This window comes from Oreochromis aureus, linkage group 18 (genome assembly GCF_013358895.1).
Source record: "Oreochromis aureus strain Israel breed Guangdong linkage group 18, ZZ_aureus, whole genome shotgun sequence".
NCBI lineage: Eukaryota > Metazoa > Chordata > Actinopteri > Cichliformes > Cichlidae > Oreochromis > Oreochromis aureus.
In genome coordinates, this window is record NC_052959.1 from 32,784,672 (window position 1) to 32,928,850 (window position 144,179).

Below are 144,179 nucleotides of genomic sequence, written 5' to 3' on the forward strand. Positions count from 1 at the left end.
GACTCAGTATTTTAATGCTAATAATACTTTTCTGACCTTCTTTCTCTTCTTTATATAAACTGTTGAATATGTTCAGCTTTTCTTTGTTTTTTGAAACAAAATCAATAAATAATATTCACAGCATCTCATTTTTAATTGTTCTGTTTTATTGACGACAGTTTGAATTCACATGAAATACACAAACACAATATCGGCCACAGATGTTCATCACTTACAAATATTTGATTTAGTTGTAAAATCATAATATACTTCAAACATTTTCATACAGGTAAAAAGGAAACACAATGAAAGCAACATAAGGAAACATAAATATGTAGAAACAGGCAGGTGTAGGTCTGCTGCAGGTTCACATCTGTGTCCTCTGATCATTTCATTTGTGTGTTCATCATCTTTATACAAACAAAGAGCAGAAGAAGCTACTTTGAAGCAACAGTTGATAGAAAAATGATCAGACACAGATTTGATTTTTCACAATGATGGATGTTTTTATTTAACCTAAATACATTTGAACTCTTAGTGACAAATTTAGGAAAACTGATATTTATTATTGTTTATATGACAGATATAAAGAAAAACCAAGCCTCAAACTTAGTTACACACTTTATCTGATTTTCAAAATAAAATAATATCTAACAACATTTAAAATGAAATCTCATGTTGAAACAAACACATGTGGTTCGGTTGTGTGTTTAAAATATGTGCACACTGTGGTTCTTTCCCACATCTTCTAATGTGTTTTGTTCCAAGTTGGTTTCAGACTGAAGGATTCATTAAACCCTTTTTAAGAATCATTCAAAATGATGATCATCAATGATAATATCTATAAACAGTAATAAAAACAGGGCTGTGTTTTACGTCAGCTTCAGCTTCATTTATTTGTACCCATGGTTAGATTTCATTTGCAGTAGGCAGTCATCCACCTTTACATACACATTTACACAACAGTACAAAAGTACTTTTTGATTCATGAAAGAGAAATAAGACAAATGTTGCCTTTGTATCATCTCTGATATAGAAGGTATCATTTGAAGATGTGAGTGAAGGACACCAATATTTTGATCTGGTGTTGTTCTACATTTTCGGACTAAAAGACAGAAGGAAGAAAGTGAAAGTGACTGTGCGAGGGGTTGAAGTCATGAAGTCAAGTGGAGGCCGCTGACTGCTGTTACTTTCTGCTGTACAGGTTAAACAGGGACTCACAGTCAGCCTGCTAGAACATTTGGATGAAGAGAAAAAGGAGGAAAAAGACTTTGAGGAAAAATCCAATAAGATCAGCATGTTTTGAATGTGGGAATACAACAGTTTCCTCCACCATGACACACACTGGAGCCTCTTTTTGCTCACAGCTTCACTGTTTGTCTCAAAGTTCAGTTTGAGGCCAAAATTGTTCCAACACATTTGTAAGTTTGCACTAATTTCACTGTGTGAGCCTTAATGGATGTAATCAAAGAATCAGTCAGTGAAATATGAAGCTGTGCTGGAAGTTTGAGGAGAAAAGTGTCTCAGTGAGTTTAATGAGGTGAACACATGAATACAGAGCACTGACTGACACGTACAGACTCCTTTAATGAGTCGGACACATTTTTGTGACTTCATTAAATGTCAAAAATGACACCTAACAACACACAACAAGCTGCGACCACATTATTGTGTGTTTGCTGTTTGTGTGCTTTGTTTCCTGTTATGATAGCAGGCATACAGCCATGTTCTCAATGTCTCAGCTATCATTGATTATTTCTGCTTTTCCTCTTCTATTAGGCACTTCAACTCAATGAATGACACAGAAAGATTTCATGACTGTGTTCTTCAAAATAAGGAGAATATGTTATCTGCATCTGAATGACTCATGTTGCCTTGTTTCTACTTTGTTTGCATATTTCTGCTTTTTGGAAACGATTTTCTGAATCATTCAGTAGTTTTGTAATAATAATGACATTTAGCAACACTTCAAAATGATTCTCCAACATTTGCTGTTCAGACTTGATCTGTTCTTACGTGTGTGATATCCAGAATGAAAAACTCAGCTCAGGTAATAAAATGGGAGCTGAGCAGACTGCAGGGGCTTCATGGTCTCTGCTTTGATTCCATTAAAGTTCATTTGTCAGCTCTGAGTTGAGGATTTGAGCTGTTTCTCTCACAGGTGAAGAACACAGATCCTTCCTGGAATCATTCTTGAAGCAGAGTTCATGCTTGTAACTGTCATTGTGTTATTAAAGTGAAAAGCCACAGCTAACGGTGTGGAGGCTGCAGAGCAGAAACCCACACAGCCCGTCTGCTGCAGGAGAGCAAGTTTGGATACAGTCAGTTTGTGCTTCTCTCACACGGGTTGTTGTTTATCACACAATGAAAGTAGAATCAAACTCTTCATCTTGAAATCTTTATTATTCACACTTACAAACACAACTACACTGTTGGACATTTGAAAATCAACCAAAATAAAAATAAAACAGAAAACTTGTGATAAAAATATACCTGATGATTTTTGTTACTACAATAAAAGTCACAATAAGTACAAAAAGAATTCTAACTCAGAGTAACAATACATGTAAAGATGTATTTATTTCAGATGATCTTCTAACTATTGAAGAAAAAGGCAAAATAAGCACAACACATCATAACTAACATTTGTGATACTGATCAAAGTGATGAATGAGATGAATTGATGAGATTTGATGGTGAGAAAAGGCGAGCAGAAAACAGTCAGTCAGCATGTGTGCAGTTGGTGGACGCTCCCTTGTTTCTGCGGATCATCAGCAGAGAGAGTCCACAGCAGTACACCAGACTCTTCACTATCAGCACTGTGTACAGCAGGCAGAGCAGCCTTACCTTGTGCATAGAAAGAACATAATCTGTGGGTGGAAAAAGAAAAGAGTCAAATGTTTGGAGCTGCAGTGAGAAATGTCAGTCCTCTGCTCCTCTGCTCTCTTTGACAGCATCTCCACATGAAGCTGAATCACTGCTGAACACAGTCACCAAGCCTTCGTTACCTTGTTGTGTTTGGGCCTCCACTGTGCCCCCCTCATGCTTCACCCAGCAGCTGTATTTATATGTGTTGGTCTCCTGCTGATGGATCAGTAAGATGGAGGCGCTGTGTCCCGACTCTCTGAGCTCCAGCTGCTCTCCCTCAGCAGGGGGCAGCTCCTCCGCTTCTCCGCCGTTCTTCTTCTGTCTTTTCCAGGAGAACTGGACCAGAGGAGGAAACATGGCTGAGGCCACACACAGCAGGGAGCTGTTCCCCTCCAGGTGGGCTCTGGATGCTGCTGGGTACACGCTCACCACGGGCTTCACTACCTGCTCATCTGAAGTTTGACAGCAGCAACAAGCAGCACAGACACACATTCACACAGTCAGCAGCAGCTTCCAGCACTGCACTGCATTCAGTCTGATCCTGGAAACTACATGGACTCTGATCACTAAACTACTCATCAATACAAAGTTCACTACATACACTGGATTCAGTCTGATCCTGGAAACTACATGGACTCTGATCACTAAACTACTCATCAATACAAAGTTCACTACATACACTGGATTCAGCTTCATATCAAACACAGTTAACACCTCATGTCATCATGGCTCACATGTGGACGAGGCAGTTATACAGTTAGTTCCATATATATTTGGACAGAGACAACTTTTTTTACTTTTGGTTCTATAGACACAGTATAGAAAACCATTCTCACAGTGAATTTTTAATAAAACAACTCAGATGAAGTTCAAGTGCTTTCAGCTTCAATTCAGTGCGTTGAACAAAAAATGTAAGAACTACATAAAAATTTGAGTAACTTAACCATTTTTTAATGTATTCCCTTCATTTTAGGGGCTTATAACTAATTGGACAAATAAATAACTGAAAAAAAAAATTGTCATTTCTAATACCTGGCTTAAAACCCTTTGCTGGCAATGGCAGCCTGAAGTGTTGAACTCATGAACATCACCAGATGCTGGGTTTCCTACTTTTTAATGCTCTGCCAGCCATTTACTGCAGTGACTTTCAGTTGCTGTTTTTTGTGGGCCTTTCTGTCCGAAGTTTAGTCTTCAAGTGAAATGAATGCTCAGTTGGGTTAAAATCAGGTGACTGTCTTGGTCATTCAAGAATTTTCCACTTATGGCTCATTCCAGGCCATCACACTGCCTCCACCGTGTTTTACAGATGGTGCTTTGGATCATGAGTTGTTCCACGTCTTCTCCATACTTTTTTCTTGCCGTCATTCTGGTAGAGAAGGGGGAAGGGAACTCCAGGCCTCGAGAGCCGGTGTCCTACAGGTTTTAGATCTCACCCTGGGTCAACACACCTGAATCAAATGATTAGTTCATTATCAGGCCTCTGGAGAATTTCAAGACATGTTGAGGAGGTAATTTAGCCATTTAATTCAGCTGTGTTGGATCAAGGACACATCTAAAACCTACAGGACACCGGCTCTCGAGGCCTGGAGTTCCCTACCCCTGTGGTAGAGGCTGATTTTGGTTTCATCTGTCCAATGAATGTTTTTCTAGAACTGTGCTAGCTTTTTTAGATGTTTTTTTTTTAGAAAAGTCCAATCAAGCCTTTCTATTCTTGAGACTTATAAGTTTCTTGCACCTTGCAGTGAACCGTCAGTATGTACTTTCATTTAGTTTACCATATATTGTCTGTTCACATCAAAATCTTCCAAATGCAACCATCACACCTCAAATCAACTCCTGGCACTTTGTCCGATTAATTGATAATGATATAACAAATGAACTGCCCACATCTGCCCATGAAATAGCCTTTCAGTCAATTGTGCAGTTACTTTTGGTCCCTTTTGAAAGAGGGTGGCATGTGTTAAAACTTAAACTCCTGAATCTTCATCCAGTTTGAATGTGGATGCCATCAAATGAACGTTGAGTGTCTGCACATTATGTATATGTCCATTATATAACTATAATTGGAATATGTTTCAGTGAACAGGTAAAAAACCAAAACTTGTGTCAGTGAACACATATATATATATATATATATATATGGACCTAACTGTAAACTGGAGTAATATTTTTAAAAAACATTTTAACTTAGTTTATTCCTGATTGTTATTGAGTAAAAAAAACATTTTTAAACAGTTTTTAAAAATCTAACCCTAAAAGACCTATTTGTTATTAAATTCAAATAATCAAAATACAATTTGTATGTGAACGGCCAGTTTTTTCTTTAATATGCCAGTTAATCATCATAATTTAATTTACAAAATCCACAGTACGTGACAAAACTATTTTTCAAGAAGTATTTCAAACATTTAAGTAATTTTAAGTTGTTATTGTTATGTGCAAATTTAGACTCATATATAAACATGCAATAAATACAACAGTCATGTCATATTTTATCTTAAATGTGTATTAAATCATTTCACCTCTGATCCTAAACAACCTAAAAGTTTTACCTTAAAAATGTGTTTACATTTTCTTCCTAAATATTAACAAAGAATGTCTGAACAATACATTTAGAAATCAATATCACTATAGTTTTAACATCAAATATGATCTTGTGTTGAAAAACCAGCAGATGGTGCAGAATTACTGAGATGATCAAATCCTAAATATTTGTAACATCACTAATATTTGCAGAAATAAAGAATAACTTTAGTTGTTCAGTGAGATTTCAACATGTTTTCAGAGATTATTTAGCTTTTCTTATGTAACAATGGCTGCAGATGAATTCTCTACTAATGATGAAAAACTAACATGTAAAGCCTGAAGCAGCAGAAACTGACTTTAAACACATTTTCAACTTCTACAATAAAACAACTGAAGGAAAATAAATGTTTGTTCTTACCTGTTACATACAGTTTAGTTCCAGAGCCAGTGATGGGGTAGTATCTGTTTGCAACTCTCACAGTGAGACAGACTGCTACAAAAACCTGTCTGCTGTTGAATGTGTCAGCTGAGCTGAATGAGTCCAAATGAGGAAGCAGGATCATATTTCAGCTCCATGATGTGTTTCTCTAATGTTCATATCAACATGACTGTCTCTTCTTCTCTTTTCTTTTAGCCACACTAGCAGCACGGCTCTGATGTTAATGTCAGTCTGTTGGTCAGTCCACTACTTTAGTCCACATGAAAATAGAAAATCACTATATAAGCACCAGTCCATTTATCCCATCAATGATACCACCACTACAATGAAACATGCTGCTGATAGTATCATGGTTTGGCCCATCTGGCTCACTATCATTAATCACACAATCAATTTTGAATTATAGCAGCAAATTCTAAAGAAAACTATCAGAACATCTGTCTGTGAACTGAATCTCAGGAGAAAGTGGGCCATGCAGCAGCACAATGACAGAAACCAGTCACGTTTGTTTTCTTTGTTCCAAATAATGGTGAAAGAAAAATAATCCAGTGAATCCAGCGAGTGATGTGATGAGTCTCTGATGTCTTTTTGATGTGGTTTTGTTGCGTCCTTCAAACCACACCTGGTGTATTTTAGAAGTGAGGCATCCCAGCACACTGAAAGATGTATCGTGCATAGTTCGGAGGAATATTTAAAAGTATGCTGACAGTCTGAATAAGTTTTTGGACACTTGCTCACAAAGTAAAAGAAATAGTGCAAATTGAAAAAAAAAACAACAACTAGCAAATTACATGATGTTTCTGGGTGTAAGTATTGTTTTGCATAGAAAATTATTGTTAAAGCTAATTTTTAAGGGTTATGAAATTGTTCTTGTTTTTCATTAAAGTTTCACTTGCTGGGCCCACGTCCTCATTTTATGTGTGACAGCGTTTTAGTAGGTAAAGGTGAATGGTTTGGAAATGAATTGAGCTGCGGTTTGGGGAAGACCTCGAAGGGGACTGGTGATGGCTCCCGGGCCTGGCAGATCCCCATGTACTAAATAGAAGTGAAGTTAAAGAACTGAAAAGGGGAGGGAGGGTGGGGCACATAAACAAGAATGAACAGCTTGTAGAACTGGGGGAACCTATATAGATGAGAACCGGAAGGAGCGTGTTAGGAGGCGTGGTCCTGCTCCTGAAATTCCGATACTTAATCTCCAATTAATGAAAACAACACACCTTGTCTCCATTATTACAGGCCTAGATAAGCCTATCTTCTCCAAAGTTTGATTGTGTCATTGTCCAGGTGAGTGGCTTTAATTTTCCATAGAGCTGGAGTTCCCACCTCTGGGCGGAGCTACCTTATTCCAACCACGATCTGCACCTGTTGGCAATTTGGGCTGCCTGAATGTAAGACCGGCGCTCTCAATGAGTCTTTGCCAGATCTTCTGCTAACCTGCGTTAGTGTGCGGCCATCAAGTCGTTCCTGTCCATCATAGTTTTCGGCGTATGCTTACCTGGTGTTTTACTCTCTGTGATTTTTAGAAATCCTCCGGCTCATCATTTCACTTCCGGCAATACTCACCACTTCCTGAGTCTGGTCTACTCGGTAATCACAGTTGCAGCCCAACCTCTGTTGGATATCGATTCACCTGCCTGCCTAACTGCTGCTACTCAAAGGATTCACGGAAAACACTCCCTCTGGAACTTCGGCTTGTGGACACTCACCTGGACCACTCCGACTGCCTTCCCCTCATGCCAGCCTCCACCTGCAAAACCTGTAAGACATTTCCAGTTTACTTACTCGACCAATCGCTGCCATCGCTTACATTTATCTCTCTGTGTTCCAGTGCCACTGACCTTCCCCGCTTCAGCCACGATCCTTTCCCTGAGTTGTTCCCCTTAGCTCCTGTTGTGGTGGTTACCTGCATAGTTCACAGCCCCGTTGTTATCACAGCTCAGAGCTCATGTGTCTACTTCATAGTTCATAGTTCACAGGTCATGTTTAGACATTTTATTTATTCAGACATTTTTATTTTATATATATATATATATATATATATATATATATATTTTATATATAAATAATAAAGACAGTTGAATAGTGAAACATCCATTATGCACAACATTACTTAAGGAGTACTTCCTCAGTAATTACTTACTTAAAATTCATTATTCAGTACTTAAATTATTGCATTTTGGATCTCCTTCCCTGTAAAATACCTGGAAGTTAGGTGAGATTAAGTGACTCTATAACATGGCCCACGCCCCGGAAAATACAGGGTACTTGCAGTGTAATCGTTTTATTGCTTCCTGTAAAAACCTGACTTGTTACCCAAAATTAAACAAAATTACAGGGTATTTACACCTTAGTCACAAAACCTGATTTCTTATCTGAAATTACATGTAATTTCAGGGTATTTACTCCTTAGTTGTGGGTCCTACAGTGTAAATATTTTATTGTTTCTTGTAAAATACCTGGAAGTTAGGCACAGTCTAAGTGATTCCATTATACAAAATGTGCCCCACAAAGTACAGGGTACTTACAGTGTAATTATTTCAATATCCCCTGGTATAGCCACTTATTTTCTTCATCAGGATAAATAGGCTCATTCTCTGGACATCGTTTGAGCACCATGAAAACTACAAAAAACTGCTACTCACACAGTCCCTTTGAATTATGTTGTAGCAATAAAACAATAACAATAAGGAGTTTAAATAAAGCTGCACAATTTTGGAAAAAAAAAAAAACACTCCTGAGGTATACGTTGAGTCACTGATTAAATACAATTTAAAAAAAAAACTTTTATTGTTATTCACTTTTAACAATAACCACCAATTTTTGAATAGCTGTTCAGTAATAGAGGGTTGGACTGGACTCTTCGGTCCCCTACTTTAACCTTGACCTGACAGACTAATTATCCCCTTCAGTAGTTTCAACAACACGTCCAAGTTGCCACTTCATTCACTTTCAGATTACCAGGTTCTTTTTTCCACCTATCCCAGAACTGTTCAGTTAGGTATTGTACTTTATGCCATCTTTTTACTGTACACATCTTTTCTCACAGATTTCCTGTGTGTTGGTAGGGGAACTTTGGATTTCATCAGTATAAGATGCTTTGGAGTAAGAGACTGAGGTGCCTTTGGGTCACCAATACAATCAAAAGCCCATACTCTACACTGTTCTGGCCACTGTAAATATATGTTGATTAGTGCATCCTTTAGCACAGCAACTATCTGTCATTTTGCCAAAGTTGAACTCAAAAACATTTAGAGGATTGCTGGAGGGCAAAGGACTGAAGTACTGTTTTTGCCCACCAAATGGATCCAAAAAAACCTCCCATCCATTATCTAGGGTGAGGTCACTGAGGCAGTTAAAAAATTCCTTGGTGGCAGAGCCCCTGGGGTGGATGAGGTTTGCCCTGAGTTCCTGAAGGCTTTGGATGTTGTAGAACTGTCTTGGTTGTCTGCTGCATTGCCACAAGCAATTTAATCCTTATACAACTGTTGCAGGAGCTAGGTCCGCGTGCAGCCAAGTGTGAGCAGCGGGAAGGAGCCCTGCTGCTAGTATATTGCACCCTGCTGTTATGTGCTGGATTATCTCAGGGATATCTTTGTACAGCCTGCTCCTGGGGTCTTGCCTGGTGTGGCAGACCCCAACCTCTATGGATCTTTTACTTAGAGCTTGTTCGTGTGCTGTCTCTTATTCATCCCATTCAGCTGACTCCTTAGGACTGACCTTTCCTAGCAACATCTTTGTGATTTCCATTTGCCTGTTGGATTCCCAGGTACTTCTATCCCTGTTTTCTCTATCAGGACGCTGTTAGAAAATCAAAAACTAAGTATTCAATCAGACATCATCTCTAATAACAGTTACAGGCCCCATGTCTTATTCAACACCATTAATTCTGTTATCAACCCTCCACCCACCACAAACTTACCAATGTCTCCAGCCACCTGTGAAAACGTTTTACGTTTTTTTTTGTCAATAAGGTTGCTACTATCAGGTCTCATATCAGTCCTCCGGCTTATGATCCTTCAGTTCCCCCATATTGTTTCTCTGTGCACTCTGGCTGAAGTAGTTTCCCTTCTTAAGCCCTCTACGTGTCACCTCAACATTATCCCAACTTGCCTTTTCAAAGAAGTTTTTGACACTATTGGACCTAGAGTTTTAGCTGTTATAAACACCTCTTCTAACGGGAACCGTTCCAACTGATCTTAAGCATGCAATAGTGCACCCATTTCTCAAAAAACCCCCACCAAATCTTGATGCAACAGTTCTCTCAAATTTTAGACCAATCTCTAAACTCCCCTTTATGTCCAAAGTCCTGGAAAAAATTGTTTTCATTCAGCTCCAGGCTTGTCTGGAAATTAATGGCTTCTCAGAAACATTTCAGTCTTGTTTCAAAGCGCTACATAGCACTGAAACTGTCACAGCTGAAGCCAGAATCTGAGGTGGACCCAAAAGCATACTCAAACGGAGGTTCAGAATGAAGTGAACACGAGTTTTATTTACAATGAAGTAGTGATGATAATATTTACAGGTGAAAAAGGCTAAGAATGAGGCTAGGGCAAATGAACATGAAATATGAGGTCTCAGACAAAGTGAATTCAATGCTATGAATGTGAATGGGTAAATACTATGAGCTACAGCTATGAAATTACTGTGAAATTTAAACATGAACTGTGATAGGCGTTGGTGGAGAGGCACTGAAACGAGGGAGAGCTGAGTCAGAGTTGGTTTAGGAAAATGACTTAGATAGATCCACAGTTGAAGTGTAAAGCAGTCTTACTTGTTCGCAGGTGGAGTTTACTACGAGGGGGACGCGAGGAAACAAGGCCCTCCAATCTGACTCTTGGTGGCGCTGTCACTTGGTGTTTGCTCTCTCTGCGGTAGAGTATCACTTCCTGTTCCTGCTCAAACACAGTGGTGTTTTTGAGTAGCTTATCTGCTTTGCAATTTAATTAAAAACTTTTAGATACATTCTTTTTTCATAGTATAATCTTCACGTGCTTCATCCGAAACACACTCTCTGTGTACTCACTACCTAATTATAGCCAAAGTATTCACTCACTGTGTCTTTACTGTTTTGCTAGCTTAGCTCGTAGCCAGTTTGCTAGCACCATGGCCTCTTCACCTGTCCCTCCTGCACTTTCCTGCTCATTGTGTCAGATGTTTAGCTACTCCTCGGCCTCCTTTAGCAGTAATGATACCTGTAACAAATGTAGCATATCTGCAGCTCTGGAGGCCAGGATTACTGAATTGGAGACTCGGCTTCACACCCTTCATTCACCTGTAGCTAGCCAGGCCCCTGTAGCTGGTGCAGCCGAAGATAGCGTAGGCCCTGCTAGCTGTTCCCCGGCAGACCCCAAGCAGCTGGGGAAAGAGGGCGGCTGGGTGACGGTGAGGAGGAAGCATAGTCCTAAACAGAAGCCCCAGGTACACCACCAACCTGTTCATGTGTCTAACCGTTTTTTCCCACTCAGCGACACACCCGCCGGGGGTCAAACTCTGGTAATTGGTGATTCTGTTCTCAGACATGTGAAGCTAGAGACACCGGCAACCATAGTCAATTGTCTTCCAGGGGCCAGAGCAGGCAACATTGAGGGAAATTTAAAACTGCTGGCTAAGGGTAAACGTAAATTCAGTAAAATCATAATTAACGTCGGCTGTAATGACACCCGGTTACGCCAATCGGAGGTCACTAAAATTAATATTGAATCGGTGTGTAACTTTGCCAAAACAATGTCGGACTCTGTAGTTTTCTCTGGTCCCCTCCCCAATCAGACCAGGAGTGACATGTTTAGCCGCATGTTCTCCTTAAATTGCTGGCTGTCTGAGTGGTGTCCCAGAAACAATGTGGGCTTCATAGATAATTGGCAAACCTTCTGGAGGAAACCTGGTCTTGTTAGGAGAGACGGCATCCACCCCACTTTGGATGGAGCAGCTCTCATTTCTAGAAATATGGACCAATTTATTAACCCCCCCAAAATATGACTATCCAGAGTTGGGACCAGGAAGCAGAGTTGCAGTCTTACACGCCTCTCTGCAGCTTCTCTCCTCCTGCTACCCCCCCAAAAACCCATCTCCATTGAGACTGTGTCAGCTCCCAAACAGACAAAACACAAACTAAAAACCAGCAATAAACAATTTAAACATAAAAAATCACAAAGAAAGAACAATACAGTATCCACATCTGAACCAAAGAGTAAAACAATGAAATGTGGATTATTAAATATTAGGTCTCTCTCCTCCAAGTCTCTGTTAGTACATGACTTAATAATTGACCAACAAATCGATTTACTCTGCCTTACAGAAACCTGGTTGCAGCCGGATGATTATGTTAGTTTAAATGAATCAACACCCCCGAGTCATTCTAACTACCAGAAACCTCGAAGCACAGGCCGAGGGGGCGGTGTGGCAGCAATTTTTCACACCAGCCTATTAAATAACGAAAGACCAAGACAGACTTTTAATTCATTTGAAATTCTGATGCTTAGCCTTGTCCACCCCAGCTGTAAAACTCAGAAACCAGTCTTACTTGTTATCATCTATCGTCCACCTGGGCCTTACACAGAGTTTCTCTCATTTGTCAGACTTTTTCCAAGGTTCAAGGTTCAAGGAGCTTTATTTGTCATTCGCATCACATGTGAACATGAGGTGGAATGAAGTTATGTACACACGGTCCCGGAGAGGAAAGAAACAAAAACAATGAAGAAACAGAATTTTTTCTTTTTTTTTAAAGTAATAAATAAAAAGATAATTGGGGTTTGTTTTGTTTTGTTTTTTAACAAACAGAAATGACAAGTAAAACAATACAATAAATAATACTATAACTTTTATCTGATTTAGTGCTCAGCTCAGATAAAATAATTACTGTGGGTAATTTTAACATTCATGTAGATGCTAAAAATGACAGCCTCAACATGGCATTTAATCTGTTATTAGACTCAATTGGCTTCTCTCAAAATGTAAAAGAACCCACCCACCACTTTAATCACACTCTAGATCTTGTGTTAACATATGGCATAGAAACTGAACATTTAACAGTGTTTCCTGAAAACCCTCTCCTGTCTGATCATTTCCTGATAACATTTACATTTACAATAATTGATTACACAGCAGTGGGGAGTAGACTTTATCAAAGTAGATGTCTTTCTGAAAGCGCTGTAACTAAGTTTAAGGATATAATCCACCCACTGTTATCATCTTCAGTGCTTCAATCTTCAATATCTACCAACATAGAGCAGAGCAGCTATCTGAACGCTACTCCAACAAAGGTCGATTATCTTGTTAATAATTTTACCTCCTCACTACGTACGACTCTGGATACTGTAGCTCCTGTGAAAACTAAGGTCTCAAATCAGAAGTACCTGACTCCGTGGTATAATTCTCAAACACGTAGCCTAAAGCAGATAACTCGTAAGCTGGAGAGGAAATGGTGTGTCACAAATTTAAAGGATCATCATTTAGCCTGGAGAAATAGTTTGTTGCTTTATAAGACAGCCCTCCGCAAAGCCAGAACATCTTACTATTCGTCACTGATTGAAGAAAATAAGAACAAGCCCAGGTTTCTCTTCAGCACTGACCTTAGTGCAGCGTTCGATACTGCTGACCATAATATCCTATTAGAGCCATTAGAGCACGCTGTAGGTATTACAGGTACCATCCCAGCCTTGCCGTAATGGTCTATTTGATTCACCTTTTATTGTTTATTTTATTTTATTTTCAGTTGCTAAATACAGGACAGACTTGACTGAGGAAAAGAAAGGGGAGAAAGAAAGAGGGAAAGAAAAGCAGCGGGGACGAGGGACGGGGATAAAGGGCAAAAAAACCCCAACAAAATAAGCAGACAAAAAATACATATATCAATCACCTGGATCACCTGTTGAGAAAGAAAAAAGAAAACAAGCAGAAGAAAACGAGAGTAATAGAACAAACAACATCACAATGATATATGGGAATATAACAGTAAATACTAAATATTAAACATTATTGTGCAGCATATAAGATCGACAGCGCATAGTGTGCTTTGAGGTAGGAGCCAAAAAGGGTGTAGTTTGTGTGTGTGAGCACCCGTGTGTACACCTGTGAGCATGAACGCGCTTGTATTTAAAAGGTTCCTTCATGTAATGATCTGCTAGAGGGTGTGGGGAGCCACAGCCCCGTCCTCCAGGGCATGAAGCAGGTATGGAGGAGATCAAAACTCCAGACATCCAGAGGCGCCCAGAACACAAGAGACCAAGGAAGACCAACAGAGGGGCAGCCGCACCACTATCCCAGAAAGAGCTGAGGAGAGTCCCAGATGAGGGGTCACTCAGCAGCCACGGAGCAGAAGCCAGGGGGGGTTGCAGTGACGTGTCCGTGAGCTCCGCCGGCAGCCAGCTGTGCCAGAGTGACCGAGCCCCAGGCCGAGAGGCCGAGGGCACCCCACCCCCAAAGTGGGTGGGGTGCCCTCCAGGCCCCGATAAACAGCCACCACGGAGTGAGCCGGTGGGTGCCCGGACGCCCATCCCCAGACACAAAGAACCACCAACGCACTGAAGTCTGAGAGCTTCTGCCACTGGCAGGGGAAGTGGTGGGGGGAGATAGGCCTCCATACCTTGGAGAGCCTGAGATGTCCCCAGAGAGGTGGTGTCTGATACCCAACCTGACATATACACACAGACAAACAGGCACACACAGATACAAACATCCATTCCCACCCTCATGCTCTCATATGCAATTACTCAACACTCAACCAACGTGGAGACAGACATAAAGAGACACTGTACACAATCACACTCAACCTATCTCTAATAATCGGCTATGTACCACAGGCCTTCAAGCTGGCTGTAGTTAAACCTTTACTTAAAAAGCCATCTCTAGACCCAGCAGTCTGAGCTAATTATAGGCCAATCTCCAACCTTCCTTTCATATCAAAAATCCTTGAAAGAGTAGTTGTCAAGCAGCTAACAGATCATCTGCAGAGGAATGGCTTATTTGAAGAGTTTCAGTCAGGTTTCAGAGCTCATCACAGCACAGAAACAGCTTTAGTGAAGGTTACAAATGATCTTCTTATGGCCTCTGACAGTGGACTCATCTCTGTGCTTGTCCTGCTAGACCTCAGTGCAGCGTTCAATACTGTTGACCATAATATCCTATTAGAGCGATTAGAACATGCTGTAGGTATTACAGGTACTGCACTGCAGTGGTTTGTATCATATCTATCTAATAGACTCCAATTTGTTCATGTAAATGGAGAGTCCTCTTCACACACTAAGGTCAATTATGGTGTTCCACAGGGCTCAGTGCTAGGACCAATTCTGTTTACATTATACATGCTTCCCCTAGGCAGCATCATTAGAAGACATAGCATACATTTTCACTGCTATGCAGATGACACCCAGCTCTATCTATCCATGAAGCCAGGTAACACACACCAATTAGTTAAACTGCAGGAATGTCTTAAAGACATAAAGACCTGGATGGCCGCTAACTTTCTGCTTCTTACTTCAGATCAAACTGAGGTTATTGTACTCGGCCCTGAAAATCTTAGAAATATGGTATCTAACCAGATTCTTACTCTGGATGGCATTACCTTGGCCTCCAGTAACACTGTGAGGAACCTTGGAGTCACTTTTGACCAGGACATGTCCTTCAACGCACATATTAAACAAATATGTAAGACTGCTTTCTTCCATTTGTGCAACATCTCTAAAATTAGAAACATCCTGTCTCAGAGTGATGCTGAAAAACTAGTTCATGCATTTATTACTTCCAGGCTGGACTACTGTAATTCATTATTATCAGGATGTCCTAAAAACTCACTGAAAAGTCTTCAGCTAATCCAAAATGCTGCAGCAAGAGTCCTGACAGGGACTAGAAAGAGAGCAGATTTCTCCTGTTTTGGCTTCCCTTCATTGGCTTCCTGTTCAATCCATAACTGAATTCAAAATCCTGCTCCTCACATACAAGGTCTTAAATAATCAGGCCCCATCTTATCTTAATGACCTTGTAGTACCATATCACCCTATTAGAGCACTTCGCTCTCACACTGCAGGCTTACTTGTTGTTCCTAGAGTATTTAAAAGTAGAATGGGAGGCAGAGCCTTCAGTTTTCAGGCCCCTCTCCTGTGGAACCAGCTTCCAGTGTGGATTCGGGAGACAGACACTATCTCTACTTTTAAGATTAGGCTTAAAACTTTCCTTCTTGCTAAAGCATATAGTTAGGGCTGGACCAGGTGACCCTGAATCCTCCCTTAGTTATGCTGCAATAGACGTAGGCTGCTGGGGGATTCCCATGATGCATTGAGTTTTTCCCTTTCCACTCACCTTTCTCACTCACTATGTGTTAATAGACCTCTCTGCATTGAATCATATCTGTTATTAATCTCTCTCTCTCTTCCACAGCATGTCTTTATCCTGTCTTCCTTCTCTCACCCCAACCGGTCGCAGCAGATGGCCCCGCCCCTCCCTGAGCCCGGTTCTGCCGGAGGTTTCTTCCTGTTAAAAGGGAGTTTTTCCTTCCCACTGTCGCCAAAGTGCTTGCTCATAGAGGGTCATATGATTGTTGGGTTTTTCTCTGTATGTATTATTGTAGGGTCTTCCTTACAATATAAAGCACCTTGAGGTGACTGTTGTTGTGATTTGGCTCTGAATAAAAAAAAAAATTGATTGAATTGAACATGACCTGCTGGGTTTGGACAATGTGGAAACCCATCGATTAGTCTGCTGAATTAGCTTCTGGATACAATGCCCAATTTTTCAAGGTTTCTGGTTTGTCCAGAAGATATCTGGGCCAAGAAGTCAATTTCCGGTAATTGCTCATTGTTTATGAAAGCAGAGACATTTTTAAGAAAGTGAATAAAAAGTCATGTCTGGATTATATCTGATGGTGTGATGCATTTTCAGCAGGTGGGCTCTTTTGTTCTCCTCACAGACGGTTAACCTGAATCATGCCAAAGCTGCTCAAATGTGAAAGGTCAGACAACACAAACAGAAAACAAAAATCTTGTCCTGTGTTTCCAGATTTGAAATATTGAGATCATTTTATGTAGATCAGAGAAAAAAGAAGGTGATAGAAAGATGAGGCACCATGACTGATTCATCCTCTATAAACATCCACAGGAAACTGATGAAAATCTGTCCAACAAAATCGGCGTCCTAATGAGCCGCTGCTACAAAGACAAAATTCTGACCTGACATCAGTCCAAGATTTGTCTTTAAAATGTCCTAAAGTGAAAGTGTCATGAAATGGCTGTGTGCAGGCAGGAGAAGACCCAAATGCAAACTCACAGAGATGAAGAGTAAACTCAAAAGAACACAGAGAGAGACTCAGAGCCATAAGGGAGGACACGACATGGAACTGAGGAGATGCTGACCTAAATACACAGAGGGATAACAAGGAAGTGAGAACACACGAGGAACACAGCTGACACGAAAAACGATAACGAGACAGGGGAAGTAAAACTGAACAGAACGAACATGGAAACACAAGACATGATGTGGGAGTGGAGGAGAGGCAGGCAAGAGGGAGCGAGGGAACACGAGGGGGAGAGGCAGACCTGACGGGCTAGGAAAACATGATGGAATAAAACACAAGGAGGCAAACCAGGCACAAGAACTCACACAACTATATAAACACAGACACACAGAGGGAGACAAAGGGGAAATCTAATAAATAATCAAGGAACTAAACAGGGAATATAAGAAACTCAAAACATGATAACTAGACACTAAAGAATAACTTAAAACTAACAAAGTGAACTTATACAAAACACAAAATGACAAAACCCCCAGAAAACTCAGAACACTGGGTCAAAAGACCCAGGACCGTGACAGAAAGTGTGTGGTTAAATGTACTGAAAGGTGTTAAACAACAAGTGCTGCTGGAAGAGTTTTCATGAAGAGAACATTAACACTGTGAATGAGGGATGGACTTTGATTCAGTTTGACACAATCTGTTTTTCTTTCACTTTGAATAAATGTTTTTGTGGAAGTTTGATGTCATCTGTTCCTCTTGTTTCTGTCTTAAAACATGAAAAATCTGTTCAAAACAGAAATAAATAGAATTGAATTTCTGACAGCAGTAAATAAAAATCTCCCTGAGCTCAGTATGTTTGTGACTCTGAGATGGAGGTGAAATCTGTGAACCTGGGCTGTGGTTTACTGCTCTCTTCCTGTCACAAACACTGTTTGACATCTGTTCATCTGTTGGTTTTTGTTCAGGCTGCAGGGATCATTTCTCACTGTGGGTATCAAGCTTAACACAGGCGCAGTAGTAGGTGGCGGAATGATTTAATTTAATTTCCTTAATCTCTAACTCCCAGCCTTTCCCTTTGTTCATAGATGAGAAATCATCTTTTTCATAGCCTGATGGGACTTGACCATTATCTTTATGAAAAATAAAAATAAATTTGAATGTTTCATTTTCTTTCTTCTGGTACCAGTATACATAGGGCACACCGCTCCAACACTGTTCAGTCCCTCCACAGCTGAAGGAGACACTTTCTCCAACTCTCCTGGTCAATGTTAAATCATCCTGAATCAGCTGTTCTGCTGCCATGGTAACCAGTGCTGTAGAGACACAGACAGATAGATGAAGGTTAGTGTGACAGTGTTTGTTACAGGTTGACTTTGTTGGCTCCTGATTGGCTGGAAACACTCACCTGAACACAGACAGCACAGAGCAGCAGCTGGGAGGAAAAGCATTTTGTGCAGTGGTGTTTCCTCTGGTGAACCTGGGGAGAAGTGGCGCTCTGATGCAGCTGAGGCCAAACAAGGACGAGCTGTGAGATCAGACGAGGGCCACGTGGTTTCTAACAGGTCCTCAAAGCTCCCATCAGCCCCTGCGGCCCACAGATAAGACTGCTGCTGCTGATTGACAGCTCAGCTGAAGCTGCTGTGTGGTTTCATCGTCTTCATTTCAATCTGACAGCAGATCCAAAAATCTGGGTCACATGATGCAGAAACACAAAAAAACCCAACATCTGACCTCACAGCTCGTCCTTGTTTGGCCTCAGCTGCATCAGAGCGCCATCTTTTTATTCACATGTACACAGTAATCCTTATAATATGTGTACTATATAACATCTACACAAACAAAAGTTATATTTGCAGCTGAACAGTCAGTGTGAATTCTGTAGTTTAGTGTTATTATGTCAGGCTGTGTTGGTTCATATTTTAATAGGAAAATAATAAATAATCATTTGTCTGCTGGACTCAGTATTTTAATGCTAATAGGACTTTTCTGTCCTTATTTTTCAGCTTTATATAAACTGCTGAATATGTTCAGCTTTTCATTGTTTTTGTGAAACAAAACCAATAAATAATATTCACAGCATCTCATTTTTAATTCTTCTGTTTTATTGACGATAGTTGGAAATACACAAACATGATATCAGCCACAGATGTTCATCACTTACAAATATTTGATTTAGTTGTGAGATCATAATATACTTCAAACATTTTCATACAGATAAAAAGGAAACACAATGAAAGCAACATAAGGAAAGATGAATATGTAGAAACAGGCAGGTGTAGGTCTGCTGCAGGTTCACATCTGTGTCCTCTGATCATTTCATTTGTGTGTTCATCATCTTTATACAAACAAAGAGCAGAAGAAGCTACTTTGAAGCTACAGCTGATAGAAAAATGATCAGAAACAGATTTGATTTTTCATAATGATGGATGTGTTTATTTAACCTAAATACATTTGAACTCTTAGTGACAATTTTAAGAAAACTGATATTTATTAATATTTATGTGACAGAAATAAAAATAATGCTGTAAAAATGAAATTCAACAGTTTATATATATTTTGTAAATGAAATCATGTGTAACAACATTTACATATAAATGTATTCTAAAACAAACAAAAAAAGGACTTAAAAAAATAAAATCACATATGACATTATTTACAGTCAACATCTGATTTTTAAACAAACACGTGTGGTTCGGTTGTGTGTTTAAAATATGTGCACACTGTGGTTCTTTCCCACATCTTCTAATGTGTTTTGTTCCAAGTTGGTTTCAGACTGAAGGATTCATTAAACCCTTTTTAAGAATCATTCAAAATGATGATCATCAATGATAATATCTATAAACAGTAATAAAAACAGGGCTGTGTTTTACATCAGCTTCAGCTTCATTTATTTGTACCCATGGTTAGATTTCATTTGCAGTAGGCAGTCATCCACCTTTACATACACATTTACACAACAGTACAAAAGTACTTTTTGATTCATGAAAGAGAAATAAGACAAATGTTGCCTTTGTATCATCTCTGATATAGAAGGTATCATTTGAAGATGTGAGTGAAGGACACAAATATTTTGATCTGGTGTTGTTCTACATTTTCGGACTAAAAGACAGAAGGAAGAAAGTGAAAGTGACTGTGCGAGGGGTTGAAGTCATGAAGTCAAGTGGAGGCCGCTGACTGCTGTTACTTTCTGCTGTACAGGTTAAACAGGGACTCACAGTCAGCCTGCTAGAACATTTGGATGAAGAGAAAAAGGAGGAAAAAGACTTTGAGGGAAAAATCCAATAAGATCAGCATGTTTTGAATGTGGGAATACAACAGTTTCCTCCACCATGACACACACTGGAGCCTCTTTTTGCTCACAGCTTCACTGTTTGTCTCAAAGTTCAGTTTGGAGGCCAAAATTGTTCCAACACATTTGTAAGTTTGCACTAATTTCACTGTGTGAGCCTTAATGGATGTAATCAAAGAATCAGTCAGTGAAATATGAAGCTGTGCTGGAAGTTTGGAGGAGAAAAGTGTCTCAGTGAGTTTAATGAGGTGAACACATGAATACAGAGCACTGACTGACACGTACAGACTCCTTTAATGAGTCGCACACATTTTTGGGACTTCATTAAATGTCAAAGTCAAAAATGACACCTAACAACACACAACAAGCTGCGACCACATTATTGTGTGTTTGCTGTTTGTGTGCTTTGTTTCCTGTTATGATAGCAGGCATACAGCCATGTTCTCAATGTCTCAGCTATCATTGATTATTTCTGCTTTTCCTCTTCTATTAGGCACTTCAACTCAATGAATGACACACAGAAAGATTTCATGACTGTGTTCTTCAAAATAAGGAGAATATGTTATCTGCATCTGAATGACTCATGTTGCCTTGTTTCTACTTTGTTTGCATATTTCTGCTTTTTGGAAATGATTTTCTGAATCATTCAGTAGTTTTTGTAATAATAATGACATTTAGCAAGACTTCAAAATGATTCTCCAACATTTGCTGTTCAGACTTGATCTGTTCTTACGTGTGTGATATCCAGAATGAAAAATTCAGCTCAGCTAATAAAATGGGAGCTGAGCAGACTGCAGGGGCTTCATGGTCTCTCCTCTGATTCCATTAAAGTTCATTTGTCAGCTCTGAGTTGAGGATTTGAGCTGTTTCTCTCACAGGTGAAGAACACAGATCCTTCCTGGAATCATTCTTGAAGCAGAGTTCATGCTTGTAACTGTCATTGTGTTATTAAAGTGAAAAGCCACAGCTAACGGTGTGGAGGCTGCAGAGCAGAAACCCACACAGCCCGTCTGCTGCAGGAGAGCAAGTTTATGATCTGTGAATGCTGCAGTCACACAGGTTATGTATGACAGAAAATGACAAACACATTCTTAAAGTTCAAATCTTTATTTTTACTTCAGACAAATAACTACATTTATTGTATTATGGTGGGTTCTGAATGCATCACCCGAGTTTTTCTGCAGAGATGTACAAAAAATTAAAACTTGACATAAAGAATCTACGCTTCATACAAACACATCAAACATGTTTATTTGTAAATTTATATTACACAGTTTAAGATGATTAAATGAGAAAAGGTGAAATGCTCATTAATGAAACATTGAACCAACCAGAATTTAATTTATATTTCTGACTGCTGACTCGAGGAAATCTGATGGTGAGAAAAGGCGAGCAGAAAACAGTCAGTCAGCATGTGTGCAGTTGGTGGACGCTCCCTTGTTTGTGAGGATCATCAGCAGAGAGAGTCCACAGCAGTACACCAGACTCTTCACTATCAGCACTGTGTACAGCAGGCAGAGCAGCTTCACCCTGCACTGAGACTGGAAGGACACTGAAGGACAGACAGACACAAAGAGACAGACAGACAGTCGGGTTATTCCTCTCAGATCAAGGAGAAAAAGTCCAAATAGAAACAGTCACAGCTTCTTCTTCAAGTGGATGAATTGATGTAGTGTTTGTGTCCACTTGGGGGCAGAAGAACTCCACAAGCAGCTAACAAACTGATCTCTGACATATTATGGTCTGTCTGCTGTTTGGTGCTGAGCAGCTAGTGTACAGTGGCTTTATCAGAGCTTGTTGGATGAAGATTTGATCAATTAGTGACACTTTAAGTCCCTAAACTTGTTCCCTCATTGGACATTGGAGCTGTCCATGCAGAGAGGCAGCAGGTGATCTTACAGTCAGCTGGCTGCAGAGCTGGCAGGTCTGCTGGCTCTCTCTCTGGAGGACAGGAGGCTGCTGGAGCTGGAACCTCTGAAACAGAAAAGGAGTCAAATGTTTGGAGCTGCAGTGAGAAATGTCAGTCCTCTGCTCCTCTGCTCTCTTTGACAGCATCTCCACATGAAGCTGAATCACTGCTGAACACAGTCACCAAGCCTTCATTACCTTGTTGTGTTTGGGCCTCCACTGTGCCCCCCTCGTGCTTCACCCAGCAGCTGTATTTATATGTGTCAGAATCACTCCCATCAACCATCCTGATGGCAATGGTGCGTCCCGACTCTCTGAGCTCCAGCTGCTCTCCCTCAGCAGGGGGCAGCTCCTCCGCTTCTCCGCCGTTCTTCTTCTGTCTTTTCCAGGAGAACTGGACCAGAGGAGGAAACATGGCTGAGGCCACACACAGCAGGGAGCTGTTCCCCTCCAGGTGGGCTCTGGATGCTGCTGGGTACACGCTCACCACGGGCTTCACTACCTGCTCATCTGAAGTTTGACAGCAGCAACAAGCAGCACAGACACACATTCACACAGTCAGCAGCAGCTTCCAGCACTGCACTGCATTCAGTCTGATCCTGGAAACTACATGGACTCTGATCACTAAACTACTCATCAATACAGCACAAAGTTCACTACATACACTGGATTCAGCTTCATATCAAACACAGTCATCACCTCATGTCATCATGGCTCACATGTGGAACACTCAGCGTGGTTTTAAAAATAACATTCAATTTGTTTCTTTTTCATTTGTCATGTGTTTGTTTCTTATTGTTTGAATTCAGTTTAACTTTAAAATATATACATTTGTTTTTATGGAAGTGAAAATGTATTTTCCATATTAGTCCTGAGACACAAGAGTCTCTCCAAAACTATATTTATATTTTTTCATAATACACTGCACCAAAAATGAAATAAACTTTAATTCCACATAATTCAATTGTTACAAAGTCTTTAATATATTTCATCATGCAGTCCATATTTGCCTTTCACTTTTTTCTTCATACATTTTTTTTGTAAAAGTTGGAAATGCACAATATTGATTATTTTGTTTTATGTTTCTTGTTGCACATATACAAAGAATGGAACAGCCATTTATTGTCATTGTACATGTACAACGGAATTATTGAAAAACTGTAGCATCTATTATGATGCAGTAAAAATTAAATTACAAATAAAAGCTTTTTCTAGAATATATTTTTAAATATATGGAAAATTAAAATCCACAGTATTTGAAAAAGAATATGTAAAAATATTTTTACAAAATATTCACCTTAGCAAATTAAGGACATTTAAATAATATTAACGTTTAATTGCCTTGCAGAAATTTAGGCTTACATGTAAACATGCAGAAAATACATATCTGGGTTTAACAATATCATGTTTTATAAGGAAATATGTATTAATTGTTTTATTTACTAAAAGTTATGTTAATGTAGCTACATAAATGTTTGACTATTAAAATAAATTAACTCTTCAACATGAAATTTTCCACACAAGACATTTATAGACTTTAAAGTTCTGATGCTGGTCTATAAAGCTCTGAATGGTTTAGGACCAAAATATATCAGTGACCTCCTGACCCAGTATGAACCTTCCAGATCCCTCAGGTCATCTGGATCCGGTTTTTTATCAGTTCCCAGAGTCAGAACCAGACACGGAGAAGCTGCATTCAGCTTTTATGCTCCATATATCTGGAACAAACTCCCAGAAAGCCTCAGATCAGCTGAAACACTCAGTTTATTTAAATCCAGGTTGAAGACTCACCTATTCTCAGCTGCATTTGAATAAAACACCAAATCCACACTTAAGCTTAAATTTCAAAACTTACATTTTAACAACTGATTTTGTCTACTCTCCAAAAGTTGAATCTGTTCATCTGGACGTAGCGTTTTGTGGGAAAAACGTTTCGTCACTCATCCAAGTGACTTCTTCAGTCTCAGCTGACTGCAGGTTTCCCCAAACCTTATAAACAGACACACAACCTTATAAATTTGACACACATCAAATTCACCAGGGAGGATATGAAAAGGGGCAGGTTAGCCTTCTTAGACTGTGAGATTTCCATCAGTAATGGGGGACATCTAAAAGCTGACGTGTACCGTAAACCTACACATACGGATCAGTATCTAAGGTTTGACTCTCATCATCCACTGGAGCACAAACTGGGTGTCATCAGGACGCTACAACACAGAGCCAACACCATCCCCACTGACACAGCGGCCAGGGAGGCAGAAGAACAGCACATCAAGAAGGCCCTGAGTAAATGTGGTTATCCCAGCTGGACTTTTGTCAAAGCTGGGAAGGCTCCTAAAGAAAGCTCCAGCCGATCCAGGAGAGAAGGACAACCGCTGCCCAGGCGAAAACCTGTAGTGATCCCATATGTGTCAGGAGTATCGGAACAGTTGAGACGCATTTTTCTAAACACCGGGCCTCTGTGGCTTTTAAACCCCAAAACACGCTGCGCCAAAAACTGGTCCACCCAAGGATCGGGTCCCCCGACACAAACAGAGTAACATAGTGTACGCTGTTAAGTGCCAGGAGGATTGACAGGATTTATACATCGGGGAAACCAAACAACCTCTAGCGAAGCGGATGGCACAACACAGAAGAGCTACCTCGTCAGGCCAGGACTCTGCAGTCTATTTACACCTACAGGCCAGTGGACACTCTTTTCAATGATGAGGATGTACACATCCTGGACAGGGAGGAACGCTGGTTTGAGCGCTTGAGTCAAGGAGGCCATTTACGTGAAAAGGAAAGACCATCTCTGAATCGAGGAGGGGGCCAAAGGGTACATCTGTCACCATCTTACAATGCTGTGATTGCAGCCATTCCCCAACTCTCTGTGAATGGGACTCATGGCCATTGATCAGTGTTCTTTGATCAGTGGGTTTTGGTCAGTGGTTGTTGATCAATGGTCATGGGAATTTGCATAATTATGATTAAGGAACTGACCTCACAGCCCATTGTTCCTTCAGTGGGCTGGTTTCAGTCATTATGCAAATGTACTGTTCATAAGGTTTGGGGAAACCTGCAGTCAGCTGAGACTGAAGAAGTCACTTGGATGAGTGATTTAAACGTTTCTCCCACAAAACGCTACGTCCAGATGAACAGATTCAACTTTTGGAGATTTACTTTCCTGGATGATTGAGAATGCATCAAGACGATTTTGTCTACTGTTCTGATTTTATCTACTGTTTTGTTTGTTTGTTTGTTTAAATCAATTTTAAATCATGCTTTTTAATTGTTTTTGTTTTTAATGTCTCTGTAAAGCACTTTGAATCACCTTGTTGTTGAATTGTGCTATATAAATAAACTTGCCTTGCCTATAAACATTTAATTTTTAACATCAAATATGATCTTGTGTTGAAAAACCAGCAGATGGTGCAGAATTACTGAGATGATCAAATCCTAAATATTTGTAACATCACTAATATTTGCAGAAATAAAGAATAACTTTAGTTGTTCAGTGAGATTTCAACATGTTCTCAGAGATTATTGAGCTTTTCTTATGTAACAATGGCTGCAGATGAATTCTCTACTAATGATGAAAAACTAACATGTAAAGCCTGAAGCAGCAGAAACTGACTTTAAACACATTTTCAGCTTCTACAATAAAACAACTGAAGGAAAATAAATGTTTGTTCTTACCTGTTACAGACAGTTTAGTTCCAGAGCCAAAGATGTAGTACCATCCTCCTCTCACAGCGAGACAGACTGCTACAAAAACCTGTCGCTGTTGAATGTGTCTGATAGGTTTGTAGCTTAACCCTATTCGCTGGAACGTTGAAGGCAATGTAATTACACAGCAAGCAAGACACGAGTAGGCAACATTCTTTATGATTCACGTGCACGGGAGAGAACTGGACAGGCGCCGTTCCTTCGCTTGACCCCAGTTGCTCTCGTCCGCTCCCCCGTAACACTGCTCTTTTATTGTGGTTACATGAATATGCATAGGTTCATTAACATATAGCATTCTTACATAGGAATGCATGTGAACAAAGAATACCCTGTGTGTGTGTGTGTGTGTGTGTGTGTGTGTGTGTGTGTGTGTGTGTGTGTGTGTGTGTGTGTGTGTGTGTGTGTGAACCCATAAACAAAATGCACTTAGAGTAAAACAGACATAGATACCTTTATCCTACCATAAAACAATAAGACAAGGTACGACCTCTCCCATGCTCCCAGGATGTAGGTGTGAAAGCCAGAGTGCTCTGGAATGCACACAACGTGTGTCTGCAGACTACTAAGGATCAATCCTCTATTAATCTACAACTAATTATAAAACTCTAAGCATATGAGTAGATATTTCTAAGCATAAATGACAATCAACAATACAAAACCTAACATTCCCCCCTTTTTGGCAGTTACGCTAGAAAAGTACCCAGTTATGAATACCTCACGTCTGACAGTGTCAATGCAACCATTTTTATACTCAGCATATGTCAATCACTCTAAATTACTGTCTGTAACGCACACAGTTTGACAAATGTATTAGAAGTTATCCAACTTCTCATTGATCTCATTCAATGGTAACTGCATCCTACAAGCAAACAAATGAATTGTTAATGGTCAAAAGAGAAATTAACATTTTCAAAAACACTCCAGCTTGATGGTGCTCCTCTACAAGACATGTAAATCACACGTCTCTCTGCAGAGTGGTTTAAGTTCTGCAGGGCATCATAAATGTGTCTTCAAGTTATCCATAGGACCAGAGTCCAAATGTATGGAGAATAGAGATTCAGACATACCAGTTGAGTTTGTTGTTTGTCACCATGGGTCTCAGCTATCGTGAAAGCTGCAGACCTCTTCAGCACTCTAGTTTTATGGCCTCTGCCAACCCCCATCACCTCACTTCAGGCCTCTGTCCTTTGGGGGATACATATCCTCCATTGTCCATCCTCTGCAGGAAAAATCCTCTATGGAAAGGGTGCTGGATTCAGTTATCTTACTGCTTTTATGATCCCAGCAGTCTTCAGTGTGTCATCGTATGCACAGTACAGTGACACAGCATTAGGTGATGTTCATAGGAAACTGCTGTCATCACCACCATAGCTTCTGGTTCCTGTGCTTTTCACAGAATCATGATGCCATCCTCGAAATCCGCCTGCGCTGTCGATGGAGCTTGGCACGCTCCCCTCATCCTTCAGGTGCCCGTCTGTCGTCCACAATCTCCTCTGTTGGCCTCTGGAAAGCCCCCTTGGCACAGCTCTCATTCCAACGCAGCTTCATGGTCCTTGCTGTGGCTCCAAAGTCTGATCTCATGATGGGCCCCAAAAAGCTCGACCTTTGACCTCAACCACTGCCTTGGCTGTCAGCTATGCTTGGAATGGGTTCGCTTCTCACTGGGCCTCTGAAGATTTCTCAGAAGATTCCTTTCAGCAATACTCTGACTGCTGCACCTGTATTTCCTTGCTAGGAGGAAAAACCTCTACTTGGAAAGCATGTCAATCATCATCAAACCACATTCTTTAGTTCAGTGAGCTTCATCTATGGACCATCAAAGCCTCATCTGAACATGGATGCACCACTTGCATAGGTTTAATACCCGTTGATGAACTGTTAATCACACAAAAATCATAAAAACATAGTTTAGAAAACATAAAAAAGATAATTTCATGTAACTCTGTAATTCTGGACCCCTCCTCTTGACGCATGGACACTCCCATGAGTCAACTCATCAAACCTAGATTCCTGTCTGAAAGAAAAAAGTTAGCTAGATCATGTCCCAGGCAACATCAGGGTGTCTCCCCTGGAGCAGCACCTATAACCCTGCAATAAAAGATGTTAGTGTGTTTTGCATATTAGGTTCGCTTAAAACCCGGCTCCTTCAGGAGCCTGCATACACACCATCATGGCCTGGAAAACAAGATCTAGAAGGAAAATAAAACTTCACACTTATAAACAATTGTATAATAAGAGTAAGAAAGCATTCAGCATCAACAGGACAAGTATCATGTGCAGGTTTCTCAAATCAGTAAACTGCAATTATTGGCATAATTTGCCTCAGACATGGATCATCCCATGTACTCAGTTAACATTAATGTAACCGGTGACTTCCCTTAAGCAAAGTCACTCCATGTATATAACACTAGGAGCTCAGCAGTGGCCAGCTAATGAGCCCCATATTAAACTATTCCATAAACACTGCATCTCTCATTTGCTTTCTCATGTTACTTGTCCGTCTCTGCTGAATCCTCTACATGCACACTTAGAAAAACAAACATTATCAACACACATGGATAATCCTGGAGGTCAGGCACAAATTGACAGGGTCCAGAGGTGCTGTAAAAAGACCATAAAGTTAGCCATTTATAGCTGTGGAAACAAGTGACACTAGTTTCAACACAGGAAATTTCTCACATGTTATTCACATCGTCAAAGTAACCTTCACATTTCCACAACAACACAGCGTAACAGCATCACCAACTCATAACCTGGAAGCACAGTTTTCCTCACACATGAACACAGAAATCCTGTCGTAGAAAAACATCAACCAGCTATCCTGGTATAAATCACATGAAGAACTGTAATGCTGTAGAAATGTTAGCGCTGCGCAGGTGTACACACACTTTCTCACAGTTACCTCTGTGAGCAACACAAGGTAGTGAATAACACCCCTGGTAGATGCACAGACACAGAAATTGGCAGTTAAAAGGTTAAATTGGTATGGCCAAAGCTCACGCAACCTCAAATGTTGTTGTCATCTTTCTGCTCCTTGTAAAAAGAAACACACATAAATTCATCTGCACCTTTGTCAGGTGGGGGTTAACTTCGCACAGTCGTGTTACATCAGTAAAGTCTTGTCAGCTTTTGTCAGCTTTTTTTCCCTTTCACTCATTCATTCATTCTTTCTTTGCTGTTAGTGGAACCTATCGTCGCCTTTAGCATCCACTCACAGCAAAATGACATCATTCCAAAAAAGAAAATTTCAAAAGAAGAATTTAGACTGGATTATCTCGCTGAATCCTTTTTGACAGGGACTTTCATTTTAATTCTCCCAGATAAGTGACTTTCTCCTGAGCCCATTTTAATTTTTTGGAGAAAGTCAACGGTTTGCAACGGTTTTCTCGACATGTCGTATAACGCTTTTGTTCCAATCGTGCAGATCTGCTCAAACAGAGATGATCAAACAAAACTTCCAGTGCACTGTAAAGTATCAAAATAAAAAGGCCTCGTTCAGTCATGACACACGCTCCTCATCTCAGGAGGGTAAATCATACCATTAGCATGATTTATCAAACCATCATACTAATTGGCAGGCTCAACTTCACAACAAAAGAAAAATCATCAGCTAAATAAACTTCAAACCAACCATCAGCTGCACAACACACAGAATAAGCCTCATGTCTTATCAGCTATGAATTTAATCCCCAGGACTGTACTTTTTACTCATTTAGGCCACAGATTGTATTTAGTTTTTCTCTTTCCCCGTCATCATAAAACATGTGACATGTTGTCATGCATTTCACAAAAGAAGTTTGTTCTTATGTATTCAGAGTTTTGTATCTGGGTGCAGGATTTACTCGCATATCACAACAGGAAACTCAGTGTTTTAGAGTCTCCACTCCAACACATCCCATTCACTCGTGTTAGAATTCAATCACCTTTCATTAATCTAAGAACGACCAACCAATTTGCATATCAGCTATTAACCCACTAAGTTGACAGGACAACAGAAATGCATGTTCAAAATATTATCACAAAAATAGAATTTCCCTCATACAGTAAAATATTTTGTGCTGCATCAGTCAGGCAGAAAGCATCTCGCAATTTACTATATTTACAACTAAATTTATTGTCTGATCACTGGTTGGTCAAACCAGAATCGTTTTTCCCACAAAAATTAAACTGTTGTCCTGCAACCTAGAGAGTTAACTGTCAGCATTGGATAAATTCAGCATTTGATAACATGTGTCTGTTAAATTTACACTATTTTAGCACTGATGAGAGATAACAAGCTGATTTTCATTGCATGTGTGTTTGTGTTATAAGGCAGGTTTAATCAATGTGTCTGGAGCTGCATCTCCAGCAAGGCATGTTCTTAAAGCTGCCTTTCCTACAAACTTCTCTGCTATTAATTGATCATTTTTAACTAATATGCTATGAGTCGAATGGTCCGTGCATCGCTTCTCATCACACTAAGTGACTTGGACACCTCTGGCCAAGTGCCACAGCCTACAGCCAGATCAACTTGTGACACACATCTGCAGCACGTTTGAATTCGTTTCATGCACAATACATTTGTACTTTTCAATTGTGTCTGTTTGTGCGTCATGCAAATAAACCTTTGAAATGAATGAAATTATATCACATATTTATTATTGGCCTACAGTTGTACAAAATGCCAAATTATATACACAAAGTCATAGAAATCACCACTCCAATTGGTCATCATGATTTTAATATTCTCTTTTTCCATAACAATGAAATACGCCTTGGACAAATATGACACATCAATAGTTCATTAGTGTTGTCACATCACATCCTGTAAGCATCTTCTGTCTGTGTCCTTTCCCTGGAAATGAATATTTCCAGCCAATATAGGCAATCCATTAACATGGCTGGAGAGTTGGTTGTCATATACAGTCTGTATAAGTGTGGTTAATCTAATGAACATTTGTAAGGTGATGCCAGTTACGGTGAATTTACAGCAGTTACACAGTGATTAGTAACAAACAGAGCCAGTGAGAGTGAGTGGATTTAAGAGTCAGTGACTCAGGTGTGTCGATTGGTTTGTCATCTGTTTGTGAGACTGGAGGAGACGTAGAAATCTTTTGTTTTAAATCTAAGTTAGGAAGATTCCTGTTTTAAAACGAGAACATTTTGTGAGAAATGCAAGAAGTACATCTTCAGAAAGCACACAGTTACATTCTGTCCATCATGTGGACAAAATTGAAAATGTTGAACATTGAAAAACTGAGTGTCACGGTTCTGGATCCGTTGGACCCAGTATTTTGGGTTTATTATGCTTTGGTTTATTTTGCATCTGGGATTGTTTTATTGTTCTCTTGTTGTGGTGATGATTATGATGATGTCTATTATTAGTTTCATTTTTCTGTTTATTTGTGTTTAAGGAATGGTTCTTAGTTGTATCTCACGTTTAGTTTAGTTCAGGTTCCATGTGTCGTTCTCTGTCTGTCTCTGTGTCAGGTCTGCGTCTTGGTGTAGTATTCTTGTTTCCTGTTTTATTGTGAAGGTCTGCGTCTCATGTGAGTGTGTTCAGTTTACCTCCCTTGTCTCGTCTTGTTAATTACTCCCAGCTGTGTCCACCACCTGTGTGTAATCTCCCTGTGTTTCTCTGTGTATTTAAGTCACGTCTTTAGTCATTGTTGTTGCTGGTCCGTCTGTGTATCCTCCATGTTCCACTCGTGTGTTCACCCTGCTGTCTAACGTCATCCACCTCTGCTCGCCGTCTGTCATGTTCGTGTTCTGGTTCGTCCCCCATAGTTTAGTTGTTTTCAGTATAGTTTAGTTTGTCTCCGTTTGCCATGTTTTCCCTGTGCCGTGTATTTCAATAAACAACCTTCTCACCTTTACAAAGTGCCTGCATTTGGATCCTACTTCATTATCTTCACACGGCTCATCTCTCTCGCCGTGACACTGAGAACATTGGGCAAGTTCAAAGGAAATGTTTTAAAAACGAAAAACCTTTACCAAATTGTTCCTAAAAATAGTTATGGAAAGTCTAACTGTTGTATGTCTGTTCTACATGTTTATCTAATGGAAAATAAAGTTGCTATTGTTTTATTGCAGTTTCTTGACAGTTCTGAGTGGATTTACATTTACCTGCAACAAAATCAATGTCATTTTTCTGTTTTTCAACATACTATAAGGCTTAATTTCCAAAACGTGCATATGTTACGGGTCCCAAGGATGAAGACCACGAAGACAAATATGTTACCTGTAAAAGCAGGTGAAGAGTCGAGTAAGGAAGGCACGATGCGTCTCTGCTTTCCTCCAGAACGTGTCTGAGTCTGATTTATTTTACACAAATAAATGCTATATAACACTAAACATGAGCTTTCAATATACTAATCAGCTGGTTCCTCATTCACGTCAATTACATTTACTTATTTCACAACCCCAGTGAAATATACTCTCTGTAACTGGCTCAGTTTCTCCAGTTCACACTTCTTTACATAACAGTTACATTCCTTTACCATATCAATAAACACATCACATTGCCTTACACAGTGTCTTACTGGCTAAACAGTTATATTCAATAACGGCATCAGTAAATACATCACATTTGTTTCCTTCAGTAATTTACTGGCAAAATCACTGTTTAGTGTATCATGAAACCCAGCTTGTTTAATTAACCTGTGAATGCCTCTGTTAGCTACACAGAGTTGCTGAGAGTGCTTGTGTTACACTAACTAATCTACTCAGTAACTTTAACATAACTATTAACATTCACATCTCACGGAACTGATTTGATTGGAACATTACAACACGTTTGCACAGAGCATAGGAGTGCACTGACTCTGCTTCACGAGCGCTCCACCTAACGAGCGGGCTCGCGGTGCGGCCGCGCGGGACACTCCTCTGGTTTCTCCCGTGTTTACATATAAATAACTCCGGCGGACCGCCTTAAACTCTCTAATTCACATTAACGTGGGTAACCATGGTAACAATAAACAACACTTTCGGTGCGAGCACCATTTACCGACCTGTAAAAGCAGGTGAAGAGTGGAGTAAGGAAGGCACGATGCGTCTCTGCTTTCCTCCAGAACGTGTCTGAGGTAGTGGTGGGCGGATCGATCCAAATATCGATAGTATCGATCCCAAGTCGGGATCGGTATCGGATCGATACTAGCCTGGTTAGATCGATTCTTTACTCTGAGTTCTGCTTGTTTGCTACGCTGTGCTTTCGGCAAAAACGAAACAGCCAGGTTGCTGGACTAGCCGCTCCTGTGTCAGTGGAGAGCAGGCACACTTTGCTCCCCCCCCCTCTCTTATGTTTCTGTGTTGCGCTGACACCTCACGTGACTTAGACACTTTGGGGGTTATTAAGTTGTTTACATATTAATTATATTTTTACCAGTTGTTTTTGTTGCTGAGAATTTTAATTGTAATTTTCGTATTATAGTTTATCAACACTATTTGTTTTAATTTGCTTACTGGTTTGCGTGCACTTAAGATTTAAAAAAAACGAAAAAAAAACAGGGCAGACCCCATGGCATTTTCATGCTTCGCTGCATCATTTATTTTTACAATAATCACACGGTTGCTGTAACAGTACATTCAACGGCTGCAGCGGGAGAGCTGCAGCAGTACACATCACCACCACCAAACCTGCAGTGGCATCGCAGAACACGCCCTGCCACATACCCCCATCGCCTACTTCACCCCACCCCGCGAGCAGGCGAGGGAATCGGCACGGACCATCGGCGCCCCATGCCCCGGCCCAGCGACGGGGAAGTGTCCACTCTGGCGGTCGCCCGTGCCTCCAGCGGAGGCCTGATGGCCACCCATATGGCAAGCAGAGGCGGCGGAGCAGGAGTGGAAGTGAGCCAGGGCTCAGAGACAGCTGGGCAGACGGCCGGCACGCAGGACCATGCAGCCTGCGTGCCGAAGCGGACAGCATGCCGCCCTCAGGCAGGACCCCCGCGCACATCGCGCACCTCGACCTCCATCTCCAGCTTGGCAGGTCCCGCTGGCGCGCCTGCCTCCGGCTCACCCGAGCCGCGCGCTGTCCACCCTTACAGTGATCACACAGTTGCTGTAACAGTAGCCTACATTAAACAGCTGCAGCCCTCCTACTGCCAGCTGTACACATCAACACCAAAAACAACAAAAGCACAAGCAGCGCACAGGTTTTAAGCCGGTGAGGCATGATTGTAGATGCAATGAAGGTGAGTCCACCTCATCTGCAGCAGCATCGTAGACCACGGCCCGCCACAATAATAAAGCATTTTTTATTTAATTATAAATAAATTATTTCTATAAATAATCTATAAATAGATTATTTCCAATAATCTTAAACTATAACTTTATACCAACGGTTGCATGTGGAAAATCGATCCAGGTCTGCTTTTCATCTGAAAGTGACAAACTAAAACATTTTCATTATTATCATCACTGCTTAACCGACACACAGAATTCTCTCTCTGTCTGTTGAACTCGTCTTCCTTAAAAGCAGAAATTAGATTGTAGTTGTTCTTGGCTGATAAACACAAAACCTTTTTCCTATGATTATTTTTCATCTACAATGTAAATTTTGTCTCTTCTTTACTCTACACTTGTTTTCTTTTTTTCTTCTTTTTTTTTTGCATAGTGACCTGAAGAATCACCGTTCTCACAATTGGAGGCTTAAAAGTTACTTTCACACAGCGCACACACACACTGCGACGTCAGACACATTCACACTCACTTTTTCATCTGCATAAATAAATCATATGGCTGATGGTAATCCATAAGTATGATCACAAGTTTATCTAGTTAGTTTTCAACCCAACAAAACAAATAAACAGAAACATGATGCTGATGCCCTAAACACTCTACACACACGAGTCAAGATGCAGGAAAACTGCTGCGCATCTGAAAGACGAAGCTGAACTTACGTATACACTACATACTCGAGTTTACATAGTTCTCTTCCCCTTTCTTTGATGAATTTTCAGCCAGCTCCTGATCTAATAATGTGTAGCTTGCTCATCAGCTCAGAAGAGACCACAACGCAACCTCACACAGTGGTTGCGTGCTTTGCCCCACAGTGGCAAAGACTAACATTTGAGATTCTCCCGTGACTAGTTTACGCTCATGACAGTTATGAGAATATAAATACCTCGCAGTGTTGGGAGTAAATTCTTGCAAAAATGTGTTGTCTCCCTGTGAGGCAGTCTTACTTGCTTGGGAACCCATGATAACAACAACCGTGTCACAGACCATGCCTGCTCCGCAGCATTCACACAACAACAACACAAAATAGGCCTACTCCGGACTCACACCGGACCGCTCGGGACTCTAACCCAATCTTTCGGGACCCTAACCCATTTGTGGGACACTAACCCAGTCGCGCGACTAAGCCCAATGAAGGGACGCTTGGGACACAAACCCAGGGCGATTTCAAAGCCAGACACTCACCGGACGCTTGGGCCCTTGGGCGATTTTACCAAAACCTCTCTTTCGGGACCCTAACCCAGTTGTGGGACACTAACCCAATCTTTCGCGATTATAGAGTCACTCTTTCAACTTACTTGGCGTTGCTTAGCGTGTAATATCAGCCTCGGATCCCGCCGATCGTCATTCGTCGAGGAGAGAAAACAGACAGCTAATCCACCGGCCCGATGACAAATTCTCACGGCTTGCTGACGTCAGGGTTCTCTCCTCGGTGAATGCCGACTCCAGGGCTCCGGCGTCGAAGGACCAATTAATGATAGGTTTGTAGCTTAACCCTATTCGCTGGAACGTTGAAGGCAATGTAATTACACAGCAAGCAAGACACGAGTAGGCAACATTCTTTATGTTTCACGTGCACGGGAGAGAACTGGACAGGCGGCGTTCCTTCGCTTGACCCCAGTTGCTCTCGTCCGCTCCCCCGTAACACTGCTCTTTTATTGTGGTTACATGAATATTCATAGGTTCATTAACATATAACATTCTTACATAGGAATGCATGTGAACAAAGAATACCGTGTGTGTGTGTGTGTGTGTGTGTGTGTGTGTGTGTGTGTGTGTGTGTGTGAACCCATAAATGACTTCCTAAATCTGCTGGCCTGGAAGTCCAGCAGTTCATCTAAACAACATAGATACGTTTATCCTACCATAAAACAATAAGACAAGGTACGACCTCTCCCATGCTCCAAGAATGTGGGTGTGAAAGCCAGAGTGCTCTGGAATGCACACGACGTGTGTCTGCAGACTACTAAGGATCAAACCTCTATTAATCTACAACTAATTATAAAACTCTAAGCATATGAGTAGATATTTCTAAGCATAAATGACAATCAACAATACAAAACCTAATAGTGTCAGCTGAGGTGAATGAGTCCAAATGAGGAAGCAGGATCATATTTCAGCTCCATGATGTGTTTCTCTAATGTTCATATCAGCATGACTGTCTCTTCTTCTCTTTTCTTTTAGCCACACTAGCAGCACGGCTCTGATGTTAATGTCAGTCTGTTGGTCAGTCCACTACTTTAGTCCACATGAAAATAGGTCTGTGAAGGTTCTCAGTCATCCAGGTCATCGTAGTCTAAGGATCTTGGAAAGAAAAGCGTCTGGACTTCTTTAAGTTGCTTGAAGACATTTCACCTCTCATCCGAGAAGCTTCTTCAGTTCTAAGGTCAAATGGTGGAGAGTCCCAGATTTAAACCCAGTGGGAGTTTCCCCCCAAAGAGGGACAAAGGACCCCCTGATGATCCTCTATCTAATCACATGAGCCAAGGTGTGAAAGCGGGTGTGGGCCCCAATCAACCAGGGTTTCGGGTGAGCTCATTGTGAAACCTGGCCCCACCCTATCATGTGATTTCCTGAGGTCAGATGGCCCAGGATGTGAGTGGGCGTTAAGGCGTCTGGGAAGGGATCTCAAAACTGGATTATAGATGGCAGACAGTTGGTGTCGTAAACCACCGCCTCTGTTCAAAGATGGTCGCTCACAGTTAGACTTAAATGGCTTCTTTCACTCCTCTTTCAAACCATCTGTCCTCTCTGTCCAAAATGTGAACGTTGGCATCCTCGACAGAGTGACCTTTGACCTTTAGATTCAGATGGACTGCTGAGTCTTGTCCCGTGGAGGTGGCTCTTCTATGTTGTGCCATGTGCTTGTGAAGTGGCTGTTTGGTCTCTCCGATGTAGAGGTCTGGGCATTCCTCGCTGCACTGTACAGCATACACCACATTGTTCAGTTTGTGTTTAGGAGTTTTGTCTTTTGGGTGAACCAGTTTCTGTCTGAGTGTGTTGCTGGGTCTGAAGTACACTGGGATGTCATGCTTGGAGAAAACTCTCCTGAGTTTCTCTTATACACCAGCTACATAGGGGATGACAATGTTGTTGCGTTTGTCCTTCTTATCCTCCCTCGCTGGTGTCTGATCTTCTTTTTTGTGCATTTTTGCCGACTTTATAAATGCCCAATTAGGATAACCGCATGTTTTAAGTGATTCCTTTACATGTGTGTGTTCCTTCTTTTCCCCTTCAGGCTTAGAGGGAACATGTTCTGCCTGGTGGTGTAGGGTCCTGATTACTCCACATTAGGACCGGATGAGATCGGATGAGAGGTGAAACGTCTTCAAGCAACTTAAAAGAGTCCAGACGCTTTTCTTTCCAAGCTCCTTAGACCACATGAAAATAGAAAATCCCTATATAGGCACCAGTCCATTTATCCCAAAGAAAAAGCAAAGAGATGCTTCAGGGATGCTTCTGAAATGTGCTGTGGCATGTCTGCTGGAATCATTAGTCTTGTATTGAGTGGCCTCAATCAGCTCCAGCAGCCTTGTAGGAACACAAAGCGCCCATGCCTGCTGTTAAAAATAGAACTTTGGAACAACCAAGTCCAACAGAGTCCAACAAAAAACGTGTGAAAGAGCTGGAAGCGAGCAGTTCATGTGAGAAAATCCAACATGTCAGAATTAAAGCTGCGCTGTGTCCAAAATGGAGTCAAATTCTTCCAAACTGATGTGCTGGACTGATTATCAGTTACTGCAGGTGCTCCAGCCGAGGAGGAGCAGGAACCACCAGAACTGCCAAACCCCACTGACACACATCACACACACCACAAATGCCACACTCACAGAGAGACAAAGATAGAAAACAGAGGGAGGAAAGATCGATGGTGGGTAGGCAGCAGAGGATCGGGGGACCATAACACCATCTTACACAGTTATTAACTAATGAGCTCACTGACTAATCTGAAACATCACTTTGATTTTTCTAACAGCTTCATTGGAATTTCGGCTCACAGTGGATCTGCAACATGAGCAGCTGAGGAGCTTCAAGAGCTGAACTTGAGGTTTAAGCTAGAGATGGCACGATACCACTTTCTTATGTCCGATGGCAAATGGACTGATTCTTATATAGCGCTTTTCTACTCTCCCGGAGTACTCAAAGAGCTCTATACAACTTCCCACATTCTCCCAATCACACCCATTCTCACAAGCACTGACTCTAAACTGAGTGCTGTCTAACCACATTCACAAACATGGATGCATCGGAGAGCAACTTGGGGTTAGTATCTTGCCCAAGGATACTTGACATGCAGACTGGAGGAGCCAGGGATCGAATTACCAACCTTCCGATCAGTAGGTGACCTGCTCTACCTCCTGAGCTACAGCCACCGCCAATGCTGATACCGATATCATAAATTTGGATATCTGCCAATATAAATCCAATAGAGCGTATTTTATAATCAATAAAACATTTTTTTATATCTTGCTGAATTTTGCTCATAGTTAAATAAACAAAACAGTACAGCTATTCTGTTATATATATTTCATAGTATTTTATGGGCTCTGATTGTGGTCAAAAATATTTTGTACTTGTAAATCAGGATTTGTATGTGTAAAAAGAATTTGTGTGTGTGTAAAAAAGATTTGTATGTGTAAAAATAATTTGTGTGTGGACAAAAAAATACGTGTGAAACTCTGCACTCAACTTTCAAGTTACAAGTACGAATTTTGACCCTATTTTAATTCCTTTCATCTGATTGGTCAATGTCATGTCAATCACAAATTTAACTATCCAATCAGAGAACAGATGGGTTTGGCTGTCGGAGGGGGGTTTTTTTGAACTGCAGGTCCTTGAAGGGTAATACAGTTTGAAGCTGGAGGATCTCTATGTAAATATCAGACAGAAGCTAGGTCCCCTAACTTTCAGAAGCTGTTGAAAGGATAAAGTTGTGGTATATCAGTGGTTAGAAATACCATTATTACTTTAGGATTAGTTTAACACAAAGTCAGGGCTGACGTGGGAGCATTGCTGTGAGTCACAGTGCTCAACATAAAGGTCCTTTCACATCAGACGCAGCATGTGCTGCTAATGCTGACTGCTAACTAAAAGCCAAGGATCCAGAATTTGTTGAGCTGGCTGCTGTGCTCGGTGGGCTGTTGCAGCAGCTCTACCTGTACTAGATACACCTGCTCCTTGTCGTTTCTATCTCTGATTGTATGTCCTCTACAAGATGTTACGTTCTTAGTCCCTCGGACCCTCCAGCGAAGACAGACGAAGGCCGAATGGGCCCCTCGGACCCTCCAGCAAGACGGAAGGCTGAAGCGGTCCCTCGGACCCTCCAGCAAAGACAGAGGAAGGCCGGATGGGCCCCTCGGACCCTCCAGCGAGACGGAAGGCTGAAGCGGTCCCTCGGACCCTCCAGCGAGACGGAAGGCTGAAGCGGTCCCTAGGACCCTCCAGCGAAGACAGACGAAGGCCGGACGGGTCCCTCGGACCCTCCAGTAGGAACAGCTCAGCAACGCCAAGTCCCTCATTTGATGTAAAATGTCTCATTTGAGGGCCGCATTTCGAGCAGCCTTTGAATTGGGACAGCCTTCGTCGAGTCGCTGTAGCGTAATCGGCCTTATGCGGCCTGTAAGGCTGCAGACCCTGAATTGGGATACAGCCAGTGTGTATAGAGTGTGTTTTCCTGTGATACTTGTCGGTCCGTCTGCTTGTGTTCCCCTATGGTTCCTCTGTGGTATTACTCTGTGCTCCAGTGCTCCATGTCCTGTTTTCCCAATCTCAGGTTTATGTTTCATGTCTCCAGTTTCTAGTCTCTGGGTTTTGTTTCTGTTCCATTGTAAATAAAGCAACTCAAAGTAAGTCCTTAGTAAGTGCCTGCTCTTGGGTCCACACTCTCTCTTCTCGTGACAGTAATGTTCTCTCAGATACATCACACAGAGGTGAAACAACACAATTTTCTCAGATAAAAGTCAAATGACGTAAAATAAAGATTTTCTGTATTCTCTGTGCAACTAACCTTGAGGGGAACACTGAGGACACCAGAAACACTACAACAAGTAATAAAATGAAAACAGAAACCAAAACTCAATGAAAACACAAGAATTCTAAACTTAGCACATCAGAAAAACCCCAGGCCCATTGCAGTCATATAAATGTGTGTTCAGTCTCCTGGAAATGAACAGACTCTGTTTTGAAAAGTATAAATCAGTCCCAGAACAACAACAAATGAGCTTCTGAAGATGCTAAAACAGGGACAAAAGTATCTTTATAAAATGATTCCTGCTGTCTTCTTACTGCCAGTGAAAAGGTCAGACTGCAGTTTGGAACAACATATGAGGACAAAGAGCTGAATTTGAACCTCTGATCTGATGGAAAAATAAACATGTTGCCCTGAATGACCATGATTATGTTTGGAGGAGAAAGGGAACCATTAGCAAGCTGAACACACAGTGCGCATGCGCCAACCAGCGTGCAGCCTGTTGCAGTCGCTCCTGCTTTTTCTCTTAGTTTAGCTCTGTTTTCTTACTATTCTTTTTTTTTTCTGACTTGTATTTTCATCCGTTTATTATCTTTCACCCAATCATGTGGATTGAGAGAGTTTTTCTTCTTCTGGTGGCCGTGGAACTATTACTTTTATCAAGGAACGGGACCGCGGCACATCTCTCCTACACTCACGGACTGTTTACTCCAGAGATCAGCTGATCGCCCTGATGCCGGGCCGGCTCGCTGGCCAGACCCGCAGAAGTACCAGCTGAAATTTGGAGAAAAAAACACATCGGGATGCAGAGGTCAAGGACAGAAGAAAAAAAGAAGGAGACGGTGAGACAGCGGAGGCTCGAAGTGAGGAGGAGGTATAAACCGTGTCTGCCGTCTATCGTGATGGGAAACGTGAGGTCCTTAGCGAATAAAATCGACGAGCTCTCAGCACTGGTACGGAGTCAGAGGGAATACCGAGAGTGTAGCCTGATGTGTTTCACCGAATCATGGATGCACCAGGACATTCCCGACGAGAATGCCTCCGTGGAAGGCTTCCACACTGTTCGGGCGGACAGGGACAGCATCGCTAGCGGTAAGCGGAAAGGAGGTGGGCTTGCTGTTTTAGTTAACAACCGGTGGTGTAACCCTGCCAACATAACAATCAAAGAAAGGATTTGTTGCCCGGACATTGAACTGTGTGCTGTAGGACTCAGGCCGTATTATTTACCCAGGGAATTCTCTCACGTCATCTTGGTGGCTGTTTATGTTCCTCCCTCTGCTAACCCCACAGCTGCATGTGACACTATCCACTCTGCCATAGCCCGGTTACAGACTCAGCACCCGAGTGCCCTCATTGTGATCTCGGGTGACTTCAACCATGTATCACTGGACAATACACTTCCAACATTCAGACAATATGTGGACTGTCCCACCAGGGGAGAGAAAATTCTAGATCTGCTGTATGCTAATGTAAAGGATGCATACAGCTCCTCCTCCCTCCCCCCACTTGGTAGGTCAGATCACAACCTGATTCACCTCACCCCCTGCTATGTGCCAATTGTGAGGAGGGAACCTGTGACCACGAGGAGCATTAGGAGGTGGTCAGAGGAGGCCTTAGCGGAGCTACAGGACTGTTTCGAGGTGACCAACTGGGAGACACTCTGTGAGCCTCACGCTGAGGACATCAATGGGCTAACTGAGTGTATCACAGACTACATAACTTTCTGCACCGACTCCATTGTTCCAACTCAGACTGTTCATTGTTACCCAAATAACAAGCCGTGGGTGACTAAGGACATCAAAGCCCTCCTCAACGACAAGAAGAGGGCTTTCAGAGGGGCAATAAAGAGGAGGTGAGAAGGGTCCAGGTGTTACTAAAGGACAAGATCAGAGAGGCTAAGGACAATTACAGGAGGAAGCTGGAGTGGAAACTCCAGCAGAACAGCATGAGAGAGGTGTGGAGGGGCATGAAGACCATCACTGATTCAGGCCAACCAACAGCAGGGGAGCTGAGGGAGGTGAGGATAGAGCTAACGAATTGAATCTGTTTTTCAATAGATTCGACACCACAGTGTCTGCTCACACCCCCTCAACCTCACCTGTAGTCAGCCTGGAACCCAGAGCCACACCACTGTGCCAGCCTCTCTCTTCCCATAGCACTGTTGCCTCCTGTGGGATTCCTGACACCCCTCCCCCACCTATCACCTTCACTCAATACCAGGTTGAGAGGCAAATGAGGAGACTTCACTCAGGCAAGTCTGCTGGACCAGACGGAGTGAGTCCCCGCGTCCTGAAGGCTTGTGCCCCCCAGTTGTGTGGAATCTTTCATAAACTGTTTATGCTGAGTTTGAGTCTGCAGAGGGTCCCAGTGATGTGGAAGACATCATGCCTCGTCCCTATTCCAAAGACGCCACGTCCCAGTGGCCCCCAGGATTACAGGCCCGTGGCACTGACCTCCCACATCATGAAGACTTTGGAAAGGCTCATCCTGGACCAGCTGCGACCCATTGTAAGACCACATCTGGATCCCCTGCAATTTGCCTATCAGCCTCGTCTCGGAACAGAGGACGCCATCATCTACCTGCTCAATCGCGTCTACACCCATCTGGACCAGCCAGCGAGCACTGTGAGGGTCATGTTTTTTGACTTTTCCAGTGCTTTCAATACCATCAGGCCGACCCTCCTGGGTGATAAGTTAGCAGCGATGCAGGTGGATGCTTCACTGGTGTCCTGGATTGTTGATTACCTGACAGGAAGACCACAATATGTACGTCTCCCACAGTGTGTGTCTGACAAGGTAATCAGCAACACAGGGGCACCACAGGGGACTGTCCTCTCCCCCTTCCTCTTCACCCTCTACACCACAGACTTCAGCCACTGCACAGAGACCTGCCATCTTCAGAAGTTTTCTGATGACTCAGCGGTGGTTGGATGCATCAGCAGGGATGATGAGACGGAGTACCGGGCTGTGGTCAACTCCTTTGTCACGTGGTGTGAGCAGAATCATCTGCAGCTCAACGTGGCAAAGACCAAGGAATTAATAGTGGACTTCAGGAAGACCAGGAAACACTTGACCCCTGTTTCAATCCAGGGGGTCAGTGTTGACATTGTGGAGGACTATAAATACCTTGGAGTACACATTGACAATAAACTGAACTGGACAAAAAACACCACAGCACTTTACAGAAAGGGCCAGAGTCGTCTCTATTTTTTGAGGCGACTGAGGTCCTTCAACATCTGCCAGAAAATGCTCAGGATTTTCTATGAGTCTGTTGTGGCCAGTGCGATCCTCTATGCTGTTGCATGCTGGGGGAGCAGGCTGAGGGTCGCTGATGCCAACAGACTCGATAAACTGATCCGTAAGGCCAGTAGTGTTGTGGGGATGGAGCTGGACTCCCTCAAGGTGGTGTTGGAGAGGCGGATGTTGTCCAAAATAAAGACAATGTTGGATAACACCTCCCACCCACTCCATGACATGCTGGTCAGTCACAGGAGCACGTTCAGTGAGAGACTGAGATTACCCATGATGCACCACTGAACGACACAGGAAATCATTCCTGCCTGTGGCTGTCTCACTGTACAACGCATCCACTTAACATACACATGTTTCTTTTTCTTTCTTTTTCTTTTTTAGCTATTTATTAATAAACAACTTATGTATATATATACCTGTATATATTGTACTATTCTTAGTTAGTGTATTGTCTGTCTTGTTAATGTCTGTTTACTATGGAGCACTGTAACAAAAAAAATAATTTCCCCTAGGGATAAATAAAGTATTCTGATTCTGATTCTGATTCTGACGAACACCATCCAAACTAGGAACACTGTGCCAGAAGCATCATGCTGTGGTGGTGCTTTGCTACTTGAGGCTGAGGTATACTTCACCAGGTGGCATGAAGAAGAACACTAATGTGGTTGTAGTGCAGAAAATCTCAGGACATCAGCCAGGAAGTGGACAAATGGACAACAACTACAATTTAAAAACAACAAAGTCAAGTTAGTTGAGCGACCATCACAAATCTGATCTCAGTCCAATAAAAATTTATGGAGAGAAGCAAAATTCAACAAAGAGTCCTAAAAACCTGATTCAGTTCCAGCATTTCTGTCAGGAGGACTGGAACAAAATCTCAGAAACTTCCTGTGATTAAATGATTCAATTTGAGGAAATTAAGTTATATGAGTTCAAACTCCTCACCTTAGCTGGAATTTTGTTTTACATGGAATAATTTTTTCTCCTGGTAAATCTGTGTTTAGTCCAGTCAGACTCTGATTTTTCTTCAGCAGTGATGCTGGAAATGAAATTAAGCTGCCAAAGCTGCTCGAATGTGATTGGTCGGGAAACACAAACAGAAAGCAGACATTTTGTCCTGTGATTCCAGATTCAACATATTCAGATACAAAGTCCGTTTATTTCTATCAGAGAGAAAAGAAGGTGATAGAAAGATGAGGCACCATGACTGATTCATCCTCTATAAACATCCACAGGAAACTGATGGAAATCAGTCCAACAAAATCAGCGTCCTAATGAGCCGCTGCTAGAAGGACAAAATCCTGACCTGACATCAGTCCAAGATTTGTCTTTAAAATGTCCTAAAGTGAAAGTGTCTGGTTAAATGTACTGAAAGGTGTTAAACAACAAGTGCTGCTGGAAGAGTTTTCATGAAGAGAACATTAACACTGTGAATGAGGGATGGACTTTGATTCAGTTTGACACAATCTGTTTTTCTTTCACTTTGAATAAATGTTTTTGTGGAAGTTTGATGTCATCTGTTCCTCTTGTTTCTGTCTTAAAACATGAAAAATCTGTTTAAACAGAAATAAATAGAATTGAATTTCTGACAGCAGTAAATAAAAATCGTCCCTGAGCTCAGTATGTTTGTGACTCTGAGATGGAGGTGAAATCTGTGAACCTGGGCTGTGGTTTACTGCTCTCTTCCTGTCACAAACACTGTTTGACATCTGTTCATCTGTTGGTTTTTGTTCAGGCTGCAGGGATCATTTCTCACTGTGGGGAGCAGACTTATAACAGGAGCAGTAGTAGGTGGCTGAATGATCGAGTTTAACTTTCTCTAACTTTAGATTACAACCATTATGTTTGTTGCCAGCTGAGAAATCTTGTTTCTGAGGATGAGCATAATCTGAATAAATGCCACAATCTTTTGTATCAATGCGCAGAATAATTTTGAATGTTTCTATTTTCTGGTACCAACGTATATATTCACTATCACACTTATTAATCCCTCCACAGCTGAAGGAGACACTTTCTCCAACTCTCCTGGTCAATGTTAAATCGTCCTGAATCAGCTGTTCTGCTGCCATGGTAACCAGTGCTGTAGAGACACAGACAGATAGATGAAGGTTAGTGTGACAGTGTTTGTTACAGGTTGACTTTGTTGGCTCCTGATTGGCTGGAAACACTCACCTGAACACAGACAGCACAGAGCAGCAGCTGGGAGGAAAAGCATTTTGTGCAGTGGTGTTTCCTCTGGTGAACCTGGGGAGAAGTGGCGCTCTGATGCAGCTGAGGCCAAACAAGGACGAGCTGTGAGATCAGACGAGGGCCACGTGGTTTCTAACAGGTCCTCAAAGCTCCCATCAGCCCCTGCAGCGGCCCACAGATAAGACTGCTGCTGCTGATTGACAGCTCAGCTGAAGCTGCTGTGTGGTTTCATCATCTTCATTTCAATCTGACAGCAGATCCAAAACTCTGGGTCACATGATGCAGAAACACTCAAAAACATTCAGGTTGCTGTGAATTTAGTAACACACTCTGTTATCTGTTGTTTAACAGCTGTGATGAAAACACTAAATATAGAAACGGAAAGTAAGTAAAATATATATATATAAAAATATAAAATACAAATTATAAATAAATTATAAATACAAATTAATATGGTGGAAAAAATATTTAAAAGCTCATAAATTGTAAAAAAGTAGTACTTAAAGTACTTAAAAAATAAAATCACATATAACATTATTCACAGTGAACATGCTATTTTAAAACAAACACATGTGGTTCAGTTGTGTGTTTAAAATATGTGCACACTGTGGTTCTTTCCCACATCTTCTAATGTGTTTTGTTCCAAGTTGGTTTCAGACTGAAGGATTCATTAAACCCTTTTTAAGAATCATTAAAAATGATGATTGTCGCGCTGACCTAGTAGGTGTGGCTGTTACTCTTCTCTTCCTCCTCCTGCCCACTACCTTCTTCTTCTTTCTTACATTTGTAGTGGCGGTTGGCAAACAACTGAAAGGTGCATTACCACCACCAACTGGTATGGAGTATGGTCTGGAACGACGCTCAAAATAAATAACTAAATAAATAAATAAAAATAACAAAAATTCCTCAAACCCTTCCAAACAGTTTCCCCTCTTTTAAAAACTGAAATAAGGCCTGGTAACTTTTACTTCCCGATTCCTTTCGCAACAAATCAACAAGATCCAGTTTGATTTTTAGGTTACTGAGATTTTGAATCAATTGTCTCCTCTCAACCTGATACCTCTGACACTGCAGTATGACATGTTCTATAGTTTCCTCTACCCCACAGTAACCAAATTTCCCGGTACTATGTTTGCCTATCATGAATAATGTATTATTTAAGCCAGTATGTCCAAATCTCAGTCTGGATATGATCACCTCCTCCCTCCTAGTCCGTCCTGCATTTCTCATTCCTCCCACCCTCCTTTGAATTTTATACAACCAGCGTCCCTTCCTTTCCTCCTCCCACTGCTTTTGCCATCTTGCTCTCATATCTTGCCTTACCATAATCCTTGGGCGTTTATCAATATGCGTACTTGTGCGTACTTGCGTTCTCGTGTACTCGTGAAACGTCATCAGTCGGAGACCAAGTACTGTTCCAATCCGAAGTACGCATCAAGCCGAGAACACGAAAAAGTCCCGGATGTGTTCTCGATCCGCCCATTTTATCGAGCATGCAGCGGTGTAGACTTGGGACAGCTATATATCCCAGAATGCATTTCATCCAAAACTCAACAGCGGACTCCCGGCACATCGTTTTCACCCCCCCGCTCGCGGATGTCTCACTACTCAGGTTAAAGAAACCCCAGCAGCTGTCTATAGTATTGGGTGTCCACTAAAATAAAAATAAAAGCTTTCTAACATCTCACCTGCTTGTTTTTATTAAGGTATGTACACATATGTACATGTACACTATTTTTATTAATAGAGGTTTCACTACTGAGGTTAAAAATGATATATAAGTCACTTAGATCACTTCTAAATGTTAATGTTTGGTGTATTTCAGTGTTTTATTTGTTCCTGAGTAAACCGGTTTGGCTGTGATTAAAGTTAAGCTTCATAACATGTTACTCACAGTTAAATTAGGAGGGGACGGCAGTAAAAACTCCGGACCTGTGACATCATCACGTACGCAGGTGTTCCAATTGTACATATCGCGAGTCCGTGCTCGCGTTCTCGGCGGGTACGTACTCACCGAGAACGCGAGTACGTACTCGCGTACCTGGACATTGATAAACGCCCCTTATCTCTGCTTGGCCAAAACTAACAGCCATGTCAACCACCCCATGTTTTACGGCCTCCTTTGCAACTCTATCTGGCCGTTTATCAATGCCCAAGTACGCGAGTACGCACTCGCGTTCTCGGTGAGTACGTGCCGCCGAGAACGCACGGGAGTACGTACCCGCCGAGAACGCGAGCACGGACTCGTGGGCCGTCTCTCAATTCTCAAGTACGTGAGCACGGACTCGTGATTTGTACCAGCGTACGTGATGATGTCACAGGTCCGGAGTTTTTACTGCCGTCCCCTCTTAATTTAACTGTGAGTAACATGTTATGAAGCTTAACTTTAATCACAGCCAAACCGGTTTACTCAGGAACAAATAAAACACTGAAATACACCAAACATTAACATTTAGAAGTGATCTAAGTGACTTATATATCATTTTTAACCTCAGTAGTGAAACCTCTATTAATAAAAATAGTGTACATGTACATACGTGTACATACCTTAATAAAAACAAGCAGGTGAGATGTTAGACCGCTTTTATTATTATTGTAGTGGACACCCAATACTATAGACAGCTGCTGGAGTTTCTTTAACCTGAGTAGTGAGAAGACCGCAAGCGGGCGGGGAGGGGAGGGGGGGGGGACGATGTGCCGGGAGTCCGCTGTTGAGTTTTGGACGAAATGCATTCTGGGATATATAGCTGTCCCAAGTCTACACCGATGCATGCTCGATAAAACGGGCGGATCGAGAACACATCCGGGACTTTTTCGCGTTCTCGGCGTGATGCGTACTTCGAATTGGAACAGTACTTGGTCTCCGACTGATGACGTATCACGAGTACACGAGAACGCAAGTACGCACAAGTACGCATATTGATAAACGCCCTCTGCCTTTTCATTCGCCCATACTCCATAGTGCTGCCCACTACCTGCTCTGTGCTACTGCTGATTAGACCTTGTGTGCAATCTACAACTATGCGCGGCCTGGTGCACGCCACTCTGCCAGGTGAGCTGAATTAGAGCAATCAAGGGCTGGCGTACCTAGTAGACCTTAAAAGCAGTCATTTGACCCGTGTGCAACATACTGAGAGGACAGCAAACAAAGCACAATCCACTTTCCACTGTGAGGAAGATTCTGAGCTAGACAGGCTATCGGTAAGCTCTTGGACTCATATTTGCTGCTTACATGTTTGGGAACAATGGAAGCTCAATTGTGGAAATGTGTTTATGCTTTGGGAAATAGTTACTGCTAGTGATGGGCAGATGAAGCTTCATGAAACACTGAAGCTTTTCATCCAATTGGTTCACCCCAGCGCAAAGCTTCGTGAAGCTTCATTTGCTCTAGTAGGACATCTAGTGGACGTGAAAATATTAGTTGGCATGAATTTGAGGAGTGTGGCATTTTGCACACAGCTTGTAAATGTCAACAACAAAAGGAGTGTGTAAAACATGTATATTGTAGTGATGGGATTATGCTGTGTATATTTATACTGGCAGTGTGGAAAATGATCATTTGGAAATGCTTAAAATGGAAATGATCATTTACTGTGAGGTGAGGTGTGGTTGGGGTATGGACAGTGATTGTGCTTTTGTAACGTTGAGGTATGGACAGCTACACACTGTCTGCCTGTTCACATTTTATTCTGTAAAAACTACATTGTCACTGCTTTTATGACCTTTTTAGTGGGGAGAACATATCTAGGATTTAGTGATTGAACAAATCTTTTAAATCTTTTGTCCTCCACAATGCTAAATGGCTGGGAGTCCTCAATCACCATGCTAACCAGGTCTTCATCTATTTGAGATTGTTCTCCTGAGGAAAGACAATAAGAACAAAGCACAAATATAAATATCACACACGTAACTTATTACAGTTGTATAATATTGTTCTATCATTTAGTAACATTACTGCATGCTATATTATCATGGCATTTGATGGCTCACCGGGTCTTTCTCCACAATCCGTGTTCCCCTTATTCTCATGCAAAGCTCTGTAGTGCCTGAGCATGGATGAGGTGTTGTTGTTATATCCCAGCTCCCTGGCACATAGCAAATACTTCACCTTGTACAAAAGTAAAGACAGCTTAACATAAATTGTATTGCACCATCAGTATTATGAAAATACATCTTCTGTAGAAATGTACATACCTTGTTGGAGGAATAAGATCAAAATGTTCCCACACAGGGGAGGACATCCTCCTCTTCTTAGCTGGCCCCATTCTCTCCTGACTTTCTCTCCTCACTCTCATAAACCTCCAAACTCTCACTAACCGCAACTCTCCATCAAACACCCACATTTTGAATGAAGTCTGAGGGGTTTATATCGCTGTCATAGCTCGCGGCAAAGTTTGAGCCACTTCATGAACCAGTCACGTGGTTTAGCCGGGCAGCGAGGCTTCGGACGTCATCATTTTCAGCTCCTCCCATAAATGAAGCAAGCCTCGATACGCGCTTCGCGGAAACGCCCCCTCCATTACTCGACACACGCTTCGAAGCCTCGATACAGAACGTCCCATCACTAGTTACTGCATTTAACTTTAAAAAATTGTATTGAACTTTTGTCTATGTTAAATGGCTTTACTGAAGTGTATATATTTTTATTTTATTTGTATTCTGTATAATGCATTTAATTTATCTGAATGATTAATGAAATGTTCTTTTTTGTTTAAAGGTTTTTCACCTACCTATCTAGCAAAACAGCTATCTAACTGGCTAACTACCTGATTGACTGAATGAACCTGAAACTGGTCAAAACATACATTGAGTGAAATTCAGAGTCTGGTCAGAGAACACTTGACAATGATCATCAGTGATAATATCTATAAACAGTAATAAAAACAGGGCTGTGTTTTACGTCAGCTTCAGCTTCATTTATTTGTACCCATGGTTAGATTTCATTGGCAGTAGGCAGTCATCCACCTTTACATACACATTTACACAACAGTACAAAAGTAGGACTACTTGGAAACATCTCTGTGATCTCTGCCAAGACAAAAGGATCAGAGAGGCTGGCGTCGTCTCAACACTGTTCATAGTGTTTTCCTTTAGTGCTGCTGACAGCATCTCACAGCGTGGTGTGATACGTGATACCTTGTAAATGAGTTATTTACCTCATAGCCGATTTTTTTTTTTTTTTTTTTTTTTAAGGCTCTCGACTTTAGTTCATGTTTGTTTTCATCACTCGTTGTCGTCACACCGAACCTCCATCAAATTGATGAATGTTCTTTGTTTGAGTTTGTTTCTCTGTGCTAGTCTTAATTATAATAATTATGATTTTATTTACTTTTAACTCAAATTTATTATTTGTATAAATTGTACTAGTCTGAAAAATTAAGCTGATTAATCAATGACACATTTTGATTACTTTTTTTTTTACATATTTATAATTATTATAAAAAGCCAGAAAGATGCTCAATATCAATCTGAACTGATGGTGTCTTGTGAAATTGTTTTTTTTACAAATGTTATTGTCTTAATTTATTCACTTTTTCAGTGTTTGTACATCATAATGGTTCAACTTGAGTTCTGTGGGATTTAATGTTTAGACTTCATCTTGTATTTGTCGGTTGTGATCGTACTAAACATCAACTCTGTAACAGCTCTGAGTTCACACTTTGTTTCTCTCACATACATGAACACAGATGCTTCCTGAATAACTTGAAGCAGAGTTCATGCTTGTAACTGTCATTGTGTTATTAAAGTGAAAAGCCACAGCTAACGGTGTGGAGGCTGCAGAGCAGAAACCCACACAGCCCGTCTGCTGCAGGAGAGCAAGTTTATGATCTGTGAATGCTGCAGTCATACGGGTTATGTGTCACAGAAAAAATGAGAAGAACATTCTTAAAGTTCAAATCTTTATTTCTACTTCAGACATAACTACACTGTTATTTTGTTATGGTGGGATCTGAATGCATCAGTTGAGTTTTTCTGCAGAGATGTACAAAAAATTAAAACTTCACATAAAGAATCTACGCTTCTATAAACACATCAAACATGTTTATTTGTAAATTTATATTAAACAGATTAAGATTATTTAATGAGAAAAGGTCAAATGCTCAGTAATGACACATTGAACCAACCAGAATTTAATTTACATTTCTGACTGCTGAGCCAGGAAATCTGATGGTGAGAAAAGGCGAGCAGAAAACAGTCAGTCAGCATGTGTGCAGTTGGTGGACGCTCCCTTGTTTGTGAGGATCATCAGCAGAGAGAGTCCACAGCAGTACACCAGACTCTTCACTATCAGCACTGTGTACAGCAGGCAGAGCAGCTTCACCTCGTGTATAGAAGGAAGAGAAGGCAAAGTTGGTGGGAGGTGGAAGAGTGTTGGTGGAAGAGCTGGAACCTCTGAAACAGAAAAGGAGTCAAATGTTTGGAGCTGCAGTGAGAAATGTCAGTCCTCTGCTCCTCTGCTCTCTTTGACAGCATCTCCACATGAAGCTGAATCACTGCTGAACACAGTCACCAAGCCTTCATTACCTTGTTGTGTTTGGGCCTCCACTGTGCCCCCCTCGTGCTTCACCCAGCAGCTGTACATGTATGTGTCAAAAACATCCCGATCAACCGTCCTGATGGCAATGGTGCGTCCCGACTCTCTGAGCTCCAGCTGCTCTCCCTCAGCAGGGGGCAGCTCCTCCGCTTCTCCGCCGTTCTTCTTCTGTCTTTTCCAGGAGAACTGGACCAGAGGAGGAAACATGGCTGAGGCCACACACAGCAGGGAGCTGTTCCCCTCCAGGTGGGCTCTGGATGCTGCTGGGTACACGCTCACCACGGGCTTCACTACCTGCTCATCTGAAGTTTGACAGCAGCAACAAGCAGCACAGACACACATTCACACAGTCAGCAGCAGCTTCCAGCACTGCACTGCATTCAGTCTGATCCTGGAAACTACATGGACTCTGATCACTAAACTACTCATCAATACAAAGTTCACTACATACACTGGATTCAGCTTCATATCAAACACAGTCATCACCTCATGTCATCATGGCTCACATGTGGAATGTCACAGTCCTGGGTCGCTGACTCAGTGTTTTTTGCATTATTGTTTTTATATCATGATTTCTTTATTTCTATATAACTTCTAGTCTTCTCAGTTCTTTTGTGTGTTCCAGTTGTGAGGTTTAGTTCTGTGTCCAGTCTGTTTGCCGTTTTACTTTGAAGGTCATTGTATTTTGTTTTGCTTCCTCCCCACTTCGTCTTTGTAATTAGTGTCAGCCGCGTTCCCGTTCATTGTCGCGTCATCTTTCATTCTGGCCTGTGTGTTTTTCTCTCCTGTACTGTTTCTAGTCATCCCAGTTTAGGTTTTGTTTAGACTTTTGCCAGCAATAAAGCCGATGTTTGAGTTTAGGTTCCACCTCTGTGAGCCTGCATATTGAGTCCTTTTCCTGCCTACCTGCACACAGACCATGACATGGAACACTCAACATATTTTTACATAATGAAATAAAATGTATTTCAAAATTACTTCTCCTTTAATTTCTCAGGGGGGGGCGGGGGGGGGTCCGAAATATTGTATATCTGAAATGTAATTGAATACAGAGTTTTGTTTATACACTTTAAATTATATTTTGCATCTTAAACAGAAATTCTAACGCAGACACTTTTGTTCCAAAAGAATCAATCTCTTTTCATATTAAACTACATTAAAATAACTCTACATACCTCACCATGATTTAATTCCAACACAGAAATTTTTGCTGTTGTATGAGTTTTTAAATAGGTACTTTAAAATGTGTTATAATACATATCACAAGTCTTTGTAATTGTTAAATATGTATTGCAATAACGGGAATAGTAGAGATGTATTTTTTGGTTTGATGACATTTTTTTAATATATGTAAATAATTTATTGCCAACGTTTAAATTCAATTAAACTAACATTTGAATTTGAGTTAAAAAGTCTCTCTCAGTAATATGAAATCATTTATCATCATTTGTGGTATAAAATCTAAAGTATGTGATAGATGATATTTTCTTAGAAAAAAATTTCAAAAAATAAGTACAAGTAACAATTCTGAAATTTTTTGAACTTTTTAATGTCATTTGAAATTTAGACTCACATAAAACAAGCAACACATACAAACCTGTCCTAAATTTGTTTTATCACATTTTTCAAATGTTTTATGCATCCCTGATCAATATCTACTCCAATTTAAAAATTAAAATAATTACAACAAATACTCTTTCAATGAAGAAAATACATCTTTGACTACCATTTGCAATTTCTCTTTAGCATAATTTATATTTACAAATGTATGGCTATTTTAACATCAAATATGATCTTGTGTTAAAAAACCAGCAGATGGTGCAGAATTACTGAGATGATCAAATCCTAAATATTTGTAACATCACTAATATTTGCAGAAATAAAGAATAACTTTAGTTGTTCAGTGAGATTTCAACATGTTTTCAGAGATTATTGAGCTTTTCTTATGTAACAATGGCTGCAGATGAATTCTCTACTAATGATGAAAAAACTAACATGTAAAGCCTGAAGCAGCAGAAACTGACTTTAAACACATTTTCAGCTTCTACAATAAAACAACTGAAGGAAAATAAATGTTTGTTCTTACCTGTTACAGACAGTTTGGTTCCAGAGCCAAAGATGAGGTACCATCCTCCTCTCACAGTGAGACAGACTGCTACAAAAACCTGTCTGCTGTTGAATGTGTCAGCTGAGCTGAATGAGTCCAAATGAGGAAGCAGGATCATATTTCAGCTCCATGATGTGTTTCTCTAATGTTCATATCAACATGACTGTCTCTTCTTCTCTTTTCTTTTAGCCACACTAGCAGCACGGCTCTGATGTTAATGTCAGTCTGTTGGTCAGTCCACTACTTTAGTCCACATGAAAATAGAAAATCACTATATAAGCACCAGTCCATTTATCCCATCAATGATACCACCACTACAATGAAACATGCTGCTGATAGTATCATGGTTTGGCCCATCTGGCTCACCATCATTAATCACACCATCAATTTTGAATTATAGCAGCAAATTGTAAAGAAAACTATCAGAACATCTGTCTGTGAACTGAATCTCAGGAGAAAGTGGGCCATGCAGCACCACAATGACACAAACCAGTCAAGTTTGTTTTCTTTGTTCCAAATATGGTGAAAGAAAAATAATCCAGTGAATCTTTTGCAGCTTGATGGCGCTTCTGTAAAAAATAGAGCCAGAGTTATTTTTTGTGGTGCGGAGCTCCAGTGTGGTGGATTTTTGTGTGATACGTATAACTATGTAACTATATACACTATATATCTATGTGCACTGAACATATATATTTTAACTTTCATGTAGAGTCTTAAGCACAAGGCATTTTGCTTCACCAAGGTTTATTAAGGTTTTACAGTAACAGGGCAGTTAATGCTGTTGAGAGTTCACCTGAATAACTCACTCTCCAGCTCCAGTAACTAAACCTCCCTAATACACACTCAACATTTTTCATGCAGCACAACCAAAACAGTAACATTGTAACAGAGATCCTGAACACATCACGATAAAATATCATACGATATAATCACACACACACACACACACACACACACACACACACACACACACACACACACACATACTTTGAACTACACTGAAGTGTTTTAAGAACCTATGTAGTTATAAGGAAGATTTAATAATTAGGATTAATGTGTGACCTTTGACCATGTTTTGACCTATTGTAAGAAGGCAAAGCAAAGGGTTAACCTAAGGGTGTCCCTTTGGGCAGAGGCGTCAGCCAGAGCCCTGCCCGTACCCTGTGGCCTGTACCTGACCCCTGCAGCTGTGTTTCGGCGCGTGGGAAAGTTACCCAGCAGCAGGGGGTGGGGATACTGGTCCTTATATATTAGGGGACCAGAGGACACTCCCAGCACTTTTTCCCCTCTGCTGTTACTCTCTGTCCATCTCTGTGTTGCTCTGCTGTCTGTGCTTAAGGCTGTACACCCCGGGGTTTTGCTTTGCTTCCTTTCTACTTTGTAACTTTCTTGCTAAATGTCTGTATGTATTTTTTCTGCTGTTCATATGATTCAGTGTATTAAACTCTGTTCCAAGAATTCTGCTCTTTTCCAGAGCATCTTTTTGAGTGTCTTGATTTTAATTGGATCTAAAGAGGTTGGATCTCCACATCGTTGGTGGGAGAAGGTTATCATGATGGCTTCAAAATTTGCGACCACACCAGCAGCCTCGTAGGAACACAAAGCGTCCATGCCTGCTGTTAAAAATAGAGCTTTGGAACAACCAAGTCCAACAGAGTCCAACAAAAAATGTGTGAAAGAGCTGGAAGCGAGTAGTTCATGTGAGAAAATCCAACATGTCAGAATTAAAGCTGCTTTGTGTCAAAAATGGAGTCAAATTCTTCCAAACTGATGTGCTGGACTGATTATCAGTTACTGCAGGTGCTCCAGCCGAGGAGGAGCAGGAACCAGCAGAACTGCCAAACCCCACTGACACACATCACACACACCACAAATGCCACACTCACAGAGAGACAAAGATAGAAAACAGAGGGAGGAAAGATCGATGGTGGGGAGGCAGCAGAGGATCGGGGGACCATAACACCATCTTACACAGTTATTAACTAATGAGCTCATTGAGTAATCTGAAACATCACTTTGATTTTTCTAACAGCTTCATTGGAATTTCAGCTCACAGTGGATCTGCAACATGAGCAGCTGAAGACCTTCAAGGGCTGAACTTGAACTTTAAACACTCTTGGGTTAAACACACAGTTGTACTTCAGAAACTGTGGCAAAATGGTTTAAGGACAACAACGTCAAGTAAACAGAGTGATCATCACAAATCTGATCTCAGTTCAATAAAAAAAAAGAAAATGTGTGGTAACAGGTGTGACTTTCCCCAGATGACTATCACATCTTTGTGGGTCTAAAAGGATTTTACATACAGCCCAGTTTAGACCCAGTTTTGTGGTCTTGCATTTAAAAAGAGTTTTTTTTCCATATCTGCTAGTATTTAACTTTATTTTTATCAAAGTTGTACTCAATATATGAGCCTGATCAATATGTTAAATGATAAATGTAGTTTCAGTAGTGAAAACATCTGTTGATCTTATGTAAACACAGTGATTGGTGACGACCTACCAGAGGGAGGAGAGGACTTGACAGAGCATAAATTAGAGCTGCAGAGACTTTTGGCATCTGTTTCCAGCAGTCCTGTGAGAAGTTCAGATGTTTGGATTCCAGAAATTCACCATTGGAAATTCTAGCAGAGCCACCAGAGGGATCAACCAGCTGCCCAGACAGTGTACAGAGAAATTGATCTTGCATTTCTCCATCTCTTCTCATCATCATCATCATCATCATCAAATTTGCTGTCTTGGATTATAATTCTAAGAAGGATTTGAACTTCCATCATTATCTGGTAGATTGCAGCTTCCCCCAGCACTGAGAAGATTTGAGGTCCCACTGTATTCCTGAAGGATCAAATTTTTAAGGAATCCTGTTTTCCTGTTGGATTGTTTCCAATGTTCCCTCTAATTTTTCACGTGTCTGAGCAAACACACAAACTCCCTGAGCGATCCCTTGGACCACTGTGAGCGACAGCAGACGTGTGCACTGTGGTCATGCCAGCATCGAATCCATTCAAGTTACATGGTTTATTAAAATTATCAAATTACAGCATTTACATTTATGTTAGACTACTTTTAATTAAGTGCTTTAGCCCACTTACAATGAAAATTAAAAAAAATCTAGTCATTGACCTGTGTAGTATGTTAACACTATTGGAAGTAAAAATAACTTAAACTCCAATTTTGAAAACACAACTTTATTTTTTTTTAATAAAGCTCTGACTTGTATTATGAGTATGTGGTCTGGGAGAGAGTCCTGTAACTCTGTCTGCAAAATACAGTATATAATGACCAATGCTGGGCAATTAATTATATAGTTACTTCTTCAAAAAAGTAACTCAGTTTGGCAAACATCAACGTTTTGTGCAGCTATTTTTTTTTTTAAATGCAGCCAAGGCGGTTTTTTAAATAAACATTTCAAACTATTTACAGAACAATCAGCTGTTCTGCATCAAATTTGATGCCACACAAATTATTTGTGCCACTCCAAACAATAATTTCTGTCCACTCTGAGATAAAGGAGAACAACAGCCTGATACCTGCAGGCCTGACAACAGGAGATGTATCACTCCTGTAACACCTGTAACATTCAGCAGTCGCCTCATTGTTCTGACACACACAACAAAACTATTGACTACACTACACACTAACTACACAAGATTTGCGCTAAACGTCTCAAATCTCTCACATCTCAAACCACCGCCGTCACTCTGAAAACTTCCCCCCGTTTCTTAACAACTAGATGCCGCGTTGCCATATCATTTTTTGATTGGTCGACTTGGTACATTTTGGGGCGAATAGGAAAGGTAGAGGGGGGTGGGGTTTGTTTTTGCTCACAGGCTTTCAAGCCTTTTTTCTTATAAAACGCTGTTTTTACCGTTTCTTCCCGCAGTAAATATAAACAACGACAGTATTCAGGAAGAAAACCAAACATTGCAAATATTTTTATCATAACTCTGGTTTTACGTGGCCTATCAACACAATTTAAAAACTGGTATAAAGTCCACACTTTTCCCGTCAGTTGCTCCGTCTGTCCTGCTCACATCTCCAATGGTTGTACACGTTGTCATTAACGTGGCTTCACTCCACATCAGCCACGCTGGTTTGCTAGCTAAAACACCGGTGTCGGCACATAAGGACGCTGTCATAGCCTGTCAACCACGTTGATTGGCTGCATATAGATGAATGTGAATCGCATCATTGGCTGAACTATGGGATAAGGTGGCATTCATTCTAATCCCATACGGGAGCAGCCAGTCACTTACTGACTAACACTGCAAAACAGAATTGTTAAAGTATTAATTTTAATTTCAATTCAGGTTAGATTTTTTTGTGCGCAGAGACCGTGCCAGCAGTGCGCAATTGTGCACGTGCGCAGCTTAGAGGGAACATTGATTGTTTCCATTAGCACAAAACACTGAGATGAATTACATCACCAGCACTGGATATGCTCATTCTCTCCTCCAACCTCTTTCATCCCAAAGATGAGGATAAAATCAGTATTAGTTCAGAGTAGGTTAATGAGATAAGTATAATTGATGCTATTTGATTATTATTATGTGACTGTTAATATTATTTATTTCTGCTTTTGCTTCACTTCTGCCAATTCTCTTTAATAAAATATCTTGGAATTTAAGTGCAAATTGTGGAAATTCCCTTTTTTTTTAAACCTTTGTGAAATTAAAAAAAAGGGTAAAAATCGGAGTATTAATCATTTTAGTGTAAACAGCTCTGACAGGTTACTCCAGGGCTTTAAATGTAATATTCCCTTGGGACTTACTGTCCAGGCCTCTAAAATCAACCCAGTTATTAACAAGTGTCACCATCCGGGGGGGGAGCTGTCACACAGGTGTCACTGGTTAGTTTTGACCTGCAAGGCTACTCCCCACATAGCAGACAGTTCTGGCCCGGATCTGGTGTCAAGCCGGCACTGCTGGCTGACTTCTGGCATGGTAAGTGGTATCTACAAGAAATGATTGTGCAGTGCCTAGTTACACTTTTGTCAAGGCGATGTGCGGGGTGGGATGGGTACTTCGGGATGCTGCAGGCCTGTACAGCTCCTCTAGGGAGAGAAGAGCACAGTCAATGAGCCTCTGTGCTGTGTTGATGACCCTTTGGAGAAAACCAAACTTGGATGCAGTATGTCAAGGTACTATCAACGGAGCACCTGTAGAAGGACACGAGCAGCTCCTTGGCTAAGGCGTTGTTCTTCAGGACCCTCAGGAAGTGACATCGCTGCTGTTTCTTTATCATAGCTGTGGTGTTTGTTTTCCAGGATTGGTCACCACCCAGGTACAGACCCAGGAACTTGAAGTCAGAGACCCTCTCCACACAGCCCCTATTAATGTGTGGGCTGAGGGTCAGATTTGTTCCTTCTGAAGTCAGCTATTATTTCTTTGGCTTTATGAATTTGGGGACCAGGTTGTTTCGACTGCATGATGATGACAGTTTTTCCACTTTGTCCCTGTATGCAGACTCATCTCCCCCCACAACAAACCCAATCACAGTTGTGTCATCTGCAAACTTCAAGAAGTGTTGTGCGGGTGGGTGGGGGTGCAGTCGTGATTACACACATCCCTGATAGGAGCCGGTGTTGAGGCTGAGGGGTGAGGACAGGTGGCTTGAGGGAGGCTGAGGTCGTGTAATTTGGTTACCAGTCTGACAGGGATGATGGTGTTAAAAGCCAAGCTAAAATCAATAAAAAGAATCCTGCCGTAACTGTCCTTTTGTTAGGGTTGTATGGAGGGCTATGGCTATGACATCTTCTGTTGATCTGCTCTTCCTGTATGCGAACAGGTGGCTGGGAGTCCTCGAATGATGTGAGAACCTGCATGCAGCCAAAGCTGCTTGAATGTAATTGGTCAGAAACACAAACAGAAAGCACAAATCTTGTCCTGTGATTCCTGATTCAGCATATTCAGATACAAATCAGTTTATTTAGACCAGAGAGAAAAGAAGGTGATAGAAAGATGAGGCACCATGACTGATTCATCCTCTATAAACATCCACAGGAAAATGATGGAAATCTGTCCAACAAAATCAGCGTCCTAATGAGCCGCTGCTAGAAGGACAAAATCCTGACCTGACATCAGTCCAAGATTTGTCTTTAAAATGTCCTAAAGTGAAAGTGTCTGGTTAAATGTACTGAAAGGTGTTAAACAACAAGTGCTGCTGGAAGAGTTTTCATGAAGAGAACATTAACACTGTGAATGAGGGATGGACTTTGATTCAGTTTGACACAATCTGTTTTTCTTTCACTTTGAATAAATGTTTTTGTGGAAGTTTGATGTCATCTGTTCCTCTTGTTTCTGTCTTAAAACATGAAAAATCTGCTCAAAACAGAAATAAATAGAATTGAATTTCTGACAGCAGTAAATAAAAATCGTCCCTGAGCTCAGTATGTTTGTGACTCTGAGATGGAGGTGAAATCTGTGAACCTGGGCTGTGGTTTACTGCTCTCTTCCTGTCACAAACACTGTTTGACATCTGTTCATCTGTTGGTTTTTGTTCAGGCTGCAGGGATCATTTCTCACTGTGGGGAGCAGACTTATAACAGTTACAGTAGTAGGTGGCTGAATGATCGGGTTTTATGTTCTGAATCTTTAAGGCACAACCAGTTTGTTTATTCTCAACAGAAAAATCATCTTTCTGGGGATGGCCAAAACCTGTATTAAGTGTGCAATCAGCACCACTCTTATCTGTAAACCCAATCACTCTGAATGTTTCTGGTTCTTTCTTCTGGTACCAGTATATCCAAGTAGAATCACAGTTTTTAATCCCACAACTAAAGGTGACATTTCCTCCAGCTCTCTTGGTCAGTGTTGAACCACCCTCATTGGACTCTGCTGCCATGGTAACCAGTGCTGTAGAGACACAGACAGATAGATGAAGGTTAGTGTGACAGTGTTTGTTACAGGTTGACTTTGTTGGCTCCTGATTGGCTGGAAACACTCACCTGAACACAGACAGCACAGAGCAGCAGCTGGGAGGAAAAGCATTTTGTGCAGTGGTGTTTCCTCTGGTGAACCTGGGGAGAAGTGGCGCTCTGATGCAGCTGAGGCCAAACAAGGACGAGCTGTGAGATCAGACGAGGGCCACGTGGTTTCTAACAGGTCCTCAAAGCTCCCATCAGCCCCTGCGGCCCACAGATAAGACTGCTGCTGCTGATTGACAGCTCAGCTGAAGCTGCTGTGTGGTTTCATCGTCTTCATTTCAATCTGACAGCAGATCCAAAAATCTGGGTCACATGATGCAGAAACACTCAAACACATTCATGTTCCCACAAACACATTCAGGCTGCTGTGAATTTACTAACACACACTGTTATCTGTTGCTTACTTCTTTATATAACCTTTTGAAGATGTTCATCTTTTCTTTGTTTTTGTGAATCAAAATCAATAAATAATATTCACAGCATCTCAATTTTAATTGTTCTGTTTTATTGACGACAGTGAAAATACACAAACACAATATCAGCCACGGATATTAATCACTTACAAATATTTGATTTAGTTGTGAGATCATAATATACTTCAAAAATTTTCATACAGGCAAAAAGGAAACACGATGAAAGCAACATAAGCAGGCATGTGCAGAGGGGGGCGGAAGGGGCTTGAGCACCCGCCCCTTTCCTGATGGGTGCCCAAAGTGCCCTTTTGTTGAGGCAAAAAGTTTTTTTTAATTGTTAATTTATTTATTTTTTTAATGTGTGTGTGTGTGCGTGCGTTTCCTGCCTTTCTGGAGGGATTATATTTCACTTAAAATGATCTAATATGCACTTTAAATATTATAATTATAATATTTAAAAAACACGCTGTATTTTAAAGAACATACATTAAGAAACAGATTATATTAGATTTATATTTTAAATAAGACAAAATGCTGATTTTACAGCAGCAAAATTATTGTATCTCTAGCACCATGATGCCCATAGTATATACAGTATTGTGAAGAAGGTCTAAAATGTCCCTGTGTGCACGTGCATGTGTGTGTTTTATGTATATGGATTTTTTTAATTATTACTCATGATATAATTTGTCCAGACATGGCTGGTAAGTACATGAGGAGGAAACAGTAGGAGCTGTGTGAGGCTACTAAAGGCAGTGAATCTCTCAGCAGCTGGATTACAAAGAGCACAGGTAACATTAACACATGTACCAGTTGTTGGAGAGGTATTCCAGTATAAAAATAATAATAAGCACAACTGAAATGTTTTGCTTCTATAACATTTTTCTGTCATCATTTTATTATAGATTAAGTGTAAGAGTTGTTAAGTGTGGATAACTAGATTATAGTTTATTGCAAAAGCAAGTTGTGCCTTGTTCTCAGATGGACAGCAAGTGGAGAGTGATAGATGAGATGAGGAGATGAAGGAGGAAGAGAGGCAAAGAGTGATTCACAGGCAGGGTCTAGTTTATTTCTCAGTTTTGTGTTGCCTTATGGTTCCAAGCTCTGTCACCAATCTTTGCATTTTGTTATCATCTCATAACACTTGTTTAATCACCTACCATCTCTCCTATGGACTTTTTAATGTCTACAGTCTCAGATCAACACAGCCCTGCCCTCCAGCACTATCAGTAGCAGGAGCAGCAGCAACCCCTCAACAGCAACATTGTACCCATCAGGTAAAACATAGGCTACGTTTGCTTTGCCTCACAACGGTGATATAGTATGATGCGATCCCATATTAGATTCTTGATGAATGTGTGTTGTTGTTATTCAGCCTGGTTCAATGTGCCCCTTTTTAACTTTGAGCACCCGCCCCTGTAAACGTCTCTGCACGGCCCTGCACATAAGGAAACATGAATATGTAGAAACAGGCAGGTGTAGGTCTGCTGCAGGTTCACATCTGTGTCCTCTGATCATTTCATTTGTGTGTTCATCATCTTTATACAAACAAAGAGCAGAAGAAGCTACTTTGAAGCTACAGCTGATAGAAAAATGATCAGACACTGATTTGATTTTTCAGAATGATGAATGTTTTTATTTCCCCCAAATACATTTGAACTCTTAGTGACAAGTTTAAGAAAACTGATATTTATTAATATTTACGTGAAAAATAAAGAAAATATGTGATATGAAAATCAATTAGATTTTAAATGATATATAAAAACATTCAGAATAAAAATCTTATTTTATAACAAACACATGTGGTTCGGTTGTGTGTTTAAAATATGTGCACACTGTGGTTTTTCCCACATCTTCTAATGTGTTTTGTTCTAAGTTGGTTTCAGACTGAAGGATTCATTAAACCCTTTTTAAGAATCCTTCAAAATGATGATCATCAATGATAATATCTATAAACAGTAATAAAAACAGGGCTGTGTTTTACGTCAGCTTCAGCTTCATTTATTTGTACCCATGGTTAGATTTCATTTGCAGTAGGCAGTCATCCACCTTTACATACACATTTACACAACAGTACAAAAGTAGGCCAACTATGAAACATCTCTGTGATCTCTGCCAAGCCAAAAGGATCAGAGAGGCTGGCGTCGTCTCAACACTTACAGCGTGTTGTGATACGTGCTACCTTGTAAATTAGTTATTTACCTCAGAGGCAATTTTTAGTTCATGTTTGTTTTCATGACTCGTTGTCGTCACACCAAACCTCCTGTAATAAACTTCACTTAATTCTTCGCCATCGAGCGTCTGAGTTTTGTCTGCGTCTGAGTCCACTCCTCCATGACAACATCTGTTTCATATTTTGTCTTTTTCACTTCATAGGAAATAATCAGATAATTCATATTTTATTTACCCTGACATAAAACACAAAGTTGTGTGGAGAAAATCTCATCAGGAAAATATATTTTATATCTAAATTTAAGATTTTAAAACAACAAATTCCTTAAAAGCATCACTAGAGTTCAATGAATTTACAATTTACATATATATTTTAAATATTTACAAAAAATCACTGATTTAAATCTTAATATTAATATCAACAGAATTTATAGTACAGTGTGGGTGAACTTAATAAATATTCAGCACTGGTTAAATCATCAAATTGATGAATGTTCTTCGTTTGAGTTTGTTTGTCTGTGCTAGTCTTAATTATAATTATGATTTTATTTCAATTTTTTAACTTAATTTTATTATTTGTATAAATTGTACTAGTGTGAATAATTAAGCGGATTAATCAATGACACATTTTGATTACAAATTTTACATATTTATAATCATTAGGAAAGGCTGGAAAAATGCTCAATATCTGTCTGAACTGATGGTGTTTTGTGAAATTGTTTTTACAAGTGTTGTTTTAATTTATCATTTTTTCAGTGTTTTAAATCATAATGGTTCAACTTGACTTCTGTGGGATTTAATGTTTAGACTTCATCTTATATTTGTCTTTTGTGATCGTACTAAACATCAACTCTGTAACAGCTCTGAGTTCAGTTTGTTTCTCTCACATACATGAACACAGATGCTTCCTGAATAACTTGAAGCAGAGTTCATGCTTGTAACTGTCATTGTGTTATTAAAGTGAAAAGCCACAACTAACGGTGTGGAGGCTGCAGAGCAGAAACCCACACAGCCCGTCTGCTGCAGGAGAGCAAGTTTGGATACAGTCAGTTTGTGCTTCACTCACACGGGTTGTTGTTTATCACACAATGAAAGTAGAATCAAATTCTTCATCTTGAAATCTTTATTATTCACACTTACAAACACAACTACACTGTTTGACATTTGAAAATCAACCAAAAACAAATCAAAGAGAAAACTTGTGATAAAAATATACCTGATGATTTTTGTTACTACAATAAAAGTCACAATAAGTACAAAAATAATTCTAACTCAGAGTAACAATACATGTAAAAATGTATTTATTTCAGATGATCTTCTAACTATTGAAGAAAAAGCCAAAATAAGCACAACACATCATAACTAACATTTGTGATACTGATCAAAGTGATGAATGAGATGAATTGATGAGATTTGATGGTGAGAAAAGGCGAGCAGAAAACAGTCAGTCAGCATGTGTGCAGTTGGTGGACGCTCCCTTGTTTGTGAGGATCATCAGCAGAGAGAGTCCACAGCAGTACACCAGACTCTTCACTATCAGCACTGTGTACAGCAGGCAGAGCAGCTTCACCCTGCACTGAGACTGGAAGGACACTGAAGGACAGACAGACACAAAGAGACAGACAGACAGTCGGGTTATTCCTCTCAGATCAAGGAGAAAAAGTCCAAATAGAAACAGTCACAGCTTCTTCTTCAAGTGGATGAATTGATGTAGTGTTTGTGTCCACTTGGGGCAGAAGAACTCCACAAGCAGCTAACAAACTGATCTCTGACATATTATGGTCTGTCTGCTGTTTGGTGCTGAGCAGCTAGTGTACAGTGGCTTTATCAGAGCTTGTTGGATGAAGATTTGATCAATTAGTGACACTTTAAGTCCCTAAACTTGTTCCCTCATTGGACATTGGAGCTGTCCATGCAGAGAGGCAGCAGGTGATCTTACAGTCAGCTGGCTGCAGAGCTGGCAGGTCTGCTGGCTCTCTCTCTGGAGGACAGGAGGCTGCTGGAGCTGGAACCTCTGAAACAGAAAAGGAGTCAAATGTTTGGAGCTGCAGTGAGAAATGTCAGTCCTCTGCTCCTCTGCTCTCTTTGACAGCATCTCCACATGAAGCTGAATCACTGCTGAACACAGTCACCAAGCCTTCATTACCTTGTTGTGTTTGGGCCTCCACTGTGCCCCCCCTCGTGCTTCACCCAGCAGCTGTATTTATATGTGTCAGAATCACTCCCATCAACCATCCTGATGGCAATGGTGCGTCCCGACTCTCTGAGCTCCAGCTGCTCTCCCTCAGCAGGGGCAGCTCCTCCGCTTCTCCGCCGTTCTTCTTCTGTCTTTTCCAGGAGAACTGGACCAGAGGAGGAAACATGGCTGAGGCCACACACAGCAGGGAGCTGTTCCCCTCCAGGTGGGCTCTGGATGCTGCTGGGTACACGCTCACCACGGGCTTCACTACCTGCTCATCTGAAGTTTGACAGCAGCAACAAGCAGCACAGACACACATTCACACAGTCAGCAGCAGCTTCCAGCACTGCACTGCATTCAGTCTGATCCTGGAAACTACATGGACTCTGATCACTAAACTACTCATCAATACAGCACAAAGTTCACTACATACACTGGATTCAGCTTCATATCAAACACAGGCATCACCTCATGTCATCATGGCTCACATGTGGAACACTCAGCATGTTTATAAAGTCAAATTAATTTCAGTTTAATTTGTCATGTGTTTGCTTTTTATTGTTTTATAGAAATTTAATTCAGTCCAATTTTAAAATATATACATTTGTCTTTATACAAGTGAAAATGTATTTTCCATATTAGTCCTTAGACATGAGTTCTAACAGAGATACTCTTCTGTCCCAAAATAAATTCATCTTTTTTCATATTGTTTTGTACTGTTAATAAAATTATTTCACAAAATTCAATTCAGCAGATAAAATTTCCATTCTTCTTGTCTTTGATATATTTTACCATAATGACCATATTTGTCTTTCAGAATTATTTATTCTTAAATATTTTTGTGCAAAAATTGGAAAAGTAATGCAGTGATTATTTTAAGTTATGTTTTTATTCACATAAAAAACTGTAGCAATCATTTTAAACACTAAAACTGAAAATGTGAATAAAATGTTTTCAATAATATGAGATATACTTCATGATATTTTTAGTCATAAAATGCTAATTATTTGACAAAGTATATTTAATAAATATTTGTATGGAAAAGTATTTTGGAAAATTTAAGTATTATTAACTTTTTATTGTCACGTACAAATCCACACACACGACTTAATCTCAGAAATAAATATCGGAGTTTAAATATGTCATATTCATCCTAAATTTATATGTCATATCATTTCTGAGTTTTCTAATCAGTATCTGATTTTATCATTTGTTTTACCAGAAGACACTTTTTGAAGTTGCTATAGTGTTTGATTATTGAAAAATATTTGTTCCTCAACATAAAGCAAATATCTCCTGACACCATATTTGTTAATTTATATTAATTTAATTTTAACATCAAATATAATCTTGTCTTTAAAAACCAGCAGATGGTGCAGAATTACTGAGATGATCAAATCCTAAATATTTGTAACATCACTAATATTTGCAGAAATAAAGAATAACTTTAGTTGTTCGGTGAGATTTCAACATGTTTTCAGAGATTATTGAGCTTTTCTTATGTAACAATGGCTGCAGATGAATTCTCTACTAATGATGAAAAACTAACATGTAAAGCCTGAAGCAGCAGAAACTGACTTTAAACACATTTTCAGCTTCTACAATAAAACAACTGAAGGAAAATAAATGTTTGTTCTTACCTGTTACAGACAGTTTAGTTCCAGAGCCAAAGATGAGGTAGTAGTAGCTCCTTCCTGCCACTCTCACAGTGAGACAGACTGCTACAAAAACCTTTTACTGTTGAATGTGTCAGCTGAGGTGAATGAGTCCAAATGAGGAAGCAGGATCATATTTCAGCTCCATGATGTGTTTCTCTAATGTTCATATCAACATGACTGTCTCTTCTTCTCTTTTCTTTTAGCCACACTAGCAGCACGGCTCTGATGTTAATGTCAGTCTGTTGGTCAGTCCACTACTTTAGTCCACATGAAAATAGAAAATCACTATATAAGCACCAGTCCATTTATCCCATCAATGATACCACCACTACAATGAAACATGCTGCTGATAGTATCATGGTTTGGCCCATCTGGCTCACTATCATTAATCACACAATCAATTTTGAATTATAGCAGCAAATTGTAAAGAAAACTATCAGAACATCTGTCTGTGAACTGAATCTCAGGAGAAAGTGGGCCATGCAGCACCACAATGACACAAACCAGTCAAGTTTTTTTCTTTGTTTCAAATAATGATGAAAGAAAAATAATCCATTGAATCCAGCGAGTGATGTGATGAGTCTCTGATGTCTTTCTGATGTGGTTTTGTTGCGTCCTTCAAACCACACCTGGTGTATTTTAGAAGTGAAACATGTTGGTCTGCACAGGCTCTTCTATTTTCAACACTGACAGGATTTCCTTTGCTGTTTCTTCTGTCCTGCACATTTTCCTCTGTTTTGTGCAGCTTGATGGAGCTTCTGTAAAAAATAGAGCCAGAGTTATTTTTAGTGGTGCGGAGCAAAGAGATGCTTCAGGGATGCTTCTGAAATGTGCTGTGGCATGTCTGCTGGAATCATCAGTGTTGTATTGAGTGGCCTCAATCAGCTCCAGCAGCCTCGTAGGAACACAAAGCGCCCATCCTGCTGTTAAAAATAGAGCTTTGGAACAACCAAGTCCAACAGAGTCCAACAAAAATGGTGTGAAAGAGCTGGAAGCGAGTAGTTCATGTGAGAAAATCCAACATGTCAGAATTAAAGCTTCTCTGTGTCAAAAATGGAGTCAAATTCTTCCAAACTGATGTGCTGGACTGATTATCAGTTACTGCAGGTGCTCCAGCCGAGGAGGAGCAGGAACCACCAGATAGAAAACAGATGAAGAAAGACAGATGGTGGGTAGGCAGCGGAGGATCTGAGATGAAATGTAATGGAAAATTGTGTTTTCCTATAACCAGTGATGTGTGCTTGTTCAGCACCATGGATAGGTTACATCAGGTTACCCTGTGTAGAGCTTCATCCTCTCATGCTTCAGTGCTCAGAGATCAATCTGATCAGTTGTTGGCAGACACACAAAGAACATGACAGGATCAACAGTCTGTTAAAACAGCAATGATACCAGGAGGTAACAGTTTTAGCAGTTGTTATACAAAGTGTTATCGATTTCATTCTGACTGTAAGGTTTATGCCAATAAGTACCAGAACTTGTTTTAACCTTACTGTAGTTCCTGGACATAACATTATGCATTATATGATGAACTCAGCAAAAAAAACCCAATAAAAACATCAAACACTGCTACCACCAACTTGTATGGGGGGCAGATCAAAATATCAAGAAGCTTATTCAGTGCTTTTGAACACAGAAAAGGAAAAAATATCCTCATTCAAATGCGTTATAATATAAATATATTATTTCATGGCACTATTACATGTAAATGGATCTTTAACAAAGGTGTCACATACTCTTGGTTTCATTTAAAGTACTGATGGACCGGTCCGATACAGACCTAAATTACTGGATCGGATATCGGAGAGAAATAAAAAATGTAATCCGATCCATTAAATATCATGAAAGTACCTCACAAAACTTGCGATATGGCATAACCGATAGGGATGGGTATCAAATCCCGGTTCTTGTTGAGAACCGGTTCCCACTGTTTCAATTCCTTGGAATCGTTTGCCATTCTTGCAAACGATTCCCTTATCGATTCCAGTCGCCCCGAATGACGTCACCACGTTGCGGAGCGTCATTTACCTGGCAGGAAACATGGCGCCTAGGCGGCCCAAACGCTCAAAAGTTTGTTTATACTTTACGAGAACGGATGACAACAGGGAACTTGCAATACTTGCAAAGTAGATATTTCATTTAAGGGAGGAAGCACAACGAATATGCAAAAGCATTTGCTCACAAAACGCGATGACCTTAAATGAATGTCGTGTTTTTAATTCTGCTCCGGACTCGTGAATCTCAACCCAGCAGCAGCGGTAACGTTTGCACGTCCTCTCCCGTTAATGCGGCAGGTAAATAATCAACTAACAGTGCATATTATGTTAGCGCGATCTGCTTTATTACAAAACCTGCCATTAATGTGGGCTGCATTTAGGTGACCATGATGAGACAGACAGAGTCTGACTGGCAGTTGTCGCTGCAGTCTACCGGTAGCGTCTCCTTTCAGGCCAGGATGTCACCGAGCCGTTACTAAGTTTGTGGTCAAAGGCTTGCACCCATTTGCACAGCAGATGCCCCCGATTTTTGGCAAGTAAATGTGTTTAATTGTAGGCAGGGACATTACTGGATATTCTTGTGTAATTGCTACAGAATGATTTATGTTATACTTTGCTATTGCTACAGAAGAATATTTATTTTATTGTTTTACATTTACATTTTTTTTTCCCGGGGACCCTGTGACACCACTTTGAAGAGCCGTAGGCTGGATCTCTTAAGATCTCACTGTTGGCTTTGTAAGGCCATGTTACTCCTACATTTCTATCTTGTTCAAAGAGAAGATATAAAACAGTTCTAAGCTAATCGACCTTAGTGTTCTCCTTTTTTAAAAAAAGAACCAATAAGAGAATCGATAAAGAATCAAATTGTTAAACAGAATCGAAAATGGAATCGGAATCGTGAAAATCTTATCAATACCCATCCCTAGCGAGGCTCCTGACTATGGTACCCATAATGCTCCGACAATCCATCAAGTGGTGGGGGTTCATAGCTTAGCAAAGTCGTACTGAAACATTTGACAGATTTTCGAGCGCTGTGTACATAAAATCATTTCGAGGTCAGTAAACACAACCAGAATTCATACATAAGGGGCACTGTCGATTTTCAGAAAAATCAAAGGATTGATTTTAAGTGTGCCGTATTTTCCAAACAACACGGTAAGTCCTCTGACAGTGGACTTATCTCTGTGCTTGTCCTGCTAGACCTTAGTGCTGCATTCGATGCTCTTGACCATAATATACTATTAGAGAGATTGGAACGCGCTGTAGGTATTACAGGTACTGTGCTGCAGTGGTTTAAATCAGATCTATCTAATAGACTCCAGTTTGTACATGTAAATGGAGAGTCCTCTTCACACACTGAGGTTAGTTATGGAGTTCCACAGGGTTCAGTGCTAGGACCAATTCTGTTTACATTATACATGCTTTCCTTAGTACTTAAAATACTTATCCAATTACTGTGTCTGAAAATTAACTTATTTACTCAATAAGTAATTTAATTAAATACTTTTTCCCCATAAACCTTGAGTGGCCAAACAATAGAAATTAAACTCTTTAAATAATTTTTTTTTAAAGATGTAGACTCTACAGTACGCAGCGGTAGCATCTCTTCCACTACGTAGCCTGCAACCATTTTTTAAGCTCACCTTCAGACGCTTTCTGTGCTGCTGAAGTAAAATCACGTTTTGCTGTTTAGCAGGAGTTGCTGCGGTGTTATTCATGGATGATGAACAAGAATCACTCAGAAGTGTTCGTTTATGCTCTGTGTCAGGCGCTTCAGTAGATTACTCGTGCTATTAACAGCAGCCGATAATTTTTTCTCCCCAGGACATAGCTTACATATTACTGTAATGTTCTTGTCTGCTTGTTTCAGAAAAGTGAAGAGATGGGAATATGTTCATGTCATAAAACAGGCCCTCGCTTCAGCCGAGTCCGACATCTTCCGCTGTAGAATACGACTATGCAGCAAACTAGCGCGAAATGACGTGCAGCTGCACTACAGCCATGTTAAAGCGGCAGAGTTTACTTCTACGTTTAGAAGATAAATTATTGAAATTAAATAATGATTTTCAGCGAGTTTAATTATTTTCCAATGTAACTAAAGTACATTGTAAGTAACTGTAATTAAAATACCTAAAAATGAACAGTAATCAGTTACTCTACTTTTTCAGTGGAAAAGGAATTTGATAACAGTAACGCGTTACACCCAACACTGAACACAATACACACATCCTTCTCAAACCTTTTAGCAAATGTTGAATATACAGCTTTGAATTTGCAGGAAATTTTTCTCATTTAACTGCTGGAACATCTCCAGTGTCTTCATGTTATCCTTTAGGTTGCTCCTGCTGTTTACTGTTTAAGTGAGCCAAAATAAGAAAAAAGACATTTATATTATTCATCAATAAATGATCATCGTCAGCTGTTATTTGAGTAAAATCGCAAAAGTTAAGGTGGAAAAAGTTTTACATTTTTCAAACTTAGATGTGGACCTGATGATTAAATAAAGATAAATCTGATGGAAAGTGATTTCTGACAGCAGTAAATAAAAATCTCCCTGAGTTCAGTATGTTTGTGACTCTGAGATGGAGGTGAAATCTGTGAACCTGGGCTGTGGTTTACTGCTCTCTTCCTGTCACAAACACTGCACTGTAAAAACGATAACTAGTAATTGTTCATTTGAGTAAAGTTTTCAAATTAAACTGACTTAGAAATAAAACTTTCCATTTACAACCTAAAATTGCTTGTCTGCCCAACAAATTTCTTCCATTGTTGTCCTAACTAAGATTTTCTAGCAAGCCTAACAAAGATTATCAACTTTTGAGTAGATTTTTTGAGTTGAGTTGGGAACCAGTGGGAAACCCCGTAGGTGACTGGCACATGTGGTCTGAATAAGTTTGAACTAGACCAAACGAGCCTGAGCAGACTGTGTGATAGTGGTTTGTCAACTTGTTCTGAACTGAGTTGGATGAAAATTAAAATTTTTCGACCATTACGGATTTTACCTGGTCTGAAGTTGGAGTGTATTATTTGACCATTTTTGGGACAGGTGCGGGAGCTGCTGGCCATTTGCACTAGCAGGTAAGCTAAGGACATCTGTTATTAGGATTTTCTACAAGCGTTAGGCTGCATCCTCCTGAGGACCCAGGAGGGTGGAACGAGTAAAGCACTGAAAAAAAACCAAACAATAACATATTTAAGTCATCTAAGGGACTTATATATCATGTTTAAGCTAGCGAAGGACCGCACGGGGGGTTGAAAATGATATGCCAGGAGTTCGCTGTTCTCGCTGCTCTAGCGAGCCTTGAATCCCCAGCTAGCTATCGAAGCTGGTGGTAGCAGACGTCTCCGAAAACGTAGAAGCATTTTTGCAAAAATGTGTTGTCTTAATAAACTGAGCAGATATTTGACATTTACACAGCTACATTATCGCCTGAAAATATCTTAAAAGTTTATTTTGTGACCCAGAAAGAGTAATAAGAGTAATATTAAAACTAAGTGACTGCCGCCATTGTTTGAAACTAGAATCGGCTGGGCCGCGCTATGAATTCTGGCATAGGGTGGGCCACGAAGGGTACACCTGACCCATCCTTCAAAGCTGTGGAAAGTATTGTATTGTTTTGAGAGCCTTTTTGTTGGTGGAGTATTGATTTTATGTACAATTCCACGGGTAGACGCGATCTGTACGGTCCGACTTTGCACATGCGCAGTAAGGATCGTGGAGTCCGATCAGTAACTTTTTTTTCTCGTTTTTTTTTCTACATTATATTGAAATGTTTCATTATTGCAAACATTTTCTCTCAGGCGGAGAGAGGTCGTGGAGTGTCAGCCTATGGTATCTGAGGTCCAGGAGAGATGACCTGCGCTGTTTTCCTCTGAGGAGGTAAGACTGTCCTAATTTATTTACAATTTAATTATTATTCAAATTGGCCATTATTTATACTTATATTGAAGTAGTACGGTATTTGCTGGGGTAATGCATTGGCCAACTTTATTATCTTGTGCTACCACTCCAGTCAAGACCCTTGCCAGTGTTATATTGAAATCCTTACCCTGAACATTTCTGCCAGTACAAGAGTCCCCATGCTAAATCGAAATTGTGAAACAGAAAGGCAATCTCATAATTTTGACTTAGCATGTATTTTCTTTTTTTTTTTTGTGCTAGAAATAGGACTTCTATAGTCTGAGATTGTTAGGGAAAGAATACTAAGGCAGGTCACAGAATCTGATTGGTCACAGATTTTGGTGCAACTTAGAACATAATGTGTATTTTTATCTTGATACTGGGTTTTGTGGGGGGTGTTTCTATTCCTATGCAAAAGACGTATTCATGAGAGATTTTTGAAGTAGGTTTTGCTGTTGATAACACAGTCAGGCATATAACATGGTGCAGACTGTCCAAGACAGCTACCCAGGAATTTTCTGTGCTGAATAAATGACAATATTTTGGTGAATGTATTGTTTAGATATCTGAAAAATTTAATCAGATCACAAGCAAAGACCTCCTGGGGACCTTCAATGCAAACCTTGACAAATTTGTGCCTGGCCTGCTGAAACTCTACTGGTCTAAGAAGGGAGTTCTTTGTGAGGAGATGGAAGACCTCCTGGATAAACTTGATGAACAGGTGAGTGAAGTGCTCCTTTATCTGACATTTTTAGAAGAGAGTATACTTTTCTCTTAACAGAAACTGAAAAAGATGTTAGCTTTAAACAAAACACATCAGTGGACATGTCAGTAAAAATGAATGTTATCAATCATTGCTTTGTTCTTATTTGGCAGTATTTTATTTAATTTGTAAAAAGAAAGTAAAATTGTTAACATGGTGTTGGTGTTGTTTTCTTTTTTGGGGGGGGGGTTCTTTTTGCCTGTTGCTGGGTCTGACCTGTGCTTTACTTTCATTACTATGAGATTGATTTTGCATTGTGTATAGTACACCATGTTACTTCACTAACTGAAATTCTTGTTTTCCACTGAATACTCTTTAGACATCCAACACTGTGTCCAACGGGCACTGAGAGTCCTGCCCTTTTTCCTCAAGGGAAGATGCAACAGAGGTTTTCCTGAAGTGCTTAGTAAGTACAAAAAAGTAATGCAAGTAAAACTAATTGCTATGAGATGTTTTTAAAGGATGAGTTAATCCAAAATGGAAATGTACACTTCCTCAGTGCAGTCCAGATAATCTTATAGTGGGGATTGCAGTTGTCATAACTCTCTCCTTTTTTTCTGCTGAGCAACTGCTGGGCATTGTTGGTGGTTGTTCCATAGCAGAAAATATTTTTGTACACTCACAAGGTGGCATTAATTAAAGGAAAATAAGCTTTTTCTTCTTAAAACCTCCATGAGTCAAACGACCAGCATGGTTTAGAGGTTAAAGTTAAAATCTTTAGAAATTTGTTTTGTCTTTAGTTTTTCTTAGCTTTCAATAATTCATATTTTACTTTTCTTCAGGACACTGACATTTTGGAACCAGTGTTGAACGGTGCATCAGTTGCCATCCTCACCATCCTACAAGATGACGATGCTGATACGTCTGTGCGAGAACATGCAGTTGTGTTGGAAGGGGACATTGTGCTACATAACATTCCAGATCTCTCTACTGCCCTGGCACACCTCTTTGGCCTTCTGTATGCCCTCAACATTGATTATCCAAAGCAGATGAGTTTTACCTTTGAAGCAATTCAGGCCATCTTATTTTGACCTGGTCGGACAATATGAAGGCGAAGTGGATAAATCATTATTCGAAATGTAAATTTTAGTCAGATGAATCTGTATTGTTGAGAATATATGGTGAAAATTTGTCTTGTAGTATTGTAAAAAACTGTGTTAGTTTCCTCTTCATTGATGGTAACATTTCTAATAACTTTTAACTTCCATAGTTCATCATAGTAAGCCTGTGTAAAATGTCAATGTCTGGGTACATAGGCAACCGTTTGTGGCACTACCTTATTTAATGTGCAATAGTTATGTTCAGCTTTTACAAGACGTTCAGGGTGTGTGGGGGTGAATTATTAAGTTGCTGGACTCTTTTCTTTTTTGGTTCTGGACTCTGGAATTTTAACGTCTCTGCTGGGGTGCTCAAAGCACCCAAAAGAAACTGGCAACACGTTTTTGTTTGTTTGTTATTTCTTTTCTTTCTTTCTTTCTCTTTGTTTTTTTTTAACAGAAATTCACCCTACTACCCATGACATTCTGAAATGTACTGAAAAGACTGTTGAACAAAATAAATAAGCTTTTAGATAACATTGAATTGTGCTTTGTTTTATTCTATATCATTTATTAAGTGTTTTTTCAAGTATAATAACAGCATACATTTTCCTTTGTTTATATAGGTAAATTTTCAACTCACTGGAGTAAGAATTGTATGATTACTCAACAAGAATATCTGTGTTTGGTGAAGGCAGAAATACATGGCATTGAAACCAGAATTTCTTCGTTAGACTTCCAGGATTATCCTAATTAGGTGAACAAGAAGATCCAAGTTGGCAGAACTTGTAAATCAAAAGTCAAAGTCAAAGTCAACTTTATTTGTCAATTCTGCCATATGTACAGGACATACAGAGAATAGAAATTCCGTTACTCTCAAACCCTAGAAGAAGTAGCAATGAACATTTAAATATAAGAGAGAGATTAAAAATGCAAGTAAAATAATTAAAAAGTAAAATTTGAATAAATACAGTACAAGCTATACAATATACAATATACAATATACAATATTCAGGTAACGGTAACGGTAATCTTAGTTAAGTCAACAAAAGTTGGCAAAAGTTGAGAAAACTCAAAAATCTCTTGCATCATGTTGCCTTGAAATTTTACGTTTTCTCAACATTTTCTTTTTTACAGTGTGTTTGACATCTGTTCATCTGTTGGTTTTTGTTCAGGCTGCAGGGATCATTTCTCACTGTGAGTATCAAGCTTAACACAGGAGCAGTAGTAGGTGGCTGAATGATTGAGTTTAACTTTCTTAATCTCTAAATCCCAGCCTTTCCCTTTTTTCACAGATGAGAAATCATCTTTTTCGTAGCCTGATGGGACTTGACCATTATCTTTGTGAAAAACAAAAATAAATTTGAAAGTTTCATTTTCTTTCTTCTGATACCAGGGAAGATAGTCGCTACCATCACACTGTTCAGTCCCTCCACAGCTGAAGGAGACACTTTCTCCAACTCTCCTGGTCAATGTTAAATCGTCCTGAATCAGCTGTTCTGCTGCCATGGTAACCAGTGCTGTAGAGACACAGACAGACAGATGAAGGTTAGTGTGACAGTGTTTGTTACAGGTTGACTTTGTTGGCTCCTGATTGGCTGGAAACACTCACCTGAACACAGACAGCACAGAGCAGCAGCTGGGAGGAAAAGCATTTTGTGCAGTGGTGTTTCCTCTGGTGAACCTGGGGAGAAGTGGCGCTCTGATGCAGCTGAGGCCAAACAAGGACGAGCTGTGAGATCAGACGAGGGCCACGTGGTTTCTAACAGGTCCTCAAAGCTCCCATCAGCCCCTGCAGCCCACAGATAAGACTGCTGCTGCTGATTGACAGCTCAGCTGAAGCTGCTGTGTGGTTTCATCGTCTTCATTTCAATCTGACAGCAGATCCAAAAATCTGGGTCACATGATGCAGAAACACTCAAACACATTCATGTTCCCACAAACACATTCAGGCTGCTGTGAATTTAGTAACACACACTGTTATCTGTTGTTTAACATTCGTGATGAAAACACTAAATATAACAAAACTATGAATAAAAATTCAAATGTAAACATTATGCTGTAAAAACATTTAAAAGTAAAAAACACATTGTAAATAAAACAGATTAAAAAAAGAAGATTTAACAATATTTACAGTGAAATCTTATTTTAAAACAAACACATGTGGTTCGGTTGTGTGTTTAAAATATGTGCACACTGTGGTTTTTCCCACATCTTCTAATGTGTTTTGTTCCAAGTTGGTTTCAGACTGAAGGATTCATTAAACCCTTTTTAAGAATCATTCAAAATGATGATCATCAATGATAATATCTATAAACAGTAATAAAAACAGGGCTGTGTTTTACGTCAGCTTCAGCTTCAGCTTCATTTATTTGTACCCATGGTTAGATTTCATTTGCAGTAGGCAGTCATCCACCTTTACATACACATTTACACAACAGTACAAAAGTACTTTTTGATTCATGAAAGAGAAATAAGACAAATGTTGCCTTTGTATCATCTCTGATATAGAAGGTATCATTTGAAGATGTGAGTGAAGGACACCAATATTTTGATCTGGTGTTGTTCTACATTTTCGGACTAAAAGACAGAAGGAAGAAAGTGAAAGTGACTGTGCGAGGGGTTGAAGTCATGAAGTCAAGTGGAGGCCGCTGACTGCTGTTACTTTCTGCTGTACAGGTTAAACAGGGACTCACAGTCAGCCTGCTAGAACATTTGGATGAAGAGAAAAAGGAGGAAAAAGACTTTGAGGGAAAAATCCAATAAGATCAGCATGTTTTGAATGTGGGAATACAACAGTTTCCTCCACCATGACACACACTGGAGCCTCTTTTGCTCACAGCTTCACTGTTTGTCTCAAAGTTCAGTTTGGAGGCCAAAATTGTTCCAACACATTTGTAAGTTTGCACTAATTTCACTGTGTGAGCCTTAATGGATGTAATCAAAGAATCAGTCAGTGAAATATGAAGCTGTGCTGGAAGTTTGGAGGAGAAAAGTGTCTCAGTGAGTTTAATGAGGTGAACACATGAATACAGAGCACTGACTGACACGTACAGACTCCTTTAATGAGTCGCACACATTTTGGGACTTCATTAAATGTCAAAATGACACCTAACAACACACAACAAGCTGCGACCACATTATTGTGTGTTTGCTGTTTGTGTGCTTTGTTTCCTGTTATGATAGCAGGCATACAGCCATGTTCTCAATGTCTCAGCTATCATTGATTATTTCTGCTTTTCCTCTTCTATTAGGCACTTCAACTCAATGAATGACACACAGAAAGATTTCATGACTGTGTTCTTCAAAATAAGGAGAATATGTTATCTGCATCTGAATGACTCATGTTGCCTTGTTTCTACTTTGTTTGCATATTTCTGCTTTTTGGAAACGATTTTCTGAATCATTCAGTAGTTTTGGAATAATAATGACATTTAGCAACACTTCAAAATGATTCTCCAACATTTGCTGTTCAGACTTGATCTGTTCTTACGTGTGTGATATCCAGAATGAAAAACTCAGCTCAGCTAATAAAATGGGAGCTGAGCAGACTGCAGGGGCTTCATGGTCTCTCCTTTGATTCCATTAAAGTTCATTTGTCAGCTCTGAGTTGAGGATTTGAGCTGTTTCTCTCACAGGTGAAGAACACAGATCCTTCCTGGAATCATTCTTGAAGCAGAGTTCATGCTTGTAACTGTCATTGTGTTATTAAAGTGAAAAGCCACAGCTAACGGTGTGGAGGCTGCAGAGCAGAAACCCACACAGCCCGTCTGCTGCAGGAGAGCAAGTTTGGATACAGTCAGTTTGTGCTTCACTCACACGGGTTGTTGTTTATCACACAATGAAAGTAGAATCAAATTCTTCATCTTGAAATCTTTATTATTCACACTTACAAACACAACTACACTGTTATTGCTGTTTGTTGGACTTTGAATGCATTTCAATCACGTTTCTGCACAGCTGAATGATTCTGCTGTAAAAACTGAGTCAACATGTTGCCTTTGTGTTACTTTTGTTTCATCTGCACATTTTCAACACTCATTTTCAAATTTCATTTTTTACAGTGAGACATGTTAAATGTTCTAATATTTTTGGAACATCCATAAAAAGACAGTAATGTTTAGTATTTGTATCAGTGATCATTTACTAACAGGGATTAGAAGAGAGAGACCGAATGTTTAATAATCCACATTTAACTCTTTCACTCTTTGGTGCAGTTGAGATGCTGTGTTGTTCTTTCATTGTCAATTTTCATGTTTAAATTGCCATGTTTTGGGGGATTCGCCAAATTTGGGCATTTTTTTTAGAAATGAGAGCTGCTCCATCCAAAGTGGGATGGATGTGGTCTCTGCTAACAAGAACTGGTTTCTCCCAGAAAGTTTCCCAGTTATCTCTGAAGCCCACATGACTTTTTGGACACTTTGGTTCCTGCTGGTCTGATTGTGGAGGCCCAGAGAAAACTAAAGTCTGACATTGTTTTGGTAAAGTTACACACGACTCAATATTAATTTCAGTGACCTCCTATTGATGCAGCTTAGTGTCATTACTGCTGCTGTAACAACTCAAAGAAGAGACGCTCATGACATCGACTCCACACTGCTTTTCTGTCCGTGTGTGCTGATGTAACAGTCACCATTGTTAAATTTGCATGTTGAATAAAGTTTAAACAAATATACATTAAAAAAATGTGATCTCTGTTTCATGTTTTGTCAGTTTCCCTTCATAGTAAATAATCAGATAAGTCATAATTTATTACCTTAACAAACAACACAAAGTTGTATGAAATAAATCTCGTCAGTAAAAAATATCTGGGACAGAATTTTATATTTACCTTGAAGATATTAAAATTACTAACTGTAAAAAAATTACCAAAGTTCAGTTTAGTTATAATTGATATTTGTTTAAAAAAGAAGACGACTGATTAAAACCTTAATATTAATAGAATTTATAGGAGACGTGTGGGTGAACAATAAATATTAAACACTGGTTAAATCATCAAATTGCTAAATGAGGCTTCTTCAACTCTCTGTGAATGGTACTCATGACAATTGATCACTGGTTTTTGATCAGTTTTGGTCAGTGGTTGTTGATCAATGGTCATGAGAATTGTCATAATTAAGATTTAAGAACTGACCTCCCAGCCCGTTGTTCCTTCATTGTGCAAATGTACTGTTTATAAGATTGGGGAAACCTGCAGTCAGCTGAGACTGAAGAAGTCACTTGGATGAGTGATGAAAAGTTTCTCCCACAAAACGCTACGTCCAGATGAACAGAATCAACTTTTGGGAATTTAATGAATCGATATCTCTCTATTCAAGCTAAAATCAATTTGAATAGGAAAATCTTTTTTTTTTAAACACATCTATGAAACTATCCCACATAACTATCCCTATCACTTCAGATCATTATCCCTTCAGATGGACACTGATTATACTCAGTGTCCATCTGAAGTTTCTTGTGAAATTGTTTTTAGAAATCTCGTCTTAATTTATTCACTTTTTTCTATGTTTTAAAATCATAATGGTTCTACATGAGTTCTGTGGGATTTAATGTTTAGACTTCATCTTGTATTTTCCTGCTGTGATCGTACTAAACATCAACTCTGTAACAGCTCTGAGTTCACACTTTGTTTCTCTCACATACATGAACACAGATGCTTCCTGAATAACTTGAAGCAGAGTTCATGCTTGTAACTGTCATTGTGTTATTAAAGTGAAAAGCCACAGCTAACGGTGTGGAGGCTGCAGAGCAGAAACCCACACAGCCCGTCTGCTGCAGGAGAGCAAGTTTATGATCTGTGAATGCTGCAGTCACACAGGTTATGTATGACAGAAAACATGAGAAGCACATTCTTAAAATTCAAATCTTTATTTTTACTTCAAACAAAAAACTACACTGTTACTGTATAATGGTGAGTTCTGAATACATCACAGCTGTACAAAAAATAACTTCACATAAAAAATCTACACTTTATACAAACACAACAAAAATGTTTATTATGTGCATATATACTGGATGGTTTAAGATGATTATATGAGAAAAGGTCAAATGCTTCATAAAGAAACAAATCACAAGTTAATTAACATTTCTGACTGCTGACTCAAGGAAATCTGATGGTGAGAAAAGGCGAGCAGAAAACAGTCAGTCAGCATGTGTGCAGTTGGTGGACGGTCCCTTGTTTGTGAGGATCATCAGCAGAGAGAGTCCACAGCAGTACATCAGACTCTTCACTATCAGCACTGTGTACAGCAGGCAGAGCAGCTTCACCTCATGTAGAGAAGGAACATAATCTGTGGGTGGATAAAGAAAAGGAGTCAAATGTTTGGAGCTGCAGTGAGAAATGTCAGTCCTCTGCTCCTCTGCTCTCTTTGACAGCATCTCCACATGAAGCTGAATCACTGCTGAACACAGTCACCAAGCCTTCATTACCTTGTTGTGTTTGGGCCTCCACTGTGCCCCCCTCGTGCTTCACCCAGCAGCTGTATTTATATGTGTTGGTGTCCTGCTGATGGATCAGTAAGATGGAGGCGCTGTGTCCCGACTCTCTGAGCTCCAGCTGCTCTCCCTCAGCAGGGGGCAGCTCCTCCGCTTCTCCGCCGTTCTTCTTCTGTCTTTTCCAGGAGAACTGGACCAGAGGAGGAAACATGGCTGAGGCCACACACAGCAGGGAGCTGTTCCCCTCCAGGTGGGCTCTGGATGCTGCTGGGTACACGCTCACCACGGGCTTCACTACCTGCTCATCTGAAGTTTGACAGCAGCAACAAGCAGCACAGACACACATTCACACAGTCAGCAGCAGCTTCCAGCACTGCACTGCATTCAGTCTGATCCTGGAAACTACATGGACTCTGATCACTAAACTACTCATCAATACAAAGTTCACTACATACACTGGATTCAGCTTCATATCAAACACAGTCATCACCTCATGTCATCATGGCTCACATGTGGAACACTCAGCATGTTTATAAAGTCAAATTAAATTCATTTCAGTTTAATTTGTCATGTGTTTGCTTTTTATTGTTTTATAGAAATTTAATTCAGTCCAATTTTAAAATATATACATTTGTCTTTATACAACTGAAATGTATTTTTTTTCATTAGTGCTTAGACACGAGTTCTAACAGAGATACTCTTCTGTCCAAAAATAAATTCATCTTTTTTCATATTGTTTTGTACTATTAATAAAATTATTTCACAAAATTCAATTTAGCAGATAAAATTTCCATTCTTCTTGTCTTTGATATATTTTACCATAATGACCATATTTGTGTAAAATTTGGAAAAGTAATGCAGTGATTATTTTAAGTTATGTTTTTATTCACATAAAAAACTGTAGCAAACATTTTAAAACACTAAAACTGAAATGTTGAATAAAATGTTTTCAATAAAATGAGATATACTTCATGATATTTTTATTCATAAAATACAAATTATATGACAAAGTATATTTAATAAATATTTGTATGTTAAAGAATTTTGGAAAATTTAAGTATTGTTAACTTTTTATTGTCACGTACAAATCCACACACACGACTTCATCTCAGAAATACACATCGGAGTTTAAATATGTCATATTCATCCTGAATTTATTTCATATCATTTCTGAGGTTTCTGATTTTTTTTTTTTTTTACCCGAAAACACTTTATGAAGTAGCTACATGAATGTTTGACTATTAAAAAATATTTGTTCCTCAACATAAAGCAAATATTTACTGAAACCATATTTGTTAATTTATATTAATTTAATTTTAACATCAAATATGATCTTGTGATCAAAAACCAGCAGATGGTGCAGAATTACTGAGATGATCAAATCCTAAATATTTGTAACATCACTAATATTTGCAGAAATAAAAAATAACTTTAGTTGTTCAGTGAGATTTCAACATGTTTTCAGAGATTATTGAGCTTTTCTTATGTAACAATGGCTGCAGATGAATTCTCTACTAATGATGAAAAAACTAACATGTAAAGCCTGAAGCAGCAGAAACTGACTTTAAACACATTTTCAGCTTCTACAATAAAACAACTGAAGGAAAATAAATGTTTGTTCTTACCTGTTACAGACAGTTTAGTTCCAGAGCCAAAGATGAGGTACCACCATCCTCCCACAGTGAGACAGACTGCTACAAAAACCTGTCTGCTGTTGAATGTGTCAGCTGAGGTGAATGAGTCCAAATGAGGAAGCAGGATCATATTTCAGCTCCATGATGTGTTTCTCTAATGTTCATATCAACATGACTGTCTCTTCTTCTCTTTTCTTTTAGCCACACTAGCAGCACGGCTCTGATGTTGATGTCAGTCTGTTGGTCAGCCCACTACTTTAGTCCACATGAAAACAGAAAATCACTATATAAGCACCAGTCCATTTATCCCATCAATGATACCACCTGAAAGGAGAAAGATATTTTACTGCTATTATTTGTTGCTATTTTTATAAATAGAAGTACCATTTCATCTGTTATTAATATTGGTATTACATTCTGTGCCTTTCGGTGAGTGAGAGGCTGAGTTGCAGGCTGACAGGAAACCAGGGCTTGCAGAGCATGCTTCTGCAGAAGCGAAACTGAAACCAGAGTCTGAGTGTAAGCCAAGAGCAGGGTGTTTTATTATGCATTTATCTTTGACTAAGCTTTGATTATGCTTCAAGTAGTTGTATTAGATTGAAACATTTGTTTTATACATTTTACATAGAAGTCAAGATCATTACACACAGGATGGCCTTAGCCTGGTTGCTTAAGCTGAGGTCAATTAAGGTGCAGCGTGTATGTGCAGACATAAACACATACACACACATAGGTTCAGTACAGGCTGGCCTTCTGTCTGGTGGAAAGGTTATGAGGCTTAGCTGATGAAGTGAAGGGTGAAACAAAGTGCAAGCAGAAGTTGACACACACATACACCCACATACACACACATTGTAGGTAGACTCATTTAGTTAGGTGAAAGTTTAATCATGTTTTGCTTGCAACTGCAAAATTGTGCCGGCGTAAGTGACAGGTTGTGCAGAACGTGGGCCTGATGTTCTAGAAGATAAGCCTGGGCAGGATGGTGACAGGAAGACACCTGGGATCGAGACGAGACGATGATCTTTTGAAACGGTGTTAAAAGTCATTGTGGTTTTGGAGTGACGTATGCTGTATTGAGACTGCCAACCCTATAAAGCATTTGTCTGACTATTACAAGAGAGTTCAATACTGAATCTGAACAGTATTGGCTCCACATATGTGTATTCATTAAAATGTCGTCTAATTGCACCCGGCCGGATCAGTGGTGGTTATTTTGGTCTACCTCCTCAATTCCGGAACTTAACACACCACTACAATGAAACATGCTGCTGATAGTATCATGGTTTGGCCCATCTGGCTCACCATCATTAATCACACAATCAATTTTGAATTATAGCAACAAATTCTAAAGAAAACTAACAGAACATCTGTCTGTGACCTGAATCTCAGGAGAAAGTGGGCCATGCAGCACCACAATGACACAAACCAGTCAAGTTTGTTTTCTTTGTTCCAAATAATGGTGAAAGAAAAATAATCCAGTGAATCCAGCGAGTGATGTTATGAGTCTCTGATGTCTTTCTGATGTGGTTTTGTTGCGTCCTTCAAACCACACCTGCTGTATTTTAGAAGTGAAACATGTTGGTCTGCACAGGCTCTTCTATTTTCAACACTGACAGGATTTCCTTTGCTGTTTCTTCTGTCCTGCACATTTTCCTCTGTTCTGTGCTGCTTGATGGAGCTTCTGTAAAAAATAGAGGCAGAGTTATTTTTAGTGGTGCGGAGCAAAGAGATGCTTCAGGTATGTTTCTGAAATGTGCTGTGGCATGTCTGCTGGAATCATCAGTCTTGTATTGAGTGGCCTCAATCAGCTCCAGCAGCCTCGTAGGAACACAAAGCGCCCATGCCTGCTGTTAAAAATAGAGCTTTGGAACAACCAAGTCCAACAGAGTCCAACAAAAATGGTGTGAAAGAGCTGGAAGCGAGCAGTTCATGTGAGAAAATCCAACATGTCAGAATTAAAGCTGCTCTGTGTCAAAATGGAGTCAAATTCTTCCAAACTGATGTGCTGGACTGATTATCAGCTACTGCAGGTGCTCCAGCCGAGGAGGAGCAGGAACCACCAGAACTGCCAAACCCCACTGACACACATCACACACACCACAAATGCCACACTCACAGAGAGACAAAGATAGAAAACAGAGGGAGGAAAGATCGATGGTGGGTAGGCAGCAGAGGATCGGGGGACCATAACACCATCTTACACAGTTATTAACTAATGAGCTCAGTGACTAATCTGAAACATCACTTTGATTTTTCTAACAGCTTCATTGGAGTTTCAGCTCACAGTGGATCTGCAACATGAGCAGCTGAAGACCTTCAAGAACTGAACTTGAAGTTTTAAACACACTTGGGTTAAACACACAGTTGTGCTTCAGACACTGTGTCAAAATGGTTTAAGGGCAACAACATCAAGTTATCAGACTGATCATCACAAATCTGATCTCAGCTCAATAAAAAAACAAAAAGTTTGTGACGGAAGAAAAGTGACAGAGAGAGGCTGAAGTCTCCTTCTCTTTCCCCTGTCGTCACATCTTTGAGCGGGTAAAAGGACTTAACATCCAACCTCATGTGTTAGAACCAGATTTGTGCTAGTAGTAAATCATCTTTGTTTTTAATCAAAGCTACAATCAAAGTATAATCCTGATCAATATGTTAAATGTAAGAATGTAGTTTCAGAAATGAAAATAATGAAATAAGTGCTGATCTCATGTAAACACAGTGATTGGTGACGACCTACCAGAGGGAGAAGAGGTGGGGTGAGTGAGCACTTGTCAGAGCATAAATTGGAGCCTCAGAGATGTTCAGGGTTTGTTTCCTGATGAGCAGCTCAGATGATCGGATACCAGAAATTCACCTTTAGAAATTCTAGCGGAGACACCAGAGACATCAACCAGCTGCCCAAACATTGGACATAGATATTGGATTTGGCTCAATCTTTTCTCATCATCATCATCATCATCATCATCTTTGCTGTGTTGGATTATAATTCTTAAGGTTTTGACTTCCATCATTTTCCTGGTGGATTGCAGCTTCTCCCAACATTAAGAAGATCTGGGGTCTCGCTGTATTCCTCAAGTATCGAATATTCAAGGATTCCTGCTTTCCTGTTGGATTGTTTCCATTAGAACAAAACACTGAGATAAAAAAAAAAACAAACAATAGGAGAGTAGGTTAATGAGATAATTATGATTGATGTGATTTGCTTATTATTTTGTGACTGTTATTATCATTTAATTCTGCCTCTGCTTCACTCCTGCCAAATAAAGTAAAATATCCTGTAATTACAGTCTAAATTGTGGACATACCCTTTTTAAACCTTTGTGAAATAGTAAAGGTAAATATAAGAATATTAATCATTTTTTTGTAAACAGCTCTTAGAGGTTACTCCGGGCCTTTAAATATAACATTCCCTTGGGCCTGACTGTCCAGGCCTCTAACATCAACCCTGTTACTAACAAGTTCCACGATCTAGGGGGGAGCTGTCATACTGAGGTGACTGGTAGGATTTGACCTGCAAGGCTACTCAGCTCTTTGTTTCTTGTCAGTGGACAGAGGGACAACACCTGGACTTTGATCATTAGAGCTGGGCGAGTCCCCTCACCCACACTCTATGTGAACTCTACATTGCCTGCTGGGTAAGACCAGCTTAACTATAAATCAGCTGTGCAGATGTGAAACTGTGATCTGTTGCCACGATCCAAAATAGAAAAGCTCTCCTGCGATGACTAGTTGCTGGCGCCATATCCCGCAGATCGCACAATCGACGCATGCCGAAGGTCCTGCAGCCAGCATTCCCCTGGAATATTGTTCATGGCCTCGCAGGCTCACGTATGCAATAGGTCCTGGTGTGGATCCCCTGTGCATCGTGTGGGAGTTCTCTGGTGGATGTGAAGCTGTTCTCACAGTCTCACGAGTCCGTGCTCGGTGCCCTCTCCATGCTCGCTGTTGTAAGCTGTGTTCCCTCCGGGAACATGCCGTGCAGACCAGGGAAACTCCACAGTCCTGCATAGACTGTTTCATATTACCTGCACATACCAGAGAGGCTCGTGCTCTCTCTTTTTTTTTTTTTTTACCAGCCAGCCAGCCACTTCCAAACATGCCTAAGGCTAATGTAGGGAAGGTGGATGCCTCACATGCAATGGCAGAGTGTCCTCAATTTGCTGTGTAGCCAGCTTTTGTGGATCAGAGTCAGTTTTAACCTGCTGTGTTACAGTGGACAGCTACAAATAACAGGTGTAGCCTGAAAGGTCGATCAGATGAAGGTCATTAGTTTGAATCCATGTTCAGAGGTTGGTATCTATCTCTCTGAGATTATTTGTTGTTCATAAAGTTGTTCTGAGACAAACTGTTGCTGCCTCCAGCTGACTGGTTCCAGGTGTTGCAGGTATGAATCCTCCTGATGGTTCAGTCTGAGAAGAACTGAAGTCAGAACAGTTTTAAAATGTTTGCTGGCACAAAAACACAACCTGACATCCAAGGTAAAATACTGTGATTTAAAAGTGGAATTACAGAGAAGAGTGGCGATATCACGGCCACTGAACTGTGATTTTTAATAAAATGTTTTAAAGAACAAACAGTGTGCTCTGTAGAGCTGTTTGATAGCCAGAATACACAGAAGTCCTGCTCTCACACTGACAGCAGTGATGGACAGGTACAGCTTCATGATGGCTGCCAAACACACAAAGAGCATGACAGGATCAACAACCTGTTAAACACTTTTAGCAGCTTTTATACAAAATGTCATCTCTGTCATTCTAACTGTAAGCGATCATTAGCTAGACTAGCCACACTGTATTAGAGGGTTGTTGTTAGCTAGTTAGCGATGCTGCTCACCTGTTACTCTTGTAGTCTTTATGCTTCAATGGTTCCACAGCTCTCATTTTTTCTTATCCTGTTTTAGACAGAGATGACATCAGCAGCAGACTCCACAGAGACCCAGAGTTACTGTTAGTATCAGAATTATATGGATTTTAAACAGTTTTAGATTCAGTTCACACAGAGCGCTCTACAGCCTGGTAACATGGGAAGTTTAAATGAAATAAAGCACACTGACAAAAGGTTCCATACAAGTGTAATTTGTTCTTTTCATTTAATAACAGGGTCCAAAGTCCCCATTATTATCAACAGGTACATTCACCCTGGGGAACAACAAGTGAACGTGACCATGAGGACCAAGCTGGGTTTCCTGGGTCCAGAGGTTTGAGAAACGTCCTCCCTTTCATTTATCACAGCTTCTGTTGACCCACGGAGGAAGACTCCTGATGCGTCATTTCAGAAACATCAGGAACTGAAGGTCACCGCAGAGGTCAAGCAGAACTCGCAATCTTCACCAGCAGCTTCCTCAGAGGGAAATCTTCAGACCTGCACTATACGCCCAAAATAGAAGATGGACATATCTGCATTTCATGAGCAGTGTGATAGAGACCTTTACTTTGTGTGATGTTAGAAGTATTCACATCATCCTCAGATGAAGCACAGAGACTCTGGACTTTTACATAATGATGTTATATTCAGTCCTGTAGAAAGTTATATATTAAAAATGTATATTATCCTTTCTGGTTACTCTGGTATGAAGTACTCTGAATGACTTCATGGTAAAGAACACATTTTTTTTTTCCTGTCCCGTTTGGTTCTTTTGCCGTCAGAATTATTGTCTAAAGGCAAAGAAAGATGCCCAACGGATTTACTTTACCAAATGGACCATCCCAGCCTTGCTGTAATGGTCTATTTGATTCACCTTTTATTGTTTATTTTATTTTATTTTCACTTGCTAAATACGGGACAGACTTGACTGGGGAAAAGAAAAGGGAGAAAGAAAGAGGGAAAGAAAAAGAGCGGGGAAGAGGAACGCTGAGCATGACCACTCTTGTATTTAAAAGGTTCCTTCATGTAATGATCTGCTAGAGGGTGTGGGGGGCCACAGACCCGTCCTCCTGGGCATGAAGCAGGTATGGAGGAGATCCAGGCTCCAGACATCCAGAGGCCCCCAGAACACAAGAGACCAAGGAAGACCAACAGAGGGGCAGCTGCGCCACTGTCCCAGAAAGAGCTGAGGAGAGCCCCAGATGAGGCATCACTCAGCAGCCGCGGAGCAGAAGCCAGGGGGGGGTTGCAGTGACATGCCCGTGAGCTCCGCTGGCAGCCAGCTGTGCCAGAGTGACCGAGCCCCAGGCCGAGGGCACCCCACCCCTGAAGGGGCCCGAGCGAGCCCCAGGCTCCAGGCCCCGATAAGCAGCCCCCAAGGAGTGAGCCGGTGTGTACCTGGGCGCCCATCCCCCGGACACAAAGAATCACCAACGCACCGATGTCTGAGGGCGTCTGCCACTGGCAGGGGAAGTGGTGGGGGGAGATAGGCCTCCAAACCTTGGAGGGCCTGAGATGTCCCCAGAGAGGTGGCGTCTGATACCCAAACTGACATATAGACACAGACATACAGGCACACACAGATACAAACATCCATTCCCACCCTCATGCTCTCATATGCAATTACTCCACACTCAACCAACGTGGAGACAGACATAAAGAGACGCTGTACACACAATCACACTCCCCAAGCGTACTCTAAGAACCGGGTCTAGGTACCCTTGCCCCTGGAGGGGGAAACTGCACCCAGACACAGGTAGTGTGTTGTGGAAGTTTTCCACTTAAATAAAGCCTGCAGACGAGCGGTGAGCGGTAGCTAACATTCTTTAATCAAAGCACACAAAGAACAGACAACCAAGCTTGATGGAGATCCTGCATGACCACGGGGCAGGTCAGCAGAGTCTCACTGAGCCTAGCATGGCTCTCAGTTAAATACCTTCTCCAGGAACAAAAGGCAGTACACAGCTGTTTCACACGTTAAGATTCACACTCCCTTGCTACCTCCCAGAGTCCTCGAAGAGACAAAAGACTCTTCCTGTGGAGTGGTCTGCTTCCCCCCAACCCAACCCTTCTTACGGTATGGGTGTCAGACATGTTAAAATCCAGTGGCACCAAGGCATTATACAATAAAATAATGTGATTAGTACATAAGTAAAAGAAATTCCTTTACAATCCCACCCTTTGATTCTTAAATCAAGAATCACATTAATACCAGAATTTCTTTCCTGACATTCTGTATATCACATCAACATTATTTTACACTTAAAGGAGTTTCACACTGTGTATCCTCACTTCACTGTTTGCCCACCACCCTTTGTTCATCTTTAATCCTCCCCACAATCTAAGCTCTCACATGCAAATGGCTACAACAATGATACAAAGGAAAGGTCTTCTCCAGAGTGTCAAAGTACTTTGCATGTAGTGGTGCAACGGATCAAAAATCTCACGGTTCGGATCGATCACGGTTTTAAAGTCACGGATTGGATCAATTTTCGGATCAGCAAAAATAGAAAAAAAAAGACAAAAGTTCTACTCGCCATTTACTTATTTAAGTATTTTTTGTCTATTAAAAAAAACATTCAACTGAAGACTCATTCGCACTTATATAAAAACAAATTAAGGTGCAATATGGACATTATGGAACATTCTGGGCAGCCTCTGCATCCTCTGCACACAGCCATAAACAACCAGAGGAGTCTGTTCAGTGACAGGTTGCTTCTCCCAAAGTCAAGGACCAGCAGACTTAAAAAGTCCTTTGTCCCACACACCATCAAACTGTTTAACTCCTCGCTGGAGGGGAAACGGGGACAGAGGAGGGGGGAACAAGTAGCTGTAGCGCCTTTTCACTGTGCAATAGTTTTTGTTAATATCCAAATATGTAATAGACTCACAATACTTGAAATGTGCCGTTCCCTTGTATTCTTATTCCTATTTATTCTATTTATCCCTTTTGTATACTCTGTATTTATATATGTGTATATTTGGTATATTTCTGCTCACTTTCTGCAACTTCTGTTGGTGCTGTGCTAATCTAATTTAATCTATAGGGCAGTACAGGGCTTTGTATCTACCACTCCGCTGTGATATAACGAGTGGTCACGGTCACGTGGCTTTCCGTTGCCCTGGAGCTCCACCCATTTGTACTTAGAGCAACAGAAGATGCCTGGGACAGTTCAGCCATAACTTTAAACTTCTCCTACTCATACATGCTTGGAACGATCTTGTCACTGAAGTAGACGCGCAACGAGATATCATAGCGTGGCTCAAGCACGTTCATCACAGTTTAAACCCCTTGTTTTGCACAACAGACGATGGCCTCCCGTCTGCAGCTAAACACCCCATTAGCTTTTAGCTTTAGCCCGGTCGGACTGGGCAGCAAAGGGCTGCTTAAATGCCGCAAACTCCTCTCCTCCGCTACTTGGACCGCTAGCGCTGACCATAACTACCGCTTGACAGACTGACCACGCGCACCATACACATACTTTTTTTTCTTTTTCGAATCTTCGGATCACATGTGTACCGAACCGTGGAGTGGGATCGGTTCGGATTTCGGATAAACCGTGATCCGTTGCACCCCTATTTGCATGGCAAAGTGAAACAGCATTAGGTGGTCATTCTCAGTCCCAGTCATGGCTCCTGGTGTCTGTGCCATTTACAGAGTCTGTCATGGTTTGGCTGTGTGCAGGCAGGAATTGGACCCAAACGCAAACTCACCAGAAACGGGATTGAACTCAAAATGGCAGCTTTTATTGCTGAACAGGAACATCTACAAAACCTAAACTGAGAAGAATCTAACAAAATACACACAGGGAGCCACAGGGAGATACACACAGCATGAGGGAGAATGCGACACAGAACTGAGGGAGACGCAGACATAAATACACAGAGGGTTAACGAGGGAAGTGGGAATACACGGGGAACACAGGTGACACTGATAATCATAACGAGACAGGGCAGGAGTGAACACAACGTGACGCATACTGACGAGGAACTGTCAAAGTAAAACAGGAAGTGCACAGAGGTTCAGACAGGCGGAGAGAGAGAGGACAGACATAACGGGCTGGGGAAAAACATTGAATGAAACACAAGGAGGGGAAACGAGGGCTTACAGATACACAGAGGGGCACACAGGGGGTAATCAAATAAGGAACATTTGGCAGAACCTAGGAACCATGGCATAATGAAAGAACAAAAGTACAAAAACACATGAAAACCAAGAATAGGGCTTTGGAGTTGACGTCACGCTGCGGAGCGCGGCGCCATTTTCGGGGTCTACGAATCAAAAGAGACACAGTGTTGGAATGACGACGACAAGAATCATGCTTAAAAGCAGCTCCAAAGAAAACGGACGGTATAGAGACCGATTGCGTCCAGAGGCGAAGCAGCGGTATTTGCAGAAAATTGCGTGCATTGGAAATGTGGACCCGTATGAAACACGGCTGTGGAGTAGAAACCCTGAAGAGCAACCGCTATAGCCTGACATATTTCCGTACCTTATCTGTGGAGTCAGCACGTACAAGTTGTCATTCAAAAGGTAAGTCAGCTCAAGTACTGCGTGTGAAATGCGTTTGATTTCCCTGCAAACATTCAGATTAGCGCAGCATAAATTCATTCATAAGGGGAAATTACAGTGAGAACATGTGGAGGCTGTCAGGTGGATAACATAGTGAGTTCAGTGCATTGATGTGACATTGTCCTGAAGGATTTAGTTATTTTTTATGGTTAAAGAAATTGCACTGATTTATTCATATTTATTATAAATAATTCTAATTATAGATCTTGCTTCAATATTTGTAAATATTAACTAAATATGTAACTAAAAATACATTTTGTTTTAATTTTATACATTGATTAATGACCTGCAGAATCTCCTTATCATATTAAGTGATTCATAATTGTCACTTTATGCTTTCTCCATCTCTAAAGTGATTACATCCTTGCATTACATACTTTAGGCTCATTTTCTGCAGGCAGGTTTCTGAGGCAGATTTACCCTATAAAATGCAGCGTTGTATAGATGGACACATAAAGAAATAAAAAATTACATGTATGTGCTAACTTTCTAAACACTTTGTTACATTTATGATAAAGTAGATAAAACACATTTATGTCGGCCTTGGCTCATAGTTCTTGTCTTTAATTGAACTTTGTGTGTGTTTCAGGTGCTGCACTCTCAAAGACTGAATGAACAGCATTGCAGCCATGGGTCACTGTGAGCATCACAGGGAAGGTTGAAGCTGCCCACTGCACCTGGATGGCCGGAGTCGTGGAGACCTGCACCCATGTCGCTGCTCTTCTGTTTAATCTAGAAGCAACAGTGTTGATCCGTGGCACAAGGCCTGTTACAGATAAACCTGCATACTGGGTTTTGCTGGGTTATGTGACCAAGATACAGTCAGAGGTTGGCCATAAGATAGACTTCTCCTCTTCAGCTGCCCAAAAAAAGGCTCTTGATCAAAACATAAACAGACCATCCGTATTGAAAGGTAAAAGGAGCCGTCCTCAAAAAAGAAAAATGCCACCTGCTACTGTGGAGGAGTTGTCACTGCTATAATGCCATAATGTTTTATCTAGGGGTCTAGATTTATGCCTGAAGTGCACTGCCATGTAAATAATTTGCATTTACTGAATATGTACTGACTGAGTACCACTGTTCAAAAATTGAATAAAGAAACAAACTAATTTTTGCCTCTTTTTTATTATTAAAACCACTTTATATAACATCACATCAGTTACAGTGTAGAATCCATGTCATTTATAGTTTATAAAAGACAAAATGTTTACATAAAATCATGACAGTGTTTACATGATATCACACACTACTAACATTATTTACTGTATCTTTTGAAAAAAACAAACAAACAAAAAAACACTATTTATACAGCAAAAGACTTAAGAATATTTAACAGGAGCAAGTTTCATTTTTCCCTGGTTTTACTATAACACTGTTCAACAAACGCAGCAAACCTTCACCATCTTATCCAGAAGGGTCACCTCTTCACCCTCACATGGAAGAAGTAATCTGATTGGCATGGTGGTATGTTTGAAGCAGGTCCCTTATGTAGCGCTGGAACCCAGTCACGATGTGTTTCATCCATTTCATAGGCTGGCTTGCTGCAATAATGCCAAATAATTAGCAACTCTATAAAGAGAAGGTAGTTCTGCAAAATCACTCAGTAGGATGTTTGTTCTAATTTGCTATGACCTCAAATAAAACTAATAGGCTATAAAGAGTGATATGAACATATTTAGAACTTACCGGAATGAAAATGTCTGGAGCACCAACATATATTTGAAGATGGAAGAGAACTGGATATCAGCTCGTCTCACAGCTGCTATCCAGGCTAGACGCCTTCGTTTGGTAACATCGATACACGAGCTGCCTCATGTTGCTTCCAGGTTGGGAAAGAATGAAAAGATAAACCCTTTTCAAGCTTATTCTCTTGCCGGTCGTGCGATCGAACATTGCAGCCGACCACACAGCAAATACGAACCATGGCTGTTGTGTGTGCCTTCGCCCCCTTTTCACTTGCGCTAGACCCCGAAAATGGTGGATCGGGCCAAAATCCTTTCCACGCCCACCCCTGTGACATCACGCTCCAAAGCCCTATACTGGGCCAACATGGCCCAGGACCATGACACCACCCACCCCTCAAGGGCTGGCTCCTGACAGCCGAAACCCAAGAACCAAAAGACAAGAAAAAACAAAACAACCCACCCAGGGCGGGAGGCAGGGGACCAGGGGCCTGTTCTTCGTACCTCGCTAAGTAAGTTAGCCGGATTTGAATGTTGACGATTTGGCGTGATCTTGGATCGTTCGGTTCTCCGAAGCTCATCTGGCACTTGCTGTCATAGCAACAGATCCGTAAGAGTAAGCCTGCTCGGGAGCAGGTTTACTTTACGTAAACAGGATTAGATCGCGGCCACTCAGGTATGTCCGCTGCAGTTATACGAAAGGAATAGCGATATTTCGCCACTGTTTTACCATAAATAAATATTATCAATGTAACTAAAGATAATGCAGTATTTGATTCTTTTATTGATTTCATACAGATACATACAGGTCATTTCAGAAAAAAAGGGAAATGTATTATTAATCATTCTATTACATGTATTTGATCATTCCAGATGTAATTCATATTTTAGAGTAGTAATAGTAAATTACTACGTGCAATCAAGATCAGAGACCACGGCTATAAAAGCGAAGGTGGATTTGGGAAGTCTGTCGCAGCCATGTCCTGTCCGTTTGTACGCGAGCAAGGAAGGTGCAAGATTGATAAGGAGAGTTTTCAGAATTCAGCGTATATTGCGGGATAGACAGGATCCTTTAGCTCAGCGCGACGGTGTGCTCATAGAGAGATATCGATTCTCCCGTGAGGGTATTATTTTCTCTCTCTCTCTCTATATATATGTATATATGTATATATATGTATATATATGTATATATGTATATATGTATATATGTATATATGTATATATATATATATATATATATATAGGGTCTCTTGTCATAGACTAAAAGCAATATAAGTGATAAATATTACCATTCTGTGGAATATTCTTATATTTCACTTTTACTTTTTCCCATGTTCTAGTGGGTCCTGTTGAGGCTCTAATGTGAAAGAGGATATGATGTAATATAATATAATGTGGTATAATATAATATCACATGATATAATGTAATATCATGGATCACTTACGAGTTTAATTTGTCAGCAACTTTCTGCCAGCCCTCTCTCCTTGCTTTTGCAGCCTTTGCAGTGTTCCCCTGCGTTTTAATTAAACTCTGAAACTCCTGATATGCCTCAATCAAGAGTTCTTGGTCTGCTTCCGTGAAATACTGAGCGCGCTCCTTCGACATCTTCGCCGACCAATCACAGGGTTGCCGATCAATGTTTCTACTATCGATGCATAGCCCCTTTTAAGCCACCCAGTGATCTCAGATTACTTCATCCAGCTGTACTAATCGTCAACAACAGGTGCGTTCGGAGAACCGGATTAGCGAGCTCACGGTTAGCGCGATGATTTGATCTTGGATGTGTCATTTGATCTTGGATGTAGTAAGCGAGGTACGAAGAACAGGCCCCAGGACGGAGGGAACGAAAACCAAACAAAACACAAGGAGCAGGGGACCAAAACTTAGTCCACAAATACACAAAAACAGTTCAAAACAGGGAAGCAATGTCCATATAGAACAGAAGGCCGACCCGGGGGGGGGGCGCGACAGCACAAAAGTTCAGCGTGGCTGTTCCGGGGTCCGGCCACGTGAAAAGTGACAGTGGCGGCAGAACAGGTCCGGGGGCCGGCCACGTGGAAGACGGCAGCGGCTACAGAGCAGGTCTGGAGGCCGGCCGCGTGGACACAGTTCCGGGGGCCAACCGTGCGGACGGCAACGTCGCGGAAACAGTTCAGGGGGCCGACCTCGACGGCGGTGACGTCCAGCTGGCGGCCCGGAAAGTGCCTGGCGATTCCGAGGTGCACAAGCTGGACCAGGCGTAGCAGAAGCTGATGCGGAGGCCGGACCAGGCGGAGCAGAAGCTGATGCGAAGGCCGGACCAGGCGGAGCAGAAGCTGATGCGAAGGCCGGACCAGGCGGAGCAGAAGCTGATGCGAAGGCCGGACCAGGCGGAGCAGAAGCTGATGCGGAGGCCGGACCAGGCGGAGCAGAAGCTGATGCGGAGGCCGGAACAGGCGGAGCAGAAGCTGACTTGGACCCTCCAGCGGAGATGAGGAGGTGCTGGCCGGGCTGACCAGAGCCGCCAGCGGAGGCGAGGAGGTGCTGGCCGGGCTGACCAGAGCCGCCAGCGGTGCTGGCCGGGCTGACCAGAGCGGCCAGCGGAGGCGAGGAGGTGCTGGCCGGGCTGACCAGAGCGGCCAGCGGAGGCGAGGAGGTGCTGGCCGGGCTGACCAGAGCGGCCAGCGGAGGCGAGGAGGTGCTGGCCGGGCTGACCAGAGCCGCAAGCGGAGGCGAGGAGGTGCTGGCCGGACTGACCAGAGCCGCAAGCGGAGGCGAGGAGGTGCTGGCCGGGCTGACCAGAGCCGCCAGCGGAGACGAGGAAGTGCTGGAGGGGTCCTCCTGAACCCCCAGCAGAGACGAGGAGCGGCTGGAGAGGTTCTCCTGAACCCCCAGCGACAACAGAAGCAGAGCCAGCAGGTACGGAGACTTCTGCCTGAGGGGACGCTAACTGTAGCTGCACAGGGCACGCAGTCGGCTTGGGATGCAACGACTGGGGCTGTGCAGTGCAAACAGTCTGTCCAAACTTTGTCAGCACGACGCTGTCCTCAACTGACTGAGTGAGCACACAAGAGCTTCCAGCCGAGGATGGCAGTGACTGAACGGGTTGCTGAGCTACAAACTGAGCTGATAATGACTGAGCTGATAACTGAACAGGCAGTGGAGCAAGAAACTGAGGTGGTAACAAAATGGATGACTGAGCAGACAATGGAGCTGATAACTGTGCTAGAGACTGAGCTGGTGACAAAACCGGGAACTGTGCTAATAATTGAGCTAATGACTGCGCTATGGACAAAAGTGCGAGTTGTAGTGGTGGTGGAACAGCAGGTAGTTGAACTTGTGACTGAGCAGGTGTCTGACTCTTGGCTGCTCTCCTCCGGGGAACAGGAACGGGTACTGGGCTTGGCCGAACACCAGCCATCCCCACCCGAGGAACAAATACGGGTGCAGGGACGAGCTGGGCTCTGGCTGCCTTTACCCTGGGGGCCAGTGTAGGCGCAGGCGCTGGACCTCTGCTGCTCCCACCCGAGGAACTGAGACGGGTGCAGGAGTCAGCAGGGTCACAGCTGACCTCACCCGGGGAACCGGAACAGGTGCAGGCAATGGCTGGGTGTCCATCAACCCCACCTGAGGAGCAGGTACGGGTGCCGGGATGAACGGAGCCGCTGCCAGGCTGGGGACAGAAGCAGGGACCAGCTGGACCTCAGCCACCCTCACCCGAGGAACTGATATGGGTGTAAGGGAAAGCTGGGCCCACGCTGCCCTGGGTACAGGAACTGGAGGTGGAGAGCAAAGCACAGGAACAGCAACTGACACAGGGTAAACTAGGTTGATGGTGCCGAACACCGTAATAGCTATCAGAGACTTATGGCAGGCTGATCTCAGCCACTCTGCTGTTCTTAAACTGTCCATCTTATAGTTAGCGGTCTTAGGAAGAGTGAGTTCAGGAACAGTCACGGGTACTGGAGAATTCACACAAGCAGTGTCTGGATAACCTGGATGTGAAACAACACTACACACAGTCGTACCAGATGTAACCCGAGACGTGGTACACATAGAGTCCATGAAACTTGGCCGAAAAGCATGGCACAGAGTTAAACTGACATGACCGGGGAACAGAAAAGTTAACCTGTGCAACCAGCTCTGCAGTGCTTAAATCAAATTCCTTTGCCAGTTTATGTATAGCAGACAAACCCTTACGGCTCTTAACCTTAGCAGGCATTGAATGCACAGTTTCAAGGAATCCACGAGGAAAAACAGAAACAGACTCAGGCTTAGCAGGCACGGGAGAAGGTGAGGTTACACAGGTAGCGTCCGAGTTAGCACTGTCAAGTTCTGGTACAGAAAAAACCACAGCCTGAGAAATCGATGGAGGAACACTGGGAGTCACAGATACAAGAGCTGGTTTAAAGATTAAGCTGTTCATAGCAGAGGAATGGCTAATAGTCTCTGTGTCACCTGGCTCAGGCAGAATGCTAGGAGTAGACGTTAAATTGGCTTGCTCAAAAACACAGGCCTCATTCACAGTGGCTCTTTGAGGAGCCGAGAGAGCAGTGGCTGGTTGAGAAGTTGGCTGAGGAATATCAGAAACGTCTGAAGACAAAAAAGGCTGGAACATGAGACAGTCACTAGAAGGAGCATCACCTGGAGAACACTCAGTCTCAGATGGTTTCTGCTGATCATCATGCACGGTTACATCTAGAGCTGATGGTGGTGGTGGTGGTGTGTGGCTGAGCTCAGACTGGGAGACCTCTGAATGTACAGGCCGAGTAAAACAGCTCTGCGGGGCTACAATGCTGGTAGCAGTATGTAGCTGAGTCTGGTGTGGAATAACAGTCTTAGGTTCAGCTAACTCTACAGGTGAAACATTCATACTAGCTAACTCAGAGGAAACACTGCGAGCATTACAAAAGTCTGAGGGCTCAGAAACACAAAGATTACTAGTGAGAGCAACTGGTGAATTATCTGACACGGAGGTGCCTCGCTGTATAGTGTCTCTAGAGTTCAAACACAAAATGGCAGAATTGTCTGAGTTAGGCCGCACAATATGCACCGAGGGCCAAACAGTGCTACTCACAGTGGGGGATAAGTCATGGAGTCCGGGATCAGAAAGCTTGGGCTGAGTGTGTGAAGCACAGTCACTCTCTCCCACGAGTGCAGCCTGCTTGGCTGTACGGGAGCGACGGCGGTGTGAACGCCGTTTTCGCCGAGAAGGGGGAGGAGACGAGCCAGGCCGCGAATCCTCCAGCGGACCGGGCTGAATGTCCTCCGGCTCTTCATACTGGAGAGGCAGCTCTGGGCGGATACGTACGGTGGAGACGAGGAAGTCCTGAATGAGGGGGTGTAGCGCGCCGAATAGCCATGGGAGTCCGGACATCATCCTCTGTAAACGGATGGCTACGGTCTCCCGATATTCATCTCCTGGCAGCGCTGCCCACTCCTGACAGTGATACTCCACTGTGTAGATCAGATCCTCACGGAGCTCAGCGGAGGGGTTGTGAATTGCTGGGTCCATTGTCTGGTCGCGTTCTTCTGTCATGGTTTGGCTGTGTGCAGGCAGGAATTGGACCCAAACGCAAACTCACCAGAAACGGGATTGAACTCAAAATGGCAGCTTTTATTGCTGAACAGGAACATCTACAAAACCTAAACTGAGAAGAATCTAACAAAATACACACAGGGAGCCACAGGGAGATACACACAGCATGAGGGAGAACGCGACACAGAACTGAGGGAGACGCAGACATAAATACACAGAGGGTTAACGAGGGAAGGAGGAATACACGGGGAACACAGGTGACACTGATAATCATAACGAGACAGGGCAGGAGTGAACACAACGTGACGCATACTGACGAGGAACTGTCAAAGTAAAACAGGAAGTGTACAGAGGTTCAGACAGGCGGAGAGAGAGAGGACAGACATAACGGGCTGGGGAAAAACATTGAATGAAACACAAGGAGGGGAAACGAGGGCTTACAGATACACAGAGGGGCACACAGGGGGTAATCAAATAAGGAACATTGGGCAGAACCTAGGAACCATGGCATAATGAAAGAACAAAAGTACAAAAACACATGAAAACCAAGAATACTGGGCCAACGTGGCCCAGGACCATGACAGAGTCATAATTCCAATGCTGATCCCCCTTTGCGCTGTCAGTTTTGGAGCTTGGCACGCTCTCTTCATCCCTCGATCTCTGTTCCAACGCGGCTGTAGATTAGGAGCAGAGCAAGTCGTACACTCCTGTAGTCTTCCTCAACGTCAACGTAGAAATCTCTTTCATTTTATTTAAGATTTTGCTGTTCAAAATCTCCTTGTGACAATCCTTTGGAAGCCCAGTGGTGCAGCCCACTGTTGTTTGTCTGCTGTCCTGCAGATGGTCCCTGCTTCTCACTGGTCCTGTTGAAGCGTCTCTCCCGGTCGTGGTCTGTATCTGCGTCAATCCTTCCATATCCCTCATGTCACGGTCTCTGCAATTTAAAAATGAAAGCTTCCACGGAAAACCCTCTTTTGCCCTATGTCAGCTTAGCACAATTAGACATGCACAATGAAGTTGTGCATTGTCTCTTAAAAATTCCCAGGGATTCTCCCCTGGAGTAGTTTCACTCCAGGCCCTGTCTTAAGAAAAGGTAAAACATTAGCCAGTGGTGTGTCCCATTGTAAATCATGTGATTAGATCATATGATTAGCCCTCTGCTGTTGAAAAATAGATGTAGATGTTAGCGCAGCGCATCTATATGCCCACTTTCTCACAGTGACCTCTGCACTGTAAGCAATACAGGGTCATGAATAGCACACCGCTGGTAAATTCAAAGACACAGAAAGTGGCAATTAAAAGGTTAAGTCAGCACGGCCCAAAAGCCCATGCAACCTGTTGCTGTCACCTTTCTGCTCCTGTAAAAAGAAACATACATACATACATCCACCCTTTTGTCACTGTCTGGGTGGAGGTGCAATCTTGCATGCTGGTGTCAAGTCAGTCACAGCTTTTGTCAGTCCAGTCAGTCCCCATTTTTTTATTTGCTGACCTCTCGTGACGCAATAAGTTTCTACTGCCAGCAATGATGTCATTTCAAAAAAAGGAAAAAAAAAATAATTTAGACTGGATTACCTTGCGGAATCCTTTTTGGCAGGGACTTGTTTTCTGATTGTCCCAAATAAGTGGCTTTCTCCCGAGCCCATTTTAATTTTTGGAGAAACTCACTTGCGATTGTTCAACATGTTGTGTAGCGCTTTCGATCCCGATCTTGCAGGCCTGCTTCAAAAGAGAAAATTGCCAAACAAAATCTCAGTGCACTGTTAAAATAAAAAAATATGAAGGCCTCTTTTAAGATAAGATAAGATAAGATAAGATAAGATAAGATAAGATAAGATAAGATAACCTTTATTAGTCCCACACGTGGGAAATTTGCAGGAAGTGGACAGTGCAAAAGTTATGGAGCAAAAATTAGAATAAAAATAAAATAAGAATAAATACAGTACACAACTGTACAGAATAGAATAAAATAAAATACTATATACAGTAGAATAAAATATACAATAAGATAAAAAGAAGTTGTCTTAGACGTTGTCTAAGCATACTCTCTCAGAATGATAGATCAAAACACAACTAACTGGTAGGTTAAAAGTGGTACCAAAAGAAAATGCACAATCCCGAAAACTTTAATCCACCAGTCACACACCTCACACAACAATATTCTATTAGATAATGAGTTTTGTTTTCCCCCGTTAACCCAGATGTGTGTCATGATAAGACCTCCCCCACACATCAGAAACCAGAAAGTCAATAATCTATTAGTCTCCACTCATCTGACCCCCCTGCAGCATTCTGTTCACCCCTGCAATGATTCAATCATCCCTCCCCAAAATAATACTAGTTCACTAGTCTATGTATCACTTCTTAACCCACTAAGTGAACCGGACAAGATGATGGTAACAGCAATGCATGCTTAAAATGCTATTTGGTCTTCATGAGCTTCACTGCATGTGTGTTTGTGTTAGTAGGATTAATGCATTTTTCTGTTTGTGTAATTTTCGTGTACCTCTCCTCTTTGCGGTGCTCCAGACACTTTTCAATTCTCCACGCAAAGCAGTCGTTTTCTTCCCAATTTCCTAAACCCAAATTTCATTCCCAAACTAAAACAGCCATGTTCTCCCCTGCTCCTTCCACTGTGGTCTCATCTCATCTCTCCCCCTTGCAGCAGTCCAGTGAGAGTCAGTTGTCTTTCAGCGTCGTCCTGTGTTTCCACTGTCTCATCTTGCCCCAAAAGTGACAAATGTCCAACTTGGGCAGTCTTTTCAAAAGTCCATTCACACGCAGTGAAGTTGCAGCTCATTGGAAATGCACATCCATCCATCCAGTCATGATGATGCCATTTTTTCTCCTTGCTGTCGCTGTCTTGCACAGCTGTTGCTGCTGGACCTTTTCTTCACTGCTCAGGATACTGCTGTGAGCTCTTGATATCCATCTTGTTGTTCTGGAACTGCATTTCTTGTCTTCAGGGAGAGATTCTTGGAGCTTGTGTTCTCAGGGTGACAAACACATGGAAGTTAAACTGTAAAACAATTCAGCCAGAACTTGGCTTGAGTGTTTCTAATGATGTTAACCTATAATTTCTTCCGACTGCTGCACGTGGAAAACTGATCCGGGTCCGTTCCTCACCTGCAAGTGACACACTGAGACATTTTGATCATTCTTCTCATTGCTTAAAACAACACATCTCCCCTCTCTGGTTCTAACCTCTCCTTTCTTAAAACCCAGAAAGTGAGACTGTATTTGCCCTACGTTGAAAAACACCAAACCCTCTTCCTATTTTATTACTTATTTTCATCAACAATTCTGCTAATTTTGTGTGCGTGTCCACAACTTTTACGCACATTTCTACACTCCTCTCTTTTTTTTTTTTTTTTGTTACCCATTTTTAACCCCATTTTCACTGTTTTTACACACACAATCTTTTCCCACACAACCATTCTCTGCAATCTTACACACCACAGATTTACTCAGTTCTTACCATACAGTCAAATATTGAGTTTTTTTCTTCTCTGGCCGCCTGGTGGAAGGCCTGCCACTTTACTGGATCCAGTTTCCCTTTACATTTAGAGCGTCCTCTGCAATGGCCTTCTTCCGTTACCGGCAGAAAAGTGCTAAAATACCGTCATTTCACGCACTGTAGTACGCAGAAATGATTCCCGACAGTGTACCCGAACCGCCGTTCCTGTGGCGTACTTGGACCGAAAACAGGTCTGGGCCGGCTTCTCCCCAACAATGTGCACGAGCCAATGTCCTTGTGATGGACCGTACCCAACACAAGCCTGGGGCCTCAAACCGCCAGGATTTTTCCTCCGGAGACTCGAACTCCGGAGTCAGCCAGCGTTCTCCCCTCGGCCAGACAAAAACTCTCCATGACTGTATACAAAATTAGCTACAACTCACCCATCTGCAGGAGTCCCCTCAAAATCGATGGTCTCAGTGGCGACTGAAACACGCGGCTCTGTGACTCCTCCATTTCCTTCGCTTCAACAGCTGGTAGGACAAAGGCACCTTTTCCCTCAGGGGTGATCAGCCCGTCCACTGAACCGTTGCTCAGCGACCACACAGACCACCCTGCTCACAGCGCCATTCTGTTGTGGAAGTTTTCAATTTAAATAAAGCCTGCAGATGAGCGGTGAGCGGTAGCTAACATTCTTTAATCAAAGCACACAAAGAACAGACAACCAAGCTTGATGGAGAACCTAAAGGGCAGGGATAGCTCAGTAGGTAGAGTGGTTGCCCTATGATCGGAAGGTCGGGGATTCGAATCCACTGAATGGCTACCCTGAGGTACCCCTGAGCAAGGTACCGTCCCTACTCACTGCTCCCCGGGTGCCTGCTTAGTGGCTGCCCACTGCTTCACTGAGGGAATGGGTCAAATGCAGATAAAAACAAGTAATTTCCCCACGGGGATCAATAAAGTATACATTATTATTACATGACCACGGGGCAGGTCAGCAGAGTCTCACTGAGCCTAGCATGGCTCTCAGTTAAATACCTTCTCCAGGAACAAAAGGCAGTACACGGCTGTTTCACACCTTAAGGTTCACACTCCCTCGCTACCTCCCAGAGTCCTCGAAGAGACGAATGATTATTCCTGTGGAGTGGTCTGCTTCCCCCCAACTTCCTTCTTACAGTATGGGTGTCAGACATGTTAAAGTCCAGTGGCACCAAGGCATTATACAATAAAATAATGTGATTAGTACATAAGTAAAAAAAATTCCTTTACAATCGTTACCCTTTTCCCTGGGGTGGGGAGAAGCTGTTAAAATCTCCCAATTCTTTTAATCTTTGGGCTGAAGGAAGGACAATACTCGGTGTATAAATGCTCAATCAACAATACTTTATTTCCATACAATTCAACACTTAAGAGCATGAGAACCATCATGATGGGGAGACCTGCCTGCAGAGGGTCACAGCAAGTCTCAAAATGGTGGCGGATTTCACAGCCTCTTATAGCTTCTAGTGGCCCCCACCTAGTCATAAAAGCTACATCTTCACATGTTTTTCTAATTCTTAGCGAGACTGGCTCCTGACCTTGGCTCCCTGTCTTTCTGCTCTAAAGAAGGTGGGGGTATGGAATGTGGTCTGTCTCTCCCATCCTAGACACAAGGTCTCCTGCACACAACATTCTCTTCATGATTCAGCAGTATGCAATATCAAGAAACCATGTAACACATTCAACAGTGTCGAGTGGTACAGGTCAATCCAAAAGATCTAATGATTTTCACACTCATTTAAGTCAGAAGTATAATGCAAACTAAAACCACATACTGATCACACCCTCTATACTAAGGGGTATAATATGATCTACAGCAGTTAACATAATTCAACTACTTTGATTACATATATAAGGTAACATATGATAACAGGATAATCTCACAAAGCCGACTGCCCCGACTCCGCAGCAGCAGGGAGGCCCCACATTCCAGACCCCAATCGGACGGCCAACTCCTCCTCACAGCCCCGCCGCCCCAACAGACTGAACGGGGGGGTGTGAAGACTCCAAACCTCCCTCTGCCTGCTCATATGTAGTGTTGATGCATGTGTGTTCTAAGATGCATTTAATATGAGCTGTTTGTTAAAAAAGACAAAGTCTTATATACTAACACATTATCCAGTATAATATTTACCTTTGAGTCATTGGTGCTTTTTAAATGGGGATCTCAAAGATGATGAGCAGGTTTCCAGTCCTGGTTCAGTCTGCTGAGTGTTGGACAACATATATTATTTATCTTAAAGGATGGAAGATGTACAGAGTACTGCACATGTAACTCTGTGAACAAGACTCATTAAGAATGAATCAGACTGATTTTTAATCTGAATATTTCAAACAAATTCAGTAGAGAAAAATCTATAAATAAATATACAGTCTGGAAAAAAATCCCAGAAACTTCCTGTGATTAAATGACTAAGATTCAATTTGAGAAAATGTGAAGTTATGTGAGTTAAAATTCGTGACATCAACAAGAGTGTTTTACATGGAATCTCTTTTTCTGGTGGTATATCTCTGTGTTTAGTCCAGTCAGACTCTGATTTGATTCCAGATTTGACAACTGATCTCTGACATATTCAGATACAAAATCAGTTTATTTAGATCAGAGAGAAAAGAAGGTGATAGAAAGATGAGGCACCATGACTGATTCATCCTCTATAAACATCCACAGGAAACTGATGGAAATCTGTCCAACAAAATCAGCGTCCTAATGAGCTGCTGCTAGAAGGACAAAATCCTGACCTGACATCAGTCCAAGATTTGTCTTTAAAATGTCCTAAAGTGAAAGTGTCTGGTTAAATGTACTGAAAGGTGTTAAACAACAAGTGCTGCTGGAAGAGTTTTCATGAAGAGAACATTAACACTGTGAATGAGGGATGGACTTTGATTCAGTTTGACACAATCTGTTTTTCTTTCACTTTGAATAAATGTTTTTGTGGGACTGAGGATACATTTGTTTACATTTGGAAGTTTGATGTCATCTGTTCCTCTTGTTTCTGTCTTAAAACATGAAAAATCTGTTCAAAACAGAAATAAATAGAATTGAATTTCTGACAGCAGTAAATAAAAATCGTCCCTGAGCTCAGTATGTTTGTGACTCTGAGATGGAGGTGAAATCTGTGAACCTGGGCTGTTGTTTACTGCTCTCTTCCTGTCACAAACACTGTTTGACATCTGTTCATCTGTTGGTTTTTGTTCAGGCTGCAGGGATCATTTCTCACTGTGGGGATCTTGCATATAACAGACGCAGTAGTAGGTGGCTGAATGATTGAGTTTAACTTTCTCTATCTTTAGTTTACAACCATTTTGCTTATCTCCAACTGAGAAATCATCTTTCTGAGGATGACCGTAACCTGACTTAACACTACAGTCATTTGTATCAATACGCAGAATCATTCTGAATGTTTCTTTTTTCTGGTACCAGTCTATATCCCTGTCAGCACACTGTTCATTTCCTCCACAGCTGAAGGAGACACTTTCTCCAACTCTCCTGGTCAATGTTAAATCGTCCTGAATCAGCTGTTCTGCTGCCATGGTAACCAGTGCTGTAGAGACACAGACAGATAGATAAAGGTTAGTGTGACAGTGTTTGTTACAGGTTGACTTTGTTGGCTCCTGATTGGCTGGAAACACTCACCTGAACACAGACAGCACAGAGCAGCAGCTGGGAGGAAAAGCATTTTGTGCAGTGGTGTTTCCTCTGGTGAACCTGGGGAGAAGTGGCGCTCTGATGCAGCTGAGGCCAAACAAGGACGAGCTGTGAGATCAGACGAGGGCCACGTGGTTTCTAACAGGTCCTCAAAGCTCCCATCAGCCCCTGCGGCCCACAGATAAGACTGCTGCTGCTGATTGACAGCTCAGCTGAAGCTGCTGTGTGGTTTCATCGTCTTCATTTCAATCTGACAGCAGATCCAAAAATCTGGGTCACATGATGCAGAAACACTCAAACACATTCATGTTTCTGTGAATTTACTAACACACACTGTTATCTGTTGTTTAACAGCTGTGATGAAAACACTGAATATACAAAATAGCAGGCATACAGCCATGTTCTCAATGTCTCAGCTATCATTGATTATTTCTGCTTTTCCTCTTCTATTAGGCACTTCAACTCAATGAATGACACAGAAAGATTTCATGACTGTGTTCTTCAAAATAAGGAGAATATGTTATCTGCATCTGAATGACTCATGTTGCCTTGTTTCTACTTTGTTTGCATATTTCTGCTTTTTGGAAACGATTTTCTGAATCATTCAGTAGTTTTTGTAATAATAATGACATTTAGCAAGACTTCAAAATGATTCTCCAACATTTGCTGTTCAGACTTGATCTGTTCTTACGTGTGTGATATCCAGAATGAAAAACTCAGCTCAGCTAATAAAATGGGAGCTGAGCAGACTGCAGGGGCTTCATGGTCTCTCCTTTGATTCCATTAAAGTTCATTTGTCAGCTCTGAGTTGAGGATTTGAGCTGTTTCTCTCACAGGTGAAGAACACAGATCCTTCCTGGAATCATTCTTTAAGCAGAGTTCATGCTTGTAACTGTCATTGTGTTATTAAAGTGAAAAGCCACAGCTAACGGTGTGGAGGCTGCAGAGCAGAAACCCACACAGCCCGTCTGCTGCAGGAGAGCAAGTTTGGATACAGTCAGTTTGTGCTTCACTCACACGGGTTGTTGTTTATCACACAATGAAAGTAGAATCAAATTCTTCATCTTGAAATCTTTATTATTCACACTTACAAACACAACTACACTGTTGTTGCTGTTTGTTGGACTTTGAATGCATTTCAATCACTTTTCTGCACAGCTGCATGATTCTGTAATGAAATTGATCAGTTTCTTGACAACGTAAACCTTCCGAAATTACTAGACAGTCAAGCAATGGCACTGGATTTGCCACTGACGCCAGGTGAACTCCAGGAAGCCCTGACAAGTATGCCCAATAATAAGGCTCCAGGTCCCGACGGCTTTCCTGCAGAATTCTACAAAGAATTCTGGACAATTTTGGCACCAGTATTCCACGGAATGTTGCAGGAAATCAAGGAAAATGGCAGACTACCACCAAATATGAATTCTGCCAACATTAGTCTCCTACTAAAACCAGGCAAGGACCCTTTATTTCCCTCAAGCTATCGTCCAATATCTCTTATAAATGTAGACCTCAAAATAATCTGCAAAGCTCTCTCAAAAAGATTAGAGAAAATAACCCCCCTTTTAATTCATCCTGACCAAACTGGTTTCATAAAAGGTAGGCACTCATCAACAAACACTCGTAGATTACTTAATTTAATAGACTACTCATGCAATAAAAACATTGAAACCATAATATTATCTCTAGATGCAGAAAAAGCATTTGACAGAGTTAACTGGAAATTTCTATTTGCAACTTTACACAAATTTGGTTTTGGAACCTCTTTCATAAACCGGATAAGAATATTATACAATTCTCCAACAGCTTGTATCAGGACAAATGACCAGACATCCTCCAGCTTCTGTCTCCTGAGGGGCACCAGACAGGGATGCCCACTCTCCCCTTCACTTTTTGCAATTTTTATCGAACCACTAGCGGCAGCATTTAGACAGGCTACAACAATTAAGGGCATAAAATGTAAGAACGTAGAACATAAAATCAGTCTCTATGCGGATGATGTGTTGCTTTTCACAAACCAACCTTTCTGAGGTAATTACTCTAATAAACTGGTTTTCAAGAGTTTCAGATTATTCAATTAACTGGCCAAAATCTACAGTTCTTCCCATTAACTGCTCCTTCCATAATTCTTCTTCTGCCCCACTACAATCTGGAAATATTAAATATTTCGGTGTTAATGTTTCTCCTAAGCTTTCAGACTTAACTAAATTAAACCACATCCCACTTCTTAAGAAAGTAGAAGGCGATCTGACTAGATGGAAATCTTTACCCATATCACTCATGGGAAGGGTCGCCATTATAAAAATGATGATCTTGCCAAAAATAAATTACTTATTTTTAATGATCCCTAACAAACCGTCACAAGATTGGTTCAGATCTCTGGATTCATATATTTCTAAATTCCTTTGGAAAGATAAACCCCCACGTATCAGCTTAAAAACGCTACAAAGAACCAAGGATAAAGGAGGATTAGATCTGCCTAATTTTCAACAATACTTCTTAGCCAACAGGCTTCAGTTCATTTCAGAATGGTTAAAACATACCTTCTTAGATGAGCCCTGGCTAGATGTTGAACAGGCACTATGCAATGATCTAGAGATTTCAGACCTACCATTTATCAGCTCAAACATCAAAAGACATGAATGCTTCAAAAGTGTTAACATCAGCTCTTCTCTGACAGCATGGTGGGAGTTTCTAAAAATAACGGAGTCTTCATTAATCCCATGCAAACGTACACCTATCTGGAATAACCCTGACATATTACAAAACAATAATATGATTAATTTTCCAGAATGGAGTTGTAAAGGAATTAAATACTTAGAACATATATTAGAGGGAACAGAATTTATTCCATTTGACAGACTAGTTGCACAATATGGGATCAACAAGAAAAGGTTTTTAGAATATCAACAAATGAAATCCATAGTAAAAAAGAAATTTTACCTCAGTCAAGCTGAATTACAAACACCACCAAGTGTGGTACATTTTCTTACTCTTAAATCCCCCAAATTATTATCTAAAATATACAGAACTCTTTCTAAAATAGATGAATCAATATCTCTTCCTATTGCAAAGTGGGAAGCAGATTTATCAGTAAGCTTAGACCAAAACGTCTGGTCTCAGGTATGCTTAAAAACCTTTAAATTGATTAAAAATCCCAGTCTGCAATTAATACAATACAAAATACTACATAGAGTGCACTATACTGGTCATCGGATGTTCAAGATGGGCTTTACATCTTCCAACAACTGCTCACACTGTCAAGGCAATACACCAGACAATTACATCCACGCTCTTTGGTTCTGTCCACCAGTGCAGAAGTTTTGGCGTGAGATATGTAAAGACTTATCAAAGTGTCTGAAATGTAAAATTCCAACCTCCCCTTTAGTATGCTTGTTGGGAAAATTGGATGATGTCACTACAGAAACTAATACAGTCCACATGGTTTTTACTGCCCTATGCATCGCCAAGAAAATGGTTCTCATGAACTGGAAAAATAAAAACAATCTTAATTCTAATCAATATAAAAACCATCTAATAGATCACATTAGCCTCGATACAGCCTCTGCCACCACATTAGATCAATCCCTCTGGGCTCCTTTGATCGGCTCCATCACCTAGAGGGGGTGGGGGGTTGTGGTTTGGTCCCGTCTTAGCTATTGTGGTTGATGTGGAGGTTGGGACGGGCTTAGGGCGCCTGGAGAACCCCTAGAGACGTTTTCCCTGGAGGGCTCAACCCGGGGGGTTGTGGTCATAACCTGGTCAGTGGCTCTGGTTGCTCTTAGAGGGTGTTCTCCTCATGGCTGTGTGCAGCGGGGCTGGGGGATGGTCTGTGCTGGCGGACGTAGGTTACTGGCCTGGTGGCCTGGCTGCCCCCGAGTGGATCCGGGGCAGGCGGGGGGGCTTGGGGTTCGGGGTGCCGTCTCCGTGCTGGGGTTCTGGCTGGGCCTTGGGGGCTTCGGTCCTTGTCGGTGTGTCGCCGAGGTGGTGGGCGGGTGGGTGCACGGGGGCTCAGCCCTGGCGCAGGGGGCCTCTGGTGCATCGGCCTAACTGGGGGGCTCTTCATCTGGCAGGGAGGTTGTTCCATCCATGCAGAAGTCCACTCTGCAGGTGGGGGAGAGACATAGGAGAGGTGGAGAACAAACCTAACCTGGGTGTCTGTTGTCTTGTGTAGTCTGGGAGATGATTGAATGTTGGGGTGGGTACAGTTTCCTCTGCGGTGGGGTAGGGTGGGCTTCCCCGGGTCCTGTGGGGCTTGGCGGTGCTGCTGCCGTAGGCCCCGGTCTGGATGGGCCTGGGCTCCCTTGCCTTGGTGGGTGCCAGAGGACAGGGGTGCCTACTGGGGTCAGCGGGGGAGCTGGCCCTAAGGAGAAGCATCTTGCCCCTCCCTTCTTTTCCTCCCCATCCCCAGCTGCCTCCCTCTTCCTGCTCCACCACACCCACCCACACAGGTAGGCAGGTAGGGCCTTGGGGTGCGGGTGTGTCACCAGGGTGCAGGGGAGACATTCCCCCCCCCCTCTGTCCCCTTCTGGCCACCTGTGCCTCAATTTTATTCCACAACTTAGACATCCACATTATTCACACTCTCATAACACACATATATATATAGGACCTTGAGGGTGACCACATCAACGGCGTCCAGTGGATGGTCTGAGTATTCAACCCTACCTCTGGCGCCGGTGCCCACCTCTCAATTTTAAATCCATGTAGACATTGAGGGTTCTCGGGAGAGGCCGTGCTAACACCTGCTGCTCTCTGGCAGCAGCACCATGCCCTCCCCTGTTTTAAATGCACTTTAGAACAACACGCAGCAACACTACACATGAGCGGGAGGAGGGAGGTATGGGGTCTTCACACACCCCCGTTCTCTGCCAGCCATCGGGGCGGGGGGCTGGGAGGAGGTGTTGGCTGACCGATTGGCCTCCCTGCTTCTGCGGAGCCTGGGGCGGTCTGCTTGCCCCCACCCCGGGGGAAAGGGTCACATCTCTTGGGTCAAGGTGCTGTTTCCCCCCCTGGGGGCGAGGGTACCTGGACCCGGGGTATAGAGTATGTTTGGGGAGTGCGATTGTGTGTTCATGTGCATATATGTCTATTCCTACGTTGGGTGAGTGCTGAGTGTTTGTATATGTGTGCATGAGGGTGGGAATGCATGTTTGTGTCTGTGTGTGCCTGTTTGTCTGTGTTTATATGTCAGGTCGGGTTTTAGACTCCACCTCCCTGGGAACACCCAGGCCCTCCAAAGTGTGGAGGCCTATCTCCCCTCACCACACTCCCTGCCGGTAACTGATGCCCTCAGGGGTTGGTGCATTGGTGGTTCTTGGTGTCCGGGGCTGGGCGCTCAGGTATGCACCAGCTCACTCCCGGTGGCTACTTGGCGGGGCCTGGTGCTTGTCGCTCGGTCAGGCCTCTTCCGGGGCCAAGGGGGCCCTCGAACCTCCGGCCTCGGGGCCTGCGGCTCGGTTCACTCTGGCACAGCTGGCTGCCGGCAGAGCCGGCGGGCGCGCCAGTGCAGCCCCCTCTGGCTTCTGCTCCGTGGCTACTGGGTGACCCCTCGTCTGGGGATCTCCTCAGCCCTCCCAGGAGGGTGGCACGGATGCCCCTCCGGTGGTACTCCTTGGGCTCTCACACTCTGGGGTCCCTGGATGTCTGGAGCCTGGATCTCCTCCATGTCTGCTTCATGCCCTGGGGGACGGGGCTATGGCCCTCCACACCCTCTAGCACACCGTTACATGGGGAAACCTTCTGTATACAAGTGCGCTGATCCACACAGGTGTGCACACGGGTGTTCACTGCTCGTAGACATAAACTACACCTTTCTTAGCTGCTACTTCAAAGCACATTGTGCGATGTCTGTGCTGCACAACAACATTCAATATTTAGTATTTATTGCTGTTTACACTTAGCTAGATTAACGTGATGGTGTTGTGTTTAGTATGTTGCTTTGTTGTTGTTTTTTGCTTGTTTTCTATTCTTTTTCTCTCAACAGGTGATCCAGGAGATTATTATTATTATTTTTTTTTTTTTTTGTCTTTGTAAGTGCCCTTTCTCACTGTCCCTTTTCCCTTCTGTTTTTCTTTTCCTTCCTCTCTTTCTTTCTCCCTTTCCTATCCCCCAATCATGTCTGTCTCATCTGTAACAACTGAAAATAAAATAAATAATAACAACAAAAGTTGATCAAATGGACCAATACGGCAATGCCATGATGATCCATTTGGCAAAAATAAATCCATTTGGTATCCCTGTTGGTCTTCAGACAACAATTCTGACGGCTAAAGAACCAAATGGGACAGACAAAAAAAAAAAAAGAGAGCAAGTTTGGATACAGTCAGTTTGTGCTTCACTCACACGGGTTGTTGTTTATCACACAATGAAAGTAGAATCAAATTCTTCATCTTGAAATCTTTATTATTCACACTTACAAACACAACTACACTGTTTGACATTTGAAAATGAACCAAAATAAAAGAAATCAAACAGAAAACTTGTGATAAAAATATACCTGATGATTTTTGTTACTACAATAAAAGTCACAATAAGTACAAAAAGAATTGTAACTCAGAGTAACAATACATGTAAAGATGTATTTATTTCAGATGATCTTATTGAATAAAAAGCCAAAATAAGCACAACACATCATAACTAACATTTGTGATACTGATCAAAGTGATGAATGAGATGAATTGATGAGATTTGATGTTGAGAAAAGGCGAGCAGAAAACAGTCAGTCAGCATGTGTGCAGTTGGTGGACGCTCCCTTGTTTGTGAGGATCATCAGCAGAGAGAGTCCACAGCAGTACACCAGACTCTTCACTATCAGCACTGTGTACAGCAGGCAGAGCAGCTTCACCCTGCACTGAGACTGGAAGGACACTGAAGGACAGACAGACACAAAGAGACAGACAGACAGTCGGGTTATTCCTCTCAGATCAAGGAGAAAAAGTCCAAATAGAAACAGTCACAGCTTCTTCTTCAAGTGGATGAATTGATGTAGTGTTTGTGTCCACTTGGGGGCAGAAGAACTCCACAAGCAGCTAACAAACTGATCTCTGACATATTATGGTCTGTCTGCTGTTTGGTGCTGAGCAGCTAGTGTACAGTGGCTTTATCAGAGCTTGTTGGATGAAGATTTGATCAATTAGTGACACTTTAAGATTGAGTCCCTAAACTTGTTCCAGCTCCCTCATTGGACATTGGAGCTGTCCATGCAGAGAGGCAGCAGGTGATCTTACAGTCAGCTGGCTGCAGAGCTGGCAAGCCTTCATTACCTTGTTGTGTTTGGGCCTCCACTGTGTTGTTGCCGACATCCTTGATGTAGCAGTCGCATTTATATGTGCTGCTCTCTTTTTCATGGATCAGCTCCAGCTGCGTTTCACCATCTGTGGGCAGTCCCTCCACCTGGTCATTCTTCTGTGTTTTACAAGACAGCTGGACCAAAGCTGGAAACATGTATGGGGCACACACAGCAGGGAGCTGTCCCCATCGATGTGGAGTCTATGTGGCGCTGGAACATGTTGAAGTTTGACAGCAGCAACAAGCAGCACAGACACACATTCACACAGTCAGCAGCAGCTTCCAGCACTGCACTGCATTCAGTCTGATCCTGGAAACTACATGGACTCTGATCACTAAACTACTCATCAATACAGCACAAAGGTCACTACATACACTGGATTCAGCTTCATATCAAACACAGTCATCACCTCATGTCATCATGGCTCAGACCTAATATGTTTTTTTCAGCTTAATTGTTTTTGTGTGCTTGTTTTCCTTTTTAAAATATAATTGATTACAAATGTGCACCTCATTCCAATTTATTATAGAAATAGTGTTAAAGTGGCATAAAGATTAAATAAGTTGTTTTTTAATTAAACTCATGGATGGAATTCTGTCTCAGAGCTCTTTGGATCACTGAAACCAATCTCGGACACCTGTGATCATTAGTTGCCAGGTGAGCCCAATTAAAGGAAAAACTAGAAGGATGTTCCACATTATTAAGCAGACCACCATCTTCAATTTTCTACAACCTTTAAAATGTTTTGAAACTCTGTGTGCATAATAATTTGGAGCAGTGCATTTTAAGTCTTTTATTTTTGAAAAACATACATAATGATTTGGAACGCTGTGAAATTCATAATTTTGTATCAAAGTTTTTTAATCAGGTGTTTTATTTATGTTATAATAAATACCATACTTCATTTGCAGACTCCAAATTATTAAATATTTTATTGGAGTAATTGGAACAGCAGTGTATCTATTATTGAGTTATTGCATAAACGTAAATGCAATTAAGCTACAATTTGAATGAGAATTAAACTGTTTTGTTCAGTAATATAAATCAATTCATTATTATTTATAATATAAAATATAAAGTATGTCAGAAATTAAAATTGCATGTACATGTTTTTCAAAGAAGCATTTTCTGACAAGAAAAACAAAGAAGTTTTTCTTGTCATTTGCAATTTAGACTCACACATCAAACATAAGAAATATAAACCTGACTCTAACAATGTCATTTGTTGTTTGATCTATATTATTTATACTTATTCACAAATTTTCTCAAATTTCAACACGTCATCCCTGATCAGTGTCTGTGTCAAATAATATAGTAATATATTAAAAAAAACACCTTTTGATTAACAAAACATCTACATTTTCCATTCAGAATTATTTATTTAATTTTACAAATGTACAACTATGACTCCCGTTTTATTTTTCACCATTAAAAATAGTTTTCTATTCAAAAACCAGCAGATGATGCAGAATTACTGAGGTGATCAAATCCTAAATATTTGTAACATCACTAATATTTGCAGAAATAAAGAATAACTTTAGTTGTTCAGTGAGATTTCAACATGTTTTCAGAGATTATTGAGCTTTTCTTATGTAACAATGGCTGCAGATGAATTCTCTACTAATGATGAAAAAACTAACATGTAAAGCCTGAAGCAGCAGAAACTGACTTTAAACACATTTTCAACTTCTACAATAAAACAATTGAAGGAAAATAAATGTTTGTTCTTACCTGTTACAGACAGTTTAGTTCCAGAGCCAAAGATGAAGTAGCTCCATCCTGTTCCTCTCACAGTGAGAAAGACTGATACAAAAACCTGTCTGCTGTTGAATGTGTCAGCTGAGGTGAATTGGAGAAGCTCACGGCTCTCCAACGGGAGATTGAGAGACCAGTGTCGGACTGTTAGAACAGCTTTGAAATTCATATGAGTTGTTCGCACTAAAGTAAAAACCACCATCACTTCATGCGGCTATCCCTTTGGCGCCAGCTGCGGGCTCAAGGCTGGAGCTGAACAACAACACCCTGATAACGACTGTGTTTAGACTGTTCTTCCCATTCTATGCAAGGCCACCTGGGTTGGCTGGAAGACTGTTTACTTAGCCTGGCAGGGCGAAGGACACTGTCTCAGCTGAACTCTGGACACATACACACACACACACACACAGACATATATATACACATGCAGACATACACTCATCCCCCCTCCCCCTCCAAACGCCTTCGACGCTTATTCCCTTCCGATGCTGACGGTGGATCAAGGAGACCAGCGCATAGGCTGCAGGCCCGGATGTACTGTCTACATTGGCTGTCTCTCACCCTTTACCCAAACCTGTTGCTTTTCATGTGTTTCTTTGGTGTATTAAGAGTTTTTTTATGTGCTATGTGAAGAGGTGTTTTTTTTTCTGTTCTCAAACTGATCTCCCTGTTGGAGCTCAGTCTGGGGGGAGTTATTTTTTTCTCCTTATCTTTCCTCATGTGGTGCATTTTCCATTGTTGTACCTCTCTGACCTGTCTTCCCCATGTGATGTTTTTGTGTAATGTATGTATGGTCGGAGGGTAAGATGGCGCCGCCATTGCGTGCAATAGGTTGGCACCCTTAACATGAAATTTCCCCTTGTGGGACTAATAAAGGTATATCAAATCAAATATCAAATGAGTCCAAATGAGGAAGCAGGATCATATTTCAGCTCCATGATGTGTTTCTCTAATGTTCATATCAACATGACTGTCTCTTCTTCTCTTTTCTTTTAGCCACACTAGCAGCACGGCTCTGATGTTAATGTCAGTCTGTTGGTCAGTCCACTACTTTAGTCCACATGAAAATAGAAAATCACTATATAAGCACCAGTCCATTTATCCCATCAATGATACCACCACTACAATGAAACATGCTGCTGATAGTATCATGGTTTGGCCCATCTGGCTCACCATCATTAATCACAAAATCAATTTTGAATTATAGCAGCAAATTCTAAAGAAAACTATCAGAACATCTGTCTGTGAACTAAATCTCAGGAGAAAGTGGGCCATGCAGCACCACAATGACACATGTTACAGGTACCGGGTGGCAGCACCTGTAGACAGCTATATATGTGTCCTGTAAACAGGAAAGAAATGATCAGACAGGGAGATGTGGCTTGCAGTTCCTGAATATTCCGCCATTATTTATTCAAATTCACAGTTATGCACTCCTTTTATTACTTTTACAGCATTACGACTGTGTATTTACTTATTCCTAAACATAGCTCACACATTCTCCATATGTGTTCTGTTACCAACTATACTAAAGGGAATTAACACATTCCAACGTCATAAGCATGACCAATATTCTTGTAAGACTTTGTTCAAAATGAATTCCAACAAGACAAATCTATAAATCTCAACTAGTTCGGAAGAATGGTGTAATCAGCACCATCTTGACATGTGCACTGAATTCACAGAAACACTTTATGGCAGAAAACAAGGGACTAAAACAATACAGAATAACGGTGGAGCCAATCACTAACATCACAAAGCACAGGAGGTGACTCAAACTAACATGCTAACCATAGCATGCTGCTAAAGCTGGAAACAAATACTTACAAAAGTCTAATTTATTGTACTACACAACGTTGTGCGCTTTCAATTTCCAACCGTAATAGTTAATCTATGCTATATAATGGATGTGATTGCTGTTACATTCTATTTCGGGCACGATACGAACCTGTAAACAGGAAAGAAATGATCAGACAGGGAGACGTGGCTTGCAGTTCCTGAATACTCCGCCATTATGAGAAAACAGCGCGGAGCATGCGCTTCAGGCCTCGAACAACAGGCCAAACCATGGTCTCACACTGCCACCTACTGGTACAAAAATGGAGCGTCCGCTACAAATATCCCAGGTTAGTTACCAGGTTTCCTGTTAAAATTACTGTAGTTATTTAGGGCATTCCCAAATGGCAATATCACTTACATTGAAAGTAAAATTACTTAAATTATTTCACATAAACGTGATCACACATTAGTGGGTATCACACACTCCCTGACAAAAATAAAGTGGCTCCCGACATTCACAAAATCATGACATTTTTAACCTTTGTTTCTCAAACTCTCTTATTAACTCTTATCAGTCCAAGAACTAGTTATAAAACAAACAGTGGGAGTGGTGTGTATGCAGATGGGGTCAGTGATGCATGACACTGGTATGGTGAGTATGATATTGGGGTGCAGTACATTGGTGACTGTGACATACACACAGGCGGCACAATTGCCAATGGTGGGTATGGAAATACAGTGTGTAATGGTATGGTTGTGGCAGGTAACTGTGGTGCTGTGCGTTCCCCAACCAGATTAACTGCTGCATGTGACTGCACTGAGGGTTTAACCAATGATTCATAAGTCAGAAACTGTCGTGGCTTCCTGTGACGGGTAGACCTTCTAATGTCCGTACAAGTATGTCCCGGTGGTTGAACCTGTAAGTTAGACTGCGAATGAGTTTCACACTCATCCTCACAAGACCCTCTGGGTTCAGATAGATTGTCACTACCCACTTGCATTTCTTTCATCTCCTCTCTCAGAGAAAATGGCAGAGGTGAGCATTCTCTCCCAGTTTCCTTTTCTGACTGTTCAATGCTGAGGGATGGTGAATACTCAGGCATAGTCAGGGTGTCTTCCATAGTCTGCACAGGTAAATGTCCATTTTTTGTGTTTGTTGTCACTCTAATAGGTTCTTCGGTCTGGTATGACTGAGATGCAGGGTGTTGCTCATGGTCCAGATCCCTACTCACAGTCCTTTCAACAGGTGCTCTTAGCCAGTACCCCGAGCAATCACTCTCAGAACCGCTGTCAGAGTTATCACACATGTCTGTTTGTCTTTGTGCAACTGTAGATCTGTCCATCCTTCGTCTCTTGCATGTTGTATTTCCAGTAGCAGGCCTTGCCTGGGGGGGAGTGACTTGAACAGGTAAGTTATTTACCAGTAACAGCAGATTGCGGTGCAATGTTCGGGTTCTTTTTGGGTCTCCAGCCTCAGGATGGACTACGTAAACGGGGCTATCTGCTAGCTGCTCTTTAACTATATAAATAGCCCTCTCCCAATATGTTCTCAACTTGCCAGGTCCTCCCCGCTCACTGAGGTTTCTGACCAGAACTCTGTCTCCTGGCTGAAGCATGACTCCTTTTGCCTTTTTATCATATGTTATTTTGCCTCTTGCAATAGACTTCTTGCTATTTTCACTAGCAATCCGATAAGCTTCTGACATTCTTTCGGCCCATTTCTTGGCATATCCTGTAGGTGAGTATGTTTCATTCTCCTCATTCAATCCAAACAGCAGATCAACTGGTAGACGCGGGTGCCGTCCATAGAGTTGAAAGAATGGTGAGTAGCCGGTAGACTCATGTCGAGTACAGTTGTATGCATGTACAAGATGTGGGAGGTGGTCCTTCCAATGTACTTTTTCCTTTTCTGTTAATGTTCTCAACATCTGGAGTATTGTCCTGTTGAGACGTTCTGAAGGGTTACTTTGAGGATGGTAAGGTGATGTTCTTGAATGTCCGACACCAGATAATTGCTGTAGTGTCCTGAACAGTTCATTCTCAAATTCATGACCCTGGTCGTGATGTAATTTGGATGGGTATCCAAATCTGGGTATGAAATCCTGGAAAATCCGCTCAGCAGCCGTTTTCCCACTCTTGTTCTTTGTGGGGTATGCTTGAGCAAATCTAGTGAAATGGTCAATTACCACTAGAATATACTCATACCCTCCACAGCTGGCTTCCAAATGCAAAAAGTCAATACACACCAGTTCTAAAGGGTAGTCATAGTTATATGGGTAGTTATACTACCCATAGGAGCCCTGACGTGTGTTCCTGGTTTCTTGGACATGATACAGGGACACTTCTGGGCCACATAGGCTTCAATGTCCTTAGCCATAAAGGGCCAATAGAATCTATCCCTTGCGAGATGTAGCACTCGGTCCGTTCCAACATGACCCATCGTGTCATGCAAATGTCTTAATGCTAAAGTCCTGTACTTGGCAGGAAGCACTAATTGTCTTCTGTCACTGGTACATCTATACAAGAGGTCATTTTCAAGATGTAACTTACCCCACTCATGGAGGAGTTTATGGGCAGTTCCTCTTACCATCTTGCGTATTTCATCTGTCAGTTTTGCTCCATCTAGTTTTAGCTTGAGGATTTGGCCAATGGCTGGATCCTCTCTTTGAGCTTTAACCAGATAATCATGGCTGATGCTCAGCGAGTTGATATGAGGCTGCTGATGGGGGTCCAGAGAAGAGATATTGAGCATGGCTACCCAAGCAACATCTTTCTGTCTGGCCACCTGGCTTCCATCCCAGACTGCCTGCACTGCCTCATCCGGAAATCCCTCTGTACAAGCAGTTTCATATTTCTCTATATCCAAGGGGAGACGAGAAAGAGTGTCTGCTTCTACATTTGACTTTCCTGGCCTGTATCTGATGTCGAACCGGAAATCTGAGAGCTCTCCAACCCACCTATGTCCCACTGCGTTTAACTTTGCGGTACTCATTACATGGGTTAGGGGGTTGTTATCTGTATAAACTGTGAAGTGTGGGGCATAGTACAGGTAGTCACGGAATTTTTCACATACAGCCCATTTCAACGCAAGGAACTCTAATATTCCACTATGCAGGTGGTAATTGCGTTCTGCTTGTGTCAGAGTCCTAGATCCATAGCCAATTACTCTCAATTTCCCGTGTTGACGCTGATACAGGACAGCTCCTAAGCCCTGGTCAGATGCATCTGTATGCAATGTGAAAGGCAGGCTAAAATCGGGATATGTCAGAACAGGGGGATTGGTGAGGAGGGTCACCAACTGGCTTGGTCTGAAGGAGTTCATAGATTGGTTTAGCTATCCGGGAAAGTACAAGCGGTAGTAGCTTAGGAAGCCTGTCAGCTTCCTCACATCACCAAGTGTTTGAGGTGTCATAGATGTCAGGGTTTTGACAGCCTCCAGGTCTGCCGGGTCTATTTTGACTCCTTCAGCGGACACAAGCCAACCCACATATCTGACTTCTTGTTTGAAGAGGTCACATTTCTCTGGTCTCAATTTTACTCCATGTTCTTGGAGTGCCTGGAGAACCTTGCGGAGGGTCTCAACATGGTCGTCAAATGTTTTTGCATAGCAAAGTACATCGTCGAGGTATGGGATGCAACATTCATCTCTAAGAGAGCCAAGCATCTCTTCCATGCTCCTCTGAAAAGCAGCTGGGGCATTTGTGAGACCAAATGGGATGCGAACCCATTCATAAAGACCCCACGGTGTTATGAAGGCAGTGAGGTGGCGAGAGCCCTCAGCTACAAAACCCTGGTGGTAAGCTTTTCCTTGGTCTAGGATGCTAAACCACGAGTACCCACCCAGAGTATCAATCAGATCCTGTATCCTGGGCAGTGGGTGTCGATCGGGAACAGTCTTCTTGTTCAGAAGGCGATAGTCTATGCATAAGCGTAAACTGCCATCTTTCTTTCTGACACAGACGACTGGGGCGGCGTACAGGGACTGAGACTTTACTATCCAGCCTTTTACCAACAGTTCTTGTATGTACTCTTTAACCTCTTTAAAAAGTGGCTTAGGGATGGATGAGTAGGTTTTCTGAACAGGGATATCATCTTTCAGAATCAGAATCAGAATCAGAAAGGGTTTTATTGCCAAATGTTGAGCAGGTTTACAACATTAGGAAATTGCTGCGGTACTTAGTGCAAACATACTGTTATACAACTCTTAAATAGACATAAAAATAAGAATTAAAAAGTGCTAAGAGGATAGATATATACATGAGTGCAGGTGGTGATCAGTGCCAAACATGGAATGATGCAGTGAACACAGTGTAGGGTCATGTGTTAGTGGTGGGAACAGTCATATGGTTATTGTTCATGAGTCCAACAGCAGAGGGGAAGAAACTGTTCTTATGGCGAGAGGTTCTGGTCCGAATGGACCGGAGCCTCCTGCCTGAGGGGAGCAGGTCAAACAGACTGTGTCCAGGGTGAGAAGGGTCAGCTCTGATCCGAGCTGCACGCCCCAGTGACCTGGAGGTGTACAGGTCCTGCAGAGATGGGAGTTTGCAGCCAATCACCTTCTCAGCAGAGCGCACAACACGCTGCAGTCTCTGTTTGTCCCTGGTAGTGGCTCCAGCGTACCACACGGTGATGGAGGAGGTGAGGATGGACTCGATGATTGCGGTGTAGAATTGCATCATCGTCCGTGTTGGCAGGTTGAATTTCTTCAGCTGCCTCAGGAAGTACATCCTCTGCTGGGCTTTCTTTATGACGGAGGTGATGGTGGGCTCCCACTTCAGGTCCTGGGTGATGGTGGTACCCAGGAAGCGGAATGAGTCCACAGAGGTGATGAGGGTGTCAGTCAGGATGATGGGGGGGAGTGGGGCTGTGTGCTTCCTGAAGTCCACAATAATCTCCACTGTCTTCTGGGCATTCAGCACCAGGTTGTTGTGGCTGCACCAGGACACCAGACGTTCAACCTCCCTTCTATAGGCAGACTCATCCCCGTCCGAGATGAGTCCAATAACGGTGGTGTCATCTGCAAACTTGATTAGCTTGACAGACTGGTGGGTGGAGGTGCAGCAGTTGGTGTACAGGGAGAAGAGCAGAGGAGAAAGAACACAGCCCTGAGGGGAGCCGGTGGTGATGGTCCGGGAGTCCGAGACATTCTTTCCCAGCCTCACATGCTGCTTCCTGTCCGTCAGGAAGTCAGTGATCCACCGGCAGATGGGATTAGGCACATTCATCTGGGAAAGCTTGCCTTGGAGATGGTCTGGAAGGATGGTGTTGAAGGCAGAGCTGAAGTCCACAAACAGGATCCTGGCGTAGGTTCCTGGGGAGTCCAGATGCTGCAGGATGAAGTGTAGAGCCATGTTGATCGCGTCGTCTACAGACCTGTTGGCTCTGTATGCAAACTGCAGGGGGTCCAGGAGGGGGGCCCTGAGGGCATTGAGGTAGGAGAGAACCAGGCGCTCAAATGACTTCATGACCACAGATGTCAGAGCCACAGGTCTGTAGTCATTTAGTCCAGTGATCCTAGGTTTCTTGGGGACAGGGATTATGGTGGAGGACTTGAAGCAGACAGGCACATGACATGCCTGCAGTGAGGAGTTGAAAATGCCAGAAAACACTGGGGCCAGCTCGTTTGCACAGTGTCTGAGGGTGGCAGGAGACACACCGTCTGGGCCAGGAGCTTTTCGAGCATTCAGACTCTTAAACTGCTTCCTCACATCTGCTTCATGAATATGAAGAGTAGTGGTGGGAGAAGGTGGTGTGAAATCTTCCTTGGTGTGGGGTGTGGAGGGAGGTGTTGTAGATGAAGTGTATGATGGTGGTGATGGCTCTGTGAGGGGGGGAGAGGTGGGGGAATGAGTGTCCAAAGTGTCTCTATTGTTGGGGCCGTTGGAGGTGTGAAGGCTGCTCGATGGCTCGTCAAAACGGCAGTAAAAGTCGTTAAGGGTGTTGGCCAACAGCAAGTCGTCAGTGGAGTGGGGGGTTTTAGGCTTGTAGTTGGTGATATTCCTAAAACTTTTCCACACAGAGGCCGAGTCATTCTCTGAGATCTGCTGCTGCATCCTCTCAGAGTGCTGATGTTTTGCAATGTCCACTTCTTTAGTGAACCTGTACTTGGCCTCTCTGTAGCAGTCCCTGTCTCCGCTTCTGAACGCCTTACTCTTTTCCAGCCACAGCTTTTTGAGTTTAGGAGTAAACCAGGGTTTGTCATTATTATAACTCACCCTGGTGCGTGATGGCACAATGCTGTCCTCACAGAAGTGGATATAGGAGGTGACAGTGTCCGTAAACTCGTCCAAGCTGTTAGAAGCAGCCTTCATTGTGTCCCAGTCTGTGGACTCCAAACACGTGCGAAGCTCCTCCACAGCCTCGTTGCTCCACACTTTTTAGTCCTCACGACAGGTTTGGAGAGCTTCAGCCTCTGTCTGTCTGCTGGGGATCAGGTGGACCATGACGTGATCAGAAAGTCCGAGTGAAGCGCGGGGCACCGCGCGATAGGCCCCGCTGATCGTGCTGTAGCAGTGATCCAATGTCCTCTCCTCTCTGGTCGGGCATTTAATATACTGCTTGTATTTGGGAAGCTCTTGGCTCAGATTGGCTTTGTTAAAGTCCCCAAGAGCAATAATGAGAGAGTCCGGGAATGTCCGCTCCATGTGCAGTATCTGCTCCGCGAGGGCGCACTGAGCTGCCTGCACATCCGCATCTGGCGGGATGTAAACAGCGGCCAAGATGAATGAAGCAAACTCCCGCGGAGAATAAAACGGTTTGCAGTGAATAAAAAGGTATTCCAGAGAGGAAGAGCAGTGCTGAGCAATCACTGTTACATCTGTGCACCAGCCACTATTAATGTAGAAGCAGACACCTCCACCTGTGGTCTTACCAAAGAGAGAGGCCTGCCGGTCCGCGCACAGCAGATGAAAACCCTCCAGCTTGAGCGCGCAGTCCGGGATGTCCTCGCAGAGCCACGACTCCGTATAAGACACAGGAGGAGGCAAAATCTCTGTTCATGCTTCTCATCAGGGCCAGCTTTCAAGTTGATTGTCATTTGTAAACTGGGTATGCATCCTATATCACTACTGTCATGAGCAAAAGCCCCAGCTTCCTCGCAAAGCATTTTGTTAACTTTTGCCTGTTGTTCCTCATTAAGATGGCTGATGTCGACAGGAGGCTGCCATAGAGGTAAGTTGGTGTGAGTAGTTGTAGTGGTGGGACTATTGGCTGTCACTGTGGGCTTAAATTCTCCTAGTGAGTCCATTGTAATCACCTTCTCAACACAATGGATACTGCCAAGGGCTGTTTTTCTTGGTAGTGTGATGTTATGTTTTGTGTTGTTGCCCACAGGTACCTCCACAAAGGGCCTCCTGGTGTTTTGCACTTCAAGCAGTCCTTCACAGACATCTAGCTCAGCAATCTTTGTGTTGTTATCATCGGGCTCAAAGAAGAAAACAGATTCAGACAGGTTCATGGCAGGTGAGACTGGACACTTAACCCAAATCACCTGACCTGCTGGAATGAGGGTGTCATACCTGCCAGTCCGCAGACATCCACATTGTGCAGGGGCTTCATCAGCCTTGATGCGGTTTACCAGGAGCTCTGCCTTTTCTGTTGGTATTGACATGGCATTGCAAAGCAGGGTGACTAGAGACGGCATGAACTGTCCTGGTTGTTCCTGCACAAGCTCCTCCAGCACATTGAAACCCAGCAGTGGCCTCTCCAAAACAAAGCTGCTTACAAGAAAAGGCACAGTTATTGACAAATTAGGGTCTTCATTTCCTCTCAAATTAACTGTGATTGGCACCCAGCCATCGAATGGGAGAGTGTCACCATTCACAGCATAGACTTTTAACTCTTCTTCATTATCAATGATTTCATCAAGTGACCTTACAGGTGTATCTGGTAGGTATTTATTTTTCCACTCTCTGTCAATCATGCTCACTTGAGCTCCCGTGTCCAACAAAGCACTAACTGCTAAACCATTTAGATGGCACTGGGTAAGGGCTTTTCTTCCAATTAGTTTGGCTAATTTTTCACTTTTACTGTTGGGTGAGCCCCCAAGACGTATAACAGATTTGTTTTCTTGGCCATTCTGTCTCTGGGTTGGCACTACATTGTGTTTGGTGCCAGCGTCACATTTTGCCAAACTTACAGCAACAGTCTCACTGGTACTACATATGTCAGATTGGGACGGAGAGTGGGACACAGTCACTGTTTGTCCCGTGGCAGGGACCGGCTCCCGTTTCCCTGATGTATTGTTTTCTTCATGCAGCCAACTGCGTGGTGGCCTTCCTCACTGGAGTGAAAACAGTGAGGACAATCGGGGTGGTCTTGTTCTATGCACTTTTCACAGCCATACTTTCTTTCTCTGTGGTGATCGGTTTTGATTTTCCTGTACTTTGTTCGGCTGTTGTTTGTAGTGACTGTGTCATTTGTTCAACAATCCTTGCAAGTTTTTCAACTTTCTCTGACAGCTGCTGGATCATATCCACCTTAGGTCTTTTTCCTGCATTTTCCTCTTTCAATACAGGACACTGCGTACCGTTAATCTCAACTTGTGTGCTGTGCACGTTGGTGTTTCTCTGACGGGTGACTGATCCTAGACGACGCTGTCTTTCACTTTCATCACTCATTACTTTCTTCATTTGTTTAAGGATAGCCTCATCTGTGACATTGGCATCTGCAAGGAGTGGCTTTAACTCTCTACGAATGTCACTATGTTTGTGGCCCAGTCCTTGATACACAGTATGAAGAAATACATCCTGAACTGTACTGGCTGAGTACTTTACATCTGAGTTGGTATGCTTTGAGGTGAGCAAGATCTTTTGTTTGAGACCTATGACTCGATACAGAAACTGTTGTGGTGTCTCACTGTCACTTTGTTTGGTGCACATGAGTTCCTGGAAAAGTTCTGTGTTGTTTTGCTCACCAAGGTGAGAATGGAGGCAGTCTTTAAGCTCCTCTACTGTCAGTTCATCCTTGTTCATTAGCATGTCTTTGAAATTACCAGGTTTGATAACTCTCATGACAGCCCTCACAATTTCGGCATCATTAAACTGTTCTTTGAGACCCTCTTCAATCTGGCGGCAGATGCCGTTATAACTGATGTCTGATCCCTGGTCTCCAATCTGGCCCCCGTGAATCTTAAACTCCCTGCGATGGAGGTAAGTCTCTTAGGGACACCACCTTGTCATGTCTCATGGGTACGTGAGTTTCAACTAAGCGGTCATTGTGTGGTGTGCTTCTACAATGAGCCTGTGATGGTGTCTGAGAGGTGAGTTCAGAACCTGATGTGGGCATGTACTGCTTAATTTTCTTAGAGAGCTCTTCGTGACTGAAGAGTATTTTTTTGTAGTTCTATATAATGTGGGAAACAGCAGTAGAGCTGGTATTCTGAGTCACACTGTCAGTTACTTCTGTACCACTATTATGACCATCTTCTAAAAACATTGCATTAGTTGGACTCACTTCAACACTGACATCATGAGGCTGAGCATTTGGACATAGATCACATGAATCATTACCAGTGGCAGCCTGTATCTGCAAATCAGAAACATGACCCTGGGTAACAGCATCAACAACATCTTTTAGTGACAATAAGTGTGACATGCCCTGATCTTCTGACTCTAATAAAGCCTTACTGCACATGAAACCACTGATGTACTCGAAGCAGCTGTCTTCATCCCCTGACTTAAGGCAAGACTGATCCACTCCTGGCACTGGACCCAGAGACTTGGCAATCTGGAACAGTTCATCAGTAGAGAGGGTGAGAAGGTCTTTCTTGATGGCCCACACCAAGCTCCTCCTCTCACCTTCCGCCATGGTTGCTTCCCTGTCCCTTGCAGTGGGTCACACAATGTCAGCTTTTGTACAGTTTTTGCCTTGATGGGCAATGGTTCGAGCACCAAGCAGCACCAAGCAGTCCTTATTTGTCCTTTTCCTTACTTGGTGTAGATAACAACCAGCAGACTGGAGTTGTTGGTGTTTTCTTGCCACTCTTGGCCCAAAGTACCGGTATCACTGGATCAGCTCCCAGCCACAAAGGCAGGACTGATCTCGGACGAGCCCCCAGAAAACTGTTACAGGTACCGGGTGGCAGCACCTGTGGACAGCTATTTATGTGTCCTGTAAACAGGAAAGAGGGTATCACACACACACCAGTCAATTATTTTTTCTTTGTTCCAAATAATGTTGAGAGAAAAATAATCCAGTGATTACAGCGAGTGATGTGATGAGTCTCTGATGTCTTTCTGATGTGGTTTTGTTGCGTCCTTCAAACCACACCTGGTGTATTTTAGAAGTGAAACATGTTGGTCTGCACAGGCTCTTCTATTTTCAACACTGACAGGATTTCCTTTGCTGTTTCTTCTGTCCTGCACATTTTCCTCTCTTTTGTGCAGCTTGATGGAGCTTCTGTAAAAAATAGAGGCAGAGTTATTTTTAGTGGTGCGGAGCAAAGAGATGCTTCAGGGATGCTTCTGAAATGTGCTGTGGCATGTCTGCTGGAATCATCAGTGTTGTATTGAGTGGCCTCAATCAGCTCCAGCAGCCTCGTAGGAACACAAAGCGCCCGCTGTTAACAATAGTGCTTTGGAACAACCAAGTGTAACCCACATAAAATGAGGGTACCACTTTAAGGAGTGATAAATATGAGGAGAGATGGACAGCCTGCCCAACCAATTGAAATGCACAGGTCCCAGTCTGCTTTGACCAATGGGAAAGCAGCCTGCCGCTGTGTGTCCCACCCACCTGCTCTGTGTTCGCTGCTACGTGACCCTTTCTCAATTCTAAGTATGCGAGTACGTACTCGCTTTCTCGGCGAGACCGGACTTGCCGAGACCGCACGGGAGTACGGACTTGCCGAGAACGCAAGCACCGACTTGCAATTTGTACAATTGGAACACCAGCGTACTTGATGATGTCACAGGACCGGAGTTTTTACTGCCATCCCCTCTTAATTTAACTGTGAGTAATATGTTATGAAGCTTAACTTTATTCACAGCCAAACCGATTTACTAAGGAACAAATAAAACACTGAAATAAACCAACCATTAACATTTATACGTGATCTAAGTGACTTACATATCATGTTTAACCTCAGTAGCGAAATCTCTATTAATAAAAGTAGTGTATATGTATGCCTTAATAAAAACAAGCAGGTGAGATGTTAGAACACAGACGTCTCCGAAAACGTCGGAGCACGTTTGGAAATATATGATGTCTTGATAAATCGAGCAGACATTTGAAGTTTACACAGCTACATTCTCGCTTGAAAATAACTTAAAAGTTTATTTTGTGACCCAGAAAGATTTTAAAAGTTTTTAGCCCCGCTAATCCGCCATTGCCAAGTTTGAGTTTTGGCGAAATGCATTCTGGGATATTTAGCTGTACCAAGTCCACAAACGTCACCACCAATGCATGCTCGATAAAACAGGCGGAGCGAGAACACATTGGGGACTTTTTCGCGTTCTCGGCTTGATGTGTACTTTGAATTGGAACAGTACTTGGTCTCCGACTGATGACGTATCACGATTACACGAGAACGCAAGTACGCACAAGTACGCATATTGAGACAGGCCCAACGTGTGTGTAGTCGCGTGCTGGCAGGAGAAAAAGAGAGCTGCGCTTCAAAATTTTGATCCCTGAGAGACTGAATTTTTTGAGCTGGAAAAAGTATTAGATATAAGTTGCAACCAACTGTGCTGCACAGAAGTTCGCTGGTTATCAGCTACCTTTCATGTTAAAAGTAGCCTAAGTGAGTATACAGGCGAATGCTGCAGTTTTCTGGCGACTTTAGAAAGTACTGCGTGGAGCTAAACTGTTAGCCTTCATTAGCTCTAGTTGTTATCAACTGCCTGAAAGTTCATCTCAATCTGCTTCCAGAAGTAAGGTAACACTAGAAGCGCAACATCTGTTTATTTTCCTTCACGTCGTATTACTGTCATTAAAGAAAAAAACATGTCCTGTTACGTTATTTAGAGCCCCGCATTTGCCGACCGAGAGACACCATACCATTGTCTTCGGCCGTGATGCACTGAGATCGGTGAGCACATATTGTATGTCTTAGCTTAAGTCTGTTTTGCATTTTATTGTTGAGAAACTGAATTTATCTGAATTGATTAATAATTGTCGCATATGCAATAACTTTACTCAGTTTGGTTGTAAGTTGTAATGTTTTCATATTATATTTGAAGAAGTGTTTTGCAGTGTACAAATAAGAATATTGACAATATATTGCAGTAATGCATAGTTTATGAAAGAGAGATGTTTCATTTTTGCAAATTTGACTATTTTAATTGCAAATTGATGTTGAATATGATTTCAGCAAAATCCTAAGTTGTGAATTATAGCTAGAACAGTATAATTAATATTTGAATTGCTCTTCTGACCCTGTCTGTTGACACGTCAGGGGTTTTTTTTGTATGCTGAATTGTTCCTGAGGTGGATTCCTCTGGTGAAATAGATGGCGAGCTTTCCCACCTGGACTTAGAGAAACTGAGATTCGCTTCTTTTCCACTTGATGATCTGCTGCACCTTGCCGTGTGGTAGGACTGTATCACTTACACTTTGACACACAGCTGGTTATACATGAGACCACTGACTGACATTCTCTCACCCCTATTTTCTTTCACACCCTGGGAATTTTTTGGACTTTACCCCTTGGACATTTTTTATTTGGGACTTTGATAATTTTTATAATAAGCTGTTGTGTAGAATATTCTCCACATGTGAAAAGAGTGAGATTTTCATTTGAATGTACATTGGATTTGTGTAATCTGTTTCTATAAAAGTTAAGCAGTCAGGTTACTAGGGTGCACCCGAGCATTGAAACACAACTTTGAAACCTTACATTGAAAACCAGAAGTAACACTTGGCCAAGTCATGGTCTTAGTAGTTTGTCTTTTACTTTTCTTTCATTTTTTGTAAGTTTCCTTTCTACAATTGTAAAGTGCCTTAAACTGTGCTTGTCAACCTTATGGTTTATTTCACTAAAGTTGACTGTTTCTTTTGAGTTACATTCTTGTCTCTGTGTCTCATTTAAACACAGCCCTGTGCTCCTATAGTCGAACCTATTGGCCCATTGATATATTCTTTTCAACAATTCCCCTTACTGTGTTACACAAGTCCAACAGAGTCCAACAAAAATGGTGTGAAAGAGCTGGACTGATTATCAGTTACTGCAGGTGCTCCAGCCGAGGAGGAGCGGGAACCACCAGAACTGCCAAACCCCACTGACACACATCACACTCAACAAAAGCCACACTCAAAGAGAGACAAAGATAGAAAACAGAGGGAGTGTTATGTCCCCACGATGAAGGTCTAGGGGTGTGTGTGGGGACTGGTAACAAATGGCTCCAGAACAGAATGAAAGGAGAACAGAAAGATGTGTTTATTAAATAATAGTTTTTATTATAGAGAACCTTAACATAAAGAGCCGGCAACGCCATTTTTCCAATAACACTAGAAAAAGAAAAAGGTTGCAACAACAAAGAACACAACCAAACAAAAAAACTCCACACCACAAGGAGGCACTTCCAGGGGCCCACAAGCCCACCCTGTCACTAGCAGCAGCTAGCTTTACTCCTGCTGAGGCCCACAAGCCCACACTACTCACATGTAGCAGCTACACTGCACACTGCTTCCACAACTCCACACCACAGGCAGGACAATCACACACCTAGAACACAAAGCGGAGACACCAGAGAAAACCAACCTCTCACATCCAGTTCATCCCCAGCTTATATGACCTCAGAGAGGTGATTGCTGACTGGGCCCAGGTGGTAAACGAGAATGAGGCCAATGCAGCTGTGTCCTGGGGAGAGAGAAGAGTGAGATAGAGAGGGTGGAGCAAGAGAGGAGGAGGCGGAGAGAGAACACCACACCCACACAAGGGCAGTTTCAGGAGGCCCAGCAAGGGCCGTAACACCCCCTCCCATAAATACAAACCAGTGGTTTGGCACAGGATGTCGTACACAAATCTTAAATATATTACTTACCATGCACCATAATAACGGGTAGGCATAGCCTGCCGAATCTGCCAAGACCTTTTTGATGGGTCCAAAACACTGAATGGGGTTGGCTCAATTCCCTCAAAATAGTGTCTCAAGTAACAGCCAGATGTTTTTCGAGCCATAACATAAGGAGAACCCAGCGGATAGCTAGAACGCCTTAATGAAACACTTTTCAGACGCTTCTTTGCTAGGTCATGGCGACAGGCATGCCGGTTAACCAGAGGTGCAGGTTTGAATGTTTGTGTCATACACAATGTGTCAAACTGTAGGTCATCTGGACCCAAAAGATGGTCAACAGGTGGCAGATCACAATTAGTCGATCTCTGACAGTGACCAAATGACAATTTGTCAATTATGCTCCAATTGTTGCCTAGGACTGGCAACTTTGTCTGTCTGCGAACCACGGTTAACTCTTTTGAAAGCAGATCGTTTTTGCTTCGAGTTGGCTTTCAAACAGTGAGCAATCAGGTGGCCAGGTTTGTGGCAGAAAAAACAGAGCTTTGTTTTGACTCTTGCCACCATGCCTGTATTAGCATTGTTAGCTGGCACATTCCTAAATCTCGAGACTGACTGTTTATGTTTGTAGTCCTCACAATTTGCTATTAAATGGCCAGACTTGAAACAGAAAAAAAACTTTTGCCTTGGGATGGGACACAAGTACCTCACTCTTTGGGTACTGTGCAGCTGGCACATCGCTAACCTTTACTGGGGCATCGCGTCGGTCATACCTACTGACATTGGTTTTATGGATGAGCGCGAACTCATCAGACAGCGTCGCAGCCTGCTGTAGCAAGGAAACCTTTTGTTCATAAATATATACCGCAATGCACTCGGAAACACAGTTCTTAAATTCCTATATGAGCATTAGTTCACGGATTGAAGCCAGGTCAGTAGCTATGCAGGCCGCACACCACCGATCGAAAAGGACACTTTTTTCCCCTGGCGAAATCAAGATAGGACTGACCCTGTCCCCTTTTCAACCCCAGAAACGCTGCCTATAAGCCTCTGGGACCAGCAAATAAGCCAGCAGGATAGCACTTTTCAGCTTGTCATAGTCCAGGCTGTCCTCAGCTGACAGCGAGGAACAAACTTCCTGAGCCTTACCTGCCAGCTTACATTGTAGCAAAATAGCCCACGAATCCCGTGGCCAGTGCAAGGCTGTGGCTATTCGTTCAAACAACTCGAAGTAACTGTCAACCTCGGTGTCGCGAAACACTGGAACCAGACTACTGTTTTCCCCCACATCAAACGGTGCATCTGCCTCCCGAATGGAGGCAGTCGCAGGAAAGGAAGCCTGCTGGAGTTCGAACTGTCGCAACTTAACAGCTGTCTCCGCCTCCACTTTCTTCAATTCAACCTCCCTGGCCCTTGCAAGCTCTGCCTCTAAACGCCTAAGCTCCAACTCCTTCTTTAGCTGGAACTCCCTCTCACGATCCTCCTTTTCCAACTGGAGACGAGCCAGGCGGACACATAGCCTAGCATCCTGCTTTGAACCTACTTATGACTCAATGGAGAGTGGTTCAAAGTGAGGCAGTGTCATCGGCTTGTCCTCAGGCAGCCGCTGAGCAACAGGCGTGGACACTGATGGAGCTACAGCTTGAGCTGGCACCTGCGGAAAAGGCTGAGACGCTACACCATGCTCAGGTGGACTGGCAGACACTGGCAAGGCCACTATCCCCTTCTCCACCAAGCCAGACACAAGAGCGGCTTTTAGCTTACCGTTATGCAGAGCTGTGGAGACACAAATGCCATAAAATGATGCTACCTAATTCAAATCCCTCTTCCTATAGGCGTCCAGCTGGACAAGCGAAGGGTCTGCCTTAAACACGGCAATATCAAAGGTAGCGATTAAAACTAAAACAAAAAACTACCTGAGGCTAACAATAACAACAAAGAACTGGAGAGAGAGAGCGCAGCAGATACAATACAACTAAACAAGCGACCGGCAAACAACACATCAGAACTCAATCGCTGTTCCTTCCATTCATATCCCGGACGAGCCCCCACATTGTTACGTCCCCACCAAGAGGTCTAGGGGTGTGATTGTGGGGACCAGTAACAAATGGGTCCGGAAAAAGAATAAAAAGGAAAACAGACAGTTGTTCTATAATAATATAGTTTTATTACAAATAATATATCCTTATTACAAATGACCTTAATTTAAAGAGCCAGCAACGCTGTTCTACCAATAATGCCAAAGGAACAAAGGAAACAATCACAGCAACAAAAGAAAAACTATGAAACAAATAAGGGAGGCACTTCCCACACTTCATATTTTACTTCTCACCACGGGGAGACACTTCCAGGGCCCACAAGCCTATCTACTCACTACTCGAAGGAGGCTGTGTGTCCAAAACCTAGCAGAAAACCGAGTAGAGCCACAGAGGGAAAAAAACACCTCGCTCACAGCTCATCCCCAGCTTATATAGCCTCAGAGGTCGATTGCTAACTGGGCCCAGGTGGCAAACGAGGCTAATCAAAAGCAGCTGTCCTGGGGAGAGAGAGGAGAGTGAGAGAGACAGAGAGTGTAGGAGTGGCAAGAGAGGAGGAGGCGGAGAGAGCGGGCAAACACCCCACCCACACATTCCCACAGCCTCACAGGATGTAACAGGGAGGAAAGATAGATGGTGGGTAGGCAGCAGAGGATCGGGGGAACCATAACACCATCTTACACAGATATTAACTAATGAGGTCGCTGACTAATCTAAAACATCACTTTGATTTTTCTAACAGCTTCATTGGAATTTCTCACAATGGTATCTACAACATGACCAGCTGAAGACCTTCAAGAGATGAACTTCAAGTTTAAACACACTTGGGTTAAACACACAGTTGTACTTCAGAAACTGTAGCAAAATGGTTTAAGGGCAACAACATCAAATTATCAGAGTGGCCATCACAAATCTGATCTCAGTTCAATAAAAAAACTAAAAGTTTCTGACGAAAGAAGTGAGACAAAGAGAGAGGCCTAAGTCCCCTTTGCTTTCCCCTGTCATCACATCTTTGAGGGGGTAAAAGGATTTAACATCCAACCTCAATTGTTAGAACCAGATTTGTGGCATCACTGTAAAAGTTATTTTCCCTATGTGCTAGTAGTAAATCATCTTTATTTCTAATCAAAGTTATAATCAAAGTATAATCCTGATCAATATGTTAAATGAGGAATGTAGTAAGTAAAATAACTGCTGATCTTATGTAAACACAGTGATTTGTGACTACCTACCAGAGGGAGGAGAGGTGGGGTGAGTGAGCACTTGACAGAGCATAAATTGGAGCCTCAGAGATGTTCAGGGTTTTTTTTCCAGCAGTCCTGCGTGATGAGCAGTTATGATGATCGGATACCAGAAATTCACCATTGGAAATTCTAGCAGAGACACCAGAGGGATCAACCAGCTGCCCAAACAATGGACTTACAAAGTCGACATGGATTTGGCTCCATCTTTTCTCATGATCATCATCATCATCTTTGTGTGTTGGATTATAGTTCTAAAGGTTTGGACTTCCATCATTTTCCTGGTGGATTGCAGCTTCTCCCGAAATTGAGAAGATCTGGGGTCTCGCTGTTTTCCTCAAGTATCGAATATTCAAGGAATCCTGCTTTCCTGTTGGATTGTTTCCATTAGCATTCAGCACTAGATATGCTCATTCTCTCCTCCAACCTCTCTCATCTCAAAGACAAGGACAAAATCAGCATTAGCTCAGAGTAGGTTAATGAGATAATTATGATTGATGTGATTTGCTTATTATTTTGTGACTGTTATTATCATTTAATTCTGCCTCTGCTTCACTCCTGCCAAATAAAGTAAAATATCCCATATTTACAATCTAAATTGTGGACATACCCTTTTTAAACCTTTGTGAAATAGTAAAGGTAAATATAAGAATCTTAATTAATTTATTGTAAATAGCTCTTAGAGGTTACTCCGGGCCTTTAAATAAAACATTCCCTTGGGGCTGACTGTGCAGGCCTCTAACATCAACCCTGTTACTAACAAGTTCCACGATCTAGGGGGGAGCTGTCATACTGAGGTGACTGGTAGGATTTGACCTGCAAGGCTACTCAGCTCTTTTTTTCTTATCAGTCGACAGAGGGAAAATACCTGGATTTTGGTCATTAGAGCTGGGCAAGTCCCCTCACCCACACCGGCTCCATGTGAACTCTACATTGCCTGCTGGGTAAGACCAGCTTAACTATAAATCAGCTGTGCAGATGTGAAACTGGTGATCGTTGGATCTCCACTTTTTACTGTGTGTATGCTTGTGTGTGGTACCTATGTGTGGTACCGTGTGTGGCTGGGGTGTGTTTGTTACCTTTGTGGTGGGGAGCCTTTCTCGGCAGCCTCCCAGGTTTCTGTTGTCCGGATCCAAAATGGAAAAGCTCTCCTGCAGTGACTAGCTGCTGGCGCCATGTCTCGCAGGCCCCTTCGCTTTCCCCTGCCTAGGGTCCTGCAGCCAGCGTTCCCCTGGAATATTGCTCATGGCTTCACAGGTTCACGTATCCAGTAGGTCCTGCTGTGGATCCCCTGCCCAGTGTGTGTGGGTTCTCTGGTGGATATCGAGCTGTTCTCACAGTCTCACGAGTTTGTGCTCGGTGCCCTCTCCATGCCTGCTGTTGTAAGCTGTGTTCCCTCTGGGAACATGCCATTCAGACCAGGGAAGCTCCACAGTCCTGCATAGACTGTTTCATATTGCCGGCACAAACCAGAGAGGCTCATGCTCGCTTTTTTTACTCTAAGCGCACCAGCCAACCACTTCCCGACATGCCTAAGGCTAATGTAGGGAATGTGGATGCCTCACAGGCAATGGCAGAGTGTCCTCAATTTGCTGTGTAGCCGGCTCCCTCTCTCGCCAGCCAGGGGCTACTGGAGGACTTTGGAGGATTTTGAGGCTGAGTCCATCCTCTATTCCGCATGCTGATACCTGTCCTGCAGGCACCCCCCAGCCAGGTCATACATTTTGAGGTGATGGACAGGGCATTCACAGCTCTGGATATTGCCAACCCAAGGACCAGGCAACGGTGACCTCCAGGTTCGGCACCGGTGCCGCTGCTGCCTGATTTTAAGGACCTGGTGTGCAGGCAGTTTGCCTCCCCTGTTGCTGTGCACAGGTGGTCCTCTGTCTGCAAGACATTTTCTAACATGCAGAGCCAGGAGCAGACTGCCTGTGGCCCGCTTTCCCCAGTGAATCAGGCTCTCGCCCTGTTGGTTGCGTGCCTAGCAAGGACTGTAATATTATGAACTCCCTGCTGGCTAGACTGCACAGGGTTTTGTCTACCCAGGCCTGTCTAGCCAATTCGGCATTCATTTGGTCCCGCTACCTGTGTCACCTGTCCACTCAAATGCAGAAATGTGCCAAGTCCCAGCTTCAGAAATGATCACCGGGACTGCCTGACGAGGCTACCTACCAGCAGCCATTGTCGGCCCAGGGAAACCCAACTCCTGCAGCATGCTCTGTAAGTGCTAGGAAGCCCAGGGTTTCCATGCTTCAGTCTGCACCTGAGGAGCCCTGGGGATCTCGGGGCCCAGCTATAGACCTTTCGCAGAGGTAACGCCCGCATGCAGGGGAAACTGGGAGGACATGCAGCTGGAGGTCATGCCCCCTCCCTCATGACTTTTCCACGGACTAGGACACCAGCCCCCTCCCTTATCTGTGGACAGCGCAGTGCGGCTGGTCAGCTCTGGGGACAGACCCTTGCTCCATAAAAATGTATGTAAAAGATTTTAAGGAATAGTTCAGTATTAGTGCAAATGTTTTCACTGTAACTAAAACACTTTAGAAGATTTTAATGATCACAAAAATCAGATGTTGGTGGTGGCATGATAATAAAGAGAGCAACACATAACACTCACCTTTTTCTGTGGATGTCCAACAAGGTAAATGGTAAATGGCCTGTATTTGTATAGCGCTTTACTAGGACCCCAAAGCGCTTTACACATCCAGTCATCCACCCATTCACACACACATTCACACACTGGTGATGGCAAGCTACATTGTAGCCACAGCCACCCTGGGGCGCACTGACAGAGGCGAGACAAGGGTAACACATGCCATCCCAACATGTGGGAACATAACCTTTGGGTCATCTGTGGGATGTTCTCCTTAAAAATCTCTGTGCTGATGAGCTGAATAATGTGTACACTTGATTTGAGAGCAGTGTTGGTCAAGTTAGTTGAAAAAAGTAAACAGTAACTAATTACTGATTACTTCCACCAAAAAGTAATCCCGTTACTTTACTGATTACTTATTTTCAAAAGTAATTAATTACTTAATTACTTAGTTACTTTTTAAAAACACGATTTATAACCTGAATAGGTGATAAAGCAATAGATCTTTCAGCCCAATTCTACTTTTTCTGCATAATCCATCATACAAAATGTAATCAAATGGAAAAGTCTCTTTTTAAAACTTGTTTTATTAGTTTTAATATTTTAACTTTATGCATCAAGCAAAAATTTAATTATATGCAACATTCTCTGACTGGAAGAAATTTGTTTAACATTTAAACCTATTTTCTGCACATTCCAGCACATAAAATAAAATATTTTTTTGTGTTTACACTCACTCTTTCAAATAGATGCAAGTAAAACACGGCAGAAAATAAATAAAGTCAAAGACTAGCGGTCCTGTTGCTCTATTTTCACCTGTAAAGCAGGAGTGGGGTAGGTGCCGCAGCGGTCAGTGGAAGAATCCGCGAGTTTCTATGTGAATTTCCCATTACAGTCGTAGCGCACTCGTTGCTTGCTTGGAAGTTTAGGGGTTTTTTCGCTGTAAAAAGAAGTTTTCTTCCTACGCACAACAGACACTAATGTTTTTGTCACTTTTTATAGAATCAAACTGAAAGTAAGGTCAGTACTTCCACGCTTTAAATGCTGCATGCTCATACTCTCCCCCGCACATATATTATCCATTGTTGATCTGCAGACAGCTGTTGTCACGAACGTCGCACTCGCTTAAGTCACTGTCATGAGACATTCTCGCAAAAAACTCACGGTTTTAGTAACGCAGTAACGCAGCGTTCCTACGGGAAAGTAACGGTAATCTAATTACCGTTTTTGCAATAGTAATCCCTTACTTTACTCGTTACTTGAAAAAAAGTAATCGGATTACAGTAACGCGTTACTGCCCATCTCTGTTTCAGAGAGAAGCTCAACACAACAGTCAGTCGTCATTGTCAGGTATGGAGGAAGGAAGGCAGCAGAAGTCTTGGCAGAAGAGAATATCCAAGCTAATAGGCACCATCCAAGTGGCCCCTGGTGTTGTTAACAGAAAATACAAAGTTGCTGTCACAAAATTATGAGCAAAGTTTAGAGAAAGGTCAGAGAAAAAGATCCACACCTCTTCTCGTGTCACAGTTACACATCCTCATCTTTCAGAAAGAGAAAACAGCCTTCAAGGTGGAATTGAAACTATTGCATTTAATAACACAGATCATATTTCAAATACACATACAGGTATATTTATAACAGAGAGTTTAACCTCCACAAAAAAGTTCAAAATAAATGACCAAGACTGTGACAAATAAATCAGCACAGCACAGACAGTTAGCTGTTAATATGAGAGCCTCAATTTTAATCTGTTAACCACATGTTAACATGTTGCAGCTCCAGCATTTTTTAAATTTATAAATTAAACTATTAAAAAATTAATCTTACAGTAATGAGTCTGTGTCCTTTATGAACTATTAGTTTGTTAGATTTATATTTCCTGGGGTGTTATTCCCAGGAAATATTAGGATATCAGCATCTCTGACTTTGTCTCTGATGAACTCATTTCTAATCACGTTCATTCTGCTCACTGCCAGTGAAAGTCTGAACATCTTCAGCTCGGCCTCCTGTCTTTTTGTCAGAGCCACAGGATCCAAACCAGACATCACAGCAGCTCTCACCAACATCCTGTAAACCTTCCTTTCACTCTGGCTGCTATCCTTCTGTCACAAATCACCTGACATTCAAAAAGTTAGTAGCACAGTGTGGCTGTGACAATGCTGCTCAAACTTTCCTAAATTACATTCCAAGTTATATACTGCTCAAAAACATAAAGGGGACACTTAGAGTTACATTGTGTTGTTTAAGTGTTCCCTTTATTTTTTTGAGCAGTATATATTAAGATCATTTAAGCGCAGCAGATTACTGTTTACTAAGGACTTTAATGATTTGCTGATGGATTCGCCTCCATCTCCTGTGTTCTTGCTGTCAGGTGGATCCTTGTGATCCTGTAAACAGTGATGCACCTGAGATTCACAGATATGTGGGACACAGACAGACCTCTTCCACAGCAGACGTCTTGAGTTCACCCTAGGAAAAATACAGGTGTGATAATGATGACTGCATTCCAGTTAGCAGAGGTCCTGCTTTTGTGGATCAGAGTTAGTTTCAGCCTGCTGTGTTACAGTGGACAGCTACAAATAACAGGTGTAGCTGAAAGGTCGATCAGATGAAGGTTATTGGTTTGAATCCATGTTCTTAGGTTGGTATCTATCTCTCTGAGATTACTTTTTTTTATTCATAAAGTTGTTCTTTTTTGTAATTAAAGTCTTTATTTGTTTTTAACCTTTATACAAACTAAAACAAAACAACAAACCAAATAACAGAAAAACAAACAAACAACAAAAAAGAACAACAACAACAAAAACAAAAAACAAAAACAAAAAGACAGCTTCCAATCCTATGATTAATTCAACTGTGCATTTTGGATCCATTTTGCAATACTTACTATCAGTACGCAACTATCAATACACACATAAAAAAGGGACATTACAATCAAATTCTTAAGTTATTCCGTTACTGAGTGCCTACACCCACATACAAACACAGCAAGCATAAAATTTAACTAAAGATAATTGTCCTGACCAAATAAATTTCAACCATCTCAGCCGAAAACACGTCCCCATGATTTGTCAAAACCCTCCCTATCGTCATTAATCCTCGCCAAGAATTTTTCATACGACACCATTTTCGGCATATTTTCTTTCCACCTATTATATTCTGGAGGAGATGGTTCCTTCCATACACTGAGAATAACTCGGGCCGCTGCAATCACCCCCACCTTTATAACAACAAAATCATATTTTGAAACCCCCGGCAGCACCGACCGATCCCCTAATAAGCACAGTCTTGGTGACAAGGGTATTATTAAACCAATCCACCTTCCTATTTTGTCCAATACTTTTTGCCAGAAGGGATAAACTTTCCCACATTCCCAAATAACATGTATAAATGTCCCTGGATCTGAATTACATTTCCAGCATATATTACTGGGACTGATTCCCATTCTATAAAGTTTGGACGGAGTGAAGTACCATCTGTGTATTAATTTGTACTGAATAAATTTACCCCTGGCCTCTCTTATATATTTATCAGAGAATGACAAAATTCTATACCAATCTTCTTTAGAAATTGCACAACTCAAATCTCTCTGCCATATAATCCTCAAGTTTTCACATATCTCTTTTTTTAAATTGTTAAACAGTTTGTAGAAAACAGCTGCTTTATGTGCTGTACTGGACAATTCTAAAAACTCCACCACCATATTTGTGTTTTGAGTAAACTTTCCTTTGGTAATACAATCCCTTATTTGTAAATATTTCCAAAAATTATTTTCTCCTGTCAAACCATATTTTTGGGTTATTTCAGCGAATGACATAAACACTCCCCCTGAGTAAAGATCACTTATCCTGTGTATGCCTTTGACAAGCCATTCCTTCCAGAACACCATTTTTCTCCCAATCTGTACAGCCGTGTTGTTCCATAACGAGGTATAAGGTTGTCTTAAATGAGAGGCTCCACACATCTTGTGCACCTCGACCCAGACAGTTTTAGAATACCCGAGCACTGGGTTATTATGAAAGTCTTGTCCATTAATTGCTGAGTCCTGTGAGAGAACATCCAAGGGTGTAAAAGGGCTCACTAGTTCCTGTTCGATCTTCATCCAGCTTAGCTCAGAGTCCGAACCTGTCCAGTGCTTGGCCAGTCTTGACATTTCAAAAGCTAAATTATACAACTTCACATTTGGGAGGGCCATTCCCCCAATGTCTTTAGCGGCCCACATTTTCTTTATATTCACTCTTGGCTTCTTCTTATTCCACAAAAAATCCCTAATTAGCTTCTCAAATTGACTAAATATGTGTAAAGAAATTCTTACAGGTAATGTCCCACCTTCTGGGATCTGAATGTATGTAGGTTGGTGGCGCTGTCACTTGGTGTTCGCTCGCTCTGCGGTATAGTATCACTTCCTGTTCCTGCTCAAACACAGTGGTGTTTCTGAGTAGCTTTTCTGCTTAGCAATTTAATTTAAATCTTTTGATACATCCCTTTTTCATAGTATAATCTTAACGTGCTTCATCTGAATCACCCTTTCTGTGTACTCACTGCCTAATTTATAGCCAAAGTATTCACTCACTGTCTCTGTACTGTTTCGCTAGCTTAGCTTAGCTCGTAGCCGACTCGTTAGCACCATGGCTACTTCACCTGTCCCTCCTGCACTTTCCTGCTCATTGTGTCAGATGTTTAGTTACTCCTCGGCCTCCTTTAGCAGTAATGATACCTGTAACAAATGTAGCATATTTGTAGCTCTGGAGGCCAGGATTACTGAATTGGAGACTCGGCCGCACCCTTCATTCACCCGTAGCCAGCCAGGCCCCTGTAGCTGGTGCAGCCGAAGATAGCGTAGGGCCCCGCTAGCTGTTCCCCGGCAGACCCCAAGCAGCTGGGGAAAGAGGCGGCTGGGTGACGGTGAGGAGGAAGCATAGTCTTAAACTGAAGCCCCAGGTACACCACCAACCTGTTCATGTGTTCAACGTTTTTCCCACTCGGCGACACACCGCCCGGGGTCAAACTCTGGTAATTGGCGATTCTGTTCTCAGACATGTGAAGCTAGAGACACCGGCAACCATAGTCAATTGCCTTCCAGGGGCCAGAGCAGGCGACATTGAAGGAAATTTAAAACTGCTGGCTAAGGGTAAACGTAAATACAGTAAGATCATAATTCACGTCGGCAGTAATGACACCCGGTTACGCCAATCGGAGGTCACTAAAATCAATATTGAATCGGTGTGTAACTTTGCCAAAACAATGTCGGACTCTGTAGTTTTCTCTGGTCCCTCCCCAATCAGACCAGGAGTGACATGTTTAGCCGCATGTTCTCCTTAAATTGCTGGCTGTCTGAGTGGTGTCCCAGAAACGATGTGGGCTTCATAGATAATTGGCAAACCTTCTGGAGGAAACCTGGTCTTGTTAGGAGAGACGGCATCCATCCCACTTTGGATGGAGCAGCTCTCATTTCTAGAAATATGGACCAATTTATTAAACTCCCCAAAATATGACTATCCAGAGTTGGGACCAGGAAGCAGAGTTGCAGTCTTACACGCCTCTCTGCAGCTTCTCTCCTCCTGCTACCCCCCCAAAAACCCATCTCCACAGAGACTGTGTCAGCTCCCAAACAGACAAAAAACAAACTAAAAACCAGCAATGAACAACTTAAACATAAAAAATCACAAAGAAAGAACAATACAGTATCCACATCTGAACCAAAGAGTAAAACAATGAAATGTGGATTATTAAATATTAGGTCTCTCTCCTCCAAGTCTCTGTTAGTACATGATTTAATAATTGATCAACAAATCGATTTACTCTGCCTTACAGAAACCTGGTTGCAGCAGGATGAGTATGTTAGTTTAAATGAATCAACACCCCCGAGTCATTCTAACTACCAGAAACCTCGAAGCACAGGCCGAGGGGGCGGTGTGGCAGCAATTTTTCACACCAGCCTATTAATTAACGAAAGACCAAGACAGACTTTTAATTCATTTGAAAGCCTGATGCTTAGCCTCGTCCACCCCAGCTGTAAAACTCAGAAACCAGTCTTACTTGTTATTATCTATCGTCCACCTGGGCCTTACACAGAGTTTCTGTCTGATTTCTCAGACTTTTTATCTGATTTAGTGCTCAACTCAGATAAAATAATTATTGTGGGTGATTTTAACATCCATGTAGATGCTAAAAATGACAGCCTCAACATCGCATTTAATCTGTTATTAGACTCAATTGGCTTCTCTCAAAATGTAAAAGAACCCACCCACCACTTTAATCACACTCTAGATCTCATTTTAACATATGGCATAGAAACTGAACATTTAACAGTGTTTCCTGAAAACCCTCTGCTGTCTGATCATTTCCTGATAACATTTACATTTACAATAAGTGATTACACAGCAGTGGAGAGTAGACTTTATCAAAGTAGATGTCTTTC

General features: G+C 42.0%; 4 protein-coding genes and 2 long non-coding RNA genes across 10 annotated transcripts; 1 reads left to right on the forward strand and 5 right to left on the reverse strand.

Moving 5' to 3' along the window:
* Window positions 1-2,363: 2,363 nt before the first annotated feature.
* Window positions 2,364-6,115, reverse strand: LOC116318949 (immunoglobulin lambda-1 light chain-like). The gene is made up of 3 exons (XM_039601923.1): window positions 5,792-6,115; window positions 2,988-3,299; window positions 2,364-2,849 (listed from the first exon to the last, which is right to left on the reverse strand). The coding sequence occupies exons 1-3, from the start codon at window positions 5,934-5,936 to the stop codon at window positions 2,701-2,703; spliced, it is 606 nt and encodes a 201-aa protein (XP_039457857.1). The 5' UTR covers window positions 5,937-6,115; the 3' UTR covers window positions 2,364-2,700.
* Window positions 6,116-7,040: 925 nt separating this feature from the next.
* Window positions 7,041-10,757, forward strand: LOC120434238. 2 transcript variants are annotated; one of them, XR_005609010.1, is made up of 3 exons: window positions 7,041-7,250; window positions 7,336-7,570; window positions 10,594-10,757. It is a non-coding gene; the product is annotated as an uncharacterized LOC120434238 (long non-coding RNA). The 2 variants fall into 2 exon arrangements; XR_005609009.1 differs by lacking the exon at window positions 10,594-10,757 and adding an exon at window positions 7,641-7,780.
* A 10,901-nt stretch (window positions 10,758-21,658) lies between these two features.
* Window positions 21,659-45,726, reverse strand: LOC120434236 (immunoglobulin mu heavy chain-like). Its single transcript, XM_039601919.1, has 6 exons — window positions 45,554-45,726; window positions 45,138-45,461; window positions 25,912-25,959; window positions 22,432-22,743; window positions 22,225-22,299; window positions 21,659-21,877 (listed from the first exon to the last, which is right to left on the reverse strand). Exons 1-6 carry the CDS (start codon window positions 45,594-45,596, stop codon window positions 21,729-21,731), a joined length of 951 nt encoding a protein of 316 aa, XP_039457853.1. The 5' UTR covers window positions 45,597-45,726; the 3' UTR covers window positions 21,659-21,728.
* Window positions 45,727-51,453: 5,727 nt separating this feature from the next.
* LOC116313700 lies at window positions 51,454-54,496 on the reverse strand. The gene is made up of 3 exons (XM_031731472.2): window positions 54,193-54,496; window positions 52,097-52,408; window positions 51,454-51,964 (listed from the first exon to the last, which is right to left on the reverse strand). The coding sequence occupies exons 1-3, from the start codon at window positions 54,329-54,331 to the stop codon at window positions 51,768-51,770; spliced, it is 648 nt and encodes a 215-aa protein (XP_031587332.2). The 5' UTR covers window positions 54,332-54,496; the 3' UTR covers window positions 51,454-51,767.
* On the reverse strand, window positions 51,818-83,659 carry LOC120434237 (immunoglobulin lambda-1 light chain-like). 4 transcript variants are annotated; one of them, XR_005609008.1, is made up of 4 exons: window positions 83,321-83,659; window positions 81,690-82,001; window positions 65,293-65,736; window positions 51,818-51,893 (listed from the first exon to the last, which is right to left on the reverse strand). XR_005609008.1 is itself a non-coding variant. In XM_039601922.1 (4 exons), exons 1-4 carry the CDS (start codon window positions 83,457-83,459, stop codon window positions 65,171-65,173), a joined length of 597 nt encoding a protein of 198 aa, XP_039457856.1. In that variant the 5' UTR covers window positions 83,460-83,634; the 3' UTR covers window positions 64,828-65,170. The 4 variants fall into 4 exon arrangements, 3 of the variants coding, with proteins under 3 accessions (XP_039457856.1, XP_039457854.1, XP_039457855.1); XM_039601922.1 differs by lacking the exon at window positions 51,818-51,893 and adding an exon at window positions 65,869-65,931 and having other exon boundaries at window positions 64,828-65,315; window positions 81,752-82,001; window positions 83,321-83,634; XM_039601920.1 differs by lacking the exon at window positions 51,818-51,893 and having other exon boundaries at window positions 64,828-65,315; window positions 65,662-65,736; window positions 83,321-83,629.
* On the reverse strand, window positions 76,057-77,049 carry LOC120434239. Its single transcript, XR_005609011.1, has 2 exons — window positions 76,873-77,049; window positions 76,057-76,780 (listed from the first exon to the last, which is right to left on the reverse strand). It is a non-coding gene; the product is annotated as an uncharacterized LOC120434239 (long non-coding RNA).
* Window positions 83,660-144,179: the final 60,520 nt, after the last annotated feature.

Excerpts from the sequence above, each read along its gene's own strand:
- LOC116318949 (XM_039601923.1), bottom strand. The coding sequence starts at position 5,936 with ATGATCCTGCTTCCTCATTTGGACTCATTCAGCTCAGCTGACACATTC. Across the intron at positions 3,300-5,791 it reads AACTAAACTGTATGTAACAG|ATGAGCAGGTAGTGAAGCCC; the intron begins GTAAGAACAAAC and ends GTCAAACTTCAG. Across the intron at positions 2,850-2,987 it reads GGAGGCCCAAACACAACAAG|ATTATGTTCTTTCTATGCAC; the intron begins GTAACGAAGGCT and ends TTCCACCCACAG.
- LOC120434236 (XM_039601919.1), bottom strand. The coding sequence starts at position 45,596 with ATGCTTTTCCTCCCAGCTGCTGCTCTGTGCTGTCTGTGTTCAG. Across the intron at positions 45,462-45,553 it reads TCTGTGCTGTCTGTGTTCAG|CACTGGTTACCATGGCAGCA; the intron begins GTGAGTGTTTCC and ends GTGTCTCTACAG. Across the intron at positions 25,960-45,137 it reads TTATAAGTCTGCTCCCCACA|GAGGATGGTACTACATCTTT; the intron begins GTGAGAAATGAT and ends TCGCTGTGAGAG.
- LOC116313700 (XM_031731472.2), bottom strand. The coding sequence starts at position 54,331 with ATGATCCTGCTTCCTCATTTGGACTCATTCAGCTCAGCTGACACATTC. Across the intron at positions 52,409-54,192 it reads AACCAAACTGTCTGTAACAG|ATGAGCAGGTAGTGAAGCCC; the intron begins GTAAGAACAAAC and ends GTCAAACTTCAG. Across the intron at positions 51,965-52,096 it reads GGAGGCCCAAACACAACAAG|AGGTTCCAGCTCTTCCACCA; the intron begins GTAATGAAGGCT and ends TTTCTGTTTCAG.
- LOC120434237 (XM_039601920.1), bottom strand. The coding sequence starts at position 83,459 with ATGATCCTGCTTCCTCATTTGGACTCATTCACCTCAGCTGACACATTC. Across the intron at positions 65,737-81,689 it reads GGAGGCCCAAACACAACAAG|AGGTTCCAGCTCCAGCAGCC; the intron begins GTAATGAAGGCT and ends TTTCTGTTTCAG. Across the intron at positions 65,316-65,661 it reads AGCTCTGCAGCCAGCTGACT|TGTCCTTCCAGTCTCAGTGC; the intron begins GTAAGATCACCT and ends TCTGTCCTTCAG.